Source organism: Bicyclus anynana, chromosome 7 (assembly GCF_947172395.1).
Source record: "Bicyclus anynana chromosome 7, ilBicAnyn1.1, whole genome shotgun sequence".
Classification (NCBI taxonomy): domain Eukaryota; kingdom Metazoa; phylum Arthropoda; class Insecta; order Lepidoptera; family Nymphalidae; genus Bicyclus; species Bicyclus anynana.
Window position 1 is genome coordinate 7,274,153 of NC_069089.1, and position 144,179 is coordinate 7,418,331.

Below are 144,179 nucleotides of genomic sequence, written 5' to 3' on the forward strand. Positions count from 1 at the left end.
TCGGAGGCAGAGGATAACCTCTGCCTCCGATTCCTGCCTGGTAGATATGAATCTACCGGGCTATCACGGCTCTTTCTATCGATTCTTTCTTTCTTCGTCTGTTCTGTGAGCAACGCAAAATGTAATTTAATTTGTATTTCTGTGATGTTTTTAAGTTTTTTGAAATAATGTACTAATTACCAATTAGTTTAATAACTATAGGGTAGTAATTAAAAAAGGTAAATACTAGATTTATTTATTCATTGATGTAGGTTGGCGTCAATGAAAGAATTCTTTAATTTTCAAAAACAATATAATTTTATTTGTACCATAAAGTTTCCATTAGATTAGTCAGTCTTTTAGCTTCAATTTGCTAAAATAAAGACCCATGGAAATATTATACACAGTTTTTATCAATTGACTCTTCATCATTTTTACATTTAAATATCACGCAAAATATTATATTCGCTGTTTTGTTGAACTTTTTATTGCACAAAAAATAGGAATATTTGAACTGTAAAATAAACTATAAATGTAAAATTTAAATATCGAGGCAATAAAATTGATTTTAAAATAATACCCACATGTTTAATTATGACTAGCGGACGCCCGCAACTTCGTTAAAGTTCAGTTTTTCATAAGTCCCGTGGGTATTATGGTTTTTCCGGGATAAAAAGTAGCCTGCGTAGATACGTTGCTCAATAACTTCCTCTATCTTCCATTGGAAGTGCCATTATAATCCGTCCAGCAGTTCCAAAGATTTGTCCAGACCAGTGATTCCCAAAGTGGTCTATATCGACCCCTAGGGGTCTATGACAATCTGCAAGGGGTCTACGTCAGCAAAAACAATTTGGGGTCCATGAAATGAAAATGGGGGTCCACGATAGTGGATCTCAACACATACACTGATAGTACCTATTTACTTACATCATACATGTTTATTTTATGTAACGTATATTTTACATAACAGATACAAAATTTGTAAATTAATATGTGTTTTTTACTTTAAGTTTTTAACACTAAACTTCACTACAGTTAGAAATTTACAGGAAATCAATATCAGGTAAGTAGGGAGTCTACCCAACACGGAAAAATATGGCATTGGGTCTACGACACTAAAAAGTTTGTTGAACTCTGGTCCAGACAAACAGACAGACCAAAAATTTCAAAAGGTTTGTTTGTGTTTTGTCATCGTGTAAATAACTACACTAGCACTTGAGAAAACACAGTTATTTTGAAATCACAGATTACTTCAATTTTATTTATATGTATTGATTGGATACACAAAAATAACATCAGAAACAATCCGAAGACTCAAAGTGGCATTAAATGTGGCAATCACAGTGAGCGTGGAAATACCGTAACATAAACATTTTGTTTGGATTGCCAATTATCGGTTGTGCAAACATTCAATATTTTCATTGAAAAGATATGTCGGTTTATTTAGGTAACGGCGTCGGAACAAAAACGCGCAATTTGAATCTCTTTATTTAGATTTAATTATAAATTAATTACATTGGAAACATTTCGAAACTGTAGTTATTGTTTTAAATAAATGAACGTCATAATTATTAACTTAGATTGTATTGGTCGTCAAATTAAAATACTAAAATCGTCACAAAACAGAAAAAAATGTAAATCTAGCTATACCAAGAAAGCCTTTTAATAAAAAAATATATTACATATTGACGCTAATGTATTCGTTTGAACAAAAGAGGTTTAGTAAATAAAGTACTCTCCCGTCTGCAAAGCAGTGCTTTGCCAACATTCTATAAATTTATACTTGTAATTACAGGTCTTAGCAGATGACATGCATTTCGCAGGGCATGCGGGCATGCAAGGTCAATTCTTACAAAGTGTTGCCCTCCAGCTTTAGGCGTAGATGTTAAGCTTGAGCTAGTTATACTTGCAAACCTATAAAATAGATTGTTATTGATGACGATTGATGATTCAAACTATAAAACAAACTTGTAGGCTATAATACCCAAGCTGGACTATTCAGTAATTTGGTCTTTGTTACCAACCTGTTAAAATAAACAACAAACCAACTGAAAAATGTAATCTACCTACTGTATGATATCCATGAAGGTTTGTCAGTAGACACCGGACATTTGTTACATAGAATCTCATTTTCATATAATATGTCAACTAACATGCGTCAAAGTTAATTAATAAGCCTGCAGGTTGATGCCTCTCTAAAATCGTTGGCACCAGATACATATTTTTGCTCGTTTCACCCTTTTGCAGTGGTTACTGGTTCGCCTATGTAGCATTAGATCACGAGGTTCTGGGTTCGAATCCTGGGCCGATTCAACTGAGCTTTTCGTTCTTCTAAGATATTTTCAGAAAAAAATCTCACCCCGGTGCTGGTAAAAGTTAGTGGTCTTACACCCCTGTGCCTTTGACAGCAACCCCACAACCTGCTTCGGAGCTAGCTAAGAGCTACCTAAGCTCTATATCATATCTCCTATAAGGCCATCAGGCTTGGCCCTGAAGTGAGCTGTTAAAATAGGCTGATACTATTTTTTTTTATTCTTTTACAAGTTAGTCCTTGATTACATTCTCACCTGATGGTAATTGATGATGCAATCTAAGATGGAAGCGGGCTAACATATTAGGAGTAGGATGAAAATCCACACTCCTTTTGGTTTCGGCAAAACGTTTTTGCCGGTAACCAGCCACGGCCGACGCCTCCCACCAGCCTAGACCCAGACTTGGACCAATTCAGAAAACCTCAATCGGCCCAGACATGGATCGAACCGACTTGTAAATCCATCGCGTATACCACTGCGCTACGAAGGCCATCAAAAAGTATAATAAGCTGACAATTCATAGTGACAATCTTATAGTAAAGGAGATGGTCCATTTCAGATCCACTCTTGTTACCCCGTATCATTAAAATTTAAAAAATACAAGGATTTTATTAAAATTTATTAATGTAAATAAATTTAACTAAATAAAAAGAAATAAATAAAATAAAAACCCAAGATTTTGAGTTATATCAAGATGGCGCCCATACAGCAACTATGACATGACAATTGACAACAAACGTCAAATCGATTACTGCATTAAAAACGTCATCTATCCGCCATTATTACCCTTATTAATGTTGCATTTCTTGGGAGACAATGAAGTAAATTCGTAGATTTGTATAATCAAAACTAGTTAAAAAAAATACCTTATTTTATTTCCGCCAGGGTACAATCACTTATTTAACAAATAATTTCACAAGAGATTTTAAAACCATAAAACAAAGTTGTAGGCTATCCCCAGGTTGATGCCTGTCTAAAATACACTGCGCGCTGGCACCAGATACATTTTACTCTTTTCACCCTTTTGCAGTCACAATTTGGAGTAACAATTCTGCGCGGCTAACGAACGGAAGCGCTGGGAATGCCAATCGACGACCGGCACCGCGCCTAATCGCACCGCAGGTTGTGGTTGGGATTATTTTATTCTATCTGATGTTCGTCTGATGACAGAGTTTTTTGTAGATTTTCAATCTCTTAGCAAGTTAGCCCATCCATCTTAGATTGCATCATCACTTACCATCAGCTGATATTGTGGTCAAGGGCTAACTTGTAAATGATAAAAAAAGAATAAATAAAATTATAAATATAATAAATAAGAGTTGGTCATAAAGTGTGACGTGGGCAGGCCTGGCGCACTCCGTGTTTGACATGGTCGCGTCACCCTGGGGTGACTTAAACAGGCGAGTGTCGCCGCTCGGACCTGTCGCTTTCGCACACGTTCGTTATCGTTCGTCGTTTGAAATATTATTATTAACCAAACAAAAAATAATGAGAAAAAAATATTGTTGTGCATTTGGCTGCATTTGGCACACGTCGATGGCAATACGATGTTAGAACGGCATTCCATACTAAAAGTCTGGCCACATTAGACTTAAAAATTCTGACATTTTATTATTATAATTTACAAAAAAAGACAAAAAAACAAGTAAACGTAAACTTAGCACTAACACAACGCCTTCCAATTAAATTAAAGTTGACATAAACTTAATTAAAATCGAACCAGAACTTTATAATTATTAATTTACGCTTAAGCCTGTTTGAATAGACGTTATCAAATACTCGTACCTAACGGAGAGCCCCTTACAAATGTGATGAAGGGTATAATTAAACAACCGTCGATTTAGCGAAAATTATTAAATTGAAATGGTGCTATTGACGAATTAAGTACTTGAAGCACTTTATCGACCAACACACGTCAATTTGAATGCCGCTATTTTTTTTTTTTTAAAAAGAATTTTTGCCATATCTTTTTTTTAATATGATCAATATTCCCATTCCCCTCCAACTAGTCGGGAAAGACTATTAGGAGTGGGTACGACAATAAACCAACGGGGCAGGGATCGAACCACCACCCCTCAGTGATGAGTCCGTCCGCTCTTACCGTTGAATTATTAAGGCTCTATTCTCTATTTAGAATCTCTATTTAGAAATTACGTTTTTAAAAAAATAACTACAACAGCCACAATTGAGAAACTCCTCGTTTTGTTAAAAACGATTAAAAAAATGGGTAATTTGACAGCAATTTCTTTAACTAGGATAACTATGCTTTCGATTCCGGTTTTGATTTGGACAACTTGGTGGAATATAGCTCCTAATTTGTTGCCCCAAATTATGTTTAATCTACCTGTTAGATCCATATCCGTAAGTAGATCCTAAGTTCGCGAATATGCAGTCAGACGAAAATTTGAAAAGTTATTTTTTATGTTCTTGTGTGCTCCTCTTTACCGCCCCAACTCGATTTTGGTAGTTTCATTCAAAGTATAAACACTCGATTTGTACTCTTTTATAACAGCAGACATGTATAAAATGATCATCATTATCAACCCATATTCGGCTCACTGCTAAGCTCGAGTCTCCTCTCAGAAAGAGAGGGGTTAGGCCAATAGTCCACCATGCTGGCCCAAGGCAGACTTCACACACGCAGGGAATTAAGAAAATTCTCTGGTAAGCAGGTTTCCTCACGATGTTTTTCCTTTACTGTTTGAGACACGTGATATATTTAATTTATTAAAATGCACACAACTTGAAAAATATGAAGCAATAAATCAAATCAAACATAAAGGAATAAATTAGAGAAAGAGTTAATTAATCACAATTATTATAAAACGAATAACTCAGCAAGGGAGGTATTTATATAAATTATTTTCAACAAAAGTCGGGGTGGTCCGGTGTAAGCCTACGTGCTCCCTAGAGTACGCATTGATAAGGGTCTTTACTCTGTATTACACTATAACTATCTTCGTTCTACTGACCAACAGTCAGTTTATGACTAACTACTTTTCAAACAACATCTGTAATCCTATATCCAGGTTGTCGTCGGATGAACCGAAAGTAATCGTATATTTTCCTACAATTTAACAATAATCATCAATAGCTCAACGGTAAAGGGGCCCTGGATTCACCACTAGATGTCATGGGTTCGAACCCCGCCCGCTGGACTATAGTCCTAACCAAACCTAACACAGTTTTTCCGAATAATTTGAAGGGAACGGCTATATAAGACATATTGATATTCTTTTAAAAATTTGTTTTTTTTTAGTTTTCATAATGAAAAAAACCAATGAATCTAAGATGAAAGTGCCTACTTTCATCTTAGATTCACATATCATGCTTGCTAGCTTGTTAGGAGGAGGATGAAAATCCACACCTGGCTATTGAAAAGTTAAATATGTCCATTGTTGAAATTGTGTTTTTAAGTTTTCACACGTATCAACAATTCTCTATAACTGCCAATTTTTTTATAATATACCATTGGTTTTAATGGAAAGCGAAAGTTCACAACCCACACAAGAGAAGTATGAAAAGGTCGAACAACGTCGATAATGATAACTTAAAGTTTTAATTAAACAGTGACATTTGCACAAGTCGTAACAAACGCGGCTGAGTACCGACTAGTATAACAATAGTAGAAACACAAACTACCCGTAACATACGATTTGCTTTGTTCACTGGACATGTATAAATTGTCTATTTAACGATCGCCTGTTTCATGCTTGCTCATATTTTAAGGGCCTGTCTTTGAAAATCATTTGTTTAAAGAATTAATTAATGGAAAAAATCATTGAGTACAACACTTTGTAGGGCATACAAAAAACAACCTGCGCTAGTCAACTTGAAGTGTAGACTGTAGGTACTAAGCCTCATGTACCTGTAAGTACCTACATCAAAAACAATATCCTTTAGTAGATATTAGCATAGCCTTACAGTAGATATTAGCATAGCGATACCTCTACCTCTTTGATCGAGCTCTGAAACTAACTACTGAAACCACTAATATATACCCAATCAATTCTTAAACGTTCATTTATGTGAAGGATTCTAGTTAGTTGGCTATCTCTCTCGCGTAGTCCTATTAAATAAACGAAAGTCCTCGCCTTTATTTATGCATGTTAAAATATTATATTTTTAAAGATCTGGTTTTGTAGACATACAATAGATGAATATAAGTAAGTCATTGCCCATGGTTATATGGTATGGTAGGTTTAAACGACACTACGCAAAAGCATTCTGGCAAGCCAAATCTTTACGATGTCGCATAGAGAAGTTCCTCCTGATAAAGGAGTCATTTTATTCAACTAAAACCCACATTTTAGTGTATGTACATTGTACACGTTATTTTTTTATTGTTTAATAATATATCTGAAGATTGTTTAAAGATTGTTAAATGTTGGGATGAAAAAAAAACACTTAAGCACATTTTGGTGGGCCCTTAACTGTTTGTGAATTGCAGCTAGTCGTTCAATTAACGAAACAAATTAATCCAAATAAACTTCGAAACAGAAATAATGTTCTGTTTTAATGCGAGAATTTATATGTTTTTGTTTTTATCTCTCGTATATTAAACTAATTCAATTTATCTTGACCATTATACTTTTATCACAGTTCTATGCTCATAAAATATAAATTCCTATAAAATTCTATGAAATCAAATTTACCTCTTAAATAATTCAGCTTCAATAAGGAGTAGAATGACATATAACTACGATTATACTTTCAAGTTTTCAAAATCCGAAATGTTATCGCCGCTTTGCAACGACTTGCGGTACAGACGGCTTCAGTGTGCTCATAGCGTACGAGCCGTCCACATCTCTTGTTGTGTAATTCTTTATGGGTTACTTGGGATAGGCGGGGAGTGTGACTTGAGTAGAAAAGGGGCGTGTTAGTCGACTATCAAAGGGTTCTTTAACCCTACACACATCGTTCACAAGTACGTGACTTCACTCAAGGTCATTCTCTGCCATTCTTATTTTGGTTACAGTTTGATTTGTTAATTAAGTTGTCCTGACAAGTGTTGTGAATCATAACCTTTGTTATACATCAATTTTCTTATATTTGTAATCACTTTTTAGTCCTATAATAGAAAATCGATCTAAATAACAGAGAATTTATCATTGAAACGTATTCATAGAACAAAGATAGTTTATGGCTCAGAATTTATAGCAACACCTGTCTTTCAGTTTCATAAAATATAGGGGTAGTCAAAACTTTACGTTCACATAACGGCAGTGTCATATAGGCTAATAACGAAGGGTAATCCCTCGAAGTTTTAATTAAACATCGATATCTCGTTACTGTCGAGTATTATTGATACGAGCACGCCACAAACAAACAGGCTGTTTACTTTGTTACTGTGGAACTGTTCAAAATATTTACCTACTCTAATGTGAACCTAACAGTAACTAACTCAGAACAATGTTTTCATAATTTAAGTAAGGATATAATGGAATAACATTTTGTTTGGCATAATGGATCCCGCTAGTTTATTAATGTGGAACACATTTACTGAAATTTTGAATTTGTTTATAGGTAATAAGTTTAGTATTCAATTATTTAATGTTGCTTTATAGTTTAAATTAGCCTTCCTATTTGACTGTATTTTGTGTTAGATAAACTAGACTAGATAGACTAGATTAGATTAACCTAAAAACCCTATCGTGAAGCAATTATGATATCTAAGTTGAAGAATTTTTGCTTAGAAAGTGTTTTTAATACTACAACTATAACAATATATGCAACTAGATATAAGAAGAGTTGATAACTTTTATTATAACTATTTTAAAGCATAATAAAATTTTAACTTAATTTTATAGCAAATCAGTCAAATGTGATAAATAAATTCGATATTTTTAATTCTAGATTTTAATTTAATTTCGAAGGTTTGGGTATTTTGCTCTATTTACCATAGCAGTTTTGGTTAAGTACTAATATATTTTTAAGTGACTAGCCGACACCCGGCGGTTTTACTGATACTGGATAGAATACTGGGATAAAATACATGAAAATGTCACTAACAAATAACTTGGCTTTCTAGTGGTAAAAGAATTTTCCAAATCAGCTTACTAGATCCAAAGATTACCCCTACAATACCAACTTTACCTGCTTAAAATTTTAGTATAGATAGGTACATATAAAAATAAAAATAAATAATATATTTGACATTTTATTGCAGGTTCAACGTTTAACAAGTTTTCTGAAACAAGACAGCTTTGAGTAAAAACTAGAAGGTGAGCGGAAAACACGTTCCCGAATTATTAAAGGTCAATAAAAATGGTAATTTCCCACATTTCCGCGCGGCTAGCAATAGCAAACGCAAAGGACACATAATTGGCAACCCGTTACAGGGTAAATGATACGAAATTTCCACATAATGGTTGCATGTTTCAGTTGAACATTCATCGTGCTCGTTTTGCAGGTCAATGAAAATAGCTACAATTTTCCACGCAGCTAACGCAGGGGAAAGAACATTGTACCGGGTAATTTTATACCTAGTTACTATAAATGACAACCTTTCTATCGACCTGAATTGTCTATTACAAGACCTGCTGGCCTATTCACTAATTTGCTATTTATTAACAACCTTATAAAATAAACATCAAATCGAATGAGAAATGTCATCTCGTACCTACTGTATATGACCTTTTTTCGCTATCAAGTCGTTCCGTACGCAATATGCTCGAAATGCCCCAACTAATCGTGTACTGTCGATGCTCAATTCGTTGATTGCTCAGCGCCAAGATCTAGATATTTTTGATATAAAACTTCATGTATTTATTGATATTGTAAACAGCTGTGAATTTTAATTTTAATTTTATAGAAATATGCAATTTATGTGTTTGTATTGTATAGTGATTATATTGTAATTTGTTTATCTGTTATATTGTTATATTGTAAGTCTGTACTTTGTATGCGTTTTGGAATTTGTTACCTAAAATTATCAATTTCGTATATGTCTAATCACATGAAAGAAAGAAATTTATAAATTTTCGTAGCACTTTTTAACATAGCATATTATTAACAGAACTTTACGATACCAAGGCACAGGCTTATTGTTTAAAGGTGCTGATAGACTGGAGCATTCACTTGTAATGAGCATTCAAGCGAATATTACATCACAGAAAAAAACGAGCATTTTGTGGAGCGTTCTGGCAAGCATTCTAGCGAGCAGATTTACTTGGAGCTTATATATTAATAGACCGGCAAGAAATATCTTTGACGAGCATCGAATAGAGCATTTGCTAGAATTCTCAAGATGTTCGTAGCAATGTTTGGCTTTATGCTTGGCTCGGGTCGTTGTTCAGTTCACCAAATATAAAAACGGCGAATGCTCGATGTTCTGTTACAAGTGAATACTCAAGTCTATCAACACCTTAACTATAACTCTAGGTATAATTTCCTGCTTAATTTTCAAAGAACTTCAATAGTCCTTTGATTATCACAGTAAACAGGAATTTTAGGTACCATTTTAGGTTTGATTAGGAGAATTTGTTGTAAATAAAATATTATCTATATTTTTCTTGTTATTTATGGAATAAAATATTTAAATAAATAAAAAAGTAATGTTCCATTTAACGATAGTAAAATATTCAAACGCATATATTTATTCTATGTTTATACGCACCTGATTTTCCTATTAACTATTCATCAAATGTTGGACTACCGCCTCTATGAAAGCCTGTGGTTCAGGCGGTTAGGAAAAATGGTTGACCACGATGCTAAATAATGTTATTTAATATATCTGGAATTACTCGTACTTTACGATCATTATCATCATTAACAGATGGACGTCTGCTGGACACAGTCCTTTTGTATCGTCTTCCAAACGGTCTAGAGCCCCCTCAACACATAACACTCAACACACAGCACTGAACACACAAACCTCAAAACACACACATTCAACAAACCCTTAAAATATGAAGCAAACAAACCCTTTCCGCATCAAATCAAACACACAACACGTCTGTTCACAAATGGCTCACATAAATTAGCGCCTCGCCGGGAAAATGTCTTCAGAAAGCAATAAAATAAATTCACCCTCGCAAGATCCGCAAACTCGTATTAAACATTAATTCCACATTTTGTTTCCTATTATCTCGGGCTTCGCAAATTTATTTTATCAGCACTTGTTGTATTTATTTGTCATTTTATTTTCCCAACCCATCTACCCACTACGCATAAAAGGGTATGTTATATGTTTCAGGTGTCTGTCTTTACATGCATACTAGTAGACGCCACCGCGGTTTCATCCGCGTGGTTCCCGTTCCCGTTGGAATACGGGGATAATATATGTCCTATAGCTATCTGATACTAAATGAATTTTTCAAATCGGACCAGTAGTTCCTGAGATTAGCGCGTTCAAACAATCAAACAAACTCTTCAGCTTTATAATATTAGTATGTAAAAAAGAAAACAAAGAAAGAAAAATATTTTTATTTGGTCTGTAAAAACTTAAAACTAAGCTTTTATTTTTAAGAAAAGGAAATGCACACTGATCATATAAAGGACTCCCTCATCATAATAAAGCTGCAGCTAGTATATCGTGAAATTATAGCTTTTAGTTTTACACTAGCGTTTATTGGATTTAGCTTTAAAGCTAAAGCGGTCTTGGTGTTTGTTACTACAGATATAAAGTAATTTAATGAATTTAAATATAAGTTAACTAGCTGACGCCGCGCGGTTTCATCTGCGTGGTTCCCGTTCCCGTAGGAATATGGGGATAATATATAGCCTATAGCCTTCCTCGATAAATGGGCTATCTAACACTGAAAGAATTTTTCAAGTCGGAGCAGTAGTTCCTGAGATTAGCGCGTTCAATCAAACAAACAAACTCTTCAGGTTTATAATATTAGTATAGATAATGTGGAGGTACTCGTATTCTAGTCCCAATGTCAATGACTGGAAAAACAAAAAAAAAAGCATTTTTTACATCGTTACGCCGATAAATATCAAATCTCATATGCACTAAAAGTTTTGTATCTCCGAAAAACCCCTAAACCTTCCCAATAGCGTCCGTAAAATATATAAAAAGTGCACATAAATAAAGCTCCTCTCGAATATCAGATACTATACTAATAGCATTAACAACTGAGTCTTAGGGCCATAAATCATTTCTCTATATCTATCTCGCTTGCACTTATGGGTCTTATGGAGCCGTCTAGTGAAGGGTGTAACAATGAAAGACATATTATCGATAAGTAAAGTTTATTATCGTATCTTGTTCACAAAATTAAAAAAATTAACAATATTTGATTTAATATAATACATATTTCATATTATATAATTATTAACTAAATAAAATTAATCTTCATCTGAGTCTTCATCATCAGAATCTTCGTCTTCTGCCAAATTTATTATATATTAGTATCCATAGTGCGCAACGAGTAACACATGAATGTATTTATTTAATTGCAGTAAACACATTTATAGCAAAAAAAATACGCAATGCAATTACATTAGAAACCGACCAATCAGAATCGTCCAAATCATTATTGACTCATCATTAGCACGTGCGCAGGTAGCCGTTTATCGATAATTAGGGTGCGCAGGTAGGCGCGCTGCACATTCCTATCTTTTTTGACTTTTATGACCGGACGACTCAGATGATAATGCGCATACTATAACAGTAATATCCTTTTCCCTGGATAACTATTTTTACCAAACCTTTTAAGCGTTAACAAGAAGGACCACTTTAGTAACTCTTCACACGCAAATTTTTCACTCTACCTATTATATCACTTCACAACATCTACGGTGGAGTTTGTCAGGTTACCCATTATAATATTTTACATAACTGATAAGTAAATTATTATACAGGATGCCTCGTAAGTATTTACAAGGTGATAGCTGACATCAAGGCCTACTAACATAATATACGAATATTTTAGCTCACCCTGTAGAGTATGTCATACTATTTACGGGACACCCTGTATGTATTAATTATATTATTAAATGTTAGTCGTAGGAAAATTATACCTAATAGGTATGTATTTAAGAACAACACCTGACTAACGGACATAAAGTCAAAGATCAAAATTCATTTATTTCAATTTGGCTTAGTTTAGAAGCGCTTTTGAAACGCATATAACACCGGTCAGCTGTGATTGCTGCGTTCGTTATCAACCCATATTCGGCTCACTACTGAGCTCGAGTCTCCTCTCAGAATGAGAGGGGTTAGGCCAATAATCCACCACGCTCAGAAGCGGAGGTCATATCCACTGGGCTATCACGGCTACCTGTGATTGCTTACTAGATGAAATTGAACCGTATCTTAAATTAGAATTAAAAAATAATTGAATAAAGACTCAGTAAAAAATATTTTTTTAAAACTCTTTTACGTCTGAGAAAAACAGTTGTGAAACCTTTTTACGAGTGCCTGTTCCTTGAAAGGTCTTCAAGCAGATGAAGTTGGTATAGAATAGGCATCGGTTCATCATTAACAACCCATAAATTTGGAATAAGAGGGGTTAGTCTATAGTCCACCACACTGGACCAGTGCGGGTTGGCAGACTTCACACACGTAGAAACTTGAAATTCTCAGGTATTCAGGTATCAAAGGCAGGTTCCCTCACGATATATGTATACATATACGACGAGTATCAGTGTAATAACTTATAATAGGGATGATGACAGTTTTTTAAATTGTATATAAATTAAGAGTATACTAATAGTAAAGCAATTTTGTAAAAGGAACAGGGTATCTGCGATCATTACTTTCGGAGCTACAGGGATTTAAAGAGTCAGATTTGCGGCGCTGCCGCGGATCCTTGAAAAACGCCCCATACAAAATGGCTCGAAAAAATGACGTCATAGGCAATGTAATGATCGTTAGATTTGTATGCGCGTTCAAACAAAATTACTAATATCGTTGTTATTTGTGCGTTTATCTTTATAGTTCATATATTAAAAAATGTCACATTTGATGTAAGGAAGCTAAAACTGTATGAATTTTCATCTAATTACGATAAAAAAATTTTAGTAGTTTTTGAAATTTTATAATCTCATTTATTTTGCAAATATCCAGACAATCTTTGCTTTTTATGTATAAATTAGTTAACATTGACCCTATTTACCCGAATGTATCATAAAAATCAATATATTCAAACCTAGTCATCATCCCCATTGCTGAACAAATAAATTTTATCTTTAGCTTATTTAGAACTTTTTGTAACTATTTTCTATGCTCAGCTCGTGTAACAAGTTGAATGTTACAAGTATACTGAAAGGTTTTCCTTTACAAGTCGAGATATTGATAGGGAAAGCTCCAAAGCAACCTTACGCATAACAGGTCTCATCTTTCACTTCCGTGTTTATTCACCGAGATACATTTTACTGTGTAGATAAGGAAATAGTTTCTTAAACAAACCAACTTCAAAAAGGAGGAAGTTCTTAACTTGATTGGTATAGTACCGAAAACTCGAGTAGGTACTTTATTAAACGATTGCATTATACTAAAAATCTTCCCTGAAAAATGATAATGACAAAATCTCAACGAAATCGTATTCTTAATTTTGAAAAAAAAAAACAAATGTCCACACCTACATATTATATACGGTTACGTTCATACTTACAGTAAAAAATCTCCTTTTTTGAAATAGGGTAATTAAAATATTTTTAACAGACTCGGAAGTGGATTACAAAAATAAGAAAACCAATGTCGAACATAGGATATGTTTCACAATATTTGTCAGGACAACTTAATTAAATCAAAATGTAACCAAAACAAAACATAATTCACTACTAGATACAAAGAGAGATTCTAAGAATAATTATATTACTCCACGAGAAATGTTGGCGGATCGGCCATCACCAGCACAATCAGTCGCCTCAGTCCAACCACTTCCTCTCTGCACCGGAATCAACCAGCGCCACCTAGCGTCAGGATAACCCAACACGAGATAGTCGATTGACGTCATATCCTGTTCAGACCACTTATTTCTAACAATATATAATTCGATTATAATAGAATAGTATAATTGAAATGGCAACTATCTCGCTGAAACACGTCTTTAATCATTTGTCGACAAACTCTCTCCAGGCTAAGCGCTGGGACAAAGGGAACTAATCAACAAAGGCGCAATTTGGTCGGCTCTCACTCGGTCAAGCCGGTAGCAAAATTGAAAGCTCGCCACGTGTATCTATCATAACTATATCGTCAGTATTAACACAATTACTGTAATAAATATACTTAGTATTTGTTTCCCGCTAGTTCAATTATATCGTATCGGATCTTTATCATATTATGTAGCCGATGCCTCGTGGTTTCACCCGCGTAGTTCCCGTTCCCGTAAAAATACGGGGTTAAAATATAGTCTATGACACTAACAAATAAGGTACCTAGATCCAGATATTATCCCTACAACAACATAAACTTTACCTCTTTATAATATTAGTATTTAATTTTTTAAAATGCTCACAACTAAAAAGTTGGAGGTGCATGCCCCGGGCCGGGTTCAAACCCACACCCTCCGGAATTGGAGGCAGAGGTCATATCCACTGGGCTATCACGGCTCCCTTTGAGACACGTGATATTTAATAAGAAATTAATTATCACATGTCTCAAACGGTGAAGGAAAACATCGTGAGGAAACCTGCATACCAGAGAATTTTCTTAATTCTCTGCGTGTGTGAAGTCTGCCAATCCGCATTGGGCCAGCGTGGTGGTTGGCCTAACCCGTCTCATTCTGAAAGGAGACTCGAGCTCAGCAGTGAGCTGAATATGGGTTGATAATGATGAATATTAGTATTGAAGAACAAATCTCAATTAGATGTGCTAACTTTCAAACGGAAAAAGCTGTATCATATCCATTCAATAAGAATCTTCAATGCACACAAATAGACAAACATACAGTCAAAAAATTCATACATAACACCTTCGTTTTAAATGGGGGGGTAAAAAATAACAATTTAAGAGGTAACAGTAAAAAAACTGGAAGTGTAATAAAAACAAAATATTGGGTAACAGAACTCGTAAAATATGCGATTCATCCAATCGTCAAATACGTAGACGTAGGTATATACTACACTAAATATAAAAGTAAAAATGTTTCAGATAAAGCTTTTATATTGCAAAGGTTTTTAAAAATATCCGTTACGCCGAATTTCACCCAAAGTTGATAACGAGATCTCCATAATATGAATATCGTATTATGAGTTTTATAGACCCGTATTATAATATTTCATCGCTTGATTGCGACCTTTTATAAGTACTTTTTCTGTTACTAAAATTTCATGTTTGAATACGGTTTATAATCATCATCATCATCAGCTGATGGACGTCCACTGCTGGACAAAGGCCTCTTGTGTAGACTTCTAAACATCACGGTCTCGGGCCGCCATCATCCAGCGGTTCCCTGCAACCCGTTTGATGTCCTCGGTTCAACTATTAGGGGTTAACCAACACTGCGTTTTCCGGTCGCCATTTCAGCACCTAGGGACCTCAACGTTCGAACTATGTGCCCTCCCCATTGCCACTTCAGCTTCGTGACTCACTGAGTTATATCAGTGACTTTGGTTCATAATAAGATTTGATAATTATAGTAACATTTCGTGTATAGTGTTTCTGTTCCTTTTGATGCATACAGACATACATTAAATTACTTACGTGCTTCAAAATTCGAGAAGAATTCGTTCCCAAGCATTTTGCTTTAACATGGAATGTAAACATCATTATGTTTATTTTTGTTTTGTTTAATGACAGTCCATACAAACTTTTTAGTTTGTATGGACTGTCAATCCGAATAGTCTGTCTCCCCCAGTGTGCTTGCGACCGTGCCTCGGGAAAGACCCCCCCACTAGTTGAACTGGCGACATCAAAAATTGCAGGGTGCAGGCGGCTCAAAACCGTGATGTTTGGAAGCCCTTACTAGAGGAGCAGTGAACGTCCATAAACTGATGATATAGGAAAGCTATAGTTAATAAGGATGTTCATTAAAAGGTTTTCACAAAGGCTGACACCGTATGCAGTTAACGTACATAATGTGGATTTTCTGTAAACCCCAAAAACAGCTATAAATCTGTGAGAGAATGTTCAAAATTACCTATCCCAAATTGGTTTTTAGTAATAATATGTTAAATTTATTCTCTTAAAATATGTACGACAATATATTTCACAGATTTAATTGCAATTTCGTTCCCGCGATTAAATGAATGGCGTACTTTTAAAAAGGATTTTTAAGCTTATGAATTATTAACGGGATTTATGATGGCCATATATCCAGTGTACGGAACCACGTTACATTATAGGTACAGTTTGCAATTGCCACATTTAATTTTCACACAATTATTCAAATGCAAACCGAGAATAGGCCGCAAAAACAGATTTTCATCGAAATCAAAATGTGTCAAATCAAAGCCTAGAACTATACACTAGTATGTATTTTTATGCGTTAATTACTATTTTTTTACGTTATATATAATTTTTCCTAATAAGATAATTAATCATTATATTATTATGGTATCTTCATAGAACGAAAGCCTGCGATAACCCGGATGGCTCATTTTCTTATAGTTAAAACTTTTTTCAGCCCATGCCTTATGTAAGGTCCAGATTATCAGATTGTACAAGTAATAAACATAATTTAAAATTTATCCACGGCAATTATATCTCCAGTTGCCAGACGCTTAGCTTTGTAGTAACCTTAGAGACCTTTAAGTTTGATCTTTAACTTTAGTTTTCGAATGGCGAAATGTACGCTTTATAAATTCCACTTGCCGCGAAATATACACTTTATAAATAACTAGCAAACGCCACGCGGTTTTACCCGCGTGATTCCCGGGATAGTGTAGCACTCGTGGATAGTTCCCAACAGTGAAAGATTTTGAAAATGATTTTTGAAAATTTTCAAATCAGTTCAGTAGTTTCAGAATTCAGAGCCTATTCAATGCAAACAAACAGACAAACAGTCAAATCTCTATATAATATTAGTATAGATATGCAGGCTCCATCCGTCATCATCATCCATCCATCAAGACGCTTAGCACCTTAGCGTATAGGAGCCGCGCTAGTTGTCTTAACAAGTTAGTGAAAACGATGTTATCGTAATAATAATAAAGATTGTCCTTATTTGTAATTCTAGTAAAACTTACGCGACTACCAGTTTACAACCATTTTGAAATAAGTTCTTTGAAAAAAGACGAAGCGTGTTGTACATTTTAAAATATTTTGTAACAAATGTACTAGTTTCTGCATAAGCTAGCTCTTGTACTTCGGATATCAGAGTAAGCATAAGGAGTGCAATGAAAAAAATTTGTATTCCAGTCTACTTCCCGACAAGAAAACGTAAGAAGCGACGTCCTTATTCAATACTTTCAAGTTCCTACAGAAATACCCCGTAACGAGGACTTATGTAACTTGTATAGAACTGTACATTTGCTACGGTGGCGGTCGCATAAAATGTATTCCTTTTTACTACAACAAAGACTACGTTCCTATTCATTTTTGTTGCGAACTGACGTAACACAATTCTCGTATTTTAGCTACAATTGGGAGACATTATCGCTGGCCGGCTTTATGTAAATCCATTTAGGATTAAACTTTTTCAGCTGCGGCTACACAATTATTTAGTCATTTACGATGTTGTTGTGATTTATGTTAACTGTACTAGTTTAACTGACCTTTGTAAATCCAAAACAGATGGTCCATTTCAGGTCGTTCTGTACCCCGTAATCATTAAAATTAAAAAATTTTAATAAAAAAAAATACAACCGACTTCAAAACCTAAAAAACCTAAAAACATACCCACTAAACTTTGCAATTTTGCAGACAGTGTTGTTTCATGTGGTCCCAGAAATGGCTTAAATTAAGACAACACTGGCTAAGCACCGCCTTCATACTGATCAGCAGGTAGAACATATGTTATTTTTCACTTTTTGGGTACGTTTTTAGGTTTTGAAGTCGGTTGTATTTTTTTTATTAAAATTTTTATTATTTTTCCATTTTTAGTGTAAAATTTTATCTCAAACGAATACATCAGACCCCTAATGACAGTCACAACCCATCTTGGTACAAAATTCTCAGCAATACAAATTAATCAAGCCCAAGCACAAGGTAGCTACCGTAAACCGTTAAGGGGTTCCCTTAATTGACCTTGGTCTTCATCATCAGACCCCTAATAACAGACACAACTCATCTAGGTAGAAAGTTCTTAGCAATACGAATTAATCAAGGCCAAACACAAGGTAGTTATTGTAAACTGTTAAGGAGTTCCCTTAATTGTCCTTGGTCTTCATCACCAAACCCCTAAATGACAGTCACAACCTATCTGTGTGAAAAGTTCTCATGAATACAAATTAATCAAGCCCAAACACAAGATAACTGCTGTTAATCGCCGAGAAGTTCCCTCGTATGTTTTATGGCTCCATCATCAGATCAATTTTAAACCTTCATGAAATTATAGTGCTTAAAAGTACTAAATGGAAAAGTATACGAACACACTAGATACCCATATAATTTTCGAAAGTTACCCTCAATTTCTCCAGGATCCCATCATCAGATCTTGACATGATGGCAATGGGACCAAATGGGGACTATACTGTTTCAAACAAAAAAAGAATTTTTGAAATCGGTCCAGGCGTCTTTGAGTAATCGGTGTACATACATAAAAAAAAATACCGACCGAATTGAGAACCTCCTCCTTTTTGAAGTCGGTTAAAAAATAGAATGATTTTATTAAAATCTAAAGAAGTTATAAATCTAACTAAATAAAAATAAATAAATAAAAAAGTCGGTTAATTAAAACCCACTTAAAACCCAAGTTTTGAGTTATATCAAGATGGCGCCCTTAAATCAACAATTGACAATTGGCAACATGACAATTATTGAGCCGTGATAGCCCAATGGATGTGATGGGCATGCACCTCCAACTTTTCAGTTGTGTCCATTTTAAGAAATTAAATATCACGTGTCTCAAACGGTGAAGGACATCGTGAGGAAACCTGCATACCTGAGAATTTTCTTAATTCTCTATGTGTGTGTAAATTGCCAATCCGCATCGGACCAGCGTGGATTATTCGCCTAACCCCTCTCATTCTGAGACATAAGCTCAGCAGTGAGCCGAATATGAGTTCATAATGATGATGATGATGATATTACTAAATATAATTTGAATTGTAATGATATTTCATTGCTTATAAAGATAAAATCGAATTTAGCATAACCAGCGGTGCAAATTAAAGACAGTCTTTTATTGCTATACTGTAACTTTTACCGAACAATTTACTTTAACAAGATCAAAATCTAACAGCGAAACAATGGACCTGCATCACGTATATCAGATTAGCATTTTATCCCTCTCATCTACAGGCTCTTTGTTTCATGTATGAGGAGTTATCTTCGTAGCACATCGTAGCGTACTTCGTAGCGAATAGTTTTGACAATTTCTGCGGTATAGTTGCAGTCGGTAATAACTCGCAGAAGGACGGATATTCTCTAACGATGTTTTGTATAACTCGCAAGTGCGAGTTTCGAATTCACCGCTATCTTTCTCATTCTATAGTATCGTGTTAAACAGAGAGAGATAGATTTGAATTCGAAACTCGCTCTTGCGAGTTATAAAAATATCGTTACAGAATAACCTAGCTGACGTCACTTTAGGATTGTATGGTTTTTAGATTAGCTCGTTCATTCAGTAGTTCACTTATTTGACTGCGAATCATGAGGTCCTATATTCGAGTCCTAAGTTGTTCTATAAAGTATTGCGTTTTCTTTCTTTCAATGATTTGTTTAGCCCCTTGTCTCAGCTTAAGCTGCATCCTCCTTTGTATAAAGAGAGGGGCCTAACCCTGCAGTGGGCTATTAAAAATAGGCTGCTAGCTTCTTACTTAACATGAGGTTTCATTCAATAAAATTGTAGTTGAAAATTTTAATCCTTAAAATAAAATATACAAATAGTTTTGTATTTTTTTCATATCCTATTGTTATCGCCGCGTTTGCCGTTTTTAAATTTACATCTTTTTAATAAATAGTGTAGAAACTAGTTGTTTGTGACGGATATGACGTCGCTCGATCTCGTGTTGGCTTCAGTGTGCTCGTGGCGTTCGAGCCGTCCACATCTCTTGTTGTGTAATTCTTTATGGATTACTTGGGAAAGGCGGGGAGAGTGACTTGAGTGGAAAAGGGGAGGGTTTGATATCAGTCAAAGGATCCTTTAACCCTATACACATCGTTCACAAGTGCGTAACCCCACCCAGGGTCATTCTCTGCCATTCTAGGGTCTTATTTTGGTTACAGTTTAATTTGTTAATTAAGTTGTCCTGACAAGTGTTGTGAATCATAACCTTTGTTCGACATTAGTTTTCTTATATTTGTAATCACTTTTGAGTCCTATAATACTATTTAATGAAATAACATTTTCAATGAAAATACACTACGTACCTACAGATCAAAAGCCCGCAGTCCGTTCATAGCCATTGACATGTGACATAATTCTTGGGGCTTAACAAACGGAGCCTTTATCATAGCAGACCTCCGGCAAAACAGTTATTGATGTGAAGGGACTCGAGGTACGCTTCGTCCTCATTCTTTATTTATATTTCACATCCTTTTTCTGGGCTTCTGAAGTTACGTCGGGTACGGATGTTTATTTTAAATATGAAATACATCATCCTTTGACGACTTTCGTGACGTAGTGATGTGTGCGGTGGAATTACAAGGTCCTAGGTTCGATCCCCGGCTATGCCGGTTGAGGTTTTCTTAATTAGTCCAGTTCTGTGCTGTGGTTAGTTACCACCCTACCGGCAAAGACGTACCGCCAAGCGATTTAGCGTTCCGGTATCATGTTCTGTAGAAACCGAAAGGGGTGATTTTCATGAACAAGTTAACCCACTTCTTATCCGGTATGATGTACTGTAGAAACCGAAAGGGGTGATTTTCATGAACAAGTTAACCCACTTCCATCTTAGATTGCATTATAACTTACTCGTATTAGGTGAGATTGTATTGATGTCAAGAGCTAACTTGTAAAGAATTAAACAAAAATAAGGAATACGAAGATAGTTTTAGCCTATGATATTCCCTGATAATGTAAGTTTGAATTGGTGAAAGAATTTTTCCAATCGGTTTAGTAGTTTGTTAGCCTAAAAAAACTCACAAACACGTATCTTTTCTCTTTGTAATACTAAGCATAGCTACATAGCTAGCTAAGTACATACTTAGATAAGAATTAGGCTTGAAGGCTTGGGCGTAGCTTATATATGCCTAATACTTCATGGTCGTTGACATGACTAGCTTTAAGATCCGCAGGTCTAAAGGAACAATATGACTTTGAAAGCAGGACATTTGCATAATTACATCATCTACCATTGTGCACTACGACATTGCAATTTGCATAAGTCACCCGCAGTTGTGGGAATACTTGTTACAACTTTACTTATTACTCCATTTCTGTTTCTTTCTGCATTATCTTTTAGCATTCTGATTTCTGAGTGCAAATATAATTTGAAGTTTTTCATTTTAAACCTTTTCTCATAACCATTATTTTACTGGCATTTTTAGTTTTTTTCGTATTCTGCGGCCAGCTATAAGGTAACTGTCTAATGAACGCCATTGACGATCAATTAATCTCACGTTTCTGCAGCATCCACGACTATAACTGATCGTGTATTGGTCACTGCGTGCATGACGGCTCGACTTATGCAATCTCGTGTCGCAAGTAGCACTCCTTCGAAACAACTCTACCGATTTCTTTGTTTATTTAGGTACGAGAATAGTTGGTAAATTGTTTTTAGTATCTTTGTGACAAAACCAAATTTACCCGATTAGCTAAAATAAAAAAATACCTGACTGAATGCTACCTATATAAAGTTTATTTTTATTCTAACAACCTGGACCGACTTACAAAATAAAGTTTCCCGCAAATTACACAAACGACCAAAAAGTTTGTATTATTTACGTTTTTAGAAAGTGTTTCCACAATTTTATAAATATTAACAGAGCACTGTACCAGATAACTAATTATTGTAAGCGAGGCCTAACTCTTATTTGACTAAATAATTTAGTAGTATAATAAATACCGGAGCAAAATTTAGGGGTAATAAAATTTTAAAGTAATTAGTATTCTGCTCGTTAACAGAATTAATACTTAGCTTTATTCTCAAAATTATCAAGGGGACGTGATAATTATTTGATAAACCTTTTCATAGCTCGCTCTAGAAATGTTTTGTGAAAATATTATGTAATAAATAAAAGTTAAATTAAATGAATTATTTGTTACAAGTCTCGGCAACGTTTAGAGGTCAACCAACAGATTTATGATCTTGAGATTATTTAACAGAATGGAGACATTTTATGATACAAAGTAGTTTCTAATAATAAATTGGATAATATTTTGCTTTGAAGAAGCGAAATAGTATTTAGATGTTTTCACTAAGTAATAACTTATAAGATAATTTGGGATTGGAAGAATAGAAGGATGGAAATATTATGAGCACATTGATTTAACCATGATATAGAGTCAAAAACTAGAAAGAACTATAGACTTTATTGGAGTGGATATAAACTCTGCAATTGGTTCGGAGGGCGTAGGTTCGAATCCGGCCACTGGCCTTTTCAGTTATGTGCATTTTGAGACACCACCATTTGAGACACGTGATAATTTCTCAAAATGCACACAACTGAAAATGTTGAAGGTGCATGCCCCCGACCGGATTCGAACCCACACCCTCCGGAATCGGAAGCAGAGGTCATATCCACTGGGCTATCACAGTAAGCCGAATATGGGTTGTTAATGATAATAGACTGTATTATCACTGTCATAAACTCTATACAGATTAAGCAATAAATGATTTAAGGCGTACACAAACGATCTATCTACAAGCAAGCCTTCAGTGACGCGATTCACATTGCGTAGGAGCTGTATAAGCTTCACTTTATAACAAATCCGGGCCTCGGGCTGGGTTTACCGGTGTCCGTTTGCGGTTGTTATTCAAGCACTCAGCTCGGCGGCGGCTTAAGAAACCCCGAACAATAGGGATACGGGAAACTTTCTATTAAATATACGACCCTGCTTGTGATACACTTTTGAACTGTTGAAGAAATTTCAAAGTTTCGTGGCCGGAGATAATTTAAATTGTTCGTTTGTCTAACTAATTTATAAATATGAAAGTTTGGATGGATCGAGAACGGTTCAATGGATCTGGATGAAGTTTATATTATATATTTATAGATTGTTTATAGTTTCTATTTATAGATTGTAAGTACTTACTTTAGAAAAACTACTTTTTAACCCGATTTTTCATTAGGAACGGGATTTGAGTATGTGAACTTGAGTATGTGAAAAAAAATTGAGAACGTCTTCATCGTTTTAAATAGTTTTGTATTAGGTATAGATGTCCCGCGGTTTTACTCACAAATAACGTGGCTTTCTATTGGTAAAAGAATTTTCAAAATCGGCTCAGTAGATGTAGAGATTACTCACACAACCTCACAAACTTTGCTCTTTATTATATTACTATAGGTTTATTGTAATACAGGCGTGGTTAAAAAAAATAAAATTTGCATGTACCTATCTACATCTGCTGGCCTATTTCCTATTTTGGTTTTTATTATCAACCCATCAAATTAAAAACATCAATCAATTGACAAAATGTCATCCACATACTATAATACAAATTACAAATGTCATACGGTACTTATGGTGTATATCTTATAGTATGTAGATGACACTTTGTTGTCCACTTCAATAAGTTGATATTAAAGGCCAAAATACTGAATTAGGCCACAGATCAGTCCATCGTCTGAGTTGATATTTTAATTTTATGAATTAATAAAATTATGTTTAAAGTGCCTTCCTAACCATTTCAGAATAGCTACTACATTATCCATGATATGATATGAGCCGTGATAGCCCAGTGGATATGACCTCTGCCTCCGATTCCAGAGGGTGTGGGTTCGAATCCGGTCTGGGACATGCACCTCCAACTTTTCAGTTGTGTGCATTTTAAGAAATTAAAATATCACGTGTCTCAAACGGTGAAGGAAAACATCGTGAGGAAACCTGCATACCAGAGAATTATCTTAATTCTCTGCGTGTGTGAAGTCTGCCAATCCGCATTGGGCCAGCGTGGTGGACTATTGGCCTAACCCCTCTCATTCTGAGAGGAGACTCGAGCTCAGCAGTGAGCCGAATATGGGTTGATGACGACTACATTATCAGCAAAAATATTTTACTTTACTTTTACTATAATCGTAGATTAACTTTTCATCGTTAGATGGATTTTCTCTCTAAAAGCTTTACAGTGTAACGAAACATTTCAACTTAAATAAGAGCTTAACAACTGTGATACCAAAGTACTATAACAAAAAGTCCGAATCACAGTTTTAAAAGTTGTTTTTCTTTACACTATGTCTTTATCTTGGAAACTGCTAAACCAATTTCAAGCAAATATGGGAACGTACGAACTACTTTGCCAAACCCCATTATCAAGAAATAAGTCCATTTAATGTCTCGAGTCACTGGACAATGGATAAAAAGTAGGTACTTTGGGAAAATAGTTAGATATCTTATTATATCATTATTTTTATACATTCACCTTTCTTTGCAACTAATTGAACTGCCAAAAAGTGATTACGAAGTTAGTAAAATAATTAGATTTAAACCAAATCAAATCTATACTTATACGGTAAATATTTTATATAAAAAAGTGTGTGTCACCTCCGACGCACGAATGCAGTTTACTCTTTCAGATCAACTGTCTAAATAGGTTGCTCCGCAGCATACACTATGTACGTCTCAATATCAACGCCTGAAAAGTGAAAGGTGCGCAGAATAGGTTGCGCACAAAAAACGTAACGCTGTCATTCGTTCATAGAATTGTACTGCCCATATTTTTTTTATAACGGGGGCTATATATGAAAAAGGAGTAAACTCCAAAAAGTAAATCATAAGTACACATCTCTAACTTAGTTCTAAAACTTCTGTTTGTATGTTAATTTGTTCAAATACCACTCAAAATTGATAGACCTACTTACATGCGGTGCAAAGATTGTAGCAGGCTTTTGCAGTCATATTATGTACCTACTCGAGAAAAAGTAACCCGCAAAACAAGCCGCTAAAATTCTTTAATAATGCTTTAAAAAAAGAAATATTTCTTCCGTGCGATATATTTCTATAACAACAATATACAACTAGTAAGACGCTTCGCTAACTAATATAATGTAGTCTCAAGTTGTATTGGATTTTCGAATACGCAGATGTAACCCAAGCTAATAACGCCTGAAGTTTGCGTATTCTTTAAAATCTCGAACAATCGTAGCCGGATGTAGCCGTGAAATTGAAATTGCATCGAGGACCTGAAAGCAGCTGCGCTCGGAGTGTTTCGGTTACATTATGCGGAGAGCTCCACTTTGTTACAAATCTAGGTCCCGAGGTAGATTTACCAGAGTCCGTTCCATGCTTGTTATTCCAACAGAACGTCCGGCGTTCTCAAGTCGACGTGTAGCACAGATAAGACGAATCTCTAAACGAGTCTTGTCTGAGCAACCCCAGACGTGAGGATTAAGGCTGTTTTAAACGTACTACTACGTACCACTTGGGCATAGAAAATATTTTTTTTATACGTGTATTTCAGGATATTATCATCGAAATACTTATTTCACTACTTATAATATGCATTTTAGGATATCATCATCATTATTAGGAGATATGCAGCTTAGATCCACCACGCTGCTCCAATGCAAGTTGGTGGGCTGTGATAATGTTAATTCATGAAAAACTACAATAAGATGTTAATAATAGTGACCAGGATCGATAGTTTAATATACTCTCTGAGAATGGGTAATGAAAGTTAGTTAGAAGAAAGAAAAATTCTGTATCTCATATAGCCCGAACCAGGATTCGAAGCCGAAACCATTTTGGCTAACCATAGGGATAACAAGGCAGTTATTTTTGGATATATTCATCATCATCATTAACAGGATGTACGATGGACGTCCACTGCTAGACATAGGCCTCTTGCATGGACTTCCAAAAACAACTGTCTCGAGCCGCGAGCATCCAGCGGCGTTTTTCGTTGAACAAAACAATATTAAAAACATTTAAACAAGCAAATATAATTCTTTTTTCAAACCATAACTTAAAGCATTATTAGGTAGTTAATTTATTTAGGTAAATAGTTGGTGTAAATAATTGTACATTTTGAAATAAAAAAGCAAATGTTCGATGCTTTTATAACATAATTTTTTAATTAATAATTCATTAACTTCACTGTGTGCAATTTTATTTGAAAACATGAATTTGTCGCACACAGTCTATCCGGTCCTTACGTATATCGGTACATCCGGCATACACCAGAAACGCGCTTTCTAATTATACAAGCTTTATCTCTAATAATTATCTCTGAGACTGATTTATACTCATGTTATGAGATACCTAGTGATCTTGACAAAATAACCATCATCATTAATCATTATCGGCCCAATACAGGGTCAGGTTTCCTTATAGGAGAGGGGATATGAAACTTGGTCCAACCAACTTGCTAAACTGCGGAGAGGCGGGCCTAGAGTGAAAAAATCTGAATATTTAAAGATATGAAACCAACAACCCAAAAACCAAAAAAAATAGTAACTATTTCAAAATCCGCGGAGTCCTAAAACTATAGTCGAATCTAAGAATAACATTTGAAGTCATATTGTACCGACTACAAACATGGGATAATATATGGGATATGGGATAAGGGCAGGAAGATAACACAAACGTATTCTACCTAAAGGTACATATTACGATTAATTTTAAATAAATTTGTTCTCTTATGGATAGAGGACCCACAGGGAAAGATTGCTTGGCTCACTGTTGAGCACGAGTCTCCTCTCAGAAAGAGATTAGGCTTACTTTACAAGCACTTTTGAAACGCATATAGCACCGGTCGGCTGTGATTGCTTCGTTCATTATCAACCCATTTCGGCTCACTGTTGAGCTCGAGTCTCCTTTTAGAATGAGAGGGATTAGGCCAATAGTCCACCACGCTGGCCCAATGCGGATTGGCAGAATTCACACACGCATAGAATTAAGAAAATTCTCTGGTATGCAGGTTTCCTCACGATGTTATTCCTTCGCCGTTTGAGACAAGTGACATTTAATGTAAAATGCACATAACTGAAGAGTTGGAGGTGCATGGCCCGGACCGCATTCGAACCTACGCCATCCGAATCAAAGACAGAGGTCATATCCACTGGGCTATCACGTCTCATGCATTACATAAGCATAACATTATGTAAGCCGCCATCAACATTCCCGTCGCGTACGGTGTAAGGCTGACGAATTTTCCATTTGAACGGTAAAAACAAGAGCGGAAACGCTGAGTAACTAGAGGGATAAAATAAAATGAGGATCATGTCCTAACGAGCGGCGAGGGATGTCGTTAGCTAATGTCCACTGTGACATTACTTAAATTAGATTTCATTAATACGCTTTCTATTTATTATAGGACTAGTCGATATACGCGACTTCACCCGCTTTTAGGAAAGCAATCTATACTTATAATAAATCTGTAGAGAGGTCAGTTCTGTACCTACATGAAATATATTTCCAAAATAACTATCGGGGGTTGATTAGTGATCGATACTGATGCTAAAAATGCAATCAGTTAAAATTTGTCTGTCTATCTGTATGTTCGTTATCGAAACAAAAACTACTCGACGGATTTTAATGAAACTTGGTGCAATAATTCTTCATACTCCTGGGCAGGTTATCTTACTTTTCATCACGCTACGATTAATAGCAGCAGAGCATTGAAATGAAATGTTTGGAAAACGGGAGAAGTTACTCCATTTTTACAGCGATATACTACTGTAAGGGCTGGATTAAAGAGGTTAAAGGCCTGACGAAGTCACGGGTGTCCGCTAGTTTAAATATTAAAATTTTAAAAGTCCCTACGCAAAAAAATACTAACTATTTATGGAATAACCCTACGATATGCATGTTTAGTTGTCGGAGATTCGAGTTTCCTCCTGGTTGCAGCACCAGGTCTATTGTAAGGTATGTATTGCAAGATCATGAACTCCAAGGAATGACTTTTCGAAGAGTTGGGTTCTCTGGAGACCATTCTGATTGCAGCATCAGGTCGTTATCAATTGTTCTTCATCATTATCATATTCCGCACACTGCTGAGCTCGAATCTTCTCTCAGAATGAGAGGGGTTCGGGCAATAGTCTACCACGCTGGCCCAATGTGGATTGGCAGACTTCACACACGCAGAGAATTAAGAAAATTCTCAGGTATGCAGGTTTCCTCACGATGTTTTTCCTTCACCGTTTGAGACACGTGATATTTAATTTCTTATAATGCACACAACCGAAATAAAAATCGGGGGTAAAAAATTTAATAATTCTTAATAGTGTAGTTTCATTGTGCATAATATTATAATCCAGTAAAAGCTCGTGTCTTGTATAGTTTAATCGGGAAGTCAGATAAATAAAACCTATATGAAATGGTTATAATGAATATGAAATATTAAAAAATTATATTTGATTCTTTTTTTTATTCTTTACAAGTAAGCCCTTGACTACAATCTCACCTGATGGTAAGTGATGATGCAGTCTAAGATGGAAGCGGTCTTCTTCTTTTTTCTTAAATTCTTGAATTCTTGGACAATAGAGGGTCTGAAGCTTTGGAATTGGTGGTCTTAATACTTCCACGTGCAAATTGCACACTTCAGTATGCTGAGGCTGTACGATAAACATGAATTGGGACGATTCGATTTAACGCACAATAAAATTCGAATATAACGCTGAAATTTTTCCCAGTTGTAGGTCAACAGGTTATTGTTATGTATATTTTATGCGCTGATTAACGTTCCGCTTCCATTTGTTCAGGTGCATAGCTATAGCGGAGTTGTTTGGGGATTATGAATTTTATCTGTGAATCAGAAATGTATCTGTTGGAATCATGAGAAAAAAATCTTTATTTGTTTATTGTTTCAAACCAAATTGTGTGAAAGCTTAAAGTCTGCCCATGCTTTTACCATTCGTAAGTATAAGTATGGATACTAAGTAATAAGTATACCTAAACTGTGAATTACTACTCTAGAATATCCGGAAGAAAATATGAAAAATTAGCGGACCGCCTGAAATTTAGTTTCTCACAAATTCTACACGTTAATCTAGAGTCAAATCTTCTATCCAAATTTCAACCAAATCGGTTCAATATTTGCGGCGTTAATGAGTAACAAACATCCATACAAACTTTCGCGTTTATAATATTACTTAGTAGGATTACTCTTCATGCTTTGGACAATTAAGATACGGGATACGTGTTATTTAAATCCTAGAAAGCTTTAACAATGATTTTTAATCAATCAAAAAATTCTAGTCAGGGATCCCTAGAACATTTTGTACACCTGATTACTAACAAGCTTCGAATTTACGTGACGAACGAAATTATTCGTGAATAGCTTCATCTCGATAAGACGATCAACTTTTTAATATACGAAAATTCTTGATTCTGGTAGCTAACTGAGTTACCAGGAAATGAAAAATTTCCTGGTAACTCAGTTAGCTACCAGTGGTAAAAAACAGCTACGTCGTTTTTGATACAAGTTATGAGGAGGGTAGAGTAACAAAAGTTGTTACTAACCTAACTAATAGTTATATAACTTAACAGCCACAATTTCCTACAAATTGGTAATCAGGTGTACAAAATGTTCTAGGGATCCCTGACTATACTAGCACCTAAGCTTACATCGTTGATCGCACTTTTGGTTTGGTGACAATGCAGTCGCGAGTTACTTCTACTTCTTACGATGTCTACGTGGCGGCATACTAAAACGATATATCTCGTGGCGATACGTCTTTGCTGGTAAAATTGTGCGTAATACCAGAACAGACTTGAGTAAATTAAAAAAATATAAGATCATATATTGACATGAGCTGAGAATTTAACTTAGTTCCTATGTATTGAAAACCACAGCATTACCAAATTAGATAACATATAAGTAATATACACAACACAAACATAGTCTGTGTATGGCATCCGATGCGAGTCCGAGAATCCTCAATCCGGTAGCCGTATTACTAATTGCACGAGAAAGGTTTGCTACTAGATCACTATTACGTGTGCCAGTTCCGAGAATATCTTGAATTAAAGCCGTAATCCCACCGATTTAATTACAACATTATCATTGTATTTTCCACTAGCGGACGCCCGCGATTTCTTCGTCCGCGTGGAATTTAGTTTTTCACAAATCCCTCGGGAACTAGCCTATGTGTTAATCCATACTATAATATATTTCAATACCAAATTTCAGCTAATTCGGTTAAGTAGTCGAGGCGTGAAAGAGTAGCAAACATCATATCATTAAAACCATCAGTTTTCGCAAATCTCGGGAAACCATGGATGAATCCAGAGTAAAATCCATTTCCATTTCAAATTTTAGCCAAATCGCTTTAGTAGTAGCGGCGTCAAAGAGTAACAAACATCCAAACATCCAAACTTTCGCGTTTATAATATTAGTAGGAAGTAGGATAGTAGGATTTACATTACAACTCTTGCGCTCTTCATCCGATCAGAATCCGAACCGAACCACCCAAATACACAAGCATAATTTTCTTTTTCTTTCTGCTTATAATAGACGGATCAAGCAGATAGCCCACCTGTTGTAAAACTGCTATTAACAGATTGCTCGTAGGTATACATTCAGCAAGGGATGCAAGAAACATGTCCTATAAAGAGCCGCCTTGTGTCCATTAGGTAACCGTATGTGATACGCCTCATATAACTGCAATTACACCGACTACTATATCCTTCAGACCGGAACAGCAACGCTGCTTAGCAGCAAAAAAAGTGTGTGTCAGCTCCGACGCACGGATGGAGTTTACTCTTTTCAATAGCAACGCCTGAAAAGTGAAAGGTGCGCAAGCGAGGTGCAGCGCTGCGTGCGCGCCCACCAACAGCGTGCACGTGCGTGCGGACGCGCTAGGCATGTGAACGCTGTTGGCGGCAGCGCACGGTGAAAGGTGCGCAGAATAGGTTGCGCACAAAAAAGGTAACGCTATGCATTCATCGAATTTTACTGCCCATATTTTTTTCATAACGGAGGCTATATATGAAAAATCTATTCTTAAGGAGTGAACTCCAATAAGTTATGAAATGACATGCGTTACGTTTTTTGTGCGCAACCTATTCTGCGCACCTTTCACCGTGCGCTGCCGCCAACAGCGTGCACATACGTGCGCACCCATGTGCACGCTGTAGGCGGGCGCGCACGCCGCGGCCTGCTGCACCTCGGTTGCGCACCTTTCACTTTTAAGGCGCGAGTATTGAGACGTGCTTCGGGGTAACTTTTTGTTTCTTTTTAACATGCACACTTTTTTTTGTTGGTAAACAGTGCACATCGAGTAGGGCTTTAGTAATGCTTATGTTAAAGAAGACTAAATTTATAGAATTGTAAAATAACTAATAGACTTTATAATATACTTCACATTATATATTTTACTCTTACAATGATATAATCATTAAAATAAATTAGAAAGTTGCGCACTAAAGGTGCGCACCAAAAACGTGACACTTTTTCGTTAGTTCAGTTGGTTTTACCCCTCGGATTTTTCTCATACCGGGCGCCTTATATATAAAAAATCGATTCTTAAGGAGTAAACTCCAAAAATAATAAAACTGAGGTAAGAAGAAGGTGACTAGGTCTGACACAAAAAGCGAAAAGCTGGAAGGTAGCAGATTTCAAGGGTATTGACCATTAACCGTCCAAGTAGCGTAAATATTTTATTTAATAGATTTCTCGGTATTCTATAAGAAATAATGTCTCCAGACGTACACACTTAGTTAGCTTTGCATATAATGTTAACTACTCACTATCCAATAAGTCCACGTTCCCGCAGTGCAGAGCATCCGATGTAACTGAACACACGACGTGAGTGGTAAAAACTATTTTCAGAAAAAAAGTCTATCTACTTAAAGCTAAATCTTATATTCCTAATACGATAAAACTTTTACGACCGTGTATGTAGATCAGAATCCCTGAAAGTTTCGCCATAAAAAATTGATAGGTTTGGTAAATACTTTTTGTTTTCGGTAGAAAATTGCCTTCCAAGTCTACGTTTATGCATACGGTTATTTTGTTTGAATACAGCGATAGATATAATATTATATACTAAGATACTTATTATTATTAGAAAAGATAATTAAAATAACTTAAATATATATACGTCACTAAATATCGAAAACGGCTTGATGTACATACACAAAGATCAATTGGCAATAAGGCAGCTTATAGATGTAGACGTCCGTTAAGATCAGATTTTGCGACACGGCCGGATTAAGGAGGTCTATAAGCGAACAAAGTTGCAGGCGTCTGTTTCGTAAAATAATTGATTTCGCAAAACGCTTGTTAAATCTCAAAAAGAGCTTGACTGATTTAAATATTATATTTCTTTTATGGGGTGGCTTAAGAAAAAATCCCAGGGCCAAGTTAACCATAGCTGACTTATTTAGCCACTGAACTTACGTGGCAAATGAATCTAAGCTTAGTTCAAAATGGAACAAGCAGAATGAACCATTTCCATGGCGTCGAACGTCATTCCTGCCTCCTTTGTGTTCGATAAAGGGATTTAGGCATCAACCCTCACTGCTACATATCCCTTCCTGATCTTTCGTTTCTACGAAATTGAAATCAATATCAATTTGTGTTGGAAATCTTTGACATCTATGGACCGGCATTTTAGGAAATTTGCAATTTTAAAAATCTCATTAATTTAATGGTTTAAGATTTTTTTAAGTAAATTAGCCGGGGATGGAAGTCACGTTTTTTTTCTTTTGCATTTTTGGTACTATTTGTTTAAGTCCAGGATAATAAATGATATACTAATGGATAGTCTATTTATCCAAGTTTCAAAATAGAAAGATACTTTGCCGCCAACATTACGTGTGGAGGAAATATTTATATGTATATACTTTCTATGTAGTCTGTAGATAGCTTTGTTGGTCCAGTGATTAGCTTATGTAGCTTGGTCCTCCTGGGTCTGGCTATTTAATACTGAGGTTTTCGCAGCTCTGAGTAATTTTCGGTATAAAGTCTCAGCCCGGTGTTGGTAAGTTGGCGAGTGCTACATACCTATGTCCCGGTCATTATCATTAATATCTGATAGTGATCGTTAAAGAATTTAATTATATCCTTAGGGATATAATTAATTTATTTAACTATATACTTCTTTAATAGGGGTCCGCCAAACCGTATTGGGGTAGCGTGATGGGTGGGTAGTTTGACGGCCTCCGTGGCGCAGTGGTATGCGCAGTGGACTTACAAGACGGAGGTCCTGGGTTCGATCCCCGGCTGGGCTAATTGAGGTTTTCTTAATTAGTCCAAGTCTGGCTGGTGGAAGGCTTCGGCCGTGGCTAGTTACCACCCTACCGACAAAGACGTACCGTCCAAGCGTTCAAGCGTTCCGATACGATGTCATGTAGAAACTGAAAAGGGTGAGGATTGTCATCCTAGTTAGCCCGCTTCCATCTTAGATTGCATTATCACTTAACATCAGGTGAGATTATAGTCAAGGGCTAACTTGTATAGAATGAAAAAAAAAACAAAACTACACATCCCCCTCTTCTCTAAGGAGGAAAGCCATTCCCTGTTAACATAGGCTTCTAATGATGCCGCCGTATCGATTAGTAGATACGTATCTTAATCTCAGATGAATGAATGAAATGAATATACGTAACGTGCATTGTAAGCTACCAGGAAAACCACAAGATAAGTACATGATGCTAAGAAAGCAATACTCAGCACTTGTCAGCTCGGAAGCTTCAAAGAGCATGGTAAGGACCACTCGGACGCTCCGAGCCAAGCGGACCTGCTTTATCAACATCTGGGAGTGTTCGATCATGACTCTACTGAGGCTTCCTTTAAGCCTCACTCAAATTTTAGTTCTTTGTGCAATATCATTAAATACATCGGTGCAGTGTGTTTTATTCGCTATTGTTACAAATAGTACCTGCTTCCCGCCTATTTCGTATAGATAAGTGTCGCCGCCTAGCGTATAATAGCGTCATTCCATTTCATACTTTTATGACTTCCGGTTATTATAGTTAAATTTAATTAAGTAACAATGATTATCAATCCAAACAGTGGAGAGGTTATTATTAATTATTGATATAAATATAATTATTTATTTTACATGATATAAATTCATCATTGGTTATTTTACTCTTAACAACTATGACGTCACGTTATGATTTAGTTTGTATTTAATTTCTCAACTTTGTGTTTCGATATTTTAATATTTTTTTACGATCGTTATAAATACCTTTTAATTATTAATGTGTTTTAGATAGAATTATAACGTTTGGTTTGTATAATAATACTCCGGAACTATTATTAAAACGTACTTGTATTGTTAACATATTCGTGCTACCAACAGTAGACACTAACTTTGTAAATATTATAAAATAGAGGGTCGGTTAGCAGATTCATTCTTATACTACCATCAGCGTGTAATATTAACATTATAGCGGAGCTATGCTGAAATTGTTATCGAATAAATTTGTGTACAGTGAAAGTATTATTTTACTTCCCCCACCTTCTGTAACACTATTTTGGTCTTTAATATCAACTTATTAAAATAAACATCAAATCAACAGACAAAATGTCATCTAACATTATATATCCACCAGTAGACGCTAGATCTCGTGATAGCCCAGTGGATATGACCTCTGCCTCCGATTCCGGAAGGTGTAGATTCGAATCCGGTCCGGGGCATGCACCTCCAACTTTTCAGTTGTGTGCATTTTAGGAATTAAATATCATGTCTCTCAATCGGTGAAGGAAAACATCGTGAGGAAACCTGCATACCAGAGAATTGTCTTGATTCTCTGCGTGTGTGAAGTCTGCCAATCCGCATTGGGCCAGCGTGGTGGACTATTGGCCTTATCCCTCTCATTCTGAGAGGAGACTCAAGCTCAGCAGTGAGCCGAGTATGGGTTGATGACGAGACGCTAGATGACATTTGTTTCTTAGAATCTCAACTAACATACGTCAACTAACATACGTCAAAGATAATGAATTAGCCTACTAATCTACTCAAATCTATTTAGTTACTGATGCTATAGTACGAGTACGTACTAGGTACTATATATTATAAAAATCTCCTGTTTCGATGTTTATGGTCGTAGCCCTCGGCCAGTTTTCCATGTATTTAATAAAAATAATAAAAGAAATGTATATGACAAAAAAACGTTTGCCCCGAATAGGTCACGGATATAAAATAAGCACTGGGTTAAGCGCTTTAAGTTCAGTGAGATAGGTAAACATACTAATTCCTATTTTATGTATGTTGGTTGGTTGGTTAAATACACAGATTTTTTTTTTATTCTAGACAAGTTAGCCCTTGACTACAATCTCACCTGATGGTAAGTGATGATGCAGTCTAAAATGGAAGTGGGCTAACTTGTTAGGAGGAGGACGAAAATCCACACGGTTTCTACACGACATCGTACCGGAACGCTAAATCGCTAGGCGGTACGTCTTTGCCGGTAGGGTGGTAAATAGCCACGGCCGAAGCCTCCCACTAGCCAGACCTGGACCAATTAAGAAAATCTCAATCTGCCCAGCTGGGGATCGAACCCAGGACCTCCGTTTTGGAAATCCACCGCGCATACCACTGCGCCACGGAGGCCGTCAAATCAATATAGAAAACGCTTAAGCTAACGGTTATTACCTATATATTTTTTCAAGTGAAGCGATATTATACGTGTATTTTAACACATAATCATCGCTTAGTAGCACGTTTACAAGGATTTAAGCTTCTGGTGGGAATGCAGCCTTAGAAGCATCGTTAAGCTTGTTTATTGCCCCCAAACCTTTTTAAAGCACCTCATAAACACTTTGTATCACACACATTAGACTACATCAATCTTCCTTCGTGGTTTGTAAAGATCCCCATATTTACGTAAGTGACTTCCATAATGATCATAATATATTCTTCACAAGCCGTCTTCTTGAATAAAGTTATAAATGGAACAAGTCTGTAATGGTTAACGGATATTTCTATTGTAAAAAATTATGTTGAAAAATCTAAACACAGAAAGGGGAAAAGCATTTAATAAGTAATCCCTAACTTTTCCACAAGCAATTAAAACAGCAAAAAGCTTTATCCATTGTTTTATCCGCTTCTTTTGCCTGCTTCAATTTATCAAACAGAAAAACTTGAAGCTATAAAATTAAGTATGAATAGGTACAGTTCAAAAATCCTATCTATACTACAGTCTTGGAGAGTAGGTACTGTTTACCAACAAACAAATTAAAAATTAAGGTATAAATCACTAATCATTTCACACCTAATAATAATTATAATTAACTTGTTCTTGAATTAATGAAAATAAATTTGATTAATAAGAACAATTGGATATTTAGGTTAATATATTTTGTATAACATTTTGTAAACAAATCAATATATAATTTAAACTAAATAAGTTATGAACTGACATGCGTTTTCTACCTTAATTTCTAATTCTATTGTTGGTAAACACTAAACAGTATTCATCAATAAAGACTAGTAGAGTCAACAAGTGACTTAACAAAATTTTTTTGTAGATAGTTTCAAAACAAATTATTTGTTTTACAAAAAGCCTTTAAATACAAGCCGCTATCTAAAAATTGTATAATGAACCTGTTTCATAACAATTTAAATCAAAATTTTGCCGAAACGTCGTTATCAGAATAATTAAAAACAATTTAGGTTCCTTTCGCAATCTTAATTTGAAAATACGTCTTTGAAATTATTCCACTTTTAGGGAAACATGGCCACAACACCGGTAGACCGTTCCATTTCAATATTTTTGTGTTCGTACCTATTATAAAAGAGGGAACAAAGTGCTTTTATCATTAAAACCGTTTTATGCAGGCTTTATGGAATCGTAGATGTCCTACGATGGCGGTTGTATAAAATGTTTTCCTGAAACTAAAACTAGAATATTATTTTTATCCTCCGCCAGCCAGCGATTTAAGCCTCGCCTTTTAACAAATGGCACACAACGTCGCTGCACCTGCATGGTTTTTGTGTGTTCGCGTTGAATAAATGGTAGGAAAAACTCATAGAATTTACGTTAAGTCCTCATTTTTGATGTGACTGCAATTTATGGAATCGTTTGTTTCCATTTCGTCATGTAAAGTATATTACACCTACCCAGATTTCCGCACGTTTTTTAAAAGAAAATGTGGCTGCTGGTTTTTTATTATTTAAACGGGAACGTTAATTAATAGATATCTACTACGAGTACTATATACTAGACAATATACTAGACAATATACTACGAGTACTATATACTAGACAATATTTTTTTTCTGAATTGCAAAGAAGAACTATAAACATTTTAACGAACGACATAAATAAATTGACACATCTGCATTTTTAAACTAGATCTATACATTTATTACTTATATTTATTTCTAATAAGTCGCACAAAGAAGAAGAAGTACATTCGTATTATAAGATCATCATATTTAGAAACGAAATCGAGTGATTGTCTTGAAAATTTTTGCCAAATAGGTATAACATTAATTTTTATTACTACTGTGCTGAAACCATTAAAAAACTCGTATAACTCTTACAGAGTTTTAACTTTCCACAATATTTTTTTAATAAAATCGCTCCTCTAATTATAATTCCTACACTAAAAACGTTTCTTGTTTTATTTTCCATCCAATAAAAAAGCTACAAATCCTGTGTGGATCCGTTAGGTAAAGAGTAAATTTAATTAGCTTGAAGTGCACTCGGATTTTAGTCTGCGAAGCTTGCCAATTAAAAAGCTGTTGACTTTTGTATCTTTCAAGCGACAGCAGTAAAAAACGATAACCCACGTTAAAGTATATTTAGATAGAGTATTGCTATTTGCTTTTGTCGATATTTACTTTACTAGCGATATGGTGGGAGGGTGTAGGGGGAGCTAAAGTAATGTTAAACACCCGCTGTCCACACTCAAAAACTATTGATGTTATATGTTGGAGTTAGGAAAGTTTGCTTTAGAACTAATATGCAGCGACGCTTTGAAACAATGCTTTGTAGTATTATGCTAATAATAGAACTTATACAAAATCGCTTATTTCAATAATATTGGTGCTGATGTTGATGTGCGAAACTTGCTAAAATTATTTATTGAGAAAGAATACAATAAGATCGATTTAAGATAACTTATTAATAGGGTAGGCAGACTAAAGATAACTTATCCTAATACCTAGGTTAGGCAAACCTTGGGCATCCACATGGAATTATGGCAAGAATACTAGTTGCATTTCTGCGTTCAAGATAATTTTCGTAAAAGGGACATGATTTCTCATATTATACCGAGAAAAAATATTTTAAAAAATTAAAAAAAGAATCTTTCCTTGACCTTTCTTTGGAATTGACCTTCCAAAGCCACTATAGTCTAAAGTCCATAATTGGCTTAGCACATTCCTTTGGTAGGACCATAAACTTTCAACCTCCATAAAAAAGAGGCATGTCTGGTTATTTCAGGCCCATACGTATCGCCACATCGCCCTACACACTCGCGCGTGGCTCGGACGCGACGACACGAGGCGCAAGCGCAGCAGTGACCTACATACATTGTCTGTCAGTTTACTGAATAATACGAAGGCGGTAGTTATTTCTGATGCCGGGGTTAAGGGTATGTTTGCCGTCTGTCCTCCGTCCGTCAAGGAACACGTAAGATTCCGTTTTTCTCGTCAGTGTCGTAATAAATCGTGCTTGTGGTCCACGACCACGACCACGACGTGGTACGAATATGATAGGCCTATTGCAAAGTGTGCCGTGATAACCCAATGGATATGACCTCTGCCTCCGATTCCGAGGCTGTAGGTTCAAATCCGGTCCGGGGCATGGACCTCCAACGTTGCAGTTGTGTGCATTTTAAGAAATTAAATATCGCGTGTCTCAAACGGTGAAGGAAAACATCGTGAGGAAACCTGCATACCAGAGAATTTTCTTAATTTTCTGCGTGTGTGAAGTCTGCCAATCCGCATTGGGCCAGCGTGGTGGACTATTGGCCTAACCCTTCTCATTCTGAGAGGAGACTCGAGCTCAGCAGTGAGCCGAATATGGGTTTATAATTATGATTGCGAAATGTTGTCTACTTGCCGTCAAGTGAGCCATAAGATGTTTTACATAAAACAATCCCTGACGTTAAATTACCTACCCATTAAAGGCATGAAACTTGGAAGTTACTTTGACTCCAATCGAAGTCTCATTAGACCTAGGTTAAGGGATCGGCCTCATCACCGAGAGGTTGTGTTTCGATCCCCGCCCGTTGCACTATTGTCGTACCAATTCCTAACACAGTCTTTTCCGACTGGTTGGAAGGGAAAGGGAATATTGTTCATATTTAAAAAGTATGGCGAATATTCTTTAAAAAAAATTGTCAGTAAATTCTCTGAACAAAGCGTTTGTTGAGGAGTTTGTGAGCCATAAGTAATTCGTATCATGGAGTCATCCGTGCGATTACTGCGAAGTTATCCGATGTTAGGCGCTATTGTCAATAAACTGGGTACGCTTAACGTATTTATCCCCAATTGCTTCATAGTAAAGGGGATCGGACGCAATACTGAGAGGCTAAGGGTTCGATCCTCGATAGCTGGTTATACCTAGTCGAAACCATTCCTTCTTCACTCATTCTTTTCGACTAATTGGAACGAGAATTTTGGTCAAATTGGTACAATATTGTAAGACATAAATAAGTAATAATTATATCTAAGTAATAGGTTATTTCTATCTTTCAACAAAGGTTATTGAAACAACACACTGTAATCTATAATTTAATAGGTACTTATATCTTGTTGTACCTACCTAGCTCTAGCTACCTACTAAAATATAGCAGATAATGCTCTTTAAAGTTCCTAAGGAAAACCTCTTAGAAAGTTCGAAGGAGTTCCATTCAGTAAAATTTAATTACATTACTCGACGCCCGAAGCTTAGGACAACAGGATTGTGATCGTAAGATACGCGCAAACAAACTTCGTCAAAGCAAACATGGGGGTGAAAACCACGTTAAATTCAACAATAATATTATTGATGTTGACGCTTTGAGATGTGACTATGGGTAGGGTACCCACTACCTATCTACGTATTACGAGTACCTAACTAAGGAATATGTTTTCCAGTAGCTATTCCTCGCTGTTTCGCCATACTTATCGTCCCGCCAACCATTGGAGCAGCGTGGCGGGTTTAAGATCAAGCTCAAGTAAAGAGGGAGGTCTGGCCCTGTAGTAGGCCGTTAAAATAGGCTGTTAATGATGAAGTTACAATTATGTGCTGTTTCAGATTATCACAGTGGCGTAACTAGAGGTTGGCAAGGCTCCACGGTCCGTTCGTCCATTCATGGCCTGCATTTTTTTTTTTTTTTTTTTTTTTCTGTCTGAGTAGGTGCCGATAGCTCCCTGCGGAACCACTACGGCGTCACCGGGGGGGTTGGGCGAGCGCAGGAGCATCGCCTGATGTGACCCGAAGGCTGAAAGAAAGATAGAGGACGGAACGGCTCTCTAAGGGCGTCTCCTGTGAGACTCGGACCTCGGCTTAGAAGGCCATTCTGGAGGAGGTAACCGTGACCTGAGTGAATCAGTCCGGACGCCCCCAAGATCGTGAGTTAGAAAACCCACGTCCGGGTGACGTTAGATATCGGGGACCTCGTCTTCGCCGGCGAAGACGCTGTGTAGCTTGTGATTGTGTTACCTGGGAAGCATTGTCGGTTGTTATGTCATCGTCTGGATCGTAAAGGACGTTCTTGGGACGCCTCTGCTTGCAGTTAGCGTTTAGGTTGGGAGTGTAATTGCAGGCCTCAACCACTAGTTGGTTGGGATGGATGGCAGCTCTGTCAAAATAGTTTTGAGAGAGCTGTTTCATGTACTTAGCTATTGTCGGTAATTCTAGATCTCTATGGAGGTCATTATTGCGTAAAAACCACGGCGCGCCCGTGATTTGACGCAGAAAACGATTCTGTAGGGTTTGAAGCGGCCTAAGGGTCGCTTTGGGACGGTGGGCAAACACTACACTAGCGTAGGTTAACATCGGACGGATTGTAGTTTTATAAAGCGTTAGCTTTGAGCGGAGGGACAATTTACTTTTCTTATTTATCATAGCGTAAAGGCGGTGCATTACGTATGCGGCCTTTTTTCTCGCTTTGTTAACGTGCATGGAGAAGCTCATGCGGTTATCGAAGGTAACGCCTAGGTACTTGGCAGTACGTTGCCAGGGGATGGGTGCTCCGTAAAGGGAGACTTCTTTGAGTCCGGACTTGAGACGGGAGACCGCTTTGCCGGTGAAAAGCACGGCTGCGCTTTTCTCTGGGTTGACTTCTATACGCCAAAGGCGGAACCATTTACCTATAATGTTTACCGCCTTCTGGAGGCGGGCTCTAATGTGGACCCGGTTTACTGCCGTCGCGTACAGTGCGGTGTCGTCCGCAAACTGGGCGACGTGTACGCCCGGGTGGTCGGTGGGAATGTCGCTTGTGAAGAGCGAGTATAAAAGCGGGGAGAGCACGGAGCCCTGAGGGACTCCTGCGCGAATCTGTCTGGGTGAAGAGAGAGTGCCGTCTATACGGTACCTGAAGGTGCGGTTGGACAGAAAGCTGTGTAGCAAGCGTACCATTTTGTTTGGTACGCCGAAACGGTTTAGTTTGAATATCAAGCCTTCGTGCCAGACGCGGTCAAACGCTTTAGCTACGTCAAAGAAGAGCGCCCCGGTGGCGATGGGGTTATGAAATGTATTAAAACCGGTTAGAATGTGCTCCGTGAGGCGGTGCACTTGATGAACACATGAGTGTTTACATCGAAATCCAAACTGTTGTTTGATGAGAAGTTGCTTTTCATCGCAAATGGCTTTGAGACGATTCAAAATGATTATCTCATACACCTTGCCAATGGTGTTGAGAAGACTAATTGGGCGGTAGCTAGTCGGGAGGTCGCGGGGTTTACCCGGCTTGTGGATGCCAATGACCGTGGCTTCTTTCCATGCGTCTGGGAAGGCGCAGTGAGCTAGGAGAACATTGAAGATGTTCACCAGGAGGTTGATTATCTGGACCGGGAGAAGCTTTAAAGCTTTGTTGCTAATCGTATCAGGCCCGGGAGCCTTCTTTTTGCGCAAGCCCTTGATAACCGCAGAGACTTCCTCGCATGACGTAGGGGTAATTTCGACTCCGTCCGGGGGGCGAGATAAGATAGAACTGAGTTCGGACTTCACTTTTTTCGCGTGTGATTTTACAAATGCCGTAGTGCTTGGAGTGCACTGGGCTTCCAGACTGTCGGCTAGGCATTCGGCCTTATCGATGTCCTCGATCGCGTTTGGGAGGCCAGGGCGTTTGAGAGGTGGGGTGGCTGCGAGGCGGTCGGCTTTGAGATATCTTGCCACGTCGTAGAGGGCTACGTGCGATGGCTCGAGCTCTCTCAGTCGGTCGTCCCATTGTCTGTCATAACGCCAGCGCAAGCGACGCTTGCACCGTCTTCCGAGAGTCCAAAGTAGACTCGCGTTTTGTCGGGTCGGTTCAGATTCGTAGCGTCTTTGCTGTGCGTTTCTATCCGTTAGTAGGGCCCGTAGGTCCGACGACAAGGGGGCCTTGCTGAAGGCAGGGACCTCCTTGGTGCAATCTTTTATTGCTTCGCGAATATGGCCATTTAGGTTCGAAGAAGCTGCGAGCGCTTCGCCTAACGTTTCTATCTCGTCAGGAATTTTATCTAGGTGCTGTGAAGCCAAGGACTTGAGACGCTCAGACAGTCTCCCGTAATTAATTATAGTTTTGGTCGGGGGGGTCGTGGAGGGCGGGGGGCCAAGCTGGAGTATAACTGGTCTGTGGTCCGAGTCCGAGGCCAGATCCGAGAACACCTCCAAAGGACTAACTTCAAGAGTGATGTTCTTTAGGCCTGCAGTGACACAGCTCAGAAGTACTTAATCTAACATTAAAGATAAATCCACATCACGATATTTTTTTTTAACACCCCGTCTAATGAATTTGCCCCAAAATGGTAGGTAGGGTTGCCAGGTCGCCAAACCTATTAGCCGGATAGACCAGTCAGTTTGGCCAGACATTTGGGTAGAAAGGCCGGACACTACATTATTGAGGACCAATAGTCGATTCTCGTCGCCTGCGCTCGTCGCCCGCTCGTTTGCGAAATGTAAAAAGCCTAACAAAGGCTGGACAAGCCGGACACCGTTTATTTTGGCCGGACATGCAATCAAACAGCCTACTCGTACGTACCCATGTCCGGCGGCTATAGTTACGCCACTGATAACCTAGGTACCTACGTAGGTAGGTGTTTTCTGTCTAAGTGATATAGGTAGGTGTAGTAGTCTACCTACCTCAGTTTAGAACGCTTTTAATATCTTCACCGCCTACGGAACTACGGGCAAGGACTAATGCCTTTGTTGATTAGCTCCCTTTGTTTTAAACTTAAAGCCTATCTCTGAGAACTATTGATTCAAGTTTCAAGATGGCGACTCTTTACTTACTCCCAAAGTCAGAATATTGGTGTATACCGTACTTGTAGGTAAATATTTTAATTTTTTTCCATTTCTATCGAAGCAACATTCCACGGACAGACATATTTTCAGTTTTTTTATAATTACCTATCGACCTAGACCGTAAATACCTACTTCTTTGTACTTTTCCTACCAAAAATATGAAAGGTAAAAACCATAGTCCATAAAAAAAATTTAGCATAGTCCATGCTAAATTTTTTTTATAGGAAAATGAGTTGCCAAGAATGTTTTATACCTACTGTCTACTGTCTTAGTTTCATTTTAGTTTTAACTAATTTAATAGTACTTTTATTACAAGTTAAACAGAACCTTATTACCTACTTCTGTTAATATTTTTTTTTAAATAGTAGGTTCAGTTGAAGCACGCCATCTAGTGGCCGCAGCGTACAATACATCAAAAGGTACTGGTTCAAGCTGGTACATACAAAGTTATGGTTTGTGTAGGTGGCCAAGTTACCTACACAGTACTTGTTACATCACAGTTATATGAGCCTTATATAACTCTCATTACATCACCACAACATTATCTTTCTTACATAACTCTGTACACACAATGTATTTGCCATTTGCAATTGTAAGTAATTGCTTGTTATATATATTCCATAAATAGAACATGTTTATAAGTTAATTAGGTATAGTAGACAAAGAAAACCAATGTTTAAGTTACACATATATAGTAAACATCCATTTATTTAAAAATAGTAAGAAATAGAGAAAAATTTGGTGCAAGAATTGGTATTGGGACCCCAGGTTGCCTTAACCTAGAAATTGGAATACATATTTAAAGAGAATAAGAAATAAATTTATCCAACTTCATTGTGTTCCGCAGCTGTCGGCACATCAGACTTGAACTTCTTAGCTTTCGTCTCCTCCGAATCGTTGGGTGTATCGTCTTTACAAATTTCATGAAGATTATACTTCTTATACAAGTAATAATTGTCTACAACACTGAGCAGACAGATACCTTTTATTATCTCGACTATGAAACACAGCCCTGGATTTTTCAAATCAGCTTTGTTTCCACCATTCTTAAGGACAATCAAATCGGCAAGCTCTTTTATAATCAGTTCCCGTGAGGCACTGCTATTGAACCTTTTGTTAAAAATCACAGCAAAAGTTGATGGCTCTTTTAGAAAATATTTGTCTAATAATTTGCCAGCACATTCCATGATATCTGGCAAGTTTGCTTTGCATGTAGCCATTATTGGGAGTAAGCGTAAAACGTGTCTCGTCTTTTGCACTTTTGTTGTAGACAGATCTTTTATAATAGCGTTGGTCAACTCTTCTGGACTAGGCAAGTTGGTTTTTATAAAGATACAATTTGACGCACCAGTCTCCACGACCTGGAACCGCTTGTGCCTGAGCGAACTTTGCGACCCCTTCCTCATGGTCTCCACCTCCTGCTTCAGAACGTCTCCGATATCAGTCTCATAGTCAGACTCACTGTCAGACCGCTCCTCTGGCTCCACGGATGCCGGCCTGGGAGTACTCACTTCTTCCTCCGGGTACAACTTGCCCGCGTACTCGTTCAGCAAGTTGTACATCTCCTTCACGCAATCTTTCTCCCTGAAATTGCATGTACAGAAGAATCCTCTGAAGCCGGGTTCCAGGAAATATTTATTTCTACGCTTGCGAAAGTAAAACTTTTTCTTTTTCCGGCTGTCTCCCATTGTGTTGAACGGTTCACTACGCCCTTGTTGCAGGCTTAATTCAGAGGATAGTTCTATGATATAACAATTATTACGTGAATTGAATTATGAAATCATAATAACAGCAAAAGATACACCCATGATATCACTTCACTACTGACAGTGACAATGACAATGACATCTGACGTTACCGATATTGACATCGTTGCCATCCCGAAAAAGTTGATGTAAAATTAAACGTTTAGTAACACAATAAAAGTTCTTTTACTAAAAAATAAAATCGCGTTTAGTAACAAAACAAAATAAAAAATGCGACATTTTTTCAAATTTTAAACCGTACGGAGCAAACAAAGATCAGCGACGATACAGCCTTTTAATTCGCATTAATTTATTAATTTTAGATCTGCTTTTAAATTCAATTTATAAATTAATTCTATCTCATCTTTTTGTTTGAGATTCATTTTTGTTGTTGTAGTTAATACAAAACCTATTTTTTTTATATAGCCGGCCTTTGTTGTCGTGTTTAGGCTCAAGACTAATTACATGAAGACCTGCCTCGCTAGACGTATCTTTTCTGTCAAAGTAAATGATGATGATGATGATGATGATGATGATGATGATGATATAGATTCGATGTTTTAAAGTTACCCACAAGTTACCTTAATGTTTAGTTGAATGGTGTAAAAGACAGTCAACAACTTCTAGTTTACTATGATATATTACTTATTAAAGCTCCGTTTTCTTCTTCGTTGTTCGTCGGTCTGCCAAAATTCTTTAAGTCGGGAAAGTTATTATTACAAGTGTTAATACCAACGACGCTGCGTGCACTCCTTTGACACCTCTATGTATCTAAGGTGCGCTCGCCCCCTTACACTACGATACTGTAAGCTAGCTACGTATCTAAAAAAATTAATGTGTCCACACGCCTGAAGTAAAACTTCTTTAGCTTCATCTATATTAAGGATAATATTATGTATGTAGCTATACAATACCAGCAGGCGCCGCGCGGTTTTACCCGAGTGGTTTCCGTTCCCGTAGGAATACGGGGATTAAAATATAGCCTTTAGCACTCTACGATAGTGTAGCTTTCCAACAGTGAAAGAATTTTTCAAATCGGTTTAGTAGTTCCAGAGCCTATTCAAAATATACAAACAAACAATCAAACCGTTCCTTCTTATATTAGTATAGATTATTTCCCTCTCCACGCCCGCACGTTGACGACCCTTTTCGGCCTTTTCGTCACGAATTCACCAACTTGCCTACCGTGCATATAGAAGTTTTACTACGTATATGTGAATTTATTTTACTTTTTTGGTAAACAGCCAACAGCGATATACTGTAGGAAAAGAACATTAAAACACAACACACAGTTCTATTTTTAATATTTATTTAGTATAATTTAATAACTATTTACACAACTGTAGCTTTTTACATACAAATTCATTTAAATAACATTTAACGTTAATCATTATTTTATTATTAACAGAAACACATTTATTATAAACTAGCGGACGTCCGCGACTTAATCCCCGTTTCAGTTTTTCACAAATCCCGCGGGAGCCATGGATTTTTCCGGGATGAAAAGTAGCCTATGTGTTAACCCAGAGTAAAACCTTTTTCCATTCAAATTTTCAGCCAAATCGCTTCAGTAGCCGCAGCTTTAACGAGGAACAAACATACTTACACACACACACACACAAACTTCAGCTATAATATTAGTGTGATCTTAAATAACAATACTTTTGGAATACTTTGAATTCTCCTGTTAAAAGAAAATTCTTCGCATTGTTAAATTTTTTCACAATTCTTGGAGCATCATTATGTACAGTACTTTGTTTTCATTATAGTTTTCAGTTTCGTGACGACCGGTTTCTTGAATTTCGGGCACACTGTGATACTGAAACAAATATAAATATTAATTTTCACATAAATAAATGGTCCTATTCCCATTCGTTGCAATAATATGAAACTGTTGGATAACAGGGTTTTTTTAAATTAGAGTATAACTGTGGAACAAAGTAAGATTTATTTTATGATAGAGACAACTATTGACATTTGTAGCCAAAGATTTTATACTATAAGATCATTTGTGCGTCGAAACTAAGACGGACAAAAGTGGCTAATTTTCTTAATCGTCATAGATGGTACAACGAAAGTTATTAAAACAAATAATACCTAAATGTTATCTACAATGTCGAGTTGTGTGTAGGAAGTGTAAAAACTATAAAATATAATGTAAGTAAACACAAAATTGTATACATGTGTGCGCTCAGTGGAGTAGACTCGGATCACTTTTTCTGGTGATTTTCTAGGCATGTTACATGTCTATATTAGAAAATCTTTGGTTGTAACGATAAAATATGAAAGCTTATTATAGTTCAATTATTTTTTACATTGACATAAATTGTAAATATTTTAATTTTGCAAATTAAAATTGGCTAACAAGAACCGAAACAGTTATACAAGTGACATGTGTCAGCTGTGATATTATTTTATTACATTTAAAGCAACACTCATCAAAGGTAAAAGTGTGCCTAGTGGGAGTTTCCAATGTTTTCATACTGTTACTATCGCGTTTACATTAACGCGATAGTAACACAAGTTGGTGTTCAATTCCTTAAAAATTCACGTTTACGTTAAAGCGATAGTAACAGTATCAAACTACCACTAGGCTCTCTGATTAAAATGTGACAGCTGAAAGTCCTACGACCAGCAGTTTACGTGCGAATTTGAAAATATTTTTATGTTAAATAACATATTTTTGAAAAAAATATACATTGAAATAGGTGTTAAATAAGGCTACGTATATTTAAATAAATACTTCTCCTACTATACGCGTGTTAAAATGTAAAATACTAACTCAGTGTTATACTCCAGGGACGATATCTTCAAGTACTCGACGTAAACACTGGACGATTGCAATAAGCGCCAGGTCATCGGGTTGAGAAGACTCGCTTCATACTTCCACTCTACTATGACCGAAATAGGAGGGTGTCCGGTATCTTTAAAGGCGAGCAACTTGGTCTCGATGTCTCCTGGCCTATAGTATTTCCTGTAAATACAAATAAAAATTATGGTATATCTTAATATATAAATGCGAAAGGTCATCACGGAATCTCGAGTACCGCTTGACATACAAACATGAAATTTGGCAGAGAGGTAGTTAATAATTATTCGCTAAGAACGGATTTTGCGATAGGGCCAGATTAAAGAGGTCCAAAGGTTCTCGCAAGTTTGAAAGCAAGTCCTTCATCTTTCATGCTACAAACTTGAAATTTAACAGGAAGGTAGTTTATAGTTGATAGATATCCTATATAATAGAAACCGAGTTTATAATGGGTTGAGCCCTGCGTGTTACACACTTTTCACTGCTTTTCACTACGATTGCGAGAAAATAAAATAATTCAGTACAGTATTCAATGATTTATTTTAATTAAAAATTAAATGTACAAAAGTCTACTATTTTGGATATTAAGAGATGTTTTGCTTCTTACCCGGTAACATAATTTCCGACTACTGTGAAGATGAATAATGACTATGTGAGTTAAACGTGGGAGATAATAGTTCATTCTCACTACATAGACAACAATAACAATTAATGTAGCAAATTAAGAAAGTTACGGTCACAAATTCACAATGAATTTTAATAATCAAGGTGAATTATTCACGCCGATTGTTTTTTTTAACTTCTTGCTTTTTAATTTATTTTTTTTATTCTTTCACAATATGAGGAAAAGGCAAAGGTACCGTACAGCCTGTCTTCAAATCTCGCTCTTTGAATTCGCAACTCAATAAAACTCAAATAAAAAAAATTTACGCATTCCACAGACAAGAACGCTGCATTTCATTCCAATTTCAAGTTTTTATTTATATCAAAGAATCAGGGTCTAACCTATGATGGTTCTATTTACGAATAAAATCTTATACAATACTTACAGACTTACCTACAGATTAAGCGATTTTTTTTTTTTAATTTTGTAAAAGTCGTTAACTATTCCGATAATGAACCCGGATATATCGACAGAAATTAATTGTATTTAAAATTGCGTGTTTGTTGTTGCTATCTTGAAATAATCACTGACACACATTTGTTTTTTTTTTTCATATTAAAAAATACGTCAATACACGCATTATTAATTTCATATCTCTATCACAAATTAAAAAAAAAGATAACAATGCAATATTGTTTTAATAACAATGATAATGTAGTTCCGTGTACAATTATTGTTTTTAATTATCGTATTGTTCATTACATAACAGTTACTTTTGGAGTTATCACAATGACGTGTAGTAGAAATTATTATTGAATGTATTCATTGCTTAGAGGTGAACACCCGCGACTTCGTCCACCCTCCTTAATCAGGCTCTGCCGAAAAATCCGTTCTGGTCTAATATCCGGAATATTTTTTTTTATTCTTTACAAGTTAGCCCTTGACTACAATGTCACCTGATGGTAAGTGATGATGTAGTCTAAGATAAAAGCGGGGTAACTTGTTAGGAGGAGGATGAAAATCCACACCCCTTTTTCGGTTTCTACACGACATCGTACTGGAACGCTAAATCGCTTGGCGGTACGTTTTTGCCGGTTGGGTGGTAACTAGCCACGGCCGAAGCCTTCCACCAGCCAGACCCGGACCAATTAAGAAAATCTCAATAGCCCAGCCGGAATCGAACCCAGGACCTCCGTTTTGTAAAATCCACCGCGCATACCACTGCGCCACGGAGGCCGTCATATATGGAATATTAAACCTCATTTGTTATTTATTTGGGATAAGAAATAAATAATGACAGTTGCCTTATGACGCTCTTAATAACTACTATTATCGTGAATAGCGGCAACCAACCCGCACCATTATTTTACCAATGTATAATTAATTAATTAAGTCATACTGTTATAATTGTAATTTTTATTCATAATTTGTAAAATGTATAATTGTTATTCTCTCATAATCATTCTTCATTTCATAAATATGTAATTCTCTCTCCACTTATAATTCTAAAATTTTAAAGTTCTTATTTAAATTTTTTTTTTAAAAAATGAGTAAAATTAAATAAAAATTATTTTTTTTTTGAATGAATGAATAAATATATATAAATGAGTGAATAATGAATGAAATGGATGAATGAATGAATAAATAAATAAATGAAGAAGAATGACAAATACTTACTGTTCCTCGTTCATCAACTTATGGTCGCTCTTGTTGTTGTTCCTGTCGACGAGAGTTATAGATATGCGCCCCACGTCCGGCCCGTGGAGAATGCTTTCCGTCGAGTTGGACACTTTCAACGTCACTTCGTAATGGACCCCTATGGAAAACAAGTAAAAATTAAAGAGACAAATATTTTACCATTCCATGGAATGACCGTGCATGTGCCGGGTCCATTGCGTGGTGAAAAACGTCGAGCAGAGTCCTGAACTTGTGACTACAGGATGTAGGGTTAAGGAACTCCTTAACAATCGCATAACACTCCCCTCCGCTCGTGTTGTTCTCCCTGTCTAGCCAAATTTGGTAAGATCCTATTAGAACAGCTTTGGACACCCATTCTAGTATAGAACTTGCTGACGTTCTAGAGTTTTCAAGGTCTCTAAGCAAGTTATAGAGAGATTACGCTGTAGAGTCACATTTCCTGAGGATGCTGCGGTTTTGGGGTGAAGGGTAGGTCTGGGCCGGAGATGGCTAATTCCCTTTGTGGTGTTGTAAGGGTAACTCTGGGTCTACTAGACCGATTTTGAAATATTTTTTACCACTACATTAGCCACGTTATTTGTGAGTGTTATAGGCTATATTTTCTCACGAGAACAGGAACTACGGTGGTGAAACCGCGTAGCGTCGGCTACTCCTAATCATTGAAACAAAACTGTGAAATCGTAAAGTTACTTACTACAAAACGGCTTTGAGCTGCCGGTCATAGCATAGAGTGCGATGTTGGAGTTGGTGTCCACCATGTCGCTCGCCTGCAGCCGGCGGTACATGTCGCGCGAGTGTAGCCCCATCGGTACGCACAGGTGTTTGTTGCTGCAGGTTGTGCAGTCTCCTTCTAAAAATGCCTGAAAATCAAAATATTTGTTTTATTATACAAAAGTTATTTCAATAATTAATAATAATAAGCTATTTTCTGTACCCATCTACGTTTCTATAATAGACTAGCGGACGCCCGCGACTTCGTCCGCGTGAAACTCTATGTAAACTTTCAACTACCTCTACCCTACCCCTACCCTATCTTACCCTACGTTGAAAATTTTCCTGAATTTTCTTTGCTATAAACCTCCCGGAGCCCGAGACCTTTCCAACGAATGCAAAACCGTGAAAATCGGTTCGTGCGTTCTGGAGTTATAACGTCAGGAAGGAAAACCCGACTTATTTTTATATAATAGACTAGCGGACGCCCGCGACTTCGTCCGCGTGAAACTCGACGTAAACTTTCAACTACCTCTACCCTACCCCTACCCTACTTTTTTATATAGTAGAAGATTAGCTTGAGACTTCGTCTGCCCTTAAACCTTAAACCGGACGTCTACTAACTACAAGTATAAACTACCTCCCTGTCAATGGTCATCACGAAACGTAGAACCGCCTGACGTACAAAAATCAAATTTGACAGAGAGGTAGTTTATGGTAGGTAAACGTGCACCAAGAACGGATTTTGCGAAAGGGTTTGAGGTTATTATTCACTTTTGCCTAAACTAGGTCAAAGTTCAATGACTTCACTTACGAAACTAAATTTATTCATATATATATTTTTTTTTCGCTAGCATGTGAATTAGCTTGAGGTCATTTTTAGGGTTCCGAACGTACGTAGTACAAAAACGGAACCCTTATAATATCACTCGCGCACATTTTAATGTCTATCTGTTTTCTCCGAATGTACTGGACCAGTTGAAATTTGGTACACATACCAATTCTTGTGACCTAAATACAGAAATGTACCGTGAATACGTAATATTTGAAAATTGGGGGCACTTATAGGGGGTAACATGAAGATTTGAAAAAAAAAAACTTTTATATACTTCATCGTGTGATACATCAAATGAAAGGTTTTGATGAGAGGATTTTAAAAACAATTTTTAATATTGTTAAGGGGTTTCTTGTATTGGACCAATAAAATGTCGGGGCGACTTAAGAAGGTGAACTAGCACGGTGTATAATAAATAAATAAATATACTTATAAGTAAAGAAAACAGAGTCTTACCCACCTCATAAGATTTACACTGCACAGCCATAAACGGGCAGGTGGGCGCGACGCTCTCGGTGAAGAACTCGTAGCTGCGCTCGTGGTTGCAGCTCACGAACTGCACCACCTTCCTGTACATGTCGCTGTCCATGCCCTGGTAACCCTGCCCACCATTCTTACAGCCCGGCTGGGTCGACCCACCGTTGGGATAGAAGTCCACGTGGCCGATCGGCTCTGATATACCGAAACCTGGGAAACAATAGGGATAATGACAGTTTTTTTTATCTTGTATATAAATTAGGAGTATGCTAATAGTAAAGCAATTTTGTAAAAGTACCAGGGTATCTGCGTTCATTACTTTCGGAGCTACAGGGATTTAAAGGGTCAGATCCGCGGATCCCTGACAAACGCCCCATACATAATGATCGTTAGATTTGTATAGGCGATCGAACAAAATTACACTAAAATCTTTGTTATTTGTGAGTATAAGTTTATAGTTCAAATATTGAAAATAGTCACATTTAAGCTAAAACTGTGTGAATTTTCATTTAATTACGTTAAAAGATTTTGAAAATTTATAATCTTATTTATTTTGCAATTATCCAGTCAATCTTTGCTTTTTATGTATAAATTAGTTAACATTGACCTTATTTAACCGAATGTATCATAAAAATCAATATATTCAGACCTAGACATCATCCCCATTCTCAATAATACAATATCATCAAATTCAAATATATAATAGTTAATTTATAATTTTACAGTTAGTGTACGAGTATGTAAAAGAAACCAAAGTCCTAAACATTAAATTGGCCGACTTTAGCATTGGGCCAAAAAATATATAAATTTACCTGAGAAATATAGTGGCATAGCATTGCTGTGAATGATATCAACGAACTGTGCGTCAGATCTGTCCAAACGCACCAAAGTGACGGTATTACTAAAGTATGGTGCCGCAGGGTCCAACCCGGTTATTCTACCCAACTTCAGATTGAAATTCTGAAACAAAAGGGAAAATTGATCAGAAACAGACTACCTTGCGGTAAGACTTTGCAAGTTAACAAGCCTATTTTTATTTATGACTTTTCGTAATTCCATAGAATAAATAATAGTTGGCTGTGCACTACGAGTATTATGTATATATTCTGTAGTGATGAAAACTTGATGAATGACGAATATTTTGGGATTTTGGACTATCATAAAAATATGAGGTGTAGGATACACCTTTTACGACAGTCTGAAATATTCTTTATTCAAGACGCTTTTTTAACGAAACTCTGAGTTTGTAGTGGTATGATGTGATATTAATTAAATTACCATTGTGTGTTAACTTGATACTAATTTGTACAACGAAGTAAAGTTGTTATAAATGTTGTTTTACCTTTTGTAGAGCATGCCCACAATATCCTCCTAAATGTGCTCCTAAGGAATGGCCGATGTAGTGAAAATTGTCCATATTTGATAAACCCAACACGTCCTGTAAGCAGAGTTAATAAAAGTAAAAACTAGTAATATACTTCTTCTGTGTATAATATACTTCTTCTTGTGAATATCTTCATTTCACTAAATGCATATATTACAATCAAAAACAAGAATAGAATTCCACCCCCTAAAGTTATGAGTTATCACAATAACAATTTGTATGCAACTGAAATTCAAATCGTGTTATTGTTACATATTTCCTATGGTGCCTTAAAAGCTTAAAAAAATAATCATTTATTAGGTTGCACCCAAATTCACAAACAAACTTGTCTGTAATTTTTTGAGAAAAAGAGCTTAGATTAGGTATATTTTTACACCATTCAACTGCACAAAAAGGTATTTTTACGGAGCTCTTTAACCGACAAAACAATTATGAAACATCGATTATATAGACATAAAGTTTTTATAATCGCATTAGTTCGTTGATCTTATACATACATACTTTATCACATAAAGAACTTCTAGCGAGGCAAGTCCTTATGTCATTAGTCTGAGATTAAAACACATCCAATAGTTCCATCAATTTAGGAGCTAACAACACACGTATATTTGTAACGACTCTCTTTTGAACCTCTCTCTTAATAAAATTGAGTGGTTCAAAAAAGAAAGAAAGATCAATGAAGGAGTCATCAAGAATGAATTAAAGAAAGTTTTCCTTGGGGCCCCATCACTGACTGATTTACTTTATAGAAATTGTCTTTCTTTATTAAATTAATTTTTTTTCGTCATTTTGTAAATTTTTTTTTTCATTTTATAACATTAAATTCTTAGGTTACCTGTTTTAAGTATCTTATTAAAATTAGATTTAGTAATTAATTTTACATAATCATTAGAATAGTGAGCGTCAACTCGCTAACAAACTGCCTGTACAGTTTGGCGAGAGTATAGATATATTCAATAATTGTTAAGTGTTATCTATACTAATATTATAAAGAGGTAAAGTTTGTAAGTTTGTAACAATTTTTTGAAATGGGGTAATCTTCGGAACTACTGGTCCGATTTTAAAAATTCTTTCACCAGTAGAATGCTACGTTATCGGGGAGTGCTATAGGCTATTTTATATTTCTATCATATATAACTACTGAGATATCGCGGGTTTTCTCTTACAGGTCGGACCGTAAAACTTACTTATTCGCATGCGCTGCCTCAACCATTGCGTATAACTGAAATAAATGTATGGAGGCTTTTGAACCTTTAAAAGTTCTACAAAAAAGTCCGCGACACCATATATCTATCTTTTATATTTTAGCAGATATAGTACCTTTAGTACTTTAATAAATTATTTAAATTTTAAATTAAGGTTTACGTCATTATTTACACAACTAAACTTAAATCCTTATCAAAATAAATTATTTAATAATCACAAGGATATTATAGAGATAAGATTTGCCCTTTACAGTATGTTAATTAGTTATATAGTTTCGGAGATAATACAAAATTTCTGAAAGTCGCAGAAATGCCGCTATATGACGCCCCGCGGTTTCAATTACGTGGTTCCCGTTCCCGTGTGAATATGAGGACCAAACATAGCCAATGCACTCGCAAATAATGTAGCTTTCTATTGGTAAAAGAATTTTCCAAATCGGTCCAGTAGATCCAGAGATTACCCCCGACAACCACACAAACTTTACCTCTTTATAGTATTAGCTTAGAAGTCACTTGGGAAATTATAGTCTTTTGGTCATTGCACCACGCACAAAAGGCTGGACCAATTTTGCTGAGGGTAGGGATAGGATAGGAGTAGGGAAGGGGTAGGATAGAGGTAGGGTAGGGGTAATTTAGGGAAAGTGTAGGGTAGGGTAGGGTAGGGTACGGATAAGGAAGGGGTAGTGTAGGGTAGAGGCAAGGTAGAGTTAGGGGAAGGATATGGAACGTATAGGGTAGGGGAGGAGTAGGATAGGGGTAGGGTAGGGTAAGGTAGGGTAGGGTACGGGTAGGGTAGTGTTAGGGTAGGGGTAAGGTAGGGGTAGGGTAGGGGTAGGGTAGGGGTAGGGTAGGGGTATGGTAGCATAGGGTGTGGATAGGTTACGGGTAGGGTTAGGGTAGGGGTAAGGTGGGGGGAGGGTAGGGTTAGCGTTAGCGGTAGGGTAGGAGTAAGGTAGGGGAAGGGTAGGGTAGGGTTGGGTAGGTTTACGAGCAGGGTAAGGTAGAGGTAAAGAAGTTTACATCAATTTTTACGCGGATGAAGTCGCGGGCGTCCGCTAGTTAAAAATAAAATTAAAAATAAAACCGTTGGTTCAAGCGTTATGGTGGTTGATTTGTATTTGATTAATAGTTAATAAATGAGCTCACGTATATATTCTTCATCAGATGCGCAGTCATAACACCAACGAGCCTGATATTGGCGACAGCTTGCCCATACGGCGGCTGTGACCCTCGGCGCCAGTCTACCACCGTCACCGTGGAGCCATCGTTGCCTGCATGGTTGAGAAGCGCTTCCGCCAGGTTTTGAATCTATAACGAGATTCATTATAGAAAGAATATTATAAATGTTAGCGAATATAAGTAACTATGGGCCTCATAAGAAGGCTCAGAGTCACACAGCGGGCGATAGAACGAGCTCTGCTCGGAGTATCTCTGCTCGGAGTAGGTAGGTAAGGTAGGTCCAATTTCGAGAAAGAGGTGAACCGTCGAATACAACTCGGCTGGGCTGCATTCGGGAAACTTCGCGACATCTTTTCGTCCGAAATTCCTCAGTGCCTGAAGACAAAAGTCTTCGAACAGTGCGTGTTGTCAGTGATGACCTATGGTTCCGAGACTTGGTCGCTAACTATGGGCCTCATAAGAAGGCTCAGAGTCACACAGCGGAAAGAACTCTGCTCGGAGTATCTCTGCGTAATCGAATCAGAAATGAGGAGATCCGCAGAAGAACCAAAGTCACCGACATAGCTCAACGAGTCGCGAAGCTGAAGTGGCAATGGGCGGAGCACATAGTTTGAAGAGCCAATGGATGTTGAAGTCCCAAGGTGCTGGAATGGCGACCCCGCACTAGAAAGCGCGGTGTTAGTATTCGAAGCGTTTGTAGAAAGAAAATCGACGTGCCTCATTGCTAAAGGTCCTTGTCTGCGTCAATCAACAGTGCACTTTAAAGTTGCAGTAAGGTCAACTGCACAGGTAATTAATAATAACGCTGAGAACTTATTTTGTACACTGCGAAATAGCAGCTCATATCCGCCTCGTGTTAGAAAAGAATAGCATTGTCTATAATATATGCACAGCAATGCTCTCCGGTTGGCTGAAGAAAAAACACGATAGGATGACACAATAAAATTGAAAGTCAAGGGTGGAGGTGGTCACGACCCTCATATATGAGGTACACGACTGAAGTACTGATTATGTATTAATACTAACCCAAAGTTTATGACCGCCCTCCAAAAATCCGTGCGAGATGAAATAGAAAGGCCCTTTTGGATCGAGGTTGGCGTTTCGAATTTTGTCCACATTCTGTGACTCCAGCAAGACTGGTATTTTTCTATTTCTTCGTGTAAAAACGGCGTATCTGAAAATAATATTAAATATTTATTTAAAAATTCCTGTTTTTAAAGTTTATAGCTTACGATTTTCAATTTTTATTAAATGTTTATCGAAAAACTTTTGATTGCTGTACAGAATATGTCTTTTAAAGGTATCTAAGATAAACTGTATATACCTACATTTATAATAGTCCTATATATGCTTCCAAGAGCCGTGATAGCCCAGTGGATATGACCTCTACCTCCGATTCCGAAGGGTGTGGGTTCGAATCCGGTCCGGGGCATGCAACTCCAATGTTTCAGTTGTGTGCATTTTAAGAAATTAAATATCACGTGTCTCAAACGGTGAAGGAATAACATCGTGAGGAAACCTGCATACCAGAGAATTTTCTTAATTCTCTGCGTGTGTAAAGTCTGCCAATCCGCATTGGGCCAGCGTGGTGGATTATTGGCCTAACCCCTCTCATTCTGAGAGGAGACTCTAGCTCAGCAGTGTGCCGAATATGGGTTGAAATTATGAAATAAAACTGTATATACCTATGTTTATAATATTACCTAGATACGCTTCCAAAGATAATAATTGGAACCCAATTAACGACGAGCCCTTAAAGAGTCCAAAGGTTGGCGTGCCCTCAGGATCTTCAAGACTGATAAGCACCGAAATTCCAACTTGTTTGTTTAGTGATAAGACGTCATAATGCAGTTGCGAGACAAATACTCGTACAACTTCTCGTACAGAGTTGTTTTGACTCAACGCGGTGATAGATCGATGTCACGGACGAGCCCCCCAGTCTTATCTTAATTGTATTAAATACTATTATTAACATTTTGTACTTTGAACGAACCGGGCATCTAGAAACGTTAGCAGTGGCGTAGTGTGGGGTTACTCCACATAGCCGTATATAGCGGGTGGGCCGGGTGGACCGAGCCTACCCTAAAATAGTCCAGTGCCCACCCTAAGATACTGGGCTACCGCTTTAAAATTCTACGATAAACGCCGAAATACTAATAATTTTACAGAAAATATCATTTAAAATAACAAATACAACTTATAATGAAGAAAAACCTATAAGTAATAAATATTTTGAAATTAAGACCTTTTCTGAGACCTACCATAGACACAAAGAAAAAATAATATATAAGTCGAGCCGTTTCAGAGGTCTGTATCTACAAATATAGCTACCGAAATTTTTATATTGAATGTCGACTCTGTTCAGTGATATGTAGGCCCACCCCAGGAAATAATCTTATATACGCCAATGTTACTCCATCCCGAAGCCGACAGAAAATCCCCCCTTCTAGAGGTTCTAGAGGTTGATGTGAATGCATAAGCATAAGCAGTACCATGTATGAAAAGCAATGGGTAACCGAGCAAGCCCAACATTAACCACAGATTAAAGCATATTTTGAGGTCAATTTTGCTGCTGTTTAATCGATCACGAATTTCAGCAGCTATCTACTCGTACAATTAAAAGGCGTGCTCAATTGTATAGTAGCGGACAAATCACGCAAGCTAGCTATGGATTTATCTTTAATAAAAATAGCTTATGTTCTGCTCCCAGGTCCAATCAATATTATTCTTAATAGGTTCAGTGGTTTAGCCGTGAAAAGGTAACAGACAGATATACAGACAGACTTGCTTTCGAATTTATAATATTAGTATGGATGGATGGATGATATAATCGTGTCGCTTATGTCCCCCCCCCCACAGCTACGCCCCTAAATGTTATAAGTATACGTATTATGTAGGCAATTATAAACTTTAAAACATTATCATACGCTATAATTAATTTTATCTAAATGTTACTAGTTAGGCGTGGGTTTTTTTATATTATTGCCTTGTTCTTTTCAAACATTTGTATAAAATAAATAAGATAATATTTAAATATAAAACTTAAAAACTCAGATTAAATATATACATATGAGTTTAGAATTTTACTTTTATTTCTGGGCGAAAGTTACTCAATTTGTCTCTGTTGTGTGTGCTTTCTCTGTTATAACCACAGAGAAAGCACACAGCAATGTGCAATGTGCAATGAGCATAGTACCTATGTTAATAGAAGAAATTAATATTTTTTCTAGAAGATACCGAGACTATACTTCTCAATGTGTATGCAAATTTTCAAGACAATAGATTGAGTAGTTAAAGCGTAACAAACAAATAAACAAACACACAATCTCATTAACCTTACTAACTAAGAATTATTTAGGGCAAGGAGGATAGTTACTTAGAAATCATCATAAAGCACCGCGTAGATTATGTTAATTAATGTGACTTCAGTGATGCAATCTCAATTAATTAAAATGTTCTTATCAATATTACGACTGACTGGGATAGAATAAACAAAACTATCACAACATACTGGTGACATCATAATTTTAATTGACACACCCTCCTAGAAAAACATTATCATTATCAGTCAGGGGCGTAGCTAGGTACCTTCATATCAGCCGTATCAATGATACGGCCCCCGAACTAGAGGGGCACCTTACATGTGAAGGTAAAGTTACTAAAATATCATCTAGTGATTTCCGGAAAATAAAACATAAAAACTGCCTATAGAGTTTCACTTCAGAAATTACAAAAGTCAAAACAAGCAATATTTTTTGCCCAGGCCACATCTGTCCAAAAGTTAAAAAAAAAAATAACTTTATAGGTTCTTCAAATAACCTACATAGATTAAGTCACTGTCATATTTTTTAGTAGTATATTTTTTCTTATGTATATTTTTTCTTATGTAAGAAATCGTTCATTTTGGACCCCTAAACTAATTATGACACAAGGCCCCTTCAAAGCACGCTACGCCACTGTTATCTGTGTATTTAAACGGTCCACTACAGAGCAAGGCCTCCCTCCTTCTAGGAGACCGGATATAGAGCTTAGACCCACCATGCTGCATGCGGGATGGCGGAGTTAGAGGGTGACAATGTTAAATTTACCTCCACTATCAGATATTAATGATAGGTATCGACTAGAGAATCGTAGTTAGTGCTTGATTGTGGCTAACCTTTTTTCGAAATAATCAGTGGTCGAGCTCGAATCTCCTCTCAGAATGAGAGGTTAGGCCACCTCCACCACGCTGGCGTGATATTTATATTCTTAAAATGCACACAACTGAAAAGTTTGAGGTGCTTGCAACAGACCGGATTCGAACCCACACTCTCCGGAATCGGACGCAGATATCCACTGGGCTATCCAATGGATATGACCTCTTCGTCTTTAAAATATATAATCTTTCAGATAACTTTAACTTCGTAACTTTAATTTTAAGTTTTCGTCTATTATTACCACCATTAGATTAAATTTTGACGTATATCTGACCTTTCAAAAGTGCTTGTAAACTAAGCCTAATTGAAATTAAAAAAATTTGAATTTTGAATTTTTGATACTCACCGCACGCCCAAGGTTTCCGGCGAGACCGGGAAGTAGTTGTCAGGTCGGTGCTCAGTCCAGGGATACGCTTTAGAGAAACAACCGTAGGGAGGGTAGCATCTCTCTATCTCTGCGTCCTCTTAAAAAACAATAAAATATATTATTCAATATATTATTCAGTGGGGGAAATTGGGAATTAAAGTATATGGTCAAAAATTAACCAACCTTCGATTTGCGGATGATGTCGTATTGTTTTCAAACACAGTAGATGACTTAAAAATATTGATACAATAACAAAGCGGTTGAAATGAAACTGGGCAGGACATATAACAAGAAGACCAAATGACAATTGGAGTAGTGTAACAACATCGTGCCCAAGGGATGCAAAAAGAAAAAGAGGCAGACCGATTAGTATTTGGAAGGACGATCTGATTGCCTTTGTAGGTACATACTGGACCCGATCAGCTATGGAAAGGACACAATGGAAGAGGAAGGGGAAGGCCTTTGCCCTGTAGTGGGATGAAATTTTAACAATCTAAATTACATGCTAAGTATATAGTTATGTAATTTAGATTGTTAAAGGCTTAAATAAATAAATAAATATATTAGTCGGGCAAGTTCGTTGATGACACTCCCGTGATATGCGGGCGACGGAGGGAAAGATTGCGCAGGTGCAATACGTACGTGCGGGGACTTAAGGTGCATCAGTCGTGGGTTTTTCATTCATCGCAACACGCGCCCAGCCCTTGCGTACCATCGGGAGTGTTACGAATGAAGTTGCCAAGCTATTGTTTATGCTATATGTTTTTGAATGACAAACTAAACAACATTCCAACTAAAAATCGTCTATAGATATATAACAAGACAAGAAAGAATGTTAATAAAATGGAATTACTAAAATATAAAAAATATGTTTTTTATTTCAATTCATACGTTACGTACGTACCTATGAATAGAAAAAACCTACGCCTACGTTTATTTCCGCTAAACTTCGGATTAATTAAAGGATTTACATGCAGTCTTTACAGGTAAAAAAGACTTTACAGTCATACATAGCGGTATATTAAATTAAATCAGAAGCAAGATACCAACACTCAACAGGTAAACTAACAGGTAGATACATTATTTAAACTAAGCAATGGTTGAAATTAAAATATAAACAAAAAGATAGGTACTTAGGGTACTTCAGAAGGAAGAAAGTAACACACACCTGTATAATGTATATCCCTACAACCCTAAAAATAAAATGCATATTTTTCAGTGAAGTTTATACTTCAAATTACACTGAGAATTTAACTAAGGATCAATGACAGCATAATTCAAATCGTTTTAGTATTATTGATAATATCGCTATACAGGGTGCTGGGGAGTATATCCCATTACTTCCTAGGTGTTGATGAGTCCACTTATAGGAGCCGAACTGCATAGCTAAAACTTTTTAACTAAAAAATAAAACTTTTTGTTTTCATACAAAGTAGTTCAAATAATTCAGACTATAGTGTTTTTCATTATACCATGGGTACAGTGACAGTTCGTTTCACTCTTGAAAGTTTGCCGCGATGCACGATTATAGTACCTATATATTATGAACGTCATAAAGCATTACTGTCACCGTACCCATGCTATCTGAAAAACACTTTATCCATGTAGCCACAGAACAGACAACGCTTTTAGCAATAGAATAGCAATAGATAACATGGGGGCGTGGCCCGCGTACACCCGGGTGTGCGGAACTTCGCAAGCGTGTCCGCGCATGTAGTAGCAGTCTTGTTTTGTTCTGTGACAAAATAAATAAATAATATTCAACTCTAAAGTAAGGGCGACATATTTCATTTTTCACTAAATATTAAACAGCCATTTAGGCCACGCCCCTGGGTACGCTGGTTTCAATACAAAGAATTGACACTTTATAAATCTAGTTACCTCTTATATCTGTGCATGTAGAACACGCCTTTATCTATCCTCGTATTTTAAAATTTAGCTACGTTATAATTATAACAATACGTAGGTATATTTTAAGATTTATTTACAAAAGAGACAATATTTACTCCGAAAATATTTATTTTAGAACACAAGTTCTTTGAACATTTTTAATTAATTTTCGGTAAAGAATATAACACCTGAGTCAATGGCGTTCATAAAATTGTTGATCAGGGTATGCACTAGTAAGACAATTTAACCAAACCGGGAGGGTATGCAGTGCTTTAATGCTTGTATGAAGCGCACGGCACTGACCAGAGTTATGGGAAACACTACCCAGCACTCTGTATAGAGACAAATAAGTACAACACATCAGATCGAATACCTTTTGAAATCGCAAAGCCACTTTTATCGGGTAAGCACATATCTATAGGTAGATTTTGTAGCAAATTTAAAAAAAAACTTACCATAACTAGGAAAATGTGTGGTAGAATTCTGTTGATCCATCAGCACCATGATAGTTTGAAGCATCAACGTAGCACTGGTTCCGTTAAACATTTTCACACACAAGCGTTCGCGGTCAGCTTTCGCCAAACAATAATGTGAAACTACTAATGTCACTGTACTTTATCAATCGTTTTTCGTATCAGTAATTTGAGCCGCAAGTCCTGCTAACTGTATGTCTGGACACTGAATGTGTAATGGAGTTGTTACGATCTTGTTTATATACTTCACAAATGCACTTAGTACGAGATCCGACTTAAGAAATATATACCCTCATCTGTTATTTATTTGGGAAAATAAACTATGAGACATTGCAAATAGGTTGATTGTTGTAGTAAAATTAAATGATTATTTTTTTACTTAATAAATTAATTAATAAACTACTTCCCTATTTGGTAAATTAAAAAAGTTGTACACTAAAATAATATACCCAACGCAATTGAAATCGAAAAGTTTGCTTGCTGTGGGGTTGCCAGATTTAAAAATTTGAGTAATGATAATTACCCTCATTAGTTATTTAGTAGTCTAATGACATATTAGACTACTAAAATGAAAAATGAAGCCTGAAATGAAAGCTCATTTCAGGCTTCATTACTGATCAGGATTCAGGATTAATGAACTAGACCAAAAGCAACTTAGTAAAGTTAGTACTAAGTTGCTTTTGGTCTAGTTCAAGTGGTCGTCTCCTAGATTTTGTATGAAAAATGTATCTGTGTATTTGCAATGTGTTAACCTGAATATTATCAAACATTTATTTGTGATTCCGGCGACCCTGATACCAGGTGGACTGAAGACATCAAGCGAGTCGCAGGGAATCGCTGGATGCAGGCGGCACAGGATCGTGATGTTTGGAAGTCCCTACAAAATGTCTGTGTCCTGTAGTGAACGTCCATCGGGTAATTTGATGATGGTCAAGCTTCGGTTTGACTTATGTGCACTTCTTCCCTATTCCTACTTTACACTACTTTACCCCTACCCTACCAATACCTTATCCCTACCCTACCACTACCTTACCCCTACTTGACTGTTAAACGTTTTTATGGGAAATGGAATAGTTGTTTTTATGGCTTTCCCGGCAATTATTCTAATTTTTCTCACCTTTTAAACCTTCCCTATACCTCCTCGAACATTTCAAGACCAAGATTAGATAAATCAGTTCAGCCGTTCTCGAGTTTTAGCTAGACTAAGGAACATCAATTAATTTATATAGGTACTAGCGGACTCGCTCAAGCTTCGCTTTGACTTATTAATTTATTTATTTGCACTTCTTCCCTATCCCTACCTTACACTACCATACTCCTACCCCTACCCCTACCCTACGCCTACCCTACCTCTACTCTACCCCTACCCTACCCTACCCTACAACTACCCTACCACTACCCTACCCCTACCCTATCCCTATACCATAAACCTACCCTACCACTACCCTACCCCTACCCTACCGCTACCCTACCCTATCCCTATACCATACCCCTACCCTATCCTAGGATTTAGGGGTTTGAAAAATAGATGTTGGCCGATTCTCAGACCTACTGAATATGCACAAAAAATTTCATCAAAATCGGTCGAGCCGTTTCGGAGGAGTTCAAGTTCGAACACCGCGACACGAGAATTTTATATATTAGATATATATATATAGATAAATAATAGATGAGGGTATATATTTCTAATGCCGGATCTTAGACCATCTGGACACTACCTCTAGTACGTACTCGTATCAACGGCTAATAGATCCGCATCGCTTCTAGTTCGCAGACGTTCCGGGAAGCCGATAAGCGGGGTTACGGCGTTATCGAAGCTCTGTTATTTGTAATGAGATTGACGCACGAGTCTGATCAATTATAATTGGAGAGGAATTATGTACCGGACCCGCGGTGATCGAGATAGTGTTATTGCTGATTTTATCTTTACTGTAATAAAGGAGTCTAGACGTAGCCTTGCTGGCGATAAATAGGACAAACACGATTGTAATAATTTTCGTACTACCCACTTTATTTTATCAATGAACCTACACGATAATTTAAAGTTCATTGCAGTTTTTCTGTAGGAGCTAATATCAGAAATTCAAACGTATTCGATGATATTGACGTTCACATTCAAAGACAGCGCGCATTTTCAAAGACAGCTGACAAACAGTCAATCAGTGAAATACGCATTTGTAAAGCTGGATAGGTATGAAAATAATTAAATCAGCTCATTTTCCCTGTTGGCCAATAATATTTTGTCTAAGATTCAAATGGAGTAAACTAGTAAAAAATACAAGATGTTTAAACTTTATTAGCCCACTGTCCTTTATATAGGACGGCCATTTCCCGGAAAGCCTTACGGAAAATATTTTTTTAAATATTTTTCTCATCTATTTTAAAAGTATTAGAACTAAATTAAACAACTTTTTGTTCAAACAAATTCAATTCAAAATAGTTTTGGGCTTATCTGGGTTAATACATTTTTCATTTCTGTATCGTTCTGAAGAGTGGGCCCAATTTCGGACTTCTCCTTCATGATGATGGGTAGATAGTTAAGGCGTGAAACTCACATTTGCATTTATAATATTTAGATACGATTAAGCGAAGGTTTCTTATGACGTGAACTGTAAGTACTAGTATTACCAATTTTAATAAAGAAGTCACAACAGACAGTCACGTCAGCGAATCGCGAAGCTGAAGTGGCAATAGGCAGCCCTCATAGTTCGAAGAGCCGATGGACGTTGGGGTCCTAAGGTGCTGGAATGGCGACCCCGCACTGGAAAGCGCAGTGTTGGTCAACCCCCCACTAGGTGGACCGAGGATATCAAGCGGGTTGTTGTGCTTGGAGGTCCATGCAAGAGGCCTATGTCCAGCAGTGGACGTCTATCGGCTGATAAGGTAAGGTAAGGTAAGTCACAGAGAAACATCCATCCATCTTTAAGGACTTACCTTAGTAGAGTAGGTATACGTACTGTATTAATTAAAAACAACAATAAAAAGGTGATAGGTGCTTACAAAAGTGAACAATCGGACTTTGCAATTTTGATAACGTAGAGAATCCGGCTAAAAGTACGTAAACAAATAAATCGTTGCTATATTGAAAACAAACAATATGGGTAATATTTACTATCAGTCATAATTTGTTTTGATAGACGTAGATCAATTAGTAGAATTTAACATAAGATAGGGTTAATTAAAATGATCCTAGAGATGAAATGTGTACCTAATTGACACTGAGGATATAAGGTTCATTTAGAAACGCACAATATCTCATGTATTGCATTTATAAATAACAAGACTTGTCCTTCTTCAGTTATTTAACGTCAAGACCTAATTATTGAAGCATCACATCTACTAACTGCTAGTAACACAAATATAAATGTAAATTGGAATATTCAATGTCCTCGCCATAACTATTCAGTCCATTATCACGAAAGTTGATAACTTTAATTTTTTAAATTTAATTTAAATTACGTTTAAGAGCGAACTTTGAAACCTGCTACCAACCAAACTACAGTCTAAATCTTAAACAAAACCATAGTAGTCTATGTAAGTAAGTGGTAACATGGCACTTGCAAACTTTCAAGCTTTTGGTTTTGATACAATAAGGAAGATCTGAAACCATTGACCTCTTATAATAAAATAACGCACAATCATGTAGAAAATTTTACTTAAAAACTGGCCAATTGTGCTTTGACAGTTTTAGAATTATTGTTAAAGAAAATTATACGTAAAATCCTTTGAATACAACCCAATAATCAATAAAATCCCAAATTCAACCTTAAGGATTGAGTTTAAAGTTGAATTTGCAAATGTGACTACTTGAATTGGGAGCCAAGACGTTGTGGTTGGCACTCATTGAGTGGGGACGTTTTTTGGTCGCTGATTGTGCATCCACTTTTTAATAGATGATGTCCAACAGACATTTGTTGTTGTACAAATAAATATATATATTTTTTATTTTTTACAAGTTAGCCCTTGAGATTGTACTTGATGGTAAGATGATGATGCAATCTAAGATGGAAGAGGGCTAACTTGTTAGCAGTAAAATGAAAATCCACAATCGTTTCGGTTTCTACACAACATCGTACCAAAACGGTTGGCGGTAGGTCTTTGCCGGTAGGGTGGTAAATAGTCACGGCCGAAGCCTCCCACCAGCCAGACCCGGACTAATTAAGAAAACCTCAATCGGCCCAGTCGGGGATCGAACCGAGGACCTCAGTTTTGTAAATCCACTGCGCTTACCACTGCGCCACGGAGGCCGTCAATATTAGTATTTATGCAATAAATTATTTTTCAATTAATGATTTGGAGAGTAGAAAATTATTTCATTATTTACTTCGAAAATGACAAGCTCCAAAAGTATTTCAGTCTTTATATTTTATTTTACTAAACATCTAGCCAAGTCAATCAATGATTACACAATCTCTAAAATAAACCAAATCAAGCAATTGAATTGTTTAAGTCACTTACTTTATTAAATAAAAAAAAATAAAAAAGTCCACAATAATGGATCCACAAAAATGTCTATTAATCAAAAATCATACAATATTTTATAGTGGCATGTACAAAATACATTGTAAAACTTATGTTGTCTTGCAAAATTATCCCTATCGATTATTTCTGTTTTTCGCATGTTTGTATGTTTGTTTTAACCACCCCTAACATCATACAAAACGTGTTTTACAGTCCGATTTTCGAATTATAGTGATCATCAATTCATTGTTATAATTTGATTAAGTAGTATCTATATACTCGTAATATGACAATTTAGACATATATTATTTATATATAAAATTACTATGTGGTTCTCTTATTTTTTTTAAATGAATAACACCTTTAAAACGGTAACCTTGTAATTGTTTTTTTCTGAATTTAAAATTATAATTTATGTTGTCTTGTACTGTACACGCCACTTAATAACATAGCCGAAGAGGAAACAAGCAATTTTGAGAGGGAGTTGTAATTTGTATGTTTTACATTACTGTACCAAAATGTAAGATTTGCATATATTATGTTTCTTCCTTCAAAATAAATAATATATAGTAATGATATATACTCGGAGTAACCATGGTGGTAGAGCCATGATAGCCCAGTAGATATGACCTCTGCCTCCGGTGATCCGGTGGGCGTAGGTTCGAATCCGATCCTTTAACTTTTCAGTTATGTGCATTTTAAAAAATAAATATAATATTCACGCGTCTCGAAACATTGTGAAGAAACCTGCATGAATGAGAACTTTCTTAATCTCTCTATGTGTGTGAAGTCTGCTAAACCGCATTGGGTTAGCGTGGTGGACTATTGGCCTAATTCCTATAATTCTGAGAGGAGACTCGTGCTCAACAGCGCACAGCAAATTATTTTATAAATGTAAAATTAGCTACAACCTAAGAGACGACCAGATAAAGATATTTGGAATCTATAGGTAACCTTGTCGAACAATTTCAGAGAGCGTATTTGTTATGGGAGGCACCGAAGTCTGGAAGATGGCTTGGGAGGAAAACGCCTACCACCATGGAGCGCTACGATCATAATTTTGTTCCACTCGACGTGAAATCACATAAAAAACTGAACAGTATGCTCATGAATAAATATTTTGTTCCTGGGCCCAAAGACTAAAATATTTTAATAGAAATGTGATATTTGAAATTATCATACAGATAAGAAAAATCTTACATTTCAGCTTAACTAACACACGGACACACACACCCTCACAATATTGCGTACGTCCACTCAGAACAATCCCTAAAACTAATAAATGCATAAAAAGTCATAATTTTCTTTAAAAAATACACCTACCCTCAAAAACTTTAGAGTGAATTTAACTAATTTTCATCTTAATTTTAAATACATATGCAATGAAAAACAAATTCTTTCAATGTAACAAATTCGTCTAAATAACAATGCTTTTTGTTTTTTCCACATTACAAAGTGCTATTCCATGTAGGCGTAGTTGTCAAGCCTTATCTGCCTGTTATTTAGTAGTTATTCATTGCACATTATAGTAGAGGAGCCGAAGAGGGGATTTTTGCAGTTACTTGAGCGCGGCAGATAAACATAAGGGGCTATACCTTGCATGTTGTTGAGTACCTCCACCAAGTACGAGCCCTTAATATTGGTGGATACTTTTATGGCAAAACAAAACTAACTTCAGAAATACTCAACCAGCACGTCAGATTAAGATAAGGTAGGTAGGTGAGTTGATAGCTAAAAACTGCACATTTCGAAAATCGTTTCAAAGTTACAAAATAAAACCCTCATAGTGTAGTTCTCGAGTTACGAGCGCGATAAATTTTTTACTTATTTTGAAGGAAATAACCTCCTAATTAATCGCTAAAATTTTACTGACAATTTTAATAAGCCAAAGTAATGAAAATTACTTTTAAAGTCTGTAGTTTTTTTTCCACCGCTAAAAGCAAAAAAAGTTTTTAACCATTTATTCTTCCTATAATGTAATCTACCAAATGCAACCGCTCCCCATGACGGTCGAGTAACTCCAAATTTAGCATCCCGGGCTCCCCTACTATTATAAACTTCCACGAACTATCAGCCGCTTCTATTCAAAATTATTAACTTTACGCGACTTCGTTTTGGATGGTGTCGATGAAAAGTTACAATTGAAGGTCATGTCATCCGTAAATATGTCGGACATGGATATCGCTTCACTGTTATTCTGTGTGTTATTTAGGAACTTATCATATTCCCCAATGTTCTCTTTGTCAGGCAATTTAGCTTCAGAAAACCTGAACACTCTCTTGGCAGAACTATCGTTGGAGTAAAATTGCATACTGTCGGTTGACGTCTCATCTTTGAAACCGCTGTCGACTCTCATCCAATTAATATTAGATATTTCTTTCAAAGCTGTCGTATTTATCTTTGGGTTCGTTACAGTCAACTCGGAGGGTTTTATGGCACTTTCGTAATAACTAGACGCGTAGAATGTGTTCTCTGTAAAGCCGCTGTCAACTCTTTTAAAGCTTGTTGAACTCTCTGCACGAGTTCCATTAGAATTGTACTCGAATTGAGAAACATTATCAGTCAATAGTTTGAGATCAATGTTATTAAAGTCTATCTTCTTCTCCTCCATACACAGAGGTATGTCGAAATTATCTAAGCTACTATCTAAAGACATATCACGCCCTGGACTCAATCTCAAGGGCGCGCGAATTTTACTAATCTCGTGTGCTAGAACATTCTTCTTGTGTTTGCTCTTCACTGGTGTTTCGTCTAATATTGCGTTAACATTAATTAGTTGTGTGGAAGACTGTTGTTCGATCTCAATTGGATCAGATTTAACTAATTGTATGCTAGAATTTTCTTCTATAGACCAAGACACTTGTTTTCCTTTTGGAGAGCTCTCGGATTCCGCTAAAATGTTATTATCAAATAAATTTTACTTAGTAATGTGTATTGTTATCTACTTAAATTCATAATTTTAACTTTTCAGGACCATGGAGAATCTTTAGAAAAGTATACAAAAGAAAAGAATATCTTAGCATTCCAGGTTGACTATTCGGGTGCCAGGTCTATCGTGTGGCAAAGAGAAAAAAATACACCTGATATGGATATATTTATATTTATATGGATATATTTTATTTATCTTTTGTTAATTCAACAACCCTTGACTGAAATCTCATTTCTGTTAAAATCATCATAGACATATATATGTCTATTCTCTAGTTCTTCATTATAAATGCAAAAAAAAACAGATATAAATGAAAATATTCACTAAATAAATACCTTGAGAGACATTGTGTATAGAACCATCTATACTCATGTCCATACTGAAATCCAACTTCTGAACTGAGCGACTCCTATTCAAACTGGACATGCTCTGACTGCGTTTCTCTGAGAAGGAACCTCTTCTGCAATGGCGAGGCGAGTCTTTGAGAGAAGTGCTCCTTCTGACAATGGATTTGTTTGGTGCAATATTACAAAAGCACGAAGCCTTCGCTTTGCTGTCAGACGAAGAAACAACGCAGTCGAGGCAAGTCGCCATGGCCTCAGATTCCGGTGACGTGAAGTTGTTTTTCTGTGAAAAATTTTAATAAAGGAATCTTATGAGTTTCTACATTTTCAATTGCTTTGAAATTTAATTACGATGTAATTTGATAGATTACCATACTAAAGCCATACTCAATGTGCACTGTTTACCAAAAAACAAAATGAAAATTTCACACCTAATTAATATAAATAAGTACTTAAATTAATGAAAATAAATTTTAGAACAATTAGATATAGTTAATGTATTTTAAATAACATTTTATGTAAAACAATATATAGTTTAAAGTAAATAAGTTATGAAATGACATACATTTTCTACCTTCATTTCTTATGTGTTTGCTGGTAAACAGTGCACATTGAATATGGCTTTAGTATAATCTTTAACAATTTTTATTTGCGTGGGCTAGCATTTCATTGCCCACCCAACAGGCCAGGCTTCCCCTGGGCCTTGCAGAGTTGCTTGTTATAAAATTAATTTTTTGACAGGAAAATCGCCGGAGTCCGCTATACATGGCTATATTTATAGCCTATATATATAAATGTAGATTTAGGTACCTACCTCTTCATCACTGGATGCCTTGGTAACTGGAGATATTGACACAGAAGCTAAAGAGGATGACGTAGCCGAAGATGTCTGATTACGCTTCGGTGTTCGAAACTCAATAGGACTGAAACAAGGCTCTCCAAAGTCCACCATATCAAGTATTTTGTTTCGATAACATGGCTTTCCACCATTTTGGCTTATCTGTAAAGGTGTGCCAAAGGTCCTCTTCATGCCTTTTGTCACAACATCACGAGACTACAAATTGAAAAGTACTATTAATTATATCAATACAAACATATACTTATAGTAGGGAGCTGTAGAGGGATTTACTCGAGGAGATAAACATAAGGGATTATACCTTGATCATTGTAGATTTGGTTAAAATTCAAAACGAAAACAGATAATATAAAAAATATCCATGGTTTTTGCAAACTTTGCGAAAAACTGATAGTTATGATGGTATGAATATTTGTTACTCTTTCACGTCGCGACTACTGAACCGAATTAGCTAAAATTTGGGATTCATTAAAAATCAATGATTCCCGCGAGATTTGTGAAAAGCTGATGGTTATCTTTGTTATGGACTGTTTGAATATTTGTTACTGTTTCACACAAAAACTACTGAGTGGATTTGGCTGAAATTTGGAATGGCCACGAATTTATTGCAAATTTAATTTTACGCGGACAAAGTCGCGGGTATCAGCTAGTAAATAAATAATTCAGAAATTTACATCTACATATACTAATATTATAAAGCGAAAGAGTTTGTTTGTTTGTTTGATGGAACGCGCTAATCGCAGGAACTACTGGTCCGATTTATTTCAGTATTAGATAGCCCATTTATCGAGGAAGGCTACAGTTTATATATTATCCCAGTATTCAAAGCTGGGCATTAACTCGTTAATGCGTTAATCGTTAATTAACGAAGTTAACATTTTGATTAACGGATTAACTTTTAAGTTAACTTTTGAAAATGTTAACGGAGACGTTAACTTCCGTTAATATGTAGAGGTCCGTTAATCGTTAATCCTATGCCTCCTATTTACCGCACGGCACCGCGATTCGGCGCGAAATGTAGGTTCCGACAAGGTATGAAACGACAAGTGCCGGGCGGCGCGTGGCAGCGAGTGATACAAAAACAAAACTATAGGGTAAAGTACCCAGTAGTCAGCCTTTTTAGCGAGTAATTTGACTTCATTCACTTTCGCAACGATATAAAAATGCATTTTTACACAGTAATATTAACGGATTAACGATTAACGTTAACTTGCGTTAATTCCTCCGAAATGTAACGCTTTAACGTTTAACGAAGCTAACTTTTTATGTAGCGGATTAACGATTAACGAAGTTAACTATTTGATTAACGGTGCCCAGCTATGCCAGTATTCCTACGGGAACGGGAACTACGCGGGTGAAACCGCGCGGCGTCAGCTAGTAGATACATAAAAATATTATCAAGTACACGTAAACATGTTAACCTAGGTATATATAAAAAAAACTTACTAAATTAGGACTAACTAGAACACGTGTGTGAGTTTCGAAGCTGGATGGTGGGCGTTGTTCTACATGAATCTCATCATCAGTCTGCTCTGAGTCATCATGTTCCATGTCACTGTGTTCCTCAAAAATTAACTGACGTCTCAGTGATCCATTGGCTGTGATTTCATATTCACCGGATATATCTTGCTCCTGAAAATGTGTGCCAATAAAATGCTATACAATACAATAGAACTAATTTTTAATAAACAATTCATCATCATCATTATCAACCCATATTCGGCTCACTGCTGAGCTTAAGTCTCCTCTCAGAATGAGAGGGGTTAAGCCAATACTGTAAGTCCACCACGCTGGCGGTCCACCAATGCGGATTGGCATACTTCACACACGCAGAGAATTAAGAAAATTCTCTGGTACGCAGGTTTCCTCACGATGTTTTCCTTCACCGTTTGAGACGCGTGATATTTAATTTCTTAAAAAAAAAACAATAAACAATTATTTGACTGGAAATATGTTTGGGTATTTAGTTAGGTATATACTAAACCAACAAAATATTTAAATCAAGGTAGAAAACACACGTGTTTTATGTGTAGTATAAAAATTATTTAAAATTTTGTATTGTTATCTGAAAAATTGCACAGTGCCTGAAGACGAAACTTTACGAACAGTGCGTGTTGCCAGTGATGACTTACGGATCACTGACGTAGCTCAGCGAGACGCGAAGTTGAAGTGGCAATGGCACATAGTTCAAAGATGTATGTTGGGGTCCCAAGACGGTTGTCTTGGATTGGTTGGTTGGTTGGTTGTTGGTCGGCCCCCTACTAGGTTGACTGAGGACATCAATAGGGTCGCAGGGAGCCGTTGGATGGTAACGGCGCGAGACCATATTGTTTGGAAGTCCATGCAAGAGACCTATGTCCAGAAGTGGATGTCCATCAGCTGCTACTGATGATGATGATAAAACAACTTCATAAATAGCCAAACCATCTTCCACAAGTAGACAAACTATACAAAATATTTTTTATAGTATCAAACATTTCAAGGGCCCCTACGTAAATCATTGAATCAGATTTCCCTTTTTTTATTAGTTCAATTTAATTTTCGAACAATGACAGCTAATTTGTATGATTTCATTTTTTTTTCAGCTGGATGTGAAATCCTACTTTTTGATGCGAAAAAATCCATAGTTCCCGCGAGATTTTCGAAAAGCTGAGTTTATAAGTAATATTATAAACGCAAAAGTTTGTATGGATGTATGTTACTTGTTTAAAGCCATGACTATTGAACCTATTTAGCTGAAAGATACATAGATAGATGATTCCTGCGAGATTTGCGAAAAACTGATTATAATGATGGCATGAACTCTTTCACGCAAAAACTGTTGACTAGCTATTATTTGGAAAAAAATTGTGGAAACTTTAATGTCACGCAAAGTCGCAGGTATCAGCTGATTTATTATAATAAAAGCATATTGAACTAAAACATAAATTTTGACTTTCAATGATTTACTTAGGGGCTGTCAATATCTCACCTGTGTAAAAGTGCAGAATTGTTGTAGCATGGATTCAATTTCAGGAGGCAGTTCCGGTGGTAGAGTGAGCACTGTTTGAGCTGCAACTAAAATTACAATTTAGCTACAAATAACATAATAATATAATTTTCTGCATGATTCAATCAGAAATGAGGAGAACTAAGGTCACTGACTCAGCAGGTCACTGACTCAGCAAGTCACACAGCTGTAGTGGCAATTGACAGGGTATATGGTTTGAAGAGCCACGTTGAGGTCCCCAGGTGCTGGAATGGCAACCCCAAACCGGAAAGTGCAATGTTGGTAGACCCCCCATTAGATGGACTGAAAACATCAAACATGTTGGAGGATGCTGGTGGATGGAAACCATGGTGTTTGGTGTTTGGAAGTCCATGCAAGAGACCATGTCCAGGAGTCGATGTTTAACAGCTGATGATGGAAAATGATCAATGATGAACAATTTGACTTTGCTATTATAGGAGACATCTATCCTTTTCAAATTATGATTTTTGTTATTCAACGGGAAATTCCCATTTAGGTAATGAATTTAGGAAAATTTTTAACTTCTGCCAAGAATGGAATGAATACATGAAAAACTCTTAGCTAAGAAATTTCATACATATGGATTTTCCTAAATTTATACCCAACATACCTGATTGGGGTATCAAAGAGCCTGTGTACAAATCTATAAGTTGCATAAATATCAGTCTGATTGTCAAAAAGTTAGGCAAATTAAAAGTGTACTACTTACAATTCATGCTCTGTATAGCATGGTGTGGGTGCAGGGACAGTTCGTCTCACTGTTTGTTTGTACGATTGCTGTGTTTCGTGATAATAGTACATATTATGAACTTCATACACGCAACTGTCAACCGCACACGAACTGCAGTACATTATTATTAAAGCTATTTGTGATTTTTACAAATTTACAAACTTAAAATTATATCATGAACATCATACAGGCAACTGTCACCCGCACCATGCTATGCACAAGTGTAGTACATTATTGTTTAAGCTATTTGTGATTTATACAGATTTACAAACTTAAAATTTTAACTATTAGATTACAAATACTAGATATTAAACTTGTACACAAAAAATATTAGGAATACTTTAGAATAACAGTAGTTAAAGCAAACTTTACTTACAATCTCTTACTTCCACAACTTTTTCACTTATTAAACTAGTAACTGTTAAGTTACTCTCAGTTGATGATAATAAAAGTGGTTTAATTTTTTTGGATACTTCTAGTGGACTTGGAACCACCAACTCTTGGGAAAAGAATCTGGAAATTTATCAATATATAGAGTCTGACCGCTCAGAGATTATGTTTCTGACAAGTTGTGATCAATGTGACCAAATGGGCAATGGAACTTCAAATTGGTGTACAAGGTTTGAACTGCCCTGTTTCAAGGTTATGCCAACTGTTTGTCTTTGCAGTGATGAGACAAAAAAAAGGCAATTGTAATTGAAATGTTTGCCCCATTCCATCCATCATGTGTCAGAAACACAATCTCTAAGCAACCAGACTTTAACTTTGATATCAGCTTTTATGTTTGCAGGACATTTATAATGTTGTTAATACAATTCAATTGAATTAATGATTAACTCATTCAGATGCTTACTATAGGCATATTTATGTATATAAATATAAATATACTAAATATGTGTAATGTACCTACATCACATCACACTAATATTACAAAGGAGAAAGTTTGTGTGTGTGTGTTTATATTTGTTCCTCTTTTACTTTTTACAGGTTTGATTGTATGAGATTGTATGATGAGAGATTGTAGTCAAGGGCTAACTTGTAAAGAATAAAAAAAAAACCATGTTCTTCACACAAATATTTTTCCTGGAATCTACACCATAGTTTAAGATAGAATAAGCAGGGTCACTATCCACTGCGCTACGCGGCCGTAAAATAAATAAATTGAAAATTAATTAAATAGGTACTTCTCGTTTGCTTCCTCTGCAATCTTCTCCAGCACAGGATCTGGCGTCGGTTCGAATTGGCTACTGCATGCTACAATGTCAGCTGGTAACAATGTACATTTTTGATCTATATCCCATCGGAATGAACCACTTTTTTGTTTTTTGTAGATTTTGCACATCCCCGGACTACAAACAACACATTAAACGGTTTCAAAAAACATGTACCGTAGAAACATTTGTGGAAATCAATTGGGTTTTAAAATTACCTGCATATTGGATTATGTAACCTTTCAATTAAAACTTTATCGAAGGGATTCCGTACTTTTTCTTTTGTCGGTGGTGTTGATTTTTTATTACAATTTGGACTACCATTTCTAACACTCATTTCGAAAATAACGTTGAATTTTTCATCCCAATCGGTTTTCTATACATTGACAATAGTTTTTTTAATAACTGGCCTTTTTAAGGCTTTGAGCTCTAGATTTCTTGAGCTTTTATGACGTTTAACTCAGATTAATTTAAATGGACCTGCCACGCGTTACCCCTCTGTCAAAGTAAAAGATCAACGATCTAATGCGTTTTAAAGTATCCCATAGCGATATGATATAATTTACAGATATGAAACCTTGGGTTTTCAATAGCGTCTCATGAGCTTTGAATACGTCTTTGTGGAGCCTTGCACTGTGACACCTAGACTGGTACCAGGTGAGAGTGTTATTTAGAAAAGTTTTACGTAGCTTAAATTCACGACTAGTGCATTTGTAATTTTTTTGATTATGTATTTTAAAGCACTATATTGTAATGAAAATCTGGAGTCGATCTAATGATGGATGAATGGAGCTTCAAACCAAATGAGGGAATTGTAGACGTAGTTTATGCTTATTAGAACGTAGTCTAAGCACTTACTCAGAGGAATTGTATGTGAATTTTGCAAACAGAAAAAATAGCGTAATCTGTGAATTTTAGACTTAAAAATTTTGACAGTTGACACGAATCTTTTGACTTTTGGTTTTGAGTTTGACGTTAAAATTCGTTCCTTTGAAAATGAAAAGTTTTCTTGAAGTTTTTTCATGACGAATAACATATTATTTATCAATTTTATTTAATAAAACCAGTGACTACTTCGAAAAATCTTATATGTTGTTTGAGAAGTTTAATGACTCCTATTAATTAGTGAAAAAGCTTGTAATGTATATTATCTCCATGCAATAATAATACAATCAGTAAGATAAAAGTAAAGTGATATTTTTGATAAAGTTGGACAACTATGGATGACTTGTGCTATGAACCTATGGATGTGGACTTGAGCGCACAATCTACGAGTGTAATGGATATTTCTTACGCCAGTTCGAATAATATAGATTTATCAATTGTGAAAACCGAACCACCAGAACCAGATATCATATCACATGAAAATAATTTTGATGTTAAACCACAAATTATCAATAAATTAGCACATGAAAATAACTTTGATGTTAAACCAGAAATTATCAATAAATTAGCACATGAAAATAATTTTGATGTTAAGCCAGAAATTATCAATAAATTAGCACATGCAAATAATTTTGATGTTAAACCAGAAACTATCAATAAATTGGTCCTCAACAAAATACAAAATCGCAGCATCCCTGTCATCAGTACCAGAAATAGTTTAAGACTTCAGCCTATTATACTTTTAAGTTGTGTAATATTTATATCAATTTTAACACATCAGATATCAAACTTTAATTGTTGTGAAAGTTTAAACATGGATATCATGAAGCATAATCTAATGTCAAAATTGTATGGACAAACAGTTGCTGCTGAAAGTATTATAAAAGCATTGGAATCGAAGGAGACAAAAAAAATTTTGATACTTTATGGTGGCACAGGGGTCGGTAAAACATATAGCACTGCTTTAATGTTCGAAAATGTGCTGAATCATAATAACATATACCATTATACAATGCCCAGTTTCCTACAAACATTTACTTCTGAATTCATGCTGGGGTTATTATTTTGCAAGTCTACAATTTTCATTGTGGACGATTTGACAAGTAATGATATTTTAAATATAAAATCGCCCATCAAAGAATTGTTGGCTAAAAGTGAGAGACCCTCTAGAAACATGACTATAATATTAATATACAACTGTGATATTGTTAAGGAAAATTTTTCAAGGAAATGTGATGATAAATTTCCTTTAGAGCTAAGACAGAGTTTAGAAGAATTTGACGTCAAAAAGTACTTCATCAAATTCAACTCTTTATCAGAAGAACACTTGCGGAATTGCATTGAAGATGAACTTGCAGGAAGAAAAATGAGTGCAAGGGATATTAATAAGATAGTGAAAAATTTTAATGTAACTCTACATGGATGCAAAGGTGTGCATCAGAAATTGCAGTATATGAAAATATTATAATTTTAAGGTAACTATGCAAATTGCGAAATATAAAATTGATTCTATAGTAGCCCTGTAGTTTTATTTTAGCAAAAAGTATAATAGTAGAACTAGTGAAATAATTACCTATATAGTATGTAGAATTGGCTTTTGATGGATTGCAATTGAAACTGCTTAAAATTATGCAAAAACTATAAATTTTGGCGAAATTAACTTATGGTAATCAAATTTGTACAATAAATATTGTGTGATTCGATAAGGAGTTGATAATAATCCTTATCCAAATAAGTGGTACAGAATATATGATGTACCAAGTATCTAATTCTGAACAAAATTACCCTTGACATTATTTGCTTTTTTGGATGATGATGATGATGATGAAGATGATAATGATGATGATGATGATGTTCCTTGAACATTTTTAATTTATTGGTAAATTATATAACCCCCAAGTACTGGAAAATACTTCCAGTACCCTGTATATTTTTTTAAAAAGAATATTTGCCATATCTTTTAAATACATAATCAATATTTACATTCCCCTCCAACTAATCGGGAAAGACTGTATTAGGAGTAGGTACAACAATAGTCCAAAGGGACAGGGAATGATCCACCACCCTTCAGTGATGAGTCTGACCTCTTTACCGTTGATCTATTGAGGCTCTTAAAATAACGCTGCTATGTTCTCACCAGATAATAATAACATGATAGTGCAATTTAAATTAATATCATGCTAACTTGTGATAATTTGAATTAAAAGGACATTCAAATTGAAATTAATCTTACCTTATAATTGTAGTTATAAAATAATGCTACAGCTAGTTCTCTGACATTATTAAGTTGTTATATAAAATATATTATCACTTAATTGTCCAAATATACTGGCTAACTGGCCAAGTATTTTGATTTTGAACAGACATATTTTTAAACAATATATCAATACTCAAGGTTTGTCCCCCATCATTATTTTATTCATTGAAGCTTTCAATTAATGTTTTATTTAAATAAGTAACATATTTATTATTATTTTGAACTCACTTGAGAGTTGAGAGAGAGTAAGTATAAAAAAACTGCATTTTAAATATATATATGGCTTTTTTTCTCATTCAGAGCAGGCTTAATTTTTGTGATTTTCATTTAAAGAAATAATTTTAAATAATGTTCATTGTAACTATGAGGAGAATAATTATTCTAACATGAAATGTAGGATAATATGAAAATATTTACAATAATTGTAGATCAAAAAAACTTTATTTTAGAGAATGTTACATTATAATCGGCAATGCAGAGGTTTTATTAAGAAATAATTTCAAATAGAAATACACTGACAAATGTTTTAATACACCTACACTTCCACATTTTCAATTTATTATGCTACATCAAACCACCATCATAATCATAATAAAGAGATAAATTTAAAATAATTTAGTGGTGCATTAAAGTACGAAATACTTGGTTAAATCCTAGCTATGCCACAAAACAATCTCATATAACTAGGCAGGGGTGCGATGTTTATTTTAATTCAAACTAAATATTACTATTCACTCAATTTAAGTACATCCTATAATAATTTTAATATAATGTTTATAGGCTTAGTGAACCATATGCTAACACAGAATGCTCCAATCTGTATGAAATTATGAACTCAATCCAATTTCTAGCTGAATGGTCAAAACTATTTAAAAAAACAGGATTTTGCTGAGAAAATTTATAATTATAAGACAATTTTTTTTTTAATTTAATACCATTTTGCACAGCACCCATATTTTCTACAAATTTATCCACATTGTGATGATCCGTAGGAAGAGTTTATTTATCCAGTTTTTATGTAGGTAACTAAAGGTCAGTTTCAATTAGCTAGGTGCATTCTGTGCATATAGTATTAATTATAATACATATTACATGGTAACTTCAATTACATAATAAACTATAAGTACATATTTTTCATCAAAACCTAACATTACTAGTTAAATTTTTTCTTTAATTAATTTCAGCCAATAGACAATGATTTTTAAGTATTAAATAAGCCCCCCCTAAATATTCAAAGCCAGAAGGTTAGTGCGTGCAATCAGGGAAAGTGTAATATAACAATGGAGAGTTGTCTTTAAAATGTTTTTTTTTAAACAGCATTGTTATTTTGAGTAATGCATAATTAGTAACGTAACTAATGTAATTAGTTTTATTTTGGAACACTGTTAAAGGAAGACGACACCATATTGTGACAAACGGTTATTTACCTATAGGCATTTTTAAGAAGTTCAACTGTGGGAAACTGTATTAACTATTAGGTACATGACACATTTGTGCAACTATAATATTATACTTATTAGCTTCTAAACTCAACATATTTTTGAATTAATTATGTTGTCATTATTTATAAACAAATTCTATTAAACAATTTTACACTAACTTTAGCAGGATACAATTCAATAAGTTTACAATAGAGAAGTCCCTATATTGGTATAATAGGTAATTATATTCATAAATATTCGAGTTAGTAACAAACAAAACCTTTAACAATTTATGGGTCTTGAGATTTATAATAGTTATATTTTTATATAGGTACCTGATTATAATATGTCATATAAAAGCAAATATATTAAGTATGTAAATTTCATTTAACCATTCAGTTAGTTAATATAATTATAATAGACACTTGTTAAAACAATGTAAATGTTGTCCGGACAAGGTCCTTAGGAATACTTCAATCTTAACGTAACACTACACTAGTTGTGATGTAAATAATAACATATGTATGAAGATCATTACATTTTCATGAATATTAAACTGATCATTACATTTTCATGAATATTAAACGGACATAATACTTGACGCCAAATCGGCAATACAATTCTACTTTTTCTGTGCCAAATATTAATCTAGAAAAAATCATAGGTACCTATGTAACTATTGTTAATTTCAGAAATAAATATTAACACAAATGATAATCAAAATAATAAAGGTAACATACTTAAACAAACAATAGCGTAAATATAATAAATATTTAAATTATTCTTATTTTCAACACAGGTAGGTAATTGTTTTTGTTGACAACACACTCAGACATTCAATGTGCCAATCATTTCTATATATTAATATTATGTACATGTAATGTTTTTCAGGTAAATATGTATAATTTTTCAAATAAATTCAAAACATTGATTAAATACTAAATATGCATAACAATAAAGACTAGAATACTTTTTTTACAGTTATTGGCACTAAATTCAATGGTAATGGCACAACTATGTACTCTGCATACAGTGGATATATCACCACAATCACAAACAAGTTAATTATTATGCAATTTATTATAATTACAATTCCAATTATTTTTGAAGTAGGTATATATTTATAAATTAGGTTTCGCTAACTATGCTACCATTTACAAAAATGTAAAAACATTGGTAAATGTCATTTATATCTAAATTTACTTCTAGAAAATACTGAGTTTCTTGCAGACTTACATTAGCACACTTCGTAAGTGGAACTGTGCAATAATTACCATTATACACTTAATATCACTCGACAAAAGCTCCTCTCATAAAATTGAGTCTCTTAATACAGTCCATTCCTATGCACAGTTAACACTTTAGAAATGTTTAATCAAAATTATCAAGATTAAAGTGATATAGACAATAACAAACAATTTTTTGCAAACCATATTATAATATGTTATATGTTAGATATTTCATGATTGCAAGCAACCCCTTACATACATGACTTTGAGTAATTAAAGCAAAAGCACAGTAAAGATAACAACTTTAAAATCTAAAATTGACAAAATTGATATAATTCACTTAAAAATTTACAAATGAACTATACTAATAGGTAGGTAGGTACGTAGTATGTACTTGAAATGAAGTAGGTAACATTTTATATAGTAGGTACATAATATAATAAATAGTAAAAAATATCTGGATCAACAGTTACATCATTTTCATGTTCACGTGTAGTGCCAATAACTGCATTAATATTTAGATACTTACTTAATCTTATTAGCTAGGTATTCAATAACAAATAGAACACCATTTTTAAGCACGACAAAACATTCATAGTTAAAAATGTAGAGAGACTTATTGAGAAATGTGCTAATAATTCTAAACATTGAAAAATTCTGCAGATTTTTAGGTAGGTACTTATTTATGAAGTAGATTCAATAGTATCAGATCTGCGGTATTTGGGAGATTACTTTTTTTTTTCAGTGACCACCGACGATTTATTTAATCGTATTTCGTTGAAATTATTCGATCATGAACGAGATCAGTACCTATCACTAGCATTAAGCAATGGATATTTTAACGGTATCACATTTTCAAAAAACTTTTAACTTTATTTTGGGACTTGATTGTTACAGAAGAAATAGCGAATTGAATTGTTTATTACTGTTTGATTACCTATATTAACTTAATTCTTTGAGATTACAAAGAATTACTAGTAAAATTCGTGTAAGTTTTATAGCAGAATTAGATATCAAGATTTTAATATATTATTCTTATTCGTTTGAAAAGGAATTATTTTAATGATCTCTGGCTAGTCAGGAAAAGTTATTACAGTTTTGAAGACGTCACCATTACATAAACTTTCTTTTTTGAGACCAAATTCCTCAAACATCGTATAGCCTTTATGTGAAGTGACTAGTTAGGAGCGATGGAAATGAACTGCAGTCCACTTATTGTAGCGTTTGTGCCAGATTCGTGTTTCTTGTGTTTGGTTAGTAGCACGACGACCTTCGGCATCCACACTCTGTGTAACACACACGTAGCATATCACAGCAACATCCTCTCCAAGTAAATGTACTCTAGGATTTATAATTGTAGTATTCGTTTTCACGTGTGTGGGAGTATTATCAATAAAGAATTTGTGAAATTCTACACCTTCGATCATATTTCCAAGAGCATCAGGATCAAATGACGTCACATGAGGATCGCAAAGTTTGGAGTAAGTATCGTAGTCGCCATTGTTAATAGCGTCTAGCAGAATTTCAGTTACTTTTATAACTTCAGCTCGACGTAAAGATGCGTTGCTGTCACCGCGAGCTTTTCCGAATGAATCTGCTTTAGTCAGCCCTTCTTCGTCGTGTTCTTTAGATATGACTGTGCACGCCCGGTCAACACCCTTCTTGTCTTTATCTAAATCGTCGTCTTCCAAGGTGGTGCTGCTATCTGTCGATTCCTTGACTTGCGATCCATCTCCTTTTTTGTTGACCATGGATTTGCCAGAAAAATTGCGGGTTGCAAGCATTGTAGTTAATATAGCGCCCTTTAATTTGCGACGTGCATTGAACTTCTTCAAGCAGTCTACAGTCTCTTGCCTGTGCATAACTGAAGCAACACGCTCACGGTGGCAAATCCATGGATGTTTCAATGCTTCGGAGGCTGTAATTCTCTTGCTTGGATTTACAGTCAACATTTGATTAATAAGGCTCTTAGCCTCAGGAGTTACTGTATCCCATTCAGGTGATGGATAGTCATAAGCACCGGCCTTGATTTGGCCATATAACCGATGTTGATCTTCATCCCAAAACGGTGGGTAGCCCACAAGTAATATATATAAAATTACACCACATGCCCAAATATCTACTGGTTTTCCATAGGGCTCTTTTTTCAACACTTCCGGCGATAGATAGCCAGGAGTACCGGCAAATCCGAACCAAGCCTGTTGATCACCTTGAACTTCAATAGCCAATCCAAAATCAGCTAATTTTACTGCGGCACCCTTAGCTTTGCTTGCCAATAAAAGATTTTCAGGCTTTAAATCTCTATGAACGACACCATTATGATGGCAATGGTGCACGGATTCCAAAATTTGTTGAATACAGTGAGATGCATCAGCTTCAGAATAGAATTCTCGTGCCACGATATCTTCGAATAATTCCCCACCTGTTACTAAATCAAACACGAGATAATGATAATGTTCTTCTTGAATGGAGTCGTGTAATCGAACAATGTTCGGATGTTGTAATTTTCGGCAAATCCGGGCTTCCCTTTCTAACTTTTGAAAATCTCTTGACGAGAGCTTTTTAGTATTTATTATTTTGGCAGCAAATTCATATCCTGTTGCTTTTTGGACTGCGCGTTTCACCACTGAAAAAGCACCTTTTCCGAGTTCTTCTTTGATTTCATAATTATCGGAGAAACGAGTACTAACACTTTCACGATTTGGATTCGCCATGTTTTATTCAATATACTTTTTTCAACACGAAAGTTCAGAATACACCGCACTTGAGAACGAATTTCTTCAGTTCTGATAATTATCTGAAACAATGTAGGCAATTCATTGCAAAATTTTTGCAAGATATCAAAAATAATTATTTTTTCATTGAGATTTTTACTTAGTTACGTTAAAAGTGAGTAGATAAAAAAATACTGCGTGTTAATAATAACAGTAATTAAAGATTATTAGTATGTTAAAATAATCTCGTTTTAATTGGATTAAGGATATACTTAATCAGTTTTTCCTATACCGGTCTACTACAGGAAAAATATTCTATAACATTTTTTTACGAATGCATAAAAATATCTAAATTGATTACTTGAAAGTACTATTTTAGTCTACAAAGCTAAAATCAAATCGGCAAGCTGAATATAAAACGCGTAGATGCCTAGACAAAAGTTATCGTGATCACAAACATAGACTTCTAATATTAACCGGGATGACATTTCGTTAGCGCAAAATAATCGATACACCATTGTCTCAACTCTCAACACATCCAAATGCTGGAGGACTTCACCTTAATTTCTCTAATTAGATAATAAGTGATAAATTCACACATCTACAGAACAATCAATCAATAATGTCACAATCATTTCTATTTGTTCACACATTTTTTTTATATAGGAATAAGATGATCAGTGCGCAACTTTCGACGATATTCTTAGCAAATTGTAACTCGTATGGATTGCACGCGATGTATTTTTAATGTTAAAGATTATGCCAAAGTGAATAAAATATTGTAATTGACGTCGACGATTTTAGAAACTCAAAAACTTATTTACCTATTATGTGCCCATTTTACACAACGGGATGGAGACCGAAAACTAAGGGCCTGGCCCTACACCACACTCTCCTTCTGCTCGGGACACGAGCTTCGGGGTCAAACTCATAGACATTTGTGTGTTGCCAAGCTTATCATCCTTAATTTGTGTGTTAAACATCTTTTACGTTTTAAATATATTTATAAATACCTCTAGCTCTATTCCAATGGCACGGTCGTTAAAAAAGCAATACGTTAATGTTATAAACACTACAGTATGAAATACAAGCGAATTAGTAGTTTTCATAAAATTATTTTTACGTGTGCAACACTCGGCGGCAATGTAAAATCGATACACTAGCGCAGCGCTAAACCAGAGAGAATTGTCTACAATTTATTAAGATCAACGACATCTAGTGACAAGTTTTCGAAACGTAATTCTATGGGAGATTTTATTTAGAATAACTTCATTATGTTATCTACAATTCTACAGTGTATTTTGTAATATTATTTAATGAATAGTACCTAACACGTAGATATGCCTAATGATTGACTTCATTATTGAATAGATCTAATTATGCCGGCATAACTCCGTGGACCAATTACCTACCTACATTGATTGTATGTACCTAATTAGGTTTATAATTCGAAAGTCATTCGAGCTTTTGATATGAAGAGTTTAACCTAATTGAATTCAATTAAGGCATTTTATCAATATATCATCGTCATGTAGCTCTGATGAATATTTTATAGCAGAATCCTTACACAACAGTTGTTCGATATCGCTCTCGTCTCGCCTGCAACAAGTTTTTTCTAACCTAATAAATTAGGTAGGGATTTTTTGTTGACTGAATTTTGTGAGGTTGTAGGGGGTAGGCAATCTCTAAAACTACTGAACCGATTTTCAAAATACTTTTACCAATAGAAAGCTAGGTAGATAGTACATCTTTTCTTTCCGTATTCCCCGGGAACGGGAACTACGCAGGTGAAACCACGGGGAAGCTGGTAGTTTATTATATTTGTAGAAACAGTGTAACCGACACTGGAAGATAATTAAAAATAAAATATTTAGGTATTTTTTTTTATATTTTCTATTCTCGTCAGTTCCGAAAATTTTTGATATTAGGCTACATAAACACACCGACAAAGTTGTACAATAAAATGTAGAAAAAAATAACTTCTTAATAACTAAAAAAATATTCTCCACTTCAAATGTAGGTACATGTAAATATTTTCTTATTAAATGTGAATTTAATCGTCCTCCTCAAAAAACGACAGAGAATTTGCATGTACAATTTACAGGTACATGTAAAGTGAAGATTATAAAATGGTTTTTTCCCCGTAAATGCCCATAGCGTGAGATAGGTTTTTAAAAAATGTTCATGATTCTAAATTCAGAAATATACATAACTAGCCGACGCTTCGTTGTTTCATCCGCGTAGTTTTCTTCTCGTGACATTAAGGGGATAAAATATAGCATAAGACACTCACAAATAATGTGGCTTTCTAGTGGTACTTAAAAGAATTTTCAAAACCGGTTCAGATGTTGATCAGTTTATCGAACGTCTTCTTTTAAAACTGAAATAAACTGCTATCAATTTTTTATTATTAATATGTGCATGTAATTATCATTTTTTTGAAGATTACTTCACTTGTATTTGTTTCACTTGCGTAGTTCTCGCAGTCTCGTGAAAATACAGAAATAAAAATAGCTTCTAACACTCACAAATAATGTGGCATTCTAGTGGTAAAAATATTTTCATAATCGGACCTCTTATTAATATTATGGCAAAATTAAAATTATGCGTCAATGTTATGCTTGGAATAACATTAAAATTAACAGGTAAACAATCAACATCCCCTGTTTTCCTTCCTAAAAAGTTATGCTTGCTTTTACATTATAATTAATGGGTAAAAAAACAATCATCCCCTGTTTTTCTACCTTTAGGGTTAGAATTGTTTTTCCAAATTTATAGTGTGAAGTATTTTTTTCCTAAAATTTACAATTTCGCTGAAACTCCAAAAATTCATTCATTCAATCTATTTTCTAACATCGACCTTGCACTAAATATTTTGCACACATACTCGTAGTTGAGGATTTTCACAATACTTAAGGTACTTAAGGTACTTTAATGATAGTTCATGTAAATTTAGAGCTTCTTGCATTTATGAAAGATTTGTCTATGTAAGACATTTTGTCTATGTAACCGTCCGAGAACTGGGTCTTAAAGAAATAGGGATGATGACAGTTTTTTAAATTGTATATAAATTAAGAGTATATTAATAGCAAAGCAATTTTGTAAAGGTAACAGGGTATCTGCGATCATTACTTTCGGAGCTACAGGGATTTAAAGGATCAGATTTGCGGCGCTGCCGCGGATCCCTGATAAACGCTCCAAAATGGCACGATTTAGTGACGTCGTTGGCTCGCTGATCGTTAGGTTTGTATGGGCGTTCAAACAAAATTACTAATATCTTTGTTATTTGTGCGTTTATGTTTATAGTTCATTTATTGCAAAATGACACATTTAATGTAAGGAAGCTAAAACTGTATGAATTTTCATCTAATTACGATAAAAGATTTTTAATAGATTTTGGAATTTTATTATCTTATTTATTTTTCAAATATCCAGACAATCGTTGCTTTTTATGTATAAATTACTTAACATTGTCCTTATTTACTCGAATGTATCATAAAAATCAATATATTCAAACCTAGTCATCATCCCCATTGTCTTAATGATCGTGGTTAAATTCTATTGCGTAGGTAGTCTAGAACTCAGACGAATTATGTAGGGGCCGGCCTCGCTAAACTTTACCCCCCTGTCAAAGTAGGTACTTTTACCCTACCCCCAGGATTTAGTCTCTAAAATATTTACTCTTTAAAATATTAAGTATACAGTAGGTATAATAGATTAAATATATTAAATAGTAATACTAGATATTGGACCCTATTAGATATGTGGAGATAAACAGACGGTCAAGTAAGTCTTAGTAGAGGTATAAGGAAGTTAGAAGTACCTAAATAATGTAATTGTAGAAACACTCGGGTCTTAAACCGACCCATTTACAAATGAATTATCAATTTATTATGTACTAGTGGACGAGCGCGACTTTAGCGCGTGAAATTTAGTTTTTCACAAATCCCTCAGGAACCAGGTATTTTTCCAGTATGAAAAGTAACCCATGTGTCAATCCAGAGTAAAATCTCCATTCCAAATTTTAGCCAAACAGCTTCAGTAGTAGCGGCGTTAAAGAGTAACAAACATCCATACAAACTTTCGTGTTTATAATATTAGTAGGATACCTATAGTACGCATTTAGAACAGAATAGTCCAGTGTTTGAAAAATTAACTTGCCCTAAAAAGTTGTTGAATTTTATTCGTTTGGTTAGCTATCTCTGCTAGCATTTTTCCGCTACGTATACGAGTTTGCGTATCATAAACGTTGAGCAAAACTCATAAACTGTGAAGTACCCACGTATGGAACTGGAGCGTAGAAACTAGAGTTCTGACCATCAAATTGCATTTATACACAACCAGCCGATGCCCCGCGGTTTCACCCGCGTAGTTCCCGTTCCCGTGAGTAGGTATACGAGGATTAAAAATAGCCTATGATACACGCAAATAACGTGGCTTTCCAGTGGTAAAAGAATTTTTTCTGTTTAGTTGATACTACAACATCAGAAACTTTACCTCTTTGTAAAATTAGTATAGATTTGGTAAAATATTTTACCTGGTTACCCGTAATCTTACTTTCTCGTCGTCGTTTTAGTTTTAACTAGATAGTCTTAGGTCAGATTTCTAGCTTTTTTTCTAGTTTTGGTATTTTTTATGATTTCTAAATTTGTCTGATGTCAACGCCTTAATAAAGATAAACCGTCTGTAAAAGCTTTAGCTAAAGCGTCCAGTAGGCATGGATGGATACCTATCCATCCATGCCTAGTCAAAAAAACTTTACATTTTTAAATGGCATCAGGGGATCATGATTTTGGGATCAAACATACCTACTACCTATCCATCGATGCCTAGTCAAAAATACTTTTCTGTGTATTGAATAAATAGGTAGGTCTTACAGGATATCGCGCTGCCATCTAACACTGCAATACCAATTACTAGAATATCAGGTGAGATCACAGCAGATCTTAAACTTGCCTTTAAATAAAGAAATATCCTTACATTTTTAAATGGCATCAGGGCAGGGGACCATGATTTTGGGATCAAACATACCTACTTGTAGATGTTATCTGTGAGACAAAGTTACAACCTAGTATGACCACTTTCAAAATGAAATTAAGTTGAATCTAATTTATTTACAGCCGTTGCCATGCGCGATATCTTTTTGATCAAAATTCAGAACTACAACCAGAGTAACGGGCTCGTTCGAACAAAAAGCCAGCGAACGGTTAAATCCCCAGTTATATTAACGAAAAATCAAAACTGGTTCGCATCTTGCGCAAGTGCTAAGGGGGCCAAACAAGGGCTTTCGCAGCGGGCCCTTCCGAAATTCGACGGTGCACAATGCACCCTCCGTAGTCCGTACCATCCCCACGCGAGTTCTCTTATTATTACGCGACTCCTGTTCCTGTCCCCACATTGTTCATATTATTTTTATATTGGGCCTCGGTCGACGCGTCGCTAAGATCACGTACCTCCTTGTATTTCGATAGTTTTCGCCCTGAAAATACAGTTTAATGGAATATTTAAAAAAGGAACGGGCCACGCGTCCGATTGCGCGAAGTTATTCGAACGGTTTCCTCGGCTCTGTTACCTAATATTGGCAGCGAAGGGAAGTATTAAGGTTTCGAGCGCTGCGGTCGTCTCAAGTTGCTTTTCTCATGAGTGGACATGTTTGTAAAATAATAACTTGAGACTGGAGAGTAATACGTGTGGCAGGAGCGCTGGATGGACGGTGTTTTGCGTGCAGCGTCCGCGGAGCTGTGCAGTGACCGAGTGTATCGATCGAGCACCTCGCTATGCTTACAAAGTACTGTGTATTTGGTGATCGCTTCAATTTGGCGGGAGTCGGGACGCCGCGACGCTTTTTGGCATGAAATCTGGTTCGGTGAGTTAACTTGTAACAAATGTTTGACACCAAAATTACTATTAACACGTACTCAGCGTGATAGTTAAATTTTTTTTTATTACAGTTTTTATATCTTTCACATTTAAATTATATATATATCTACCTTCCCACGTCGTGGTTTTGCACGTGTACGATGGAATATTTATGCCTACATTATTTTCTTCGTAATAACATATTTTATTCAAAATGATGACCTTATTTATAGCTTTATGTAGCTATATAAAACTATATTTTGCTGGCACGCGCCAATAAAACAGCATGTTTATTTCGACATTTTGAACAATCTTCGGCATATTCTAGCCTAATGAACCAAATCATCATAAATTAAATATGCATATAGGTACCAGAACCTTCCTCTTAATTCAGTGCGTTTATGGGTAAAAACCGTATGAAAATTCGTTTAGTACTTTTGTGTTTATCGCGTTCAGACGGACATATAGCCGTAAATTAAAGTAAATTCTATAAAATTATAGATAAGTAAGTACATAAATACCATTTGGGGTCCTACAATTTTTTCTTCTTTCTTCTTGTTCTTGCGTCTTTTTCAGATTTAAATAGTTGCGGAAATCATTTACAACGACATAGCCTGAAATAACGATTAAGTATATATAGACTTATCCATATATTTTATATCTAAAATTATGAAGCACTCTTTTCTTTGTCCCGAAAAAACAAAGCATTTTGGAAAATAAATAAAAAGAGACGAATAACATTTTTAGAGTCTAAACTTCTTTATTCAGTGAGAATAATTGTTATTGTTTCTTTTAATATTACTTATTATAAAAAATTTTAATAAAAAAAATTCAACCGACTTCCAACTCAAAAAATAACTTTAACTAAAAAGCAAAAAATAACATCCTACCTATGTGCTACCTTCTGATCAGTTTGAAGGCGGTTCTTAAAAAAAGAATTTTTAAAATCGGTCCATAATTGTCGGAATTATCGCTGGACATACATAAAAAAAAAACATACATACAGCCGAACGTAGAACCTCCTCCTTTTTGGAAGTCGGTTAAAAAAAATAGTTATATGTTAAATAAAGTTACCAGGATTACCAACGCAAAATCGGATCGATAAGGAAACGGAATGTAACGCAGGCTGAATCACCGGTTTCGGCAATTTAAATACAAAAAGATAAATAAAATTTGACTTTTCATCATATTATTTGTTGACTACATTGATCACGTGTCACTTTGCCGTAGAGATGTAAAAATTAAGAAGACATAAACGAGATTATTTTTCAAAAACGTGTCGAGAAAGTAAACTAAGTAGACTCGTAAGTGGTGTATTCCTCGTGTTTTTTTTTTTTTTTTTGTAAGCGGCCTATAAGTTGAACTATGCGTACTAACAAATTTTTGGGTGTTAGCAACATATGGCGAGTAACCAGTAGCACACGTTGACGCCATTACAATTTTCGGAATTTTCAATAATTATTTGACATCTTTAATGTACCACGGGACCAATCACTGAGCATGCGTCTAATACTCTGATTTATATTTTTAGCTGCTGACCACCATTTTGGTTCAACTTACTTGCCGGGTCCTACAAACAAAGTAGATACTTACGCGTAGATAGTAGGAACTTTTGACGTTCTCCGTGGCGCAGTGGTATGCGGGGTGGATTCACAAGACGGAGGTTCTCGGCCGTGGCTAAATACAACCCTACCGGCAAAGACGTACCGCCAAGCGATTTAGCGTTCCGGTATGATGTCGTGTAGAAACCGAAAGGGGTGTGAATTTTCATTTTCAGTTAGCCCGCTTCCATCTTAGATTGCATCACCACTTAACATCAGGTGAGATTGTAGTCAAAGGCTAACTTGTAAAAAATAAAAAAAAAACCTAAACCGATAAAAACAGCAACTTCACATCCAATCACTTAAGTCGCATAACACACAATATTTACGGATTAAGCAAACACACAATCCATCAAACATTAGGGAGCTGTGATGTAATACATATAGGTACCTTCTGCAATGAAAAAAAAGTAAATCGTTTGTGGAATAATTAGCGTACGTGATTTTGTCAAAAAATAGGTTTTTTTTCGTAAAAACTACTACCTAATTATCCTTTTACCTACAGTCTATCAGAAAAAACTTAATTCACCGCATAAAAATACGATGAATAAGTATCCTATTGCATTTATCAAATGGATCTATCAAAATAATAAGATTTTTGTAGGACTATAAGGTTCCAAAAACTAAATCCAGTGAATAAAGTTTAAAAGTAAGTAAGTCTTTTGTTTTTGCGCATTGTCGTGTCAAGATCTGGAGCACAAAATTATTATTTTACTAGCGGACGCCCGCGACTTCGTCCGCGTGGAATTTAGTTTTTCACAAATCCCTCGGGAACCGTGGATTTTTCCGGGATAAAAAGTAGATTTTATACCGTATTAACACATAGGCGTTAATCCGGTATAAAATCTATTTCTATTCCAAATTTCAGCCAAATCGCTTCAGTATAGTAGCGGCGTTAAAGTGTAACAAACATCCAAACATCCATACAAACTTTCGCGTTTATAATATTAGAAGGATTTTTCTTTTACTATTTTCCTTTTGCTAATACTATAAGGAATAAACCACTTACGAGTCTACTTAGTTCACTTCAAAAACACGACTGTGACAGCGACTTGTCACTTCAAATATCGCAAAATAGCTACCTGTTCACAAAGTAATCTCCGTCTTCTTCTTCACACCGTCACGACAAAGTGACACGTGATCAGTGTAGTCACCGAGACAAATATGATGGAGATTTAAATTGAAAACTTTTTTTTTACAAGTTAGACCTTGACTACATCTCACTTGATAATTGTTGATGCAATCGAAGATGGAAGCAGGTTAACTTATTAGGATGATGAAAATCCACACCCCTTTCCGTTTCTACACGACATCGTACTGGAACGCTAAATCGGTTGGCGGTATGTCTTTGTATAATCTTAATATACATATAAGTTCCAAAGATCATTCATCACGAAATCTCGAAAACCGCTTGACGTACAAATATGAAATTTGGCAGGGAGGTAGTTTATAGATAGTATTAGCGGTCCGCTAAGAACGGATTTTGCAATAGGGCCGGATTAAGGTCTAAAAGTATTTAAATAACGGAGGCATGGCGATTTCGTCTGCGTAACATGTCATAATTCACGCGGACGACGTCGCGGGCGTTCGCTAGTTTGAAATATATTTAACGCACAGAATTATATGATATAATATGTGAATATAATAATATTCGTTTTATCCTGGAAAATATTTAGGTCCCGCGAGAGCTCGTGGAGAAAATCTGAAACTTCTTAGTACTTAAATTTTTTGTACTACATATTTGTGTAGATTCTGTTTGATAAAATAAACAAACACATAAAATGAATAAAAATAAAGATAAGTTTTTTTCAGGGGAAAATAATGATCACTTTGCCTGCTGAATTAAACTCATTTTCACATTACTTTATACCACGAATGAAGGGAATGTTGTATGGTTTTAATTACTTAGTTTGACTATTAGGGGCACGGAAAGGGAAGTGCGCGTGTTCTCACACGGCACGACCGTCGCTTCAATGTGACCCCGCACAGGGCAGGCTATGACGTCACCACTCCCACGTACACTTCGACTCTCTCAGGACTTGAGATGTAAATAACATCTGATCTAATTGAATTGAATTTTATATTGAGTTTTGTTTTGCTTCTATTCTATACTAACCGTCGCATCGCGGTTTCATCCGCGAAGTTCACGTTCCCGTAAGAAATATCATCATCATCAACCCATATTCGGTTCACTGTTGAGCTCGAGTCTCCTCTCAGAATGAAAAGGTAGGCCAATAGTCCACCACGCTGGCCCAATGCGGATTGACAGACTTCACACACGCAGATAATTAAGAAAATTCTCTGGTATGCAGGTTTTCTCACGATATTTTTCCTTCACCGTTTGAGATAGGTGATATTTAAAATACACTATCTGAAAAGTTATATCGTATCGAAGTATCGAAGGCAGAGGTCATATCACGGATCTGAAAGAAAGAAAAAGAATGAAAATTATTTTATTTGGACACACACTCACATAATACCTAAAACAAAAGAAAGAAATTTTAAAAATATAGTAAACTAATAATTTCAAGATATTAAACTAATGATTAAATTAAATCCAAAAAAATTATGTGTGTGGTACCAAAATGGTCTCCACTCAGCATGTGCTACGCTAGTGATGGATGCACCAGCGCAGCGCTGGTCTTCCGTGGGGCCATGTGGTGACGCGGGCGGAAACAACAAGAAAAAGTGTCCTCCTTCTTGGAATCCGTGAAATTACCCTACCTATGTCATTCTCTTAAAGTAAAATATAACCTAATGGCAATTTATTTGGTGGAATGAGGTAAACACAACACGCAGCAACCGTTGTGCGAATGCCCTGTCTAGTGGCAGCCGCTAGTGTGGAAGGGCTCTTACGTAACTCAATCGCCATCTATTTTCTCCTTTCCCTTTGTGGCGTCGAGAACACTAGAGAAAAGTTTGCAGGACTTGAAACCCAATTCGCACAAGGTAATTAAACGCCTACGCCTATTTCCAACATAGGTACCTATTTATTTTAACCTTTACAAATTCTTCTTCTATACTAATATTATAATGCTAAAGCTGAGTTTGTTTGTTTGCTTGAACGCGCTAATCTCAGGAACTACTGGTCCGATTTGAAAAATTATTTCAGTGTTAGATAGCCCACTTATCCAGGAAGATATAGTCTTCCTAGGCTATATATTATACCCGTATTCCTACGGGAACGGGAACCACGCGGGTGAAACCGCGCGGCGTCAGCTAGTGTTTCATAAAGGTAGAACTAGAAGTAGGTGTTGATGTATCTGAAACAATCTCTACTTCATTTTATAGTAAACTGTACCTATGAGGTTGTAGTGGGTAATATCTGAATATACTAAATCAATTTTTAACCGACTTCAAAAAGGAGGAGGTTCTCAATTCGGTCGGTATGTCTTCACTGAGCAACATTTGCTGTATTTTATCCCCGCATTCTTATGGGTTCGGGAACTATACGGGTAAAACCGCTTCTGCTTATCATCATCATCATCATTATCAACCCACATTCGGTTCACTGTTGAGCATGAGTCTCCTCTCATAATCAGAGGGGTTAATCGTTCACCACGCTGGCCCATTGCGGATTGGCAGACTTCACACACGTAGAGAATTAAGAAAATTCTCAATTATGCAGTTTTCCTCGCTCATCAACAGCATCTACTCGTGTAGAATAAACCATTTTAAGTTCAAAACCGAACCGACAGTCACAGGTCTTATATTCATCGATCGTAGATCGTAAGATGGGCCTCAAAGCGTCATTGGTTTCACACATTGAGTAGGTACGTCATCACTCGTAAAACATTTCTCTTTATTCATGTTGTGGCTTGTGTTTTTACACTTCCAAAATAATTAAGGGATTAAAATTAAAAAAAAAACAGCTAATATTTTTTTTAGCTCCCGTCCACTCACAGCATGCGCTTGTTACGTACTAAGATAAGATGTGCGTGCACGTCTTTGAGTAATGACATAAAATTGTGCGTTCTTCGTTCTAAAAGTATGGAACGATTTATATAGATGCTTATATTGGTGTGTTAAAAATATTTATTTACGGATGTCTTGCAATTTATACGTAAATAATAAGCATGCGGCACGCCGGGAGGCCGTCAAATGCATAGAAACTTTGTACTGGTTCAAGGTACAAATTCTTTAATTGTTGTAGGTACATAATTAGATAAATCGCGTTGATTTTTCTAAAGCACCTTCCACTCGACATTCGGCCATTTCAAACATCAATCAAATCTTGACTCGTGCGAACCATGACGCCGGAAATATCCTTCGCGAAAAAAGTAAATATTTATGTGTACAAATCATCATGTCTCAAAAATAAAAATCTTTGAATCATATACCTACACTAAGATGTTTCTAAAATCTTTGTATGCTTACAATTTTTGACTAATGGAAACGAAGCTTTAGTACTTTTTTTAGTTGAAAATTAAAACTGAAGCATGCCAAACAGGCTCTTAAAGTTTATTTTGTTGTTTTGGCACCGCCTTCAAACCGATCAATAGAAAGGAAATGTTATTTATCGCTTTGTATCTTTGAAGTCGGTTAATTATTTTTGTTAAAAAAATTTCATTTTTCTGTTAAGTGGGTCCTAGCTGTCCTGTAAATGCCACAATATGGGCAATTTCGTTCACTTATTTAAGTTATTTTGATTTTAACAAAAAATTACTGACCGATTTTAGTTAAAATTCAATGTGACCAATCAGGAATCATACACGTTCAAACAAAAAATTAATTTTCAAAATTTATTAATAAATGACGAAGTTATTAGGTAACAAACATAAAAAAAACATACGCGTTGAATTGAGAACATCCTTCTTTTTTGAAATCGGTAAAAAATACAGTGATCGCTCTGAATTTGATTGGTTGGTTGGAAAAGATATCAATTTAACAATGAATATCTATACTAATATTATAAAGCTGAAGAGTTTGTTGGATTGAACGCGCTAATCTCAGGAACTACTGGTCCGATTTGAAAAATTCTTTCAGTGTTAGATAGCCCATTTATCGAGGAAGGCTATAGGCTATATATTAGCCCCGTATTCCTACGGGAACGGGAATCACGCGAGTGAAACCGCGCGGCGTCAGCTTGTAAAAGATACGCGCGAAAAACCCTTCTTGCAGTCGGGTAATAAAATAGGCATATTTTAAGTTTTAATTATGCTTTCTATTAAATTAAATGACAAATGTACAAACGCATTACATTCCACGCAAACTATCTAGTGCATAAAGCGTGAATAACTTGATATGGAGCAGTGCAGTTTTTATGCCGGTATTAAGGACGTATGAGAATGGAGGTTGGACACACGATACTGCGGTCTTCGGTTTCACGCAATCATTGCAGTTCGCGTCAACGCAACAGCTGATTTTCATTTGTTAATCTTATGATATAAATGCAAATGTTTGTTTATTACGCTTTCACGCCTAAACCACTCTCGACTATACAGAGTCGTTTCTTCATTACTAAAGATCGTGGTCCTGGTAAGATCCCAGCCTCCTGCGGGTCAACGCCTTCCATCGGCTTCTGTTGGTGGCCATGGCAGCTATAGTGCAAAACTTCGTCCCTAAACCACTGAATCATTTTAAAAAAATATTTCACTAATGGAGAGCTACATTGTCGACAAATAACATGGGCTATATTTTTTTTTCGTATTCGCTCGGAAATGGAAACAAATTGGTGAAACAACAGGACGTCTGCTAGTATATTTTAAATGCGAAAATGAGTTTGTTTGTATATTACCGGCCAATTCACTAAATTGATTTAAAACATCACGACTGGAAAGCTGCATTACTAGCGAGTAATATGTAATATAAACACTATTTGACTTATCAAGACTTGCGGAGTCACTACTCGTATTCATTATAGAGGGGGGACAGGATGGGAAGTTGTGTATGAAAATCTATTCTGTAATTTTTTTTCGTTATATTCTCTACAAGTTAGACCTTGACGACCGAGTCATCTGATGATAAGTGATGATGCAATCTAATATGGAAGCGGGCTAACTTGTCAGGAATAGAATAAAAATCCACACCCCTTTCGGTTTCTACACGACATCGTACTGGAACGTTAAATTGCTTTGCGGTAGGTCTTTGCCGGTAGGATGGTAACTAGCCACGGCCGAAGCCTCCAGCCAGACCTGAACAAATTAAAAAACCTCAATCGGCCAAGCTGGGGATCTAACCCAGGACCTCCGTCTTGTGAATCCACCGCGCATACCACTGTGCCACGGAGGCCTTCAAACTTCGAAGGGCAAGAGATTTCTACGCGGACGAAGTCGCGAGCGTATGCTTGTGTGTAATACAAAGAACGCTTATGTTATGTTGCCAATATTTGAAGAGGCTTAGTTGACCTCACGAACAGATTTATGTATTTGTCCTTATTATAATTTTAGTGGGTTTATTCCTCTTTCTTCATATCAACAAAATAATAATAGGTTTAAATGGAACCTCGTTTTCTCTTGCGTTGAATATTTGCAATCTATGAATCATCTCGTGGTCTATTCTGTGGTTTGTGGTCTTGTACCCTCATTCTATTTCTGCGGATTTCAATTTTAGAATTGTATTTAAAGTTCCAATGTCTCTCGAATTCTAAAAATGAAATTCTGTTTTTGGAGTTTATTCCTTAAGAATCGATTTATCGTGGAAAGCCCCCGATATGAAAAAAATAAGGGCAGTAAAATTCGATGAACGAATGACAGCGTTACGTTTTTTGTGCGCAACCTATTCTGCGCACCTTTCACTTTTCAGGCGTAAGTATTGAGACGTACATAGTGTATGCTGCGGAGCAACATACACCTATTTAGACAGTCGATCTGAAATAGTAAACTACATTCGTGCGTCGGAGCTGACGCATACTTTTTTCACTTGGTATTTAATTAAGGTGTGTAAATACAATACTGGGAAATAGAAGTTAAAGTATATTTTTTCGTAATTTTATTTACATTGACATAATATTATGAGAGCAATTCGGTTTGTATTCTGTTTATAAGGGAGTAATTCCCCCATTTTGTAAACATCAAAGCCAAAAGAAATCTCGACTTCTGTAATTATGGCGTTTTCATATTTACCTGACAGTTAAGCGGATTGCGCAAAAGTTGGAAACTTTGTAGCGAAGTAAAATTCAGCATAAATAGCTGTGTGCATAAAAATTCCTGTTAACAATTTTTATAGGTTTATATATCAATTTGTTACGGTTAAAGCTCATCACGTGCACTCTTTGATGTTTTCGACAGCTATTTTTGCCTTGTGTTAACAATTTGTAACAAGATCGTTTGAAAGTATAGCAAAATTATAACGAGCTATTCTGATATTTTACTACCAAATTACAAACGCATCTATTGACCTTTCAAAAATAAGTTTTGATGATCTTTTTTCCACCTATGGCCTATATGTTGTACGAGTAAGAGTATGTAGTGATCGATCAAAATGAAAACATATTTTAAGAACATTTCTTTATGGACGACTCGCACTTGCCTGATTTTTCATGTTAATTTTATTTTATTACAAGCACGGTTACTACATTTATTAACACGCCTTTATTAGCTTCACTTGTAAAACGAGAAAATCTTGGAATCTTAATTTGACCCACTTCCCGGTCTTCGATTAGGATGAAATTTTGCACACGCTCTGAGTTCTGATGACAATACATGACTAGCTAAGAAATGTTATTACAAATCCAAAATGGCGGCTTCCTCAAGATGGCGGACTGGCTGTTTAAAATCCACCCCCATGATATGGATATGGAAATAGTCACGTGACTTAAATCCAATATGGCAGACGTCCAAGATAGGTGAGTGCTAAAACCGTGTTTTTTAGTTTTTCAAACTATTATTTTTGGACAAAACATTAATTTCATCACACTAATATTATAAAGGCGAAAGCTGCAGGTACTGAAGCGAGCGAATTTGGCTGAAATTTGGAATGGAACGAGATTTTTCTCTGGATTAACACTTTTCATCCCGGAAAAATCCATGGTTCCTGCGGGATTTGTGAAAAACTGAATTCTACGCGGACAAAGTCGCGGGCGTCCGCTAGTTTTATTATAAGCAACATTTATACTTGTAGAAATTATATTGCTTGAAGGATATGAAAGTGTTTTCAAACCATACCTTTGAAATTGCAGCAAGCCATTCCTATTTCCAGTGGCGAACCGTCACTTGGAACGCCTAATTTGAATGCGGTTTAAAGTGTTGTGGCTTCGCAGTTGGCACATTTTACTTGAAAAGTCAGGTGAATTTTGCAGTAGCTACAATCTAGACTTGATTAATAATTTTATGCTAAGTTTTTATGTATGTTCTGCAATATAATATTTATCTGCCCTGTACATTAAAATTTGACACATACTTTCATATGATTACTATAACAAAACAAGTTGTACTTTCGCGTGATCCCGTTTCTTTTAGAATTTTGGGATTTAATACTTTGCCAAATATTATGCAGATCCATTCATCCGTTTTGTAAATATAATAACTAGAATTTGTTACATATTTACACCTAGATGTTGTGTTGTTATTCGTTCTAATCTTGTGGACTGTACATCTGGTACGCTGGTTTATATCCGGCTCGAAGGACCAATTTTATGTTGGATAGCAACATAAAACACTTTTAAGAATTTTAATACTTTTATTTTTTGCACAATAACTGTAATATTACCTTAAATGTCACATATATAAATAACATGATGTTTCATTGAAAATCGACCATCCAATGGGAAGACCATGGGTTGCCATTATAGAATGACACCTATAAATTATTACACATTGTTGTTACACTTTAATAAAGATTTTATAATTATTATAACTACATGTTTATTATATATTAAATAATTAATATTTAATTTAATTTTACGTTCACTATTGAACAGAGTGTAGCTGCTTTGTTCTAGTCATTGTTGGATTATATCCACGTTGCATAGAACGTTTATGTTGAAAAGGTTGTGTTCATTTATCAAGTCAATAAAGGCACATGCCATGGGGGGTGAAGTTTACAGTGGCGCTCGTGCGTGCCTTATCTTCAAGCGCGATACTCGGGAGGCGGCCGTGCGTATTCTTTGTTAGTTTATTTCAAATGATTTTATTAAAAACCTTTTTAACTGTAAGCTGTTATTGGATAACCCGGATAACGCTTAGTTCAGTATTTTGCTCGGTTTATGCGGCACAATGCTGAGCTGATTACTACCTTTTATAAAGTTTGTACCACACATGACAGAGTGGTGTTTGATGCTTCTATAACTTGAGTTTTGGTATTCAACTGCCCAGGTGGTTGAGGCATATTTTTTTCTTTTCTTTACATTTTTTCTAACCTTATGGTTGCAATTATCAGACACTGAATCCAATCATGGAGCAGATTTCTTGATTTTCTTGATTGCTTAATTGATCTTTCGGCTTATTACGTTCATCATATTTTGAAGACTGTGTAGTGTGTGTTAACACGTGTTAAATCAATCAATCACTACTAGGATTATATTAGCAGCGATTCCAGGCCTACTTTTGTTTTTAAACGTACATAAAATTGATAATTGCTTCTACTCTGCGCAATTATTTAAGTTAAATTAAAAATATTTAAGTTTTAAAATATTCTTCGATATATTTATACTTACAGACTTTTAATAATAATAATAATAATAATAAAGCCTTTATTTCCAATAATATACAAGTAATTTCAAAAACAGTATTCATCATAAATCTAATATTATTCTTTTAAGCAAACATGTCAATTCTAAATGAAATTTTTTATAGATGTTTTATGTCAGAAAAGTTCTTCGTCATTGTTAGTAAGTATTTGTTTAGTCCAATTTAGTCAAAGAAAATTAGTTCTATAAGTTTACGTAAACTACAGACTTTTAGTTTTCTTCAAAATCAAATAAATAAAAATTCCTTCCAGTGAGACACGAACAAATGCCTATTTAATCAAATTTCAATGGACAAAATGAAACTAATTAAGTAGGAAACTTTTGTATACATAGGTAAAACAAAAAATGTGCGAGTAGAAAGTTAAAAAATTTGTAAGTAGATAAATTCTTTCGTTTTCATCTGAGGAAGTAAATTCTTTGTTGGAAATACTAAAGTGTCAGTAGCAACATCATTGTCAGCTAATATAACACAGTGGCTTATTGCAGGGCTTAAAACCTTATAGAAGAGGGATTTTAGGAGCATAGACCCACTATCTTCCATTGCGAATCTGTCTGCTTATAGTGGTAACAATAATCATTATATGCCGATGGACGTTCATTGCTGGACATAGGCCTCTTGTCTACTCTGTAACTATCAATACAGATGTTAATGATTATGGTTATGACAAGAAGCCAATGACGGCACAGGGGTGTATCACCTCCGAAGTACTATTGAAAATTACGTGGAGGAATGAAAAACTCAATATAATTTCTGCACAATGTAAACTTGCACTTATGACTAACCAATGAATTATTCGCAAGTTCATTTGGTATTCAAGAGAGCAAAATTTAATTACGACCAGTGAATATAGATTTTATGGTTGTTCAGAGCATAAAGAAATGGCTTGATGGAAGGACGGGCAGACGGTGTGACGCCGACCCGCCCTCCGCATATTGATGACTACTAAAACATAACTAACGGCTTGCTCGGAGAAATTGCAGATTACCCCTTTATATAATGTTACCCACTGTCGCATAAACCTATATTCATGTTATTGTTGTCCTACTTTTGTTTATTTTGTGCTACTATTTGCTCTTTTTTGGCTACTACCTCTAATGAAACTTATATCAACGGAACATCAAAAGCTGAAGCTGATACTTTTTCTCATTTCCGTGTATCTATATCAAGTATCAAATGGCTCCTCTTAAAATACCTTATCTTTAAGAATGGAAAAATTGCATCCACTATTTTGAAAGCCAGAGAGAAAGGTTTAAGCATGACCTTTTAGACGCATTTTTACTTTAAAGTTAAAGGGTAATTAATATTGATCTAAGTACCGATTTATCAATATCTCTATTCTGAAACTGTTCTCTATACTGAAACGAGTATTTTGAGAATTGACCTATTTCTCAATATTATTTTGATGGCTTCTTAACTAATGTGTTTCATCTAAATATCGTTTAGTAGAACTGATGCTGACACTTCATCTTAATAAGTATTAGACCGAATAGTAGTAGCAGTAAATGTTTTAAGTGCTACTGCTAATGAAGAACTCCTAATACCTACTTGTACTAAATTATTATCTACCATATAAGAAAGTGTTATAAGAAGTACGAATATTGTTGTTAGTGTATTTGTCTTAGAAAAGTAAGACACTATAATATAGCTGAACACGAAAAAGTGGATATATTACTTTGGCAACATTCAAAACTATTTTGCTAGTGTTCATTTGCTGTATGTACGAAAGTCTTTCTTTTCTTCGTAAACAACAAGTAGGCCTCCTGTCTATTAGATTTATATGAAGACATTAGATAGGATTTATGTGATTTAGATTTCCTTTTCTTTGTCTTGTGTAACGCATATCTAAATAAGATTTGATACACTAGCGTATTCGCTTGCTTCACTCGTTTGCATTTTGTCTATATTTCTGTTATGTAAATGTAGAATTAATTAATATATTATTAATTTCCTCACGATTACATTATGTCATACATGTGTATGAGTACCTACTTTGAGGAAAGTATTTTGATTTAGTACCTTGTTCTTCTGTGATTGACTCTAGATTTTTGCCTGCTCAATTAATACTTCTTTAGTTTCGACTCATACAAATACTATTCATCATCATAAACATAATCAGCCTTTATTTACATACCACTGTCGGGCTTCGATATTACCGACACTGTCAAATCGTGTTTGAAGTGAGGATGTTTTACTCTGTAAATATTAAAGAGACGTAGGTACTTTCTGATTCCAATAGGATATAACACCATCTACATCTTAATTCCGACCTGTGATATTAGCTTTAATTCTCTTACTTACTTCTTCTATTTCATTTTTAAAAAAATATTATTATTATTAATTATCTTCCCTAATAAACTGCGGCAAAATTTGAAGGAATTCCGATATTCCCGAAGTACGGCCGCGGCTTCGCAGGCAGCCGCCTACGAATTCAATTAACGGACAGACTGGGTGTTCGGCTTTATTGGCTATTTCTAGAAATAAATTACATTTAACTACGGAATACGAAATCGAAATCTTTTCATCAGTACATTTTAACTGTGGTAAATTGTTACATATTATATTTTATACAATTAAAATTTTCAACACTAAGTTTGTGTAGACTTTTAATAAACTTTTATTTGCCCTGTTAGTTCCTGTGTTAGTATTGATATGACTAGTAATAAATCTAATTTTCTATTATCCTCGAAAAACTAATGAATATATGCGACAAAGTTCTCTGTTAACTCTACAGTATACAACGTTACGCAACGCAAAGATACGAGTACTTTGCTTTACATCTGAACATTCTAGAGTCAATGTAATCCTGAGGATGCTCCGGTTTCGGGGTGAAATGCGGAAAAGTTTTGTTATTGCCAGGGTGTGTTATGAACTTCCTTAACGCCTGATTTTAGTAAAAGCTAATTTAAAAGCGGAACCACTTCCTGTAGTTTGGACTCTTTGGTAACTTGCACGTTTTTTAACGATGATCATTACATCTAAGATATTGCTTACTAACACAAAATGCTGATGGGGTCGGAAGACTATAGAAACTTTTAAAGCCTACAATAGATATAGAAGATAAATCTATAAAGTTTAAGCTTATTTATCTTGTCTCATTCTTGTGCTTCATATGTGTCTTATTTAGAATACATTTTCTTTTAAATGAAATTTCATATTAAACAAGTTCACCTATCCAAAAATATTATTATAGCGTCAAAGAAAAATAAATAAAAAAACAGTGAGAAAATCAGCACGTCATTAAAAGCCTACAATAGAGCAGCGCTGGAGATTGAAAGAAAAGAAAATCTTTTGTTCATGAGCTGAAGTTTTTTAAAGTACTTTCTTAATTTGCATATTATGAACGATAAAACTAGAGTTTTCGTTTTTACAATTTTTCATTCTAACAGAACAATCATCTGATTCTGAGGCACTACGCTGACCTTTATGAACTTTAAGGATTCATCAAAAATATAAATATTATCAAGAATACCTAATAATATTTATAGTTGCCGAGTGGGTTTTTGCGGGTTTAGTATGAAATACAGTGATTTCTCGACTGAGACTTCGAGACTCGATTAGCGCTTTGACCGAAAACTCCGGCATGTGGATATCAAGACAACTTGCGATAGAGTGAAAACTTGTATGGCATGCAAACACGTTACAAAATTAATGATACTAATTATTTATTATTATAGTCTTTAGAAATTAGTAGCACAATAGGTAGTGAAGACGTCTCCGTAATTGTGGAAGTGTAAATAGTAGCAGAGAGGTATTCGGGTCGCATTCCTTATCGCGCAGCGCCAAATAATTACGAGGATCCCTATATTTCTCGTATTTTTGCTTTGTGAGATCTGTCGCTCAGTATTTACTATACCTAATAATTGGGGAAATAGCAAGAAATAACACAAATAATAAAGGAGAAATTTATTGAAACCGTAAACATTGTCTAAAACCTTAATTCACAGACGTCAATTACGAGAAACTAAATGCATCATCTGGTTGGCAGACATCATCTAAAATCCAAATCAGCTTTATATCGAAGAACATAATTGTTATGCGAAAGCTTTAAAAAATCTAGACAATAAGCGATGATTACACTGCATAAGACCATTGCACTAAATGATTAAACCTATAGATTTGGGCTCAATACTACTGCAAAATAAACTCCAACACTTGATTGTAAATTCAAGAGTTAAAGTGGCACAGGACATCGAATAATTTTACCGAAATCTTTTTAATATAAAATACTAAAACATTAATATAGAACTTTCCAATTACCTATAGATCAAATTGAACTTCCAAAGAGTGTTCTAACTGTGTTCTAACTCTAAAATTACCTGGCCAGCTATCAAGAAAAATACGTTTCTGACCATTTTTTTCTAGATAATAATAGGTATTATCTGCGAATGTTATCTCGATGAAATGAAACTTTCTCCGAGTTCGACAAAGCCGAGAGCGCAGTCGGGTAGGTCGATAAAACTTATTTAATAACAAGAACACTCAGCCTCTAGCGGGGAAGCTCCTTCGTGACGTGTTTAGAATTCCACAAAGGACACGATCAGGCGTTTATTGTAGTGCGTAATTGCGTTAGCGACGCTTTCGATTTTCGGTTTTTTACTTCCGTTTTTTCTATTGGAAACGCAAGTTTTTACTTAAAAACACAATCTAAATGTTATACATTAGTTAGAAATTTCATACCAAATATTACGTTGGATATGTTCGAAGTTTTATTCAAATACAAGCTGCTGGCAGTTTGCATTCAAATCATTTTCGCGTGAAAAGGTAAACTTTAGGAAATTTTATTTTCATACTGAATCGACAAGCTCAATGGGGTATTTCGTTTATTCATTCTTATTCCTTATGCAAATACAAAATGTGCTCTATTAATACTAAAAGCAAGCAATCATTAGTATTATTTAAGAGATATTTATTAATAATTAATTATATAACCATAAAAATAATATATCCCGCAGGACTTTCTTATTCTTAATATTTTTTCTTGAACTATATATCAGTAGCAAATCATGTTATAAAGTTGAAATACTTGGGTAACGTAACAAACTTCGTAAAGAAACATTGATCGATGTTCTTGAAAAAACTTGGTGGAAAAATTTTCACAGGCAAAATTGTTATGAAAGTCTGCTCGAATAAAATGTTGTACGAGGTAATATTCGCCCAATACAACCTAATAGCGAACGAACACCCTTTCGCCAGGCTATAACTCGTAACCTAAATTCCAAAAAAGCTTTCAGCAATGCTTTTGCAGATGAATACGTAAAAGCCTTTGCAATATTCGCGCCTATATCGCTCGATCCGTTTTCTTGGTATCGGTTTCAGTAATATAAACAGCGGGACAAAACTGATTTTTCTTTATATTTGTACGTTTTATGAGGGACTTAGCCTTTGATTGCTGTGAATGCTGAGTTTGGGTCTATTTCTTTTTCTAGGCTATGCTCACATCATAGCGCACGCCCTGCCTGGTGCTTTTGCTACTGGAGCATTTTGTTGAGGCCATAGGGTAATTGCGGTGTGTGGCATAATTAAAAAAAAATATGTTTTCCTTCTTACTTTCTGATTTTGTAACCAAAACAGTTCAACAGTTGCTGTTCGCAAGGTAACATGCTAGTGTTCTATTTCCAATGATTTATTGTATATTTCAAAATAAAAAATACACATAACCTTAACATCCTTAACATCTAAGGTAACTTTACACTGAATATGACATTGTTTTCTTTTGTACGAAAGGTAGGGTTCTACAGCCTATACGGAAAGCTATTATCACGACACCACAAAATGTTTTGTAAATCATGATTTAGTTTAAAAGCACCTCGATACCTTTAACTAAGCATCAAGGTGCTTTTGGAGGTCAGTTTAAAAATTTCTCCATCCATATTAGATAGACTACTTCTCATGTAATTGGAAACATGACGGTACGACAACTACGCTTGTACTTAGTTGAGTAATTAATTTAATGTACCTTAACTAAGGGTGGTGTGCGGTCTACAATGTGGGTATTAGGTCCCCGTAGGTATATGTTAACATGACCGATAATGTGTTTGATGGCTCTGTTGTAGTGCAAAATTTACGATCGCACTGTGATTCTCCCGTAGATATTGTAATGAACATCAAGGCCATCAATCTGAATAGTTTAACAAGGGATACCAGCATATAACGACGTCTCGAGGGAAAATTCAACTAAAACGGTCATGTGCGGGGAAACTTTATAAATGTAATTTAAATTTGAATAGTTAGATTTAGTAGTAGTTTAGTTGGGAATATGTATATCGGAATTTAAATTAAATTGTTGATTAAAATGTTCTATTTTATTAAAAATATTACCTGTGTTAGTAGTGTGGTCCTAATTCTGATAACTACAGCATAACAATTTGCTCAAACAAGCCACAATTATAACTATCATTAGAGGCAGTAAAACAATTTACTGATGTAAGATGTCAACAAAACAAAAACTATCAATATGAATATAAAATGACTGAAAAATCTATAAAACATATAAATCTATTGTATCGCTAAAACTCGAGAACGGCTAGGCCGATATAAGTTGTTTGTGGTTTTGAAATGTTTGTCGTGGTTTAGGGAAAGTAAAGGTCGAGAAAATATGGAAAATTTTTTGATAGGGTTAGGATAAGAGTAAAGGTAGGAAAAAAGAAAGTGGACAAAAGTCAACGCGAAGCTTGACCGGGTCAGCTAATCTACGATAGATACAAATCAAATACAATTTAAGGATTTACTTCCATAACATCGCGTGGAAAAAGCCTTTGTCTAAATTAAAGTCAATTAAAAAATGGAAAAGCAAGCCTCTCCTAACACATCTCTCCCAGTGTTTTTGTTATAATTAGTAACCTTTTGCCCTTTTTGCCCGTAAAACGTTCCCCAAAACTGCTGATTGTTAAACACGACAGGCTTTGTTTTGTGCTCGAAAGCTAATTTTATTTTAACTTGCTAATAACCAGTCTTTTGCTGTGTTATAAATTGGGTACAGCCCTTTTGTGTGGTGGTACAGTCAGTCAGTTTTAGTGTAATTTTAGAAATACATAATAAATATAGACTGTAGGAAGCCTTTGCCAATGCCGAAAATTGCTAATGCAGCTAATAGCTTAATTAAAAATCATAGATTAAGGATAGGTCTCGTCAAATTCGTATACATAATTTAAGCTTCTTTTTTGTTTTCTTCTTACTATTGGATTGCTGTAGACAATAAATTTTGGAGCCAACTGTATCTACAACTTCCATGTAATAATATGTATGAGTCAAGAGCTAGTTTAGCATTGCATAAAAACAACAGCTAATTTGGCATTGCATAAAAATAACGGATAATTTGGCTTGGTGTTGGATAAAAAATAAAAGCTCTCGTATTTAAGCCCTATATAATTTTCAGGTTGAAATGCCTCGCGCACATGAGATGATGGAAATTAATAATAAACAAATACCAGAATTTGATACTTTGCGTAAGAAGCATTTCGATTCGCCCATTGAGTCAAATAATCTCCAATAAATTATTTTTTCCCCCATTTCCTAAATTTCCTTTGTAGCGAATTGTGTTTGTTTATCAAATTGAACCGGTATTTGTATTTACTTTTTGGATCGCTGTTTAGGGAGAGGATGCTCAAAATTCATAGTGTTGCGAGCCTGAATAAACTCCTCCAGAATAATCTATTAGATACATTTATTTTGTATCTTCTAAAAATATATTTAACAGTGCTCAGAGAAATTTCAATTTGATTTTCAATCTAAAATGTAGATGCTGAATTTATTTTAAGGAACTAGTACAAGCAATTTCTAAATAAAATTATTTATATTATTTACGTTATCAGATGTTTTTTTTATTTTTTTTTCGTCCGCGCAACATGTGTGCAACATGTGTTTTTTTTTTTCGGAAAAGATTTTTTCTTACCGACTTCGCCGACCTTTATGAAACAGCCTTTCACCTGATTAAATAAACGAAATTTCTCATTGACATGAATAATAATTATTTTTTGTAATGTTAACGATCTCAAATAGCTTTATTCCTATACAGATAATGTTTTTCTCCCCAATCCAAGTAATAATTTAAAAAAAATTGGCTGGTGCGAGGCTTCGGCCGTGGCTAATTACCACTCTGTCGGCAAAGACGTACCGCCAAGTGATTTAGCGTTCCTGTACGATGTCGTGTAGAAACCGAAAGGTGTGTGGATTTTCATCCTCCTCCTAACAAGTTAGCCCGCTTCCATTTTAGACTGCATCATCACTTACCACTAAGTGAGATTGTAGTCAAGGGCTAATTAGTAAAAGAATAAAAAAAAGAAAAAATTACCTAAATAAAAAATTGCGATTCAATGCATATTGAATACCCATATACTACAACTACACCATAAAATAAATAAATATAAATTGAAACTTGAGGTAAATATTGGATTGTTAGTTACTTTATTGTTTGTAAAGTTAAAATCGACAGTTTGAAGCAATTTCATTAAAGAGAGCGCGGAACTGACGACCAATTAACGAGGATAAAAAGCGTCGTAATTAAGCTGCATGCTAAAGGGCTCGTGATGAATAACGAATTGATTTCGTTTGTTGCAAAATTACTACGAAAACATTTTAATTGATTCGATTGATCACGTGATGGGACCATTATTCGTCAGAGACCCTTAAAGTTTTAATTTTTAACGGTGTTTTGAAAGGGTTGATACGGTGGCTATAGTGTCTTTGAGGGCCTCCGTGGTAAGCGGTATGCGCGCTGGATTTACAAGACGGAGGTCCTGAGTTCGATCCCCGGCTGGGCCGATTAAGGTCTAGCTGGTGGGATGCTTCGGTCGTGTCAAGCGATTTAGCGTTCCGGTACGATGTCGTATGGAAATCGAAAGTGGTTGTGGATTTTCATCCTCCTCCTAATAAGTTAGCCCGTTTTCACCTTAGATTTCATCATCACTTACCATCAGGTGAGATTGAAGACAAGAGCTAACTTGTAAAGAATAAAAAATATAAATAAAAAAAAGCTTTCAGATATTATAAAAATTGCGAAGATCTAGCCATAAGTGACTCTTGCTTTATTAACAAATTAACATTAAATCATAATCTACCAACATAAAACAAAAATGTATACAGGTTACAGGGCCACTGTAAGTACATAGCGATTGATCTCTTTAAGAGGTGATAGTAGGTATCATTAGCTATTAAATTGCATTATAGGTTATTTGGGGCAAAAATTTATCGACTTCGAAAAAAGCCTTTTCTCTTTTTTTAAGGAATGTGGGTTACTCTATTTTAGAGTGGATTGTAAAATAAAACTTACGTATTTAGTGGTTGTTTTTGGTGTTTTTTGCACCGTTCAAGAATCCCTATATCCTGGATCAAATAAACGTACAACGTAGAAATAAGTTAGTAAAAATATAAATTCGTATCTGGTGTTCAGCGTAAAATGTGAGAGAGCAATTTAATTTCTCAACTAGCGGATGCCTGCGACTTGTTCTGTTTTCACAAATCACGCGGGGACCATGGGTTTTTCAGGGGTAATGTATGTTTCATGCATTCTTGTGAATTCCATTATTATTGTCGTGAAAAGTATAATCAAACGAGTAGGTAGATCGTTACAAAATAACAAAGTTAACCAGCAACTTATAATATGAACAATACCTACTTTCAAACAATGAAAACTTTGAAACAATAACATTGCCTATAATTTTCCGTTACAACATCAGAAGACAAGTTATGAACTACCTACGGAGTCACGCGAAAATACTCAAGGTCTTTCGTGGAAATGCTTTAACTTTTTTCTCTTCTTTTCTCTCATATAAATTTATTGTCTTTAAACTTATAAAGTAGATATAATTTTAACAATTTTGAAGTTGAATTACTGGCACATGACCATGAAAACAAAAGAAGAAAAAACGTTTACTTACTTTAAAATTGTGACACGCATCACAATTCCTTTTTATACACGCTTTATATTAGCATGTCACTATGTATGTAAGAAAATTTTGGAATCTTAATTTGACCCACTTCCCGCTTTTCGATTAGAATGAAATTTTGCACACGCTCTGAGTTCTGATGACAATACATGACTAGCTAAGAAACGTCATTACAAATCCAATATGGTGGCCTCCCCAAGCTTGTAACTATGTATATAAGAAAATTTTGGAGTCATAATTTGACCCACTTCCCGGTCTTCGATTAAGATGAAATTTTGCACACGCTCTGAGTTCTGATGACGCATGATTAACTTAGAAACGTCTTAGGAGCAAGATTAACTTTTTAGGAGCAGGATTAAAATCCACACCCTATTCGGTCTCTTCGTACCGGAACGTTAAATCTGAAAGTAGCTGAACGTCTTTGCCGGTAGGGTGGTAACAAGCTACAGAAATATTACGGTTTAATCGTAGTTAAATATAAATAACAAATACGTAGACGTTCGTAGCACTTTGTAAATGCTAGCCGTTTTTAAAACAGCAGCGTAGCCTTTTCAATGTGAATTGAGTACGAAGTTGAACCGCTGATTCGCTAACACCCAAGGAAATGCTAATTTATAAGATTAAATTAGAACTGAAATAGGTTGCAGGTTGTCGCAGCCCCCACAGAAGTGGGTCAATGACAGATCCGCTGAGAATAGCGCTGACGTCGGAGGGGTTCTATTGTCGACTGGATATGCATCGGCTAGAAATTGAAACACAATTATCGTCGATATGCCTCCAATCTAAACACTAACTACCTACTACTACTACAGTAGTATACTACAGTAGTAGTTAGTTTGTTAGTGTTTTATTTACTGGTACTAGTACTAATTCTAATCTATTTAAGTTTGAACGTTATTAATGTTTTATTGTAAAACTAGCGGACATCCGCGACTTCGTCCGCGTGGAAATCAATGTAAACTTTCAAGCCCTATTTCACCAGTTTGAATTTAAAAAAAATTTTGAATCCCATTATATTTCGTATTTTTTTTATGATTTATAAACAAATTTTTAAAAATGTAACTCTAAAAATTAAGGACTTTCCATACAAACTATCAACTCCTATTTCACCCCATTTTTATTTTATTTTTGCAATAAAAAGTATCCTTATAACCTTCTCCGTATTATGGTCTTAAACCGTGCCAAGTTTCATTAGAATTCATTCAGTAGTTTCAGCGTGATGCCCGAATAACAGAAAAACACAGACAGACAGACAGACAAAAAATCGAAAAAAAAATTTTAGGTTCAGTATCAGTTCAGTATAGTAGTAAAATTTTCAAAATATCTTCAATATACAGAATGTACCTACAGAATTCGACCAGTTTTATAATTTGGTTCTGTGGTTTACTTGTTCAGTTACAGAGAATGACTTCGATGATCTGATGAATGATCGAATCCCACATCAGGCCAACAAAAAAATACGTTGTTGGGATTTACAAGCAAAACTCTTAATAGCATCCTGGAGTTAGGAACTAGGGTGTGTTGGTACACCTCCGTAGATGGTTAATCTGAACATGAGATTTGCCGCCGTGGCCAGAAAATTCGGTATCCAGACTTGGCCTAGGTAAAGTGAAAATTGCCGCATTATTTGTGGAATAGGTATGTGGCACGGGGACTTTCGAATATTGATGTAATATTCAACGACAACGTCAATCTAACGTGCTATCGGAGTAACTTCTGAGGTGTGACAGTTTGTTCAATCTACTTCCTAACTATTGTATTGTAACCATTGTAGGCGGTGATAGCCCAGTGGATATGACCTCTGACTTCGATTCGGAGGGCGTAGGTTTGAATCCGGTCAGGCATGCACCTCCAACTTTTCAGTTACGAGTATGTGCATTTAATGAAATTAAATATCACGTATCTCAAGCAAAACTTATGCGTCTTCTTGTTCTGCTATCAATATTAATTTAGGGAAAACCCCATAAAAGTAATGTGTTTCTTTTTGTTGAGTTTCGTACCTTAACCATTGTACAAATTTTATTTAACAGTAGGCATTAATACTATCTTAGAAAAGCTTACTGTATTTTTACTAAAACATTGACAAGACAAGTGATCGACAATTGCGTTGTTAAATGTGTCTTATGAAACGGAGACGCACTAAATAGTACAAGATCCAGCATAAGAAATATATACTCTCATCTGTTATTTAATTGGGATAAAAAATAAATGATAGAAAATATTCACATTGACACATTGCACTTGGGTTGCCTAGTTCCATTTCGGTCGGATAGTATTAAATGCATATATATTTTTTATATTTATTTAATCTCCTTCTCTCATTGGTTAATTAAAAAAAATACACTAGTTAACAGACCCCAAAAGTATTGAAAAAGTAAAGCCTGCGGCTGCCTGATTTCACACTGCAACTGTGGGGTTGCCAGATATAAACAGTTAAGCAATGTTATTTAAATACCCTCATATGTTATTTAGTCGTCTAATATGTCAAATTAAAGCTTATTTTAAGCTTAAGTTAACTGTATTTTAGGTTGCCTTTTATCTAGTTCATGGTTTCCTAGATTTTGTATGAAAATGTTTGGAAGCAATTTAACTAGGCAAACTATTTGCAATGTGCCACTGTGAACATTATCTATCATTTATTACTAACTTCTAATAAATAACAGATGACGGTATATATGTCTAATGCCGGATCTTAGACCAAAAACGGCTGTCTAAATATTTAAATAAATGCTACGCTGTTGCCTACGAAATTGTGTACCTTACCTACATTAAAAATGAATATAACACGAAAACCATTTACATCGAATAAACTGTCCCTTTCAAAAGTAACAACGAAATTGCTATAATAAAAGCGCCTAACGAGATACAAGAGTAGACACATTCTGCCGGGAAAATGAGTCCCATTTACGTTTATTATTTTAAGATAATTTTATTTATTAAACAAGCGCCAGCCGAAGCAAACGAGCCGCTTGTGTAATTAAATTGTTAGTGCTTCTACATGTTGTGTATATCTAATCTCTATGTCCCGGAGGAAACTCCACGTATAGGTACTTAGGTAGTACACTTTTCTATGCTAATGCTGAATTTATCAAGGTGTACTTAATTTGTTTGGTATGCAAATTAAAGGACCTTGCTTTCATCTAATTTACGTTAATGTAAGCTAGTTACATGTTTATAGACCATTTTCTACTACAGCTTTATAACTTTTTGTAGTTTTTTTAACGGTGTTAATAAATATTTATTTTGTATTAAACACAGAATGAGTCTTTACAAGCAGTGTGGTGAAGCCGGTGAAACCCATAAAACCCGTCACTCTACTCCTTGACATCCGCATAAACAAACTTTTTTCAAAATTTGACACTAACGAAAAAATATACTCCATCTTATTTCTTTAGTTTTTGTGAATACTTTTTTAAATATAATAAAACATAAGACGCCATTTTTCTTGAATAATATTGTATGTTACTGATGCGACGCTTCGTGTCGTACTGACTCGAGGTTGTATTCGTTTTTGAATTTTGTATTTGGAGCGGCTACGACACCATCGTGTTCCGTACGCCTGTTTTTGATTAATCTGTGGTATCAAATGAAAAGGAGTCTAATAAAAAAATAGAAACTTTATTTCTAATTGTGAAAAACTAGCCTGAGAACTGAGAATACGGGGATAAAATGATACCAATCAAATTATAAAGAACCTACTCCTCTTTAAAGTTGGTTAAAAATAATGTGGCACTCTAGTGGTAAAAGATTTCTCAAAGTCAGTTATTATTATTATTACATCCAAAAACTACCCCCTACAACACCACGAACTTTACCTCTTAACCTACCTTTAATATTATAATTTAATATTATAAAAACAAATGAAAATGGAATCCAACGGTCCCTCGACAAATTATAACTTTATCAGTTGATTGCAACATGTTCCGGTGTACCTACTTACCTGTAAGCGTTTCCGATGCAGAAATGAAAATATCAAAACGGACAGTTTTAAAATTGGTTTCTACAATACAGTTTCTACTACAGTTCTGAAATCGACCGGCAAATTTAAAAAAGTGGAGGGCGTTTCCAAAACAATAGTGCAAATAGTTAAATAACTCAAGTGAAATAGTTGCAATTTTTTTTTCAATATGTAGTAATGTTTTCAGACATATATACGTTTTTTTATAAAGATAAGTATATTTTTTGTAAATTTTCCAGGCGATTTCAGTCTCTGCTTTCATTATCCAAACTCTATCTTGTTATAGTGAAAAAGTATATATAGTTAATCGTGAATATCTAGGATTGTAGAAATTCTAAATATAATATAATTAATGATTATGTTCATTTTACACGTGAAAATTGTTAATAGGTATCACAGACATAATTTAACAACGACTTTTATGTCTGAATTTCATTATAAAAACGTCGACTTCTTGGATTTTCATCATAGATAGCTAATTTACACCAGTTACCACAGGGCCTGCCTCGTTAGACGTCACCCCTCTGTCAAAAGTATATGATCACGATCTAACGTGTTTATACAAAGTGTTTTTATTATGATTTATATTTATAGTTGTGTGTAGTATAAAAACACAGGATATATTTGTTGGTGTTAAATATTTTCGATGTGTAAGTTTACCTCGTCCCCTACAAAAATGAATTTTGTTGTAGATTTTGAGTGCGATACAAGTTGGACTTGGCCTGACATAGCTAACCATCTAGATTACGTCATCTACATAACAAAAAAACGCGTAATAATCAAGTCCTAATCGAACTATACCTTTAAAAGCATCGATGCTACAGATTAGATACTTAGATCACGTCACATAAATTTCACTTTAATATAATTTATTATACAAATTCCCATATAAATAACTCGTACATGTATAATACGGCTTCAGCACAAACCCGTATTTTCTACGTTTGTGAGGTAGCTCATAAAACTTTATTAAATCTAACTATGCATCCCAGGTGCGGTTTGGAAGATCTACGCGAATCGGATAACCCTATCATGCAAATATTTTCCACCGCAGTATCTTTTGGTTTTCATTATTCTACGTAACTCTGTTTACGTATTCTTCAAATATGTACCTACATTCAGTGCTACAAATAATTACTTTCGCTTTTTCTACATACGTAGACAGACCAATATTGTAAGTTGTGTTGGGAAAAAGTGACTACGTATAGCCTTTAGAATCAATTAAGACATGCCCACTTCAAAGTCATTTAAGGTTTATCATCATCACATCAGCCGATGGACGTCCACTGTTTGATTTTTGAACCCTAAATATGGCGCCCGTTCATCAGGTGGGGCCTGGGGGATGATTAACGCTGCGCTTTTCAGTGTAGGGTTGAATACTTTGATATCCTAACGTACAGACGTTTAGCTAGCAACTCTTCGCTTCACTTTGCCCCTTCAATTTTTTCATTTTAGGACCATTTGATCACGTAAATATACCAAGCATGTTTCTCTGCTATATTCTGAGGCATATGTAACTGATGATTGAAGATGAATTCGAGATAATTTGAGCTCAAAATAACTTTTTTGTTAAATTTAAAGCATTTTATGTAACTAACTGTTACATAAAATGCTTTAAATTGCGAAGTGAAAAAATCAAAATATAGCTGTACTCGACAATGACGTGAGCGATAGTCACGGCGTGTTTCATATTCAGCATCGCATTACGAAGGCGTGGCCGAACTAGCTAGCCGACTGCCGTTCCCAGACAAGGTCATGGGGGCACGCGTTGATTTCATACCCTATAATACGGTCTAGGCAAATTTAGCTCCATAACTTACTTGTCTATAAGAACATATGAGCATTCACCAACCTCAAAGATAAGAAGGGTTTATGTATTTTTTTTTTAAAGAACATTTGCCATTTTTTTTAATATGACCAATATTCCCATTGCCCTCCAATTAGTCGGGAAAGACTAACGGGCGGGGATCGAACCACCACCCCTCGGTGGTGAGTCCGACCGCTCTTACCGTTGAGCTTTTGAGGCTAATCAAATTAATTAAAAAATAGTTTCATGTGGAAAACTTGGTGGTTCAAAGTTGACCTGGTCAGCTTGTCAAAATGTAGAAAAAAGAGGAAAACTATTTTCTCAATCTTTAATAAAAGTACGACTCCTCAAAATTATCTTCTAGTATTCTAATATAAATTTACTTTGGTCGAAAATTACCTCCTATTTATGTAAGTTAATGTGTGAAACATTTACAGACAGATTTTAGATAATTTCGCATTATATGTAGGTAAATCCATATTGATATATCTATATTTTTTATTTAGTATTCCAGAAAAGCTCAAAATGTGCAAAATATCGGCACAAAGGGACACGAACGGGATTAGAGACCTACATCAAAATTCACAATAGGTTGTGTAGCCTTAAGCTGGCAAAATCCTGATGTAACGTGCTGATATAAACTTTTGTTGACTCTTAGTATTTTACCACAAAAGAACTTAAGTAGTTGAAGTATAGACTAATCTTATCGTCCATAACGGTAGTGACCACAAATCACAAAGCATTTCACTTATGCTGTGTACCATTACAAACGTTATTTTTCGCCGATTGCCGATTCATTAAAAAGATTCTAAGTAGGTAATATGTAGTTAATTTTTACCTAACCATAACTGTTAGGTTAATGTGGCTGATATCTAATCAATCAGAGGGCTTCCGTAGCGCAGTGGTCTGCGCGGTGGATTTACAAGACAGAGGTCATGGGTTCGATCACCGATTGTGCCGATTAAGGTTTTTTTAATTGGTCTAGGTCTAGCTGGTGGGTGGCTTTGGTCGTGGCTAGTTACCACCCTACTTACAATGACGTACCGCCAAGCGATTTCGCGTTCCGTTACGATTTCTTGTAGAAACCGAAAGGGGTGTGAATTTCATCCTTCTCCTAACAAGCCCGCTTCCATCTTAGATTGCATCATCACTTATATTTCGTTCTGCTGAAATTGTATTCAAGGGCTAACTTGTAAAGAATAAAATAAAGGTTGCATTATAGCTTCTATTTTTTGCGTACCTATGTGCATTGTGCGTATATGTAGATTATGATGATAATAATTGGTGCTTGCGTCAATGTGTGTGAATTCACACAAGTGGCAATACCTGCCAAGAGTGGCAGATACTGTGAAAACTGACTTCGCAATTACCCCGACCCGCTTCTGCGAGTCAATCACAATGAGTTGGGTCTTCAACCTCATAAAATTTGCATAAGTAGGTATATGTGAAGGATTCCGTCAACTCGGTACGATTTTACAGAGCGCCTTTGTGATAGGTAGATATCTTCTAAGACTTCCTTTGAATAATATTTACGAAGAAAATTTCTAAATTGGCAACCTCTTTTGCTTGATTTTATTCGATTTCCCTACTTTAAGAAACTCTGCTTTAGAAGCTTTATTCAATTCTCTTATTTTTATCACTTAATTTTGAGTTTTAAAGGCTTTAAATAAAGACATACCAGCTATGCTTTACGGTTAACTTTTTCCATCACTACCTACGCACATAGTGAGCGAAATGAATTTAAACAACTACCTCGCGTGACTTAGTACCATTCTTTTGCATCTTTTATGTAACATCAAAACAGGTAAATCATGCCTAGTTTTCCTTAGCTGTAGTAGTAAATTTCCGTCTTGGACAGCAGAAAACCAAAATTCCTAGAACCAGCACAGGTTCTAGGAATTTTGGTTTGGTTTCAAGTAGCATAAACAATAATACCGAAACTAAAAATAAGTATTAGGTACTGTTAATTAAAGGTAAAGTGGATAAATTAAACACTTATAATTGATCTGTATTAATTAGATATTTTAATGCTGCTTTTAATCTAAGCGCCTATTTAAGATTTGTTTTTTATTCAATGCATAGTTGACTGCAGTCTCAATTTAAGAGATAGCAACACTGGACGAAAGGTAACGAAAATTTAAAAGTTCCTAGTCAGTAAATAATCACCTACGTAGTGAAAATATATTTTACTTCTTATTCTTATCTAGGTACTTACTTCTACATTTCTAAAAGGTAAAACTTTTCTGTGTCAATATGCAGGTGCGAAATACAAACATTTTTCTTTCTTAGTGTTATTGAAGACTATTCTCTCCGTTTCCCATTCATTTCTATTAAACACCTCAGTCTAGAAAGAGACGACTTATTCCAGTTGTGTGTAAGAGCGGGATAGACAGTGTTAGTCTAGATATCTAGACGTTGTGAGGCTGTTGGACGATTATGGATTTTATATAATTTTCTGTACTACGACACGGTTTGTTACCTAACCCCGGTCTGATGAAGATTAAGGGCCTCGAATTCTCATTAAGAATTTTTATAGAGACATACTCTAGATGACATTTGATAACTTATCAGATAGGAAAGTGGCCGTAAATTGTAAAAAGAAAAATTGATTGATTTGGTATAGGTATACAATGAAAGATAACAAAATGAGCAAATAATTTAAAATTTACTGTTGCGTTATGGCGTTTTCTTGATCCAAATATGATACTAAAAACAATAATAATGATTAGTTTTCTAGCTAATGGAGCCCTGGAGGATACTTTTTAGGCCAAAATGAACATATATTGTCACTATCTGCTGCGAATATTATTATCTATTGATATGAATCTGCTGCGTTACATTTGATCGTTACAACGCTCATATCACCGTTATTAGTTAGCGAAGTAGGTAGTATCTGATCAGAATGTTAATGGAACATGCATGCGATGTCATGTTGTACAAAATTATTATTTTAGTTACGTTATGCGATAATTCAAGGGAAGACGATAGAACATTTTGAAAGTTCGTAATTATAATCTTTAACTAACAGTTAACATTCTGATTTCAAATTGCCAAAATATCAGCGAAATCGCTATTAAATACTAAGTCGTAGTAACTAACACAACTGTTTTTTAAAGTATTAGAGCTGAAATTGTTGTTTATTACTTTCTTAAGGTACTCGTATTATGTTAGTAATTGTTAAAGAATTTATTTGATAATAACTAAATATCACTAGTTTCATCGGTGAAGAATAGTATCTTGAAGAAATTTGCATGCCTAAGAATCTACGACGTTTACATATGTTGAAAGTGTCAAAAGTTTGTCAACTCGTACTCGTTCTTGCTCTGAGAGGAAACTTCCACTAAAAAATATTAAAACGAAAGAAGTACCTAAGGATAAACTGTGAAAAATTTTATTACACAGATTTATTACAGAATTATCTGTGAAAAATTTAATACTGAATGATGCAACGGAAAATTATTAACATGCATCGTCTAAAAACGGTCTTTGTTTTGTTTTTCTTTTTTTTTACAAGTAAGCCCTTGACTACTATCTCACCTATTACTAGAGAAATATTTGATTGTTCATTTGTTTGTTTTCATTTGAAACTACCGCATTAACTTGAAAAATACTTTCACTATTCGAATCCTACATTATCCCTGATGAGCATAGGCTAAATTTTTATCTCCGTATTCCTACGGAAACGCGAACTACGTGGGCGAAATGGAGCGTCAGCAAGCACGTAGGTTATATGTTGTAAATAAAGCCGAATCTGGCAAATCCGCTTTTCAAATTATTTTAATGTTCTCCAGCAAACTCTCCAGAGTCCAATGTTAACTTCTAAGAGCGCTCTTAAACGTTTCTATTATGAAAGCTTAAAATGCACTGAAGAACGGAAGCGTGGAGTGAAAAGTTCCGGCTTGAAGAGTGCCGTTATTCTGTAGTCATTTTTTAATTGGCTGTCACTACTATAGCCCTTTTTATTACAAGCTTCTTTTTCATTTTGCTTTGTTAGTATGGGTCAAATTGTAAGCTAAATTTAGAACCACTTCTTGTCATCAGATTAAGCTGATTTGTATACTTACAAGGATGCATGTCGGCTAGCTATGTTATATTGTAACACTACCGACCTTATTCTGATTATAATGCTGACAGTGCAGAGGTGTTTGAATTTTGAAACCATAGAACCTTTCTAGTTTCATCTAACACTACTTGACTACTAACACTGAACTATAGCATTTTGTAATATATATTACTTTTTAACTATTACTAGCTAGATGTTATTCTTATTCTATGTCGATAAACTTGATTCTGCAGCTATAATACCCTTATTAGATAACACTTACCCCAAAATGTAACAACAGTTATCCTTTGCTTTTATGTTATTTTTTTGTTCAGGTTACCCATATTTTGTAATTATCTAACATTATCTGCGCAATTCTCTTTAATTGTTGCAGTATTTTTCGCTTCTTTTACATACTTGAGTTTTATCTTCAATATTTTATCTGACTTGGCTGTTTTAATTTTTTTGCAGAAAGCATTGTTTTCTATAAGATCTTAAAACTGCTTCAAATTATTTCATTGAGTTTTAGAAGCAGTTTTTAATTTGTCATCTTACTTTACTCTGTAAAATAAAGCAAAATAAAGACTTAACGAGACACTTTACTTAACTTTTTTGTGTGAATTTAAATTTTTAAAAGGAATGCCTAGATGGGGTTTAATTTCATCTTTTCCGATTAAAACATTTTAAAAAATCTCAGTATGTACTTATTTTTCATTTAATTACTTTTTTTCTGTAAGGTTTTAAGTAAGCTTAGTTATTGAGTAAGTTATCTTATATACTATTCCTTTCTACAATTTTTGTTGTTCCTGTTATATATTACAGTTATTATCATTTTCTTACCCATTCAGAATGCACCAGAAAGGTTTAAACGGAAACATTTCATGAAATATTCACGAGCTACGTATCTCGCGCAGCATTTCCAACAACGCCCCTAAATTCTATTTTAAATAAAACACACTCCAATCTCTGATTCTTTATTGTACTTTAGCCGCTTATTTTACTGGGTCACACACTGACCGGTGGTATTTGGACACCCTGCCACATTTATTGTATGGCCGATAAAATTATCTCAAACAATTTTAACTTTTATGCGACTGTGATTAGATTTACATTCGCTTGGTTTGTTTTGTGTTTAGTTTTCAGTTGTAGCTAACATAGCTGCTGTAGTCGATAAGGGGTGGGCGTGTTTCACACTTGTCCGTGGCGTAACACTATTCACGTTAAGTATGCTAAACGTCGTATTCTAATTACTTAATTTATGGTTAACGGCTTTTGTTTAATGCAAAATACTTACAATAATAAGAAAATCACTAAATAAGAAATGTTAACATGGATAATAAACAAAATGTCGATTTGTTTTTTCTAAAAATCTTAAAAGTGCCGTAACTTAAAAATGCTTATGTTATGGGGTAGGATCTTCTTTACACAAATTAATCAGAAATTATGGAAACTATAACTCCCTAAAGGATTTAGGTCGACTTAACCTGTAACCCTGTATAGTTGGTCGTCATCATAAAATTGAAGTGAATTCCGTTAAAATATTTCCGTTTACGCAGTTAGATTTTTGATTTCTTGGAAAATTACTGTGGCATCTCGTCATTGTAATATTCAGCTTAATTTAAACAGCTTCAGGCGTCAGCTTGATGATTTTGACTGTGTATATGTATTTTGTAATAAAGTCATAAAGTAATTAAATCCAAACAACCCTTGAAAATGTTAAAAAAATATCCTAAAAAACTAATATACCTACCTACACAAGTGTCAAGCATCAACTGTTATTCCGCGAAAGGTCCATAGAACCCGAATCTGTTCAACCTCCCGACAATGTATTACGAATATAACGAACCTTCTTCGAATAATAACAAATTATCCACATTGCTTTGTATGATCACATTTCTAATACCTAATGTGATTTATTTATCTTAACAAGTCAAAGTTTAAGACTTATCTTCATCATAATCAGCTTATTTTTAAAGGTCTACTACAGGACCAGGCCATACAGGAGAATTTTACTACCTTAGAAGGATTTTAAAAAGTTAGGTTTTCTTAAAAGTAAGAAGGCCTGTACTTCCAGGGGACTGTTTAAATGGACAGATAATGATGATGATGAAGATGTTACTATGATAAATATCGTATTATGAAAGAACCAATAAATATGTAAATTAAACCGAGGACAGACTAACAGGCTGCGCGAATAATGTTTAATAATAATTAATTATAACATAGACAATTCATTGATATGTATGGAAGCACTTATGTAATTTGACGGTATGACTAAACACTGAAAGCTTTTGAAGGAATTAAGTATTACAGCATGTACAAACACATTATGCAATAATAAAGAAACGGAATATTCTAGAAATATATAAAAAAGACAACCTTGTTACCCCAAGCGAAGTTGTAGATAGTACAGGACTCACAAAAAGAGAGCTTTTTACAAGAAATACGTATTTATATATTATATACGATAGACTCACGTTTGACTATGATTTCACGAGTATTCACTTTTGTTTTAGAGATACCCAAGTTACAAAAGTCAGGAAACAGACTTGGGGAGGGTATTCCAAACCCTAGCCGTGCGTATGAAGAAATATATGATGTAGACAATCTTCCTACTCTAAGCTAAGTTTAGATAGAACATTTTCTTTACAAGACCCACGGAAAGAGAGCTATTTACAAGGAAAAGTTTTCAAAAGAACATGAATTCACTTCGTCACCTTACTTTGGAAGCAAGATACGGCGATACCCTCTAAATGACCGCTAATAACTTGCTCAACCTCTGTTAAAGGTGATACTGCACAGAAAGTAACAGAAGTGACATTCATTCCTTGGACTCATTCAGTAAATAGGTCGGGGAAACTTTACCAAGGAATGGAGCCTATTTAATGAAGTAACGTTGGAGTTGGGGAAAGTAGGTGTCCTATTTGTAAGTTGTGCAAACAGGATGTAGGTACAAAGGAGCAGTCGTCCCCTCGCTTATGTTATATTGTAAATTAAATTAATGAAGTAAAGCTTCTCGTTTATAACAGCATATTAATTTAGCGTATATTTTTTTAAATTATAATCGTATATGCAGTAGTATGCTCGTAGCAATGATGTACTTACCTACATACATTTTATACATATACTGCAAATAGGTAATAAAAGAAAGGATTTTTATGAAAAGTTAATCAGACTCCCGATTTTCAAATTACACTTTGTTGCTTTAATGTATGGATAAGATATATCTTTTCTTTAAACTTTTTATATTTTTATAAGTGAATTGTACTCCATAAATGAACTTCAATATCCAAAGATATTGAAAAATCATTGTAATAAGTAAAAACAAATAATAAATATATTAAATGCAGATTGAAACTGGGTTAGGTTATTTAATGATAATTAATTAATACTAGCGGACCCGGCCAAGCTTCGTTTTGACATAAGTGCACTTATTCTCTATCCCTACTCTACCCTTCTATACCTCTACCCCTACCCTACCCCTACCGCTTGACTCTTAAACGTTTGTATGGGAAATAGAAAAGGGCAGTTTTTAGGGTTTTCCCGGAAATTATTTGATTTTTTCTCACCTTTTAAACCTTCCCTATACCTCCACGAACATTTTAAGACCAAGAAAGGATAAATCCGTTAAGCCGTTCTTGAGTTATAGCGAGACTAACGAACAGCAATTCATTTTTATATATATAGATAGATGTATTCGTTTAATTAGAACACCAATAATAGAGAATTAAAAATATTCATGTCAAATTAGTGACATTACTTTTAAAAATTTGAAAATTTTAGAAGAAAAAACATAGGGCATAATATTCCGGGAAGGAATTACAAATTGTGAATAACAATGGAAATTATAGAACTAAGAAGATAAGTTTTAATTGTTTCAATATGTATAAGAAAGTGTGTTGGAATTCCTTTCTTGCTTTAAATCAAAGTAATCTTAGTTTTGCTGGGAACAAGATTAAAGATGTCGAAGTCTTCACTCTAAGTAAAGCTCTGTTAGACAAAGAGCTTACTATCTTAGCAAACATCCTTTATCAACATGGCCTGTCCGCACTTTGCGCCGTCCCTTCCGTCCATCCGTTCCGTTATATATTACTTATTCATTGGTATTGTTCGTCTAAGATAAAAGAGCGCTGACGGTCTAAGCACAATCAATATTTATACAATAATCACAGATGAGTAGATTCCATTTACGCTGTATCCCATTTGGGATTATCACTCCGGTAGAGTGGGACACGGTTGCTATTGTTTTAGCTGTGCTGTGTTTATTACTGTTATGTATTCATAATGTTTTAATCATGATCAATGATATTATTTACTGTTACATGTGTTACTAGCGCATGAAAAATGAGGCGCTCAAAAGAGGAAATTTATAGTCAACGCAATGTTGGTTGTCGTCAACAACGAACGTTATTTAAACAAATAATACCTAAATATCGTCTACAATATCGAGTTCGAAAAATTATATATACATAAATATATAATGGAATTAATTAAAGACAAATTTTTGCATGTGTGCGCTCAGTGTTGTAGCTTATTATTCGGATCACTTTTTGCTGTGATTCTGTAGGGACGTAACCGATCTGTAGTATAAAATTATCATTGTGTATTATCATGTAATATACTTCGAGTATTGCTCTTTCTGTATCAATTCTTTCTGCTCATATTCATATACGAATCGAATATGAGCAGAAAAAAATACGAACTAGTCTTAGACTAAGAAAGTGGTTCAAAGTTTCCTAAGTTGCAATTATAATGCATTCTTTGCCGGTTTTTTTTAATTAGGCAGACAATGTTTCGAAAGACACTAGCCCTAAATTCAGTAGTTTACGAGTCTATTCTCTATAAACAAATTAAAAAATCTTCAAGGCCCTCAAATTTTATTTGGGTTTACTATAGCCCTTTAAAACCACATAAGCCTACCATCATCATCATTAATAATCCATATTCGGCTCACTGCTGAGCTCGAATGTCCTCTAAGAATGAGAGGAGTTAGGCCAATTGTCTACCACGCTGGCCCAATGCGGATTGGCAGACTTCATACATGCAGAATTCTCGGGTATGCAGGTTTGCTCACGATGTATTTCCTTCACCGCTTGAGACACTTGATTTTTAATTTCTTAAAATGCACACAGCTGAAAAGTTGGAAGTGCATGCCCCGGGCCGGATTCGAACCCACAACCTCTGGAATCTGGAATGGAAGAGGTTATATCCACTGGGCTATCACGGCTCACGCCTATTATGGGGGTGTAATTAACAAAAGATTAGTTAATTAACATAATAAAATGGCTACCTACCGAATGCTGAGCTCGCGATAATTTCCAAACGCTTTGCTCTTTTTCTTTTCTATGAGTCGGGCTTTGCAAAAATTACAAAAAGAAAATGTTAAAGTTTGCTCGAGAAAGTGCAGAAATTAATTTGTGTGCTGTTGAATATTTTTTGCCACGTAAGCTGTCTTGATTTAGTCGTTATTTTTAATAAGGCAAACAGAAACTTGCACGTTACTTGAAAATTTTATAGTATAGGTAGGTATTTAGAAAATATGTTTGTAGAATATGTGTGTTTTTTTTACCTGGCACCTGAGCACATTTTAACTTTGTGCTTGTGTTTAGTCTATAAATGAATGCAATATGTCATTAATCGTCAACCCATATTCGGTTCACTGCTGAGCTCGAGTCTCCACTCAGAATTATTAGTTAGCCAACTATCGAACAACTAATTTGCAAACGTTTACAATTTAGTTGGACAACTTTTTAATTGTATACTTACAATCGAAAGTGAACTTTAAATTATTGTAAGTGTACCTACCAGTGGCGAAGGATAGAATTTAGATGAAGGTAAGCCGTCCCAAAGAAAAGGAAATTCACACAGCGTGATACTGACTAAGGTTTCTTATTATATCTATATACAGTACAAAAATGTTCATGTTAGGATTATAGCAAGGTAACCCGGCGGGAATCGGCTTGCATGAACTCTTCGCCGCTGGTACCTACTTAATCTTTAGTCGGCAATTTAACCACAATTTATATAAACAAACATGTATAAGTATTCAATCAATCAATTTTTATTTTGTCAGAATATAGTACATTTACATAGGTCCTTTATATTATATCTAAACACATATCCTGCCATAGTTGGCGTGAAAAAAAAGTTCAAATAATTAATGTTAATATAAGTGTCACTATTAATTAATATGTATATGCATGAAATATTTAAATTCACTCGATTTTAAATGAATATGAAAATAGAAACGAGAACAGTTTGCCCGAGCATCGTTTATTGAGACAATTACACAAGGCCGAGTCAATGAAACTCATGTTGATACAACTAATACCATTTTCTACTGAATATAATATATTGGTTACGCAAACAAAATAATTAAGGCCGTGAACAATCATTGGTAACAGATGCCTAAATATTACGATACCTTTGTTTCGGTGTGACGTCTTAAAGTAATATTGTACAGTAATTAATATTATTTATCTACTAGCGGACGCCCGCGAGCTTCTCCGCACTTAGACCTCTTTAATCCGGCCCTATCGCAAAATCCGTTCTTAGTGGATACCTGCTAACTATAAACTACTACTACTAATCTACCCTGCCAAATTTCAGCTTTGTTCATCAAGCGACCTTTGAACCTTGGCCTTTGACCTTTTTCATTTATTTAGCAAGATTTATGTAGCATGGCCATCTTTATTTTCCCTTATGCATATGAACTATATCGTTCACCCTCGTTTTCACAAAAATATTTCAATAAGTTTATGGCATGGCGTTTTCTAGGTAAGCGCGCTCTAACTGAAACCTCGTTATTCCTTTCCATCAGGCTCGATTGTCTCAAACTCAAACCTATTTACCATAAAAAGAAGCAAAAGCATTATATTTATCTTGCTTGATAGTACCTTGCGCACAGTTAGCAAAAGCGTTATATTTATTTTGCTTGATAGTACCTTGCGCGCAGTTAGCTAAAGCGTTATATTTATTTTGCTTGATAGTACCTTGCGCGCAGTTAGCAAAAGCGTTATATTTATTTTGCTTGATAGTACCTTGCGCGCAGTTAGCAAAAGCGTTATATTTATTTTGCTTGATAGTACCTTGCGCGCAGTTAGCAAAAGCGTTATATTTATAAAAAAAAATATTAACAAAACTATACTGTTTATAATATTTTCACAATTTTAATGCTATCAATGGAATTGAAATTGTCTTGTATTTTTCATTTCCCTTGGCATTTAATTATCTACATATGAGACTACGATTAGATAAAATAACTAAACTACTTAAACATGAAAGCTATTTCTGTTTTAATGTGGGAGATTAGTTATTAAAACACCCAAATGTGATGGAAGAGAAAAGTTATTTGTTTGTTTGCAACATTCGCTCATAAAAGCCACTAATCGGATTTAGATGGAACTTTCACTAAAAGGTTTGTGTACGCGGTGGCAATTTATTTAATTTTTGGCCAAAAGACCAATGTTTAAAGTAAAGAAAAAACAATTTGGATAACTAGGTGTGGATAGGTACAGGTAGGTACTGTATTGTCAGTCCAGTCCTGCCTATTCATATTTTGGACTTTACTATCAAGCTATTAAAACAAACATCAAATCAATTGACAAAATATAATTGTCTACCTACCTACTGTGTGAAATCCACGAGTAAGCACCGGATGACATTTTTACATAGACTCTCATTTTCGTATTATGTAACTAGCATACGTCAAAGGTAGTGCATAAGCCTGCAGATCAGATCCAGTCTATGTCATCAGGATCACGATCCTGAGCTCGAGTCCTGAATCGAGCTGTGAAATACTGAGCTCTTCTTTTTTCTAAGAAGTGTTCAGTAAAATTTTTTCGACGGCCTCCGTGGCGCAATGGTATGCGCGGTGGATTTAATGACGGAGGTCCTGGGTTCGATCCCCGGCTAGGCCGATTGAGATTTTCTCAATTGGTCCAGGTCTGGCTGGTGGGAGGCTTCGGCCGTGGCTAGTTACCACCCTACCGACAAAGACGTACCGCCAAGCGATTTAGCGTTCCGGTACGATGTCGTGTAGAAACCGAAAGGATTGTGGATTTTCATCCTCCTCCTAACAAGTTAGCCCGCTTCCATCTTAGATTACATCATCACTTACCATCTGGTGAGATTGTAGTCAAGGGCTTACTTGTAAAGAATAAAAAAAAAAACCACAAACTTTACCTCTTTATAATATTAGTATAAATGAGGTACATGAAATGCAAATATTCCGTTATGTATATTTATGAAACATCGCAATGTTAACTGGATGTAATAGACGCCAAGTTCTCGGGAACCGTCTCTAGAGAAATACCTTTAGATGGATATTTCTAACTTCATTGGAGAAATGAAGACAAATAGCTCACTGTGTTTTACGATTGGAAAATAATATTTTATTGTTCGCTCCCGACTACGGACGCGTAGGATACGTGTTTTATTGCAGAACTAAAATATTATAGCTAAGCTACTACTTTATTCTCGTAAGATACATCCAGAATATAAAGTTGTATGCAAAATTTGATGAAGATCAGTTTAGTAACAATAAAATTTTACACACAAATAATATATTTGTCTTTGCTATTATACTTTAACCATTGGCTGCCCGCGAGTATTTTATCGAAAAGCCCGTCTGCGTTGAAGAAGCCGACAGTCAGGGAATGCGGTTTTAATCTACCGTTGTGAGCCATTTAAGAAATCTTTATATTCCTTTATCGCGCGGAGCATGATACTGTGCTCGCCCATTGCCCTAAGTTTACTTTATATTTTTTACATGTCACGTAACGGATACGATGGGCGGTCGTCCATTTAGGAGTCAAGTATGTATTATTAAATATGTTTTATCATATTTCTTTTTTTCTCATTGCAAATTTTATAATTAGGTATAATTTTCTGTTAAACATTCAGAAAAATAACTGCCCATTTAAAATATTCTACAACCAACCTTATAACATAAAAAAAATAAAACCGAGTGGTACCTAACTTAGAATAAGATTAGATTCTCTTATATGTTCTTATCTTATGTGCTTTAACATTGAAATTCATAGACGTTGCAGGGGAAGCCCCAGGGGCCCATTTACCAGCTGAGTGTCGAATTCTCAAACGCATAGAGTTTGAATTCGACATTCAGCGGGTGAACGATCCCCACAGCGTCAATGAATTCCACTGTTAGTAACCTTGTCGGTCAATTTTCTGGTGGCACATTTTGTTAACGGACGCACCGAATTTGGGCTTAGAGAAAATTCCCCACCACGGTTCGCTACGTTCGAAATTTTGTCCGAATCCCCATGAATATCAACACAAAGTTTGAGCAGTATAGTCATGAATAAATATTTTGTTCCTGGGCTTACCTAAGGATTATTCCATTCCATTACTACCTATAAAATATGCGATACGGTTAACGGTTGTTAAATATACGAGTAGGTAGCAATAGAAATGAAGTCTGCGTTTTCCAGTTTTACTACTATTTTCACGTTAACTTCCGCGCTGTTAAGCGAGTAAATAGTCTGATTCTATGGCTTGCTCGGAAGAAATAAGAGGAGATTGATCGGCGCTATTACATGGGGTAGATGGGGCGGCATATAATAGTTTAATGGTTTTTAAGAATGGGGATGATATTATCCACGAGATGTCTTTTCGTACAAAAATCTAAAAGTACCTTTGAAATCCTTTTTTACATCACAACCGTTAATCAGTTATTAACTGTGAATTTTAGAATCTTCCACTACGATACCCAGAATTTGGGAGCCCAACACAGATTAAATTTATCAAGTGTAATCGCTCCTATTAACTAATAATGCGTATTGCTTAACGGACATGCATCGAATCCGTATCTCTGTTCGATTTTGGATATTATGCAGTTGGTTTACCTATCTAATTAAATATTTTTAAATTCTCTACTCTGTCCAACAAAATATTATACTACCCCAAATAAATAAAATCTATTAATGCAAATTTTGTCATCGCTATGTCCATCCGTGGTTACGGGAGCGTTCTGATAGCCTACAACTCGTCTGAAGTCCGAAGTCACAACGTCCGAGTCTCACAGGAGCCAACCACAGAGAGATTTTCCATGCCCAAAGTCCTAGGGCTTTTCTCTGACTGGTAATCTGGGCTTACACAAACCATGCGATCCCGAAAATTTTGGAAAACCCTCGAAGGTCATGAAATTGTTAATTATACTCTCGATTATGGCATCAATATTCTCTTTCAGTGCGCTTTCATTTGAGACCCCACTCGAGTATATTTGCAGACATTCAGTTATTCCCACTTTTACTCCCCACAAACTTTAAGCGGCTCAACTGATTTTCATCAAACATGTCTAATACAAAAAAAACTAAATTGAAATCGCTTCATCCGTTCGGGAGCTATAGTGCCACAGACAGACAGACAGACAGACACGTCACGACACGACAAACTTATAACACCCCTCTTTTTGCGTCGGGGGTTAGAAATACACAATCAGAGACAATACTACCGCAAAAGAAATAGAAAAAAAGCTTTTGATAAGCATTTGTGAGGAGAGGCAAATCAAGAAAAATAGGGCTCCGTATTTTTCATAGACTTAACGACTTCATTTCTCCTCTTTTACTTCGTTCATTTTTCACGCTTAGCTTCGGATTTATTTTTACAAAATAAGTAACAATTTTTATTTAGATCAAATCGGCTTTATTTCAAGGATGCGGTGCTTAATCGTTGCTAGCAATTAAATTTTAACCGACTTAACAAACACAATTTTTTTTAACACAAGGTTTAAAAAAATTTTTGTTTCGGTTAGCTTTTTCTCTTGAGGAAAGTATACCAATTTATATGGATATATAGTTAAATTCAGCTGAGTTTTCGATTGCTTGAACAACACTATGCATCATTAATAATGGTCAATAATAATGATATTTTGGCCAGGAATTTTTAAGCAACCTACTCGCAATATATTTTTAACAGTATGTTTGTTTGTTTATTTTAAATTTTATTTATGCCATTTCTAGTTCGGATTATAGACTTCTAGAAACTTAATCTCATGTATATAGATTACCTATACCTAGGTAGCAGTGGAGTAGGACAGAATTTTGACGAAGGCAAGCCGTCTCAAAGAAAAAGAAATTCGTACTACTACTTACTACAATCTTCGGTTTCTCATATATATTCACTACAATAATGAATATGTATGTATGGTTTTTTAATATGTAACCGGCAGAGATCGGCCTGTATGGACTCTTCGCCGCTGCTAGGTAGGCATTATGTGTAAGTAATATCTAAATAAATAATACATATAACTCAAAGGTGATGACTGACTGACATAGTGATCTATCAACGCACAGCCCAAACCACTGGACGGATCGGGCTGAAATTTCGCATGCTGCTAGATGTTACGACGTAGGTATCCACTAAGAAAGAATTTTCATCAATACTATCTCCAAGGGGATGAAAGTTTTTATGAAACTTTGTCTGTCAATTTTAAACTAATCGGGCTGAGACATGCATAAAGCTACTATGACGTTAGCATCCCCTAAGAAAGGATTTTTATAAATTATATCCCTAAGGGCATAAAATAGGGGTAACTTTCAACCATTCCATTCTTTCCAATATTAGAGTTACAGTTTTAAAAAGGTGATTTAGAAACTGCACCTATTTCCTTACAGTAGCACTAAAGATGAAAGGAAACCCGATGCCACAAGATTTTCCATACATAGCGGCCATACGTGATTCTACACGGTAGCATCGGGTGACAAGTGTCTCATTGTACCTGTTTTCCTCTTTCTTAATTATTATCATTGTATTATGTAACACACTAGCCGACGTTCCGCGGTTTCGCCCGCATAGTTCCTGTTCCTGTGAGAATATGGGGATTAAATATAGCATATGACAGACAAATGACGTGGCTTTGTAGTGATAAAAGAATTTTCAAATTAGGTTCAGTAGATCCAGAGATTACGATTTAACCGTTCAGTCGAACTGTTCAGTTAAATACGTGTATAGTGTCCGTCAGTTTTAACTGTAAAGCTTTTTCTAATGGTTTTGATTGGAACTTCGATTTGATAAAACTGTTCAGTTAATGCGAAACCACAACACTACGGTGCGTGGTCGGATCGCGAAAATCTACGATGTCTGAAGTGATCTTGAAGTGCGGGTAATATTGTTACACTGGTTGACAAGTGCTCTTTAGTAGAAAAAAAGTTCTCCGACTCCTCTAAAAATGGTTGAGGTGTCATTCGATTCGAAATTCAATGTATTAGATAATTTTTGAAAAAAATGGAGGCCCGCGCGCAAAAATTAACTTAAACTTAAGTTATAAACAATTAACTTAAAATAAAAGAAGGGGTTTGGTTTTTTGACTTATAACTCAAAAAGTATTAAGGATATTTCTAATCTGAAAAAAGGTTCAAAAAGAAGAGAAAATTTTCTAAAAAAAATCCTGCGTTTGTAATTATAGGACCAATATATATACTTTTTACCGAGGGTTGAAAATACGTGCGAAAATATTATTATTATAGGACTCAAAAGGTGATTACAAATATAGGAAAACTAATGTCGAACAAAGGTTATGATTCACAACACTTGTCAGGACAACTTAATTAATAAATCAAACTGTAACCAAAATAAGATCCTAGAATGGCAGAGAATGACCTTGAGTGGAGTCACGTACTTGTGAACGATGTGTGTAGGGTTAAAGGTACCTTTGACTGATATCAAACACTCCCCTTTTCCACTCAAGTCACTCTCCCCGCCTATCCCAAGTAACCCATAAAGAATTACACAACAAGAGATGTGGACGGCTCGAACGCCACGAGCACACTGTAGCCAACACGAGATCGAGCGACGTCATATCCGTCACAGACTACTATTTCCAACACTAAACGGCGATAACATTATACCCTTCTTCCAAAAATGGGCTCTCTAACGCTGAAAGAATTTTTCAAATCGGACCAGTAGTTTCTGAGATTAGCGCGTTTAAACAAACAAACTCTTCAGTTTTATAATATTAGTATAGATGAAATGGTTTAGAAGATATTCTAATGTAAAATCTATAAAAGCAATAGGCTTGTACATTACAGCTATATTACAACTTTAGTAGGTTTCGTACCTCGTGAGTCATGAACCCCTGTTGGGTAATATTTTACCTGAAAGAAATACGCAATATTGAGATATTCATGGCATCCAGAGATCGTTTTCGAAATTTATGGCACGCAATTGTCGTGCGACTTTGTTCGCTTTTGGATGGAAATTTAATGGAGTTACTTACTTATCTAACTACCCTTCAGTTTCAGCTTCCATTAAATACTCGTATAACTTAAATTTGTACCTACATAAAACTTCTGGACGCTCCGCGTTTTCATCCGTAGTTCCCGTTCCCATGAGAATTCGAGGAAAAAATTTAGCATTATTTGTTACTTGCTCAGAATTTACAGTTCGTTTCATGTAGGATGGTGCGGGTGACAGTTCGTCACTCTTGAAAGTTTGCCGCGATTCACGATAATAGTACGTATTATGAACGTCATACAGGCGACTGTCACCGTACCCATGCTATCTGAAAAACACTTTAGTGCATACAATTTGCATGACATTTTAGTGTGTATCTCGCTACGATGCGTTACTTGGTAGTGGAATACGAGCATGTAATAGCCAGACATGCATCATTTTATGAACGCTGAAAGTGTGTGAAGTATGCCCCTACCATAAGTAAATACTGTAGTCAAATATTGTGTGGACTTCGGTAGCTTTGGAAGGTAGCAGGTTTTAAGGATACCCTCAACCGTCTATGTATTCGTACGGGTGCTTTTTAGATACTAATATTTTTGCCACACCCCGCGCCCTCTGACCACTGCCAAACCGGAATAAACATATGATATGTTTAATATATTAAGGGCATAGGCCTGCCATTGTCTGTGCCTCCACTTTTTTTTAAATCTCTGATATATTTCCTATACTATAATATGTCTGCACTAATATCAGGAGCCTTAATAGTTCAACGGTAAGAGCGGTCGGACTCATCACCGAGGGGTGGTGGTTCAATCCCCGCTCCGTTGGTCTATTGTCGTACCCACTCCTGATAAAGCCTTTCCCGACTAGTTGGAGGGAATGTGAATATTGGTCATGTTTAAAAAAGATATGGCAAATATTCTTTAAAAAAATATATACATTAAATTACTAAATCTTAAATACCTTACATATAAACCTTCCCCTTTCATCACTCTTATCAATGAAAACAGCACTAAAATCCGTTGAATAGATTAAAACATCTAATCGAACATCCATCGGTATCCTCGGCTTAAGTAACATAAGAAATTGTGTCCCCAGTCGCCAGACCCTTGGGTTGACACTTCGTGGGTTGCTAGCGAAAGAGTTGATACTTCGTGGCCACCCTTTGGCTAGAAACCCCTTAATCTATGATTTTCAACATTTTTTTTCGACAAAGAGGTATATTCACCAGACCCTTAACTTCGTGGCATACCTTTCGCTAGAGACCCCTTTTTTTTATTCTTGACAAGTTAGCCCTTGATTACAATCTCACCTGATGGTAAGTGATTATGCAATCTAAGATGGAAGCGGGCTAACTTGTTAGGAGGAGGATGAAAATCCACACCCCTATCGGTTTCTACACGACATCGTACCGGAACGCTAAATCGCTTGGCGGTACGTCTTTGCCGGTAGGGTGGTAACTAACCACGGCCGAAGCCTCCCACCAGCCAGACCTGGACCAATTAAGAAAATCTCAATCTGCCCAGCTGACACTCAACAATGTTTTTCCAAAATAAAGTATGTCTGGCTCTCGCATTCCTTAGTCCACTAGAACCGAATAGATATCTCGTTAGAGGAAGTATCCCCTTACCGGCTTTGTCCGGCGGTACGGCGATGCACCCAGCATTGTCCGGGATCCCTCGCCCGGAACTTCCCTAGCCTTTAAATAAGTATGCCTGGTGGAGCGCCGACAGTCTTGACTGACATACAGGTACTAGTGCAGTGTTGTGTGGTGATTCAATTGTAAGTTGCACTGTTTGTGTTTAGTATGTAATTTATAATCATTAACTAGCGGACGCTCGCGACTTCGTTCGCGTGGAATTTAGTTTTTTTTTTTATTCTTTACAAGTTAGCCCTTGACTACAATCTCACCTGATGGTAAGTAATGACGCAGTCTAAGATGGAAGCGGGCTAACATGTAACATGGAATTGTGAAAAACTAGTTAACTAACTAGTAACTTTTGTCTGGTGGGAGGCTTCGGTGGTGGATAGTTACCACCCTATGGACAAAGACGTACCGCCAAGCGATTTAGCGTGTGGATTTTCATCCTCCTAACAAGTTAGCCCTCTTCCATCTTAAATTGCATCATCACTTACTATCAGGTGAAATTGTAGACAAGGGCTTAAGGGTAACTTGTAAAGAATTTAAAAAAAAGATAGGTTGATTGTTGTCAAGGATTTCTACGTAGACAAAGTCGCGGGCTCTGATAAATATTGTGTTTATTTCCTCTGATGTATATTTCTGAATACAACAAAATGCAATCAGTCCATGATTGGTCCTATTTTTTAATATTTTTTAAACCTAACCTATTTATATAAATTGAGTTTAACATAACGTTAACTGTCAGATACATAACCCTTCCAAAGAATGATAACAATCCGATTATATTTATCTCCCTCGCGTCTCGCTGAGCACGATGAACCATCAATTCGTTATTGGTTACCCACGTCTGTATTTAATATGAGTGATTAGGGTCCTCTTATTGTGTCAGATACATACAACGACTGTTCAAAGCTGATAAATAAGGACCCATCTATTGTCCATATATGTACGACTAGCGGGCCCCCGCGACTTAGACCTTTTTAATCCAGCCCTTACAGTAGTATCGCTGTAAAAATGGAGTAACTTCTCCCGTTTTCCCAACATTTCCATTCACAGTTCTGCTCTTATTGATCGTAGCGTGATGAAAAGTACATTATAACCTGCCCAGGAGTATGAAGAATAATTGTACTTAGTTTCGTTAAAATCCGTCGAGTAGTTTTTGTTACTATAACGAACATACAGACAGACAGACACAAATTTTACTGATTGCATTTTTGGCATCAGTATCAATCACTAATCATCCCCGCATGATAGTTATTTTGGTAATATATTTCATGTACAGAATTGACCTCTCTACAAATTTATTATAAGTACAGATGTACATACATGTCATACATACGTAATATCTAAATTGTTTTAGCACCTCAATACATTTACATATAATACATAACATCTTACAGTCATATAGTGTCTATGAAGCGAAGGACGTGACGCTCCACTGAAAAGTGACTGAAAATAACATTTTGCACTCACTCTTAGAATACGAAAGCAAAAATGCATTTAAATATTACGTGGACGGAGGTTTAAGTATACCTACCCTACCTGTCTTACCCTACCCGACCCTATTAAAGAAGATAGTGCATTTCTTTATATTCAACGGCACACTCCAGATGCAACCCCAGATCAATACGTACTGTACATACCTACATACAAATAAATACATACATACATATATGTCAAAACGGGTTTGACATCAGAAGCGGTTGTCTGCAAAACACAATTATTGAATGAAAGTCTGTCAGGTCAAACAATTCCCACTAAGAATGTTACAAATAAACCCTGAGTGGCAGAGAATGACCATGAGTGGAGTCACTCACTTGTGAACGATGTGTGTAGGGTTAAAGGTGCCTTGGACTGTTAACAAACACTCCCCTTTTTCACTCAAGTCACTCTCCCAACCTAGCTTCGTACCATCTCGACTCATGGCGACACGAGCCGACCGATCAAATAACTCACTCGCGCCGACGTATAAATAAATAAAATCTATGTGACTTCAATATAACTGTTTTACACTTGATTAAACGCAAACAAGCTTATTTAATTTCTTTTTTGTCTGTATGTCTAATTGGTAATCTTTGGAACGACTGAACCGATGTTAATGGGACTTTCTGTGGTAAAAAAAAACCAAGTCAGTTTTATATCAGTTTGAATAATATAAGTATAACACCTATTATTATAACCCCTATATAAGTAGATCATTTTAATCGTCGCAACCGAGTGATGTATGGCTTCAATAGTAAATGCTTACCTATATTACGTTTCTAGTATAAAATTAATAGGATTATCTAAGTACTGGCAGATCCTTCGCGGGTTTACTCGCTTAGTTTCCATTACCATAGATATCATCATCACCATCATCATCATCATCATATCAGCCGATGGACGTCCACTGCACGACATAGACCTTTTGTAGGGACTTCCAAACATCACGATATTGAGCCACCTGCATCCAGCGAATCCCTGCGACTCGCTTGATGTCGTCAATCCACCTGGTGGGGGGTCGCCATTCCAGCACTTTGGGACCCCTACGTCCATCGGCTCTTCGAACTATGTGCCCCGCCCATTGCCACTTCAGCTTCGCAACTCGTTGAGCTATGTCAGTGACTTTGGTCCTTTTGCGGATCTCCTCATTTCTGATTCGATCACGCAGAGATACTCCTAACATAGCTCGTTCCATCGCCCGCTGTGTGACTCTGAGCTTTCTTATGAGGCCCATAGACATGCGGGATTAAAATATATTACTCCCTTATGACCTACCTGCCTGTTGGTGAAAGAATTTTTAAAATCGGTCCAATAATTTTGTTTCCATAAAATACAGTTTCACTGTGAATCATTTATTCAGGCTTTAGATGTAGATGTTTAGAGTTTTGTGAACATATTTTGGCTAGTATACCTCCGGATAACAAGGATTTGAATTCTCAGTAAAAGAGAAGATAAGGGAGACGAATATCTTACAATACCATGGACTCATCGTTTTCGTACAGTGTCTCTCGAGTGAAGAGTTAAGGATTTTTATTCTATAGTTATTGGTGTCTAATTTGGGTTAAAACTGACTTTGGATTTTGGTGACTTAGGTGGATACTATTCCATCCCGAAGAAATTATTTAATGATTGAACTAATTACCCGTACGTGAAGTTCTATGTTACGTAATTATGCGAAGATTTTGTCCGAATAGATGACCAAAGTTTACACTAGTAATCAAAGATGATCTAAAGGACAAAACCGAAGCATAATACTGCTAAGTAACTCCATTGTTCTTTATCGTACCTATACGTACCTATAGCAGAAGCGTGGGTTATCAAACTTTTAGTTTTAAAAACTAACTCTGTAGCCCACCTACCTACTGATTAGTCTAAATATACTTAGTTCACACTTGTACAAAAGTATTATACGTTTCTACGTCTGTCCACTTAACCTTAAAACTAATAATATCGTATGACACAGTTCTGACGGCAGACTACATAACGAAGCCACCTATCCGCTAAGGTCGCCGGATATGTTTGTAGATTAATTTATGAGCATTATTTACAAGAATTTATAGACTAGACAGGGTATTAACTTACAGACAGTCGATGAGTAACGGCAGTTCACTCACTTATTAAGCCGTTTTAATTTTATTATAGCTGTAACTCACGTAACGCAGCCGTAGACAACCAATTAGTGACTAGCGGATATCACAGCGGGACGGCGTTTCACTTTGCACTTGTTTTTCATACATTTTCCTGTTGTGTACCTATGTTTAGATGGGAAATTTCATTTATTTATTTATTTGTATAAAACCAGTCTCATCTAATGTTATGTGAAAAATCTTTGGCAACACAGATACACTTCCTTGGACTAATAACACATTTGTATAATGATTTATGCATATCTGAAGTTTGGGTGTTAAATACATTGCTGCTTGGCAGACAAGCTCTATCAGGAAGTGTTCTAAGAACTTACTAGTTATCTAGAGAGGTATTTGGGGTTAGCGTATTATTATTAGTAGGATCTTACCAAATTTGGCTAGGCAGGGAGAACAACACGAGCGGAAAAGGGGAGTGCTAATCGATTGTCAAGGAATTCCTTAACCCTACGTCATTGGTCACAGGTCCAGGATTCTGCTCGGAGTTTTTCTCCGCAACGCGATGGACCTGCACGGATGCTAAGATATTCGTTTCTCTCTTATAGAGTCACTACTTACTCGGGGAGGTCATCGGGAATCCAATTTTATAGCACAGCATACATCAACATTACCTCTTGCAAAGAAACATGAAGTGATACCGTGTTCGTTTACCAGCAAATTAATGAATGGACATGTCAGGGATCTGTTACAAATTCGTATAATTTAACTGTGATATGTACCACTCAAGTAGTCTAACATGCTTTACATGAATATACACTGGCACTTAAATGTCGAGCAATCAGCGATGAATTTGCGCGTATGAATGGAACACTCATATCTAAATCACGACCTAATTGTTCTCCGTACACCGCGCCTTTAGCGATGCGAAGGTCGTTTACTGTTCGTGAGGTAAACGCATTAGATCCAGCAGGCTGAGATGGTCTTTATAAGTGTAGATGGGTTACTTGAGCTCTATATTTGGGTTTATGGACTTTAAAATAACGCAATTGTACGGCTTAGAGGCTTAGAGACGGCTCGCATCGCATTTGTTGAAAATATGTATAATATATAGAGAATGAATATATTATTAGTTTATAATAATACTAGCGGACGCCCGCGACTTCGTCCGCGTAAATTTCGACGTCAACTTTACTACTACCCCTACCCTACCCTACCCCTACCCTACCCTACCCTACCACTACCCCAACCCTACCCTACCCAACCCCTACATCTACCCTACCCCTACCCCCACCCTACCCCTACCCTACCCCAAACCTACCCCTACCCTAACCCTACCTTACCTACCCCTACCCTCCCCGTACCCTATCCCTTTCCTACCCCTATCCCACCCGTATCCCCTATCCTACCCCGACCCTACCACTTCCCTATCCTACCCGTACCTCTACCCTACCACTACCCTACCTCTACCACTACCCTACCCCTACGCTTCCCTACCCGTACCCTATACTACCCTGAAACTTCTCTATCTTACTCCTACCCTTAGCAAAATCGGTCCAGTCCTTCGAGAGTGGTGGTATGACCAAGAGAAATAGAGACTTCTATGCTAATAATATAAAGAGGTAAAGTTCGTGTGGTTGTAGGAGGTAATCTCTGAATCTACTGGACCGATTTGGAAAATTGTTTTACCAATACAAAGCTACGTTATTTGCGAGTGTTATAGGCTATGTTTGATCCCCATATTCACACGGGAACGGGAACTACGTAAATTAAAGCGCCGGGCGTCATGTAGCGGAATTTCTGCGTGTAGAAATTTTGTATTATCTCCGAAACTATTTAAGTAATTAACATACTGTAAAGGGCAAATCTTATCTCCATAATATCCTTGTGATTATTAAATAGTTTATTTTAATAAGGATTAAAGTTTAGTTGTATAAATAATGACGTAAACCTAAGTATATAAAATTAATAATTTTTAAAACACAAAAGGTACTATATCTGCTAATATATAGAAGATAGATATATGGTGTCGCGGACTTTTTTGTAGAACTTTTAAAGATACATAAAGTCTCCATACATTAATTTCGATTTTACACAATAGTTAAGGCAGCGCATGCGAATAAGTCTGTTTAAGAGGATTTTCAGTCCGACCTGTATGACAAAAACTGTGATAACTCGGCTAATATATATGATACCACTATAAAATATAGCCTATAGCACACCCCGATAATGTAGCATTCTACTGGTGAAAGAATTTTTAAAATCGGACCAGTAGTTCCGAAGATTACCCCATTTAAAAAATGTGACAAACTTACAAACTTACAAACTTTACCTCTTTATAATATTAGTGTAGATATTCATTCACTTACTTAACTTAACTTGCGAATTTTTAAATAAATTTTGTACTATTTTTCTTATATGTGATTAACTTAATAATATCTTTTTATTCACAATCATTTCCTTTAAAAAATATTTCACATTTTCACGTCTTGTTATACCTACTTTATATTGTAACTTCTTTGTAACTGTATGTGGCCTTATTATTGTTAATTTTATATTTTTTGTACACATATTGTTAAAAACGCTGTTAGTTACAAATATAGTATGAATTTTTCTACTCAGTAGTAATATCTAGGCAGTTCCGACAGTCCACGAAAACGGAAAAAAGTATTATTTCACGCAACTCGTTTTAGAGAAAAATACTTTATTCCAATTTGCCCAGAACTACGGCTACAATTTTTTATTGTATTTATCTATATAAAAAGTAAACAATTTTTTTTTGCTGTACGACAATTATGTTTAATTATTATCGACAATAAGTTGATAAAAATGGGTTGAGTGCCCATCATCATTATAATATATTCATATTATGTATATATTGAAGTAAAGTTATTTGAAGAAACACGGTCTTTTTAATCGACTTCAAAAAAAGGAGGACAATTCGCCGGAATCTTTTATTTCTTCTTTATATTTTTTTAATACAGGCATTTAGACTATTTTTGTTTAAATATTGGATAGAAGCAGGCGTTACTTTGCGAAAGTTCATCATGATTATATAATGATTTATTTATTTTGCTATCCTCCGTGAAAAGCCGACGAACCCATACGACAACGTCACCCAGGTCCGACGACGGTAAAAAAATTATGATAATGAAAATTAGGAGCTAGGATATTTAATATCCTAGCTCCTTCTATTATTACATAATGTCACGGTTAGAGATACAACACGACAGCCATATTGCTTTGCTTTGAGTTAATTGCATATCTTCAAGACGTGAAATTGCAGAATAATTGTATGCAGTGAAGTTTCCGTTTATTTGGTGCGATGTAGATAGGTATAACTGTTATTTCGTTACCATAACTTAGTTGGTATCATTTGGTAAATTGACACTTACACCTGTTATCGCAAATACTCAGAATTCTCACAGGATATCCGATTGCATAGCATATGTTGCATCATGTAGTAATATTTGCTTGAGCCCGTAATGGCTAGACCTGCCCTATTTTAAGCTGAAAGATTGACAGCTCCCACACCTACCGTAAGTAAGTAGGTATGGTACTCACCTATAGAGCTTAAAGCATCATTGTGTTTTTATGAGGTCATCATCATATCAGTCGATAGACGTCCACTGCAGGACATAGGCCTTTTGTAGGG

The 144,179-nt window shown here is 35.6% G+C and overlaps 5 protein-coding genes across 5 annotated transcripts; 1 reads left to right on the top strand and 4 right to left on the bottom strand.

Moving 5' to 3' along the window:
* Positions 1-44,400: 44,400 nt before the first annotated feature.
* Positions 44,401-45,558, bottom strand: LOC112043690 (THUMP domain-containing protein 1 homolog). Its single transcript, XM_024079207.2, has one exon. It carries the CDS (start codon positions 45,411-45,413, stop codon positions 44,547-44,549), a length of 867 nt encoding a protein of 288 aa, XP_023934975.2. The 5' UTR covers positions 45,414-45,558; the 3' UTR covers positions 44,401-44,546.
* A 1,199-nt stretch (positions 45,559-46,757) lies between these two features.
* Positions 46,758-63,591, bottom strand: LOC112043711 (pancreatic lipase-related protein 2). Its single transcript, XM_024079234.2, has 11 exons — positions 63,281-63,591; positions 60,915-61,032; positions 57,399-57,546; positions 56,340-56,501; positions 53,947-54,042; positions 53,417-53,564; positions 52,588-52,814; positions 51,276-51,441; positions 50,561-50,699; positions 48,253-48,444; positions 46,758-47,289 (listed from the first exon to the last, which is right to left on the bottom strand). Exons 1-11 carry the CDS (start codon positions 63,369-63,371, stop codon positions 47,211-47,213), a joined length of 1,566 nt encoding a protein of 521 aa, XP_023935002.1. The 5' UTR covers positions 63,372-63,591; the 3' UTR covers positions 46,758-47,210.
* A 4,057-nt stretch (positions 63,592-67,648) lies between these two features.
* On the bottom strand, positions 67,649-77,237 carry LOC112043710 (protein aurora borealis). The gene is made up of 8 exons (XM_024079233.2): positions 77,058-77,237; positions 76,813-76,977; positions 76,005-76,141; positions 74,860-74,945; positions 73,335-73,520; positions 71,847-72,086; positions 71,024-71,315; positions 67,649-70,651 (listed from the first exon to the last, which is right to left on the bottom strand). The coding sequence occupies exons 1-8, from the start codon at positions 77,174-77,176 to the stop codon at positions 69,840-69,842; spliced, it is 2,037 nt and encodes a 678-aa protein (XP_023935001.1). The 5' UTR covers positions 77,177-77,237; the 3' UTR covers positions 67,649-69,839.
* Positions 77,238-77,807: 570 nt separating this feature from the next.
* LOC112043691 (uncharacterized) lies at positions 77,808-79,241 on the top strand. Its single transcript, XM_024079208.2, has one exon. The coding sequence runs from the start codon at positions 78,059-78,061 to the stop codon at positions 79,190-79,192; it is 1,134 nt and encodes a 377-aa protein (XP_023934976.1). The 5' UTR covers positions 77,808-78,058; the 3' UTR covers positions 79,193-79,241.
* Positions 79,242-80,403: 1,162 nt separating this feature from the next.
* On the bottom strand, positions 80,404-86,296 carry LOC112043709 (calcium/calmodulin-dependent protein kinase type II alpha chain). The gene is made up of 2 exons (XM_024079232.2): positions 86,170-86,296; positions 80,404-85,428 (listed from the first exon to the last, which is right to left on the bottom strand). The coding sequence occupies exon 2, from the start codon at positions 85,343-85,345 to the stop codon at positions 83,813-83,815; it is 1,533 nt and encodes a 510-aa protein (XP_023935000.1). The 5' UTR covers positions 85,346-85,428; positions 86,170-86,296; the 3' UTR covers positions 80,404-83,812.
* Between the last annotated feature and the right edge of the window lie 57,883 nt (positions 86,297-144,179).

Coding starts and splice junctions, on each gene's coding strand:
- LOC112043690 (XM_024079207.2), bottom strand. CDS start 45,413: ATGGGAGACAGCCGGAAAAAGAAAAAGTTTTACTTTCGCAAGCGTAGA.
- LOC112043711 (XM_024079234.2), bottom strand. CDS start 63,371: ATGTTTAACGGAACCAGTGCTACGTTGATGCTTCAAACTATCATGGTG. Junction 50,700..51,275: donor CAGCTCAAAGCCGTTTTGTA/GTAAGTAACTTT, acceptor TGTTTTCCATAG/GGGTCCATTACGAAGTGACG. Junction 47,290..48,252: donor TCCCTGGAGTATAACACTGA/GTTAGTATTTTA, acceptor TATTTGTTTCAG/TATCACAGTGTGCCCGAAAT.
- LOC112043710 (XM_024079233.2), bottom strand. CDS start 77,176: ATGAGTGTTAGAAATGGTAGTCCAAATTGTAATAAAAAATCAACACCA. Junction 76,142..76,812: donor GCAGAGGAAGCAAACGAGAA/GTACCTATTTAA, acceptor ATAAATTTCCAG/ATTCTTTTCCCAAGAGTTGG. Junction 73,521..74,859: donor AATTCTGCACTTTTACACAG/GTGAGATATTGA, acceptor ACACATTTTCAG/GAGCAAGATATATCCGGTGA.
- LOC112043691 (XM_024079208.2), top strand. CDS start 78,059: ATGGATGACTTGTGCTATGAACCTATGGATGTGGACTTGAGCGCACAA.
- LOC112043709 (XM_024079232.2), bottom strand. CDS start 85,345: ATGGCGAATCCAAATCGTGAAAGTGTTAGTACTCGTTTCTCCGATAAT.